The sequence below is a fragment of the Vicugna pacos genome, chromosome 10, assembly GCF_048564905.1.
Source record: "Vicugna pacos chromosome 10, VicPac4, whole genome shotgun sequence".
NCBI lineage: Eukaryota > Metazoa > Chordata > Mammalia > Artiodactyla > Camelidae > Vicugna > Vicugna pacos.
The window spans coordinates 12,874,743-13,018,921 of NC_132996.1; the positions used below are offsets into that span (position 1 = coordinate 12,874,743).

Genomic DNA, 144,179 nt, shown 5'->3' on the forward strand with positions numbered 1-144,179 from the left:
ACTTGGCCAACTCTCCATGCCAACCACCCGGCTACTGCCGCGATACCGATCCGAGCCTTCTTCCCCTCCATCTCGCGGCGGCGGCCAAAGCGGCTCGGTACCGTGCTGAGGCAGGAACTTTACAAGGTGAAAAGTTTCCCCCACGCGCTCCACCGGCTCTAGCCTCCCGCGCCCACCTCGCAGCCTGTCTGCACCCGGGAGCTGGAGCTGTGTTCCCGGAGGCGCGCTCCAGCCGGTGCACCGGGCAGCCAAATAATAACGTTAAAAATCCCCAAGCACGCTTGCCTCCGCCCGCGATCCTCCGCTCCACCAGGCACTTACCCCGTGATCTTCCTCTCCGGGCGCTCCTGCTCAGGGCGAACCGGCCACCCGGCCGCTGCCGCCGCAGTGCCCGCCCGCACTCGCGGGGACTGAAGCCACGAGCAGAGGCGCTCGGCGTTCGGCGCTCGGGACGCTGCCGCCGCCGCGGGGGCTCGCAGGAGGTGGAGGGGAGCCGGGAGGAGGAGAACGGCAGCGGGAGGAGGGGGACTGGGGCGCGAGATCCCAATCCGCAGCTCTGATCACAGCGCAGCCTGCCGGGAGGCGCGCCGGCTCTCGTGTCAGCTCCGAGCTGCCGCCGCCGCCGCCGCTACTGCTCTCCGCCTGGCTGCTTCCAGCTCCCCATCACAGCAGACGCCGACGCACGGCCAAGCCCCTCTCTCTCATCTCGCTTCTCTCTCAGTGTCTCCTCCTCCCAAACCGCGAGCTCAAAGGGTGAGGGGGAGAGAAGCACCGGCGTCCGGATTGACCAGCGATCTCCGAGCGCTGCGCAGGGAAGACGGGGCGGGTGGGGAGTGGTGTGGGGAGGGGGGAGGTGCGGCGAGCTGGAGGGCGCTCCCGGCGCCGGGCCTGGAAGCCGGACTAATTTTAGAGCTCGAGTCTTCCCCCACCAGTCTCTCGGGGCTTGAGGATCACACCAACGTGGTTCCTGCGGCGGGTAGAGCGTGGTGCCGGCTTCGGGGGACTCCCACACACCGCTTTCCGTCTCATTCCCACCACACCCATGCGCAGAGGTCGAGAGCGTGTTACCGTCTTAGGACAGATGAAGAAACTGAGGCACATCGAGGTTAAAATGGCTTTTGTAAGAACCCGAGATTAGTTTGCAGCGTGAAGATGGAACCATCAAATGTCGTGCCTTTTGATTTCAAAGGTGCTTCCCAGACGGGGCTCCTGCTACTTTCCCACACATTTTGGATCCTGGGGTCACCTGATTTCCCTGTGGAGAAGAGGGGAGTATTAAACCAAAAAGGTGGCCGTGGCGCATTTCCTTCCCTCCTTCCCTGGCGCCCAGTCGTTAGAAACGTTTTTGGTCGAAATGCAGGAGAGGTACTCTGAATGACTGATTTGGTCTTCACTATTTGCAACTTCAACCTGTCAGTCCGCCTGTTCCTGTAACTTCTGCACCAACAACCCTCCTAGGACTCCCAGACTACGCCCCCACCCAACCCGCGCAGGCACACTCGGCTGCTGCTGGGGAACCTCCACTCATCCCGCGCTCTGTGTATCCTCTCACTTCTGTCTTTCTTCCCCTCAAAGCTGAGTGGCAGTCTTAACACCCTCTTCGTCCCCCATCCCCACACCCACACCCAACGACGCACATCTGTTCCTTAAGCAGGCACACGAGCAGGCGCGTTGCCTCGGACGCTCTCTCCCAGGCCGTTTCTCCCCAACTCTGTGGTTGGCACCAGGGGAGAGGCGCCCAGGCCAGGAGATCTATTCTCCAGAAGAAATCGTTACTTTTTTTGAATCGTGAAATTCTCCTTGGGGAATGAGGTAAGGGTTGTTACTGGGGACTCTGTGCTCACTCACTAGAGCGAGCCCTTTGAAGAGTCAACTGACTTTACCTTCCTGTCCTCCCAGCTCCCAGCCTGAGGCCTCTGCCCTGCCGCAGCTCCCTCGAGGCCCCACCACTCCCCCCAGGTGGAAATTTCCCCTTGAAAGCTCCCAGCAGCCTCCATGCCTTGACTGCCCCATAAAGCAGAGGCCTGCTCTGGTCACTCTGCCCTGAGAGTTTAATGTGAATAGTAAAGAACAGTGACAGCTCCCCATACATCAGCTAATTCAGAGGTAATCAGCATGATGTTACCTAGGGCTTCACTGTCACAGAAAGCCAGAAGATGGGCCTGGAGTGAGGGAAACCACCTACAGAGCTACGAAGACTTACACATCCTCCCAAATGTTATCATTAAATCTTATTCTGATTTTATTTTTATTTCAGTAGCTTTCAAAGGCATTGAAAGGTTTCTTACCATATTGATATGTCCCTGGCATGGCATTTTCCTTGGGACCCACAGAATGCAACTGTGCATCAAAGATTTTAATGAATCAATGCATTTCCCACCCAGGTGCTTCTGTGGAAGTGCTGAAACAAGTTGGCTCCTGAAACCAAGTGGTTTGGGTAGAGTCAGCTAGTGGTTGTTTGGCCGCTGGGTTGCTCAAGGAAAGAGTGCTGGCAAGAAGACAGGGCATCTTCCACCTTCCACCTGGGAAAACTGCCAGATGAGTATAGGTGTGGCCTCTGCTTCAGCTGCTGCTGCTCCTGGATTTCAGCTCCTCCTCAGAATGTTCTCTTATGCCTCGGAGGCACCTTACAGATAAGTATAGAAATCTGTCTAAATTTCAGCCTCCCCTATTCCTGGGCAGTACATAGATAATAAAATAAACAGTCTTTACTCCCTTGGCAGACATAAACCATTGCAACTTGGGGGGTGAGAGACTTCCTGCAAGAATGATAAAACAGTTTATCTACTGGGACACCCCTCTGGTCACTTAACGATTTGCATAGTACTTAATACACATTCTTAGAAGGCAATTTTGTTTCATTCACAAGTGCCTACTGTGTGCTAGTACTGTGGTAGGCACAGAGTTGATAACCCAGCCAACTTTATGACAGCAGAGAATCTGTTTATCTTACTTATATTTCTAGCTCTAGTTCCCTACACAAGGCCTGATACACTCAGTGAATATTAGTAACTACTCAATAAATATTCAACGAATGAACAGATAATGAAAACTGGAGAATCTTCCATTGGACCCAATGAATGCTACATAGGACATTGAAGTCCTTATAGGAAAGGAGGCCAGAAAAGGAAAAACTGATAAAGAAATGTGACTTGCTAGATCATACTTCCCATGTACCACTTCCATTTCTCTAGGCCCCACCTGTCTCTTTTTAACCACTGTGGGAGCCATCAATTCTAAGTAGGCTCCAACTGGCTTCACACAAGTTCAGTCTGACAGTGTCTCACCCTAGGCCTCTCTGACATCTCTCCTCCCACCCAGAGGCTTCTTGTTTGAAGTTTCAGTGTAGACTGAAATCCCGAGAAGTGTGAGATTAAACACCCTGTGGTGAATCTTTGACCAACGGGAGTCCATGGATAAATGCTCCTGTTTTCATCCTTCAGGGTTCTGAAGTGTGTTCCATGAGCTCTTCAGGCGGTCTCACTGGGGAGGCAGTCGCCGTAAGCAGTGGCCAGCTTGATAATACATCCTTGTACTGTCTCTCCATCCTTAGCTGGCTTTCTCCCTCTGTCCCTCATGTGCTCCCTGGGGTCATGCTCCCCAGTAAAGGACTTTCAGTAAGTCCTTGTTATCAGGCTCTGCTTAATGGCAAGATCAGCTAAAATGAAACACCCACCGGCAGTCCTAAATATTTACATGAAGGAACAAATGATTTTTCAGAATGTGCTATAGCACACACACACACGCACGCGCACACACACACACACACACACACACACACAGAGGCTCCTCTAATTGTGACCAACTATATTCCCCCAGGTCTGTTCTTATTAATCCCATTCACTTTGCTTCTGTGCCCATAAACTTGATGATCACAGAGGAACTAATCTAGTATGACAGTTGAGACAGTGCCTACCTTATTGTTAGCCTTCCATAAACATTCAAGAATAGCTTCCTTTAAAGAAGAATTTGTCACCACAATGGACTATTGAGGAAAGTGGTGGACCTTCCTCCCTGGAAGTATTTAGTCAAAGGATAGGTGTTTATCACTTGGGATAGGAGTGGATCTGTCAAGAAACTCCGGTACAAGGAAGTTTTGGAAACAGATAAAGTCAAGTTACATGATGGCAGGGAGTCAGCTTAAGTGGTGGATCAGTGAGCAGGCCCTGGAGGGAGGCAGACTGAGTTAGAATCCTCACTTTCCATCTTCAAGCTGTATTATAACTTGGATAAGTTACCTAATTTCCCTTGATTTTGATATAGGAGCTATATCATGATAAGATTATTGTAAGAATGAATGAGATAATTCATAAAAGCATATAGTTTGCACCCAACAAATTTTAGCGATTATAGTATTCTTTCAGAGACAAATCATTAGTATTCTTTCAGAGACAAAAATCAAACTATTTTTATCATCTGTGCTTAAAGTCAGTGCTATAAGCCAGAACAAAGTTCAGACTCCACTACTCTGTCCCTACCATGCTGAAATTCTGTGATTCCAACTTCAGATCTAAAATGACATCTTGTTGTTCACAGAGCTGTTAAACGCCAAACTTATTTAAGTATAGCCAAATGATGTTCCAGATAGTCAATATCATGCAATCCGTAAAATTTATATATATGTAAGAGGATCACTAGTGAATGGGAACTTTATTTATATCCTTTTTGCTTTTCATTAATAAATAAACCTCCTTAGATTTCAAATTCACCTTTTGTAAAATTACATATTATAATTAAGAATGTATATGTATAATATACTTCATATATGACTATAATTATACTTAAAATATCTTCATAGAAAATTGTTTCCTCTTTTGATTCTGTGTATTACAAAACATCAAAAAATATAGAAGAGACCTTGGATACACTTTATCCTAGTGGCTCTTTATAATTTTGTGATCACAGACCTCTGGTTACACTTACAGAAACTGTTTTTAAAAATACACATATATACACACATACATATATTTTACATTCTATTTCAATCATTTCAGAGTCCCTCTAAAGTCCCTCCACAGAACCCAGATTAAGGAAAAGGTTGTGCATGAAAAAATGTAGTTCAAAACTCAAGTTCTCTTTAAGTTTTTGTTACTGTGTTAGCATTGCTTTTTCAAACCTACAGGAAAGAATATGTACTATCTTCAAATCTACTAGAGGGGTTAGAGGCAAGAACTGTACCTGAAATGAACTTGGGTAATTCCAAAGTCTTAAGAACTTTCTCTTACACGTGCATAGCCAAGGCCACCTATGCTAGGGACCCTCTACACACAGCCAGAAGTTCTGGGAATTAATTTTCACTTAGACTACAAAGTTTATTAAAAGATAAGGAACTAAATCTACTTCAGGATGACACCTGCACCCCAATGTTCATAGCAGCACTATTTACAATAGCCAAAACATGGAAACAACCTAAATGTCCATCAACAGGTGACTGGATAAAGAAGATGTGGTATATTTATACAATGGAATACTACTCAGCCATAAAAACCAACAACATAATGCCATTTGCAGCAACATGGATGCTCCTAGAGAATGTCATTCTAAGTGAAGTAAGCCAGAAAGAGAAAGAAAAATACCATATGAGATCGCTCATATGTGGAATCTAAAAAACAAAAACAAACAAATAAACAAAAACAAAGCATAAATACAGGACAGAAATGGACTCATGGACAGAGAATACAGACTTGTGGTTACCGGGGTGGGGGGGCGGGGTAGAGGGTGGGAAGGGATAGACTGGGATTTCAAAATTGTAGAACAGATAAACAAGATTACACTGTATAGCACAGGGAAATATACACAAAATGTTATGATAAATCACAGAGAAAAAAAATGTGACAATGAGTGTGTATATGTCCATGTATGACTGAAAAATTGTACTGAACACTGGAATTTGACACAACACTGTAAAATGATTATGAATCAATAAAAATGTAAAAAAAAAAGATAAGGAACTAAAATTTGCTGATTTGGAGTTTACAAACTCCAAATTCAAACTCAACAGTAATTAAAACAAGAGTAACTGCAGGAATTTTTTTAGAACTTAAACCAAAAAAGACCTTGTTACAGAGGAATATTTTATCACTGATGGTTTTAGAGTTGCAGGTAGTAAAACTAAAGAGCAGCCTGACTTTTCTTTTTAAATTTTCCTTGAAAATGCTCTACAGATAGTGCTTCTATCCAATCCATCACCTGCACACTGGGCAGACCTCTCTTACTGCCCCGCCCTTTGTACACAAGCCACCGATGATTCTCACAAGGGTCCTTCTTTGCCACTTAACTATCCTAAAGCTGATTAATCCCAATCTCCCTTCTTTTGAAACAACCACCAAAGAAAACTTGAATGGATCTAACCACCTGGTTTTCACCAAGAAAATTATCTTTCCAATTGTCCTTATCCTTGGGGAAATTTCTTTTTATAGCTCTGTCTTTGGCTATAACTCTACCTGCTTTGGCCACACAGAGCCTAATAACACATGTAAATTCAGATACTCATTCATTTTATTTTATTCTTTATTGAAGTGCAGTTGATACACTACAGTGGTAGTGTCAGGTGTATAGCAAAGTGATTCAGTTATACATGAATCTCTCACACACACACACATACACACACATATTTTCAGATTCTTTTCCATGATAGCTTATTACAAGAAATTGAATATAGTTCCCTGTGCTATATAGTAGGTCCTTGTTGTTTATCTATTTTATAGATAGTAGTGTGTATCTGTGTGATATCACTTACATGTGGAATCTAAAAAAAAGATGCAAATTTTATTTACAAAACAAAAACAGTCCTACGGACATAGAAAACAAATGCTCATTTTTAACAAGTCTACAATTCTGTATTCTTTAGACCACTCCTCTTTTTCTTTTTTATTTATTTAAAAAATCCTTTCAAGCAGCTTCATACTTGGCTCTCTGCTAAGTGATGGGGAAATAATAGTTAGCAAAAGCTGATGAGATATCTGCTCTCTCGGATCTTTGGGCCCATGGAGAAGTCGTTATTTCTCAAATGATCATATCAAGACATAGAACAGGGAGAAGAGCTACAAATCAATGCTTCAAGTTGTTTGTTTAATGATCACCACCATCCCTCTTCCGTATTTATAAACTCAAGTTCAACACTAAGCATGGCTAATAAGCAAACAGGGTATTTAGTGCTACACGTGATATACATCTTGATGTAGTATTACAAATGACAAATGTCGTCAAATGCTAAGGTATTACTAGTTTCAGGATCCCACTTCAACATCTTCATCAAAAGTTTTCATCTACCTTGTTGACCTCTAATTAAACCTGCCTTTCTTAGAGTATCTAGAGGGGAACTTTCAGAGTTTTTTCTTCAAAATCACCACTTTTAAAATTATTTGTAAAATACTGTATTGTCTGCCCCTACATTTCAATAGGTAAGTTATATCATGAATAAAATATGCTCATAAGAGCTAATCCAGTCAGATCACAATTTATAATGTATTTCTGGGGGAAAGCATTCCAAGTATAAAACAACTGGCTTACAAACTTTTGGAACGTGGCTTGTTTGTAGATTTAAGATGTTCCTTTACAAACCAAAAGGAAGGTTGCTATGTAACATAAAAGTGAGGTAATCATGTATTATAAGTTCCATAAAAGCTTAGAGTTAGGAAAAAAAATAGGGAAAAAGAAGTAGTCAGAATTTGTCTACCTCAGTGTCTTTTAATTTGTCTACATGTCATAGCTGCTTACTGCTTCAGCTTTTACTTACTTCTCCAGTTAATCTCCAAAAAAATAGCCCAGCACAGAACAAAGACTTTTGTCTACTTGCTAAAGGAAGAAATACACAATCTACTTTATTCACTAACTAATGCAAACAGGAACCTTAAAAACAAATCCATCTAAACTAAGTAGCCCCCAAACCAAAGGAAAAAGCCTTTCCAAGAGGTTGGTGAACAAATTACAGCGACTGATTTTTTTACATGATCTTAATTGAATCAGCAAAGTATTATTAAAAATAAATGTTGGCATACTGCCTTAAATTAAGGAACAGAGAACCCCTTTCATTCTGAATTCATGCAAAGGTCTATTTACACTTATTTTTGGAATACTTTAGCTCAACAAATTAATACCTATTTCATTTCATTTCACTAGGCCAAATGTTAGCTATGAATGTCAGCACAATTTTTCAAAAGTGAACTGCATCAGATATTTTCATAACAAAAATGTCACCATGAACCAGCACCTTGCTGCCTGTGGCTGTTGTCAGGGGAAGCTGGGAGGACATCATCTATTTTTGTATCTGATAACTTTGTTCATTTGAAAATAACTACTTGCCAAATACAGTTGATTTTCAGCGAAGTGAAAAAAAAAAAAACCTACTGATTATGAGGAAGTAGCAGGTTCAAGGAGTTGATAATAGGATTCAGGGTTTTTCTATTTGTTTTTTTTTTTCCCCCAAAATCTGCCAGTCCAAATTCAAACCAGATTTGTGGTGATTAAATGTTCTTTTCCTCCGACTCCGATTCAGGAGTCAATTTGAAACAAGCTGCTGCTTTCAGTACATTTTCCATTGAGCAGATCAGGTCATCATACAAATATTTATTAAGCATTGACAGCAACTCATTCATACACTGACAATCCACCACGTGTTGAGGAGCAGATGTTGGAGATCTTTGTGGCATCGGTCCCTGATATCAGGAAGCTTACCCATGACAACCACCCAAATCTAGCACTGCCACTGGACTGAGTAAACTGACCCATGGATGTCAACGACCTCTCAACCTTAACACCTTTGTTGTCAGTGCTTTGCTACAGCACCAAGCCTGGGCCTTTTCTTCTGGTCCCGGTGGAGTTTTTATGTTCCCAGTGGTACCTGGTCTTCACCTCTGTGATATCACTTTGCATGCTGCCGCATCCTCATCTTCATCCGGTTTTGTGTTTCTCTCTCCACCAGAATGGGAGCCTCTTGAGGATAAAAGCTGGTGTTTTTATCTCCGTATCACCAAGGTGAGCATCACATGGAGGGTGGCTCAGCAAAATGTGTGCAGGTTGAAGGAACAAATGCATCTCAGCCTTATTCTTTTGGGTTTCCAAGAGGTAAGAGAGCGTGGAGTTCCCATAGGAAGTCTCATACTGTGTTCATGTTCCAGAAAGAAAGAGAGGGGCCTAAATCAGTGGTTCTCAAAATTGTGTTCCCTGGACCAGGAACAGTTGAATCAGTTAGGAACTTGTCAGAATTGCACATTCCCAGGACCCCCACCAGACCTAGTGAACCATAAATTCTGGAGGTGGAGCCCCACAATTTGAGATTTGACAAACTCCTGGTGATTCTGAAGCTTGTTAAAATTTGACAATCACTCTTAACATACACACCTGTGTTCACAGTTCAGCATAAGTCCAGGTGAAGCCTGATCTTGCATCCTTAAGGATGAACATGCCCCACCCCTTTAACAGAACCTTAAAACTGATGCACAGGCTGTAGTCAGTGAGCCTGATTAATTCAGCAAAATCTCCGAATTATTCTCTCTGCTCTGGATGGGGGAGGTGTTTGGGCTTGAATTGCCAGGTAATTGCTTCAATTAACCAACTCATTTTGCTTAGGTAGGCACAGCTGTTGGCAAAACCCATCCACGGTATCCTAAAAGTGTTCTGGCCTACTGCCCTCAGGTTGGAGCCAATTAGACACTGCTGGGGAGGGGTAATTCATTATGTGGGGAGAAAACAGAGTCAATGTCTGCATTTATTTGGCCCTGTTTACAAGTTTCTTTCTTTTACACCAGGGTTCATGTAATTTTATGCCACCAGGGTCTGGCACAAGGGTCAGTAATAGAAGGAAGTACTTTCCTGCACAGTATCAAGTACACTTTGGGTGCATCTCCCCATCATTAGAATCAAAATAAGGGAAGTGGACTGGACTGGGGACATTCCTGCTGCCTCAGCAGCTCTGGTTTTCCTGATGATGATAAATGCAGTTTTGCATGGATGTGAACCCGAATTTGTGCACCTGATGAACATTGTTGCTGTCATAGTCACAAGGGCACATAATTTCAGAAACCTTGAGATGGGAATTTTGAAGCAAGTAATTACAAGCAATCTTTGTTGGTTTTAAGAAGCAATCAGATTACTTCCATGAATTAGGCACCTAAAAAAAAATGAAAGACTGTTTAAGGAATTACATGGAAAGTATTTTCATTTTCTTCAAGTCGTGCCTAAAATCAGTGTTTTTTTTTTTTTTTAAAGCCAGGCGGCAAGAATTACTTTCCCTATGATATCTGAAACCTGGTGACAATAACTTTTTACTTACCTTTAAGACAAAACTGACTCGCTCGATAGAGCCTTCTATCTTTCTGAGTTGGAAGGCTTAGGTGAAGTAACGTCTGAAGAAAATTTCATTTCTCAGCACACATTTCTGAGCTTGTTTGGGAGTGACAGTGATGGCATGACAAGGTATTGAAGCACTGCTCCTGGAAGCTAGCCGGGAAGCCAGAGTGGTGTGGAAATCTATGAATCTGTTGAGCTTCCTCCAGTTCATGAAGGTAGTGCAGAGAGTTTTTAATAGTGGTCCCAGGCAAGGAAGCTGGCCCAGTCTTGATATTGACAAATAACATTTAGTCGATCACATCGTATTTTTTGTTTAGTGTTTTTTGAAGTAGGGGCAGATTATTGCTTGTTTTTTAAACTCCAAGTAAACATGCATGCTTTAGCCCATTATGGTTAGAATATTTGGAAGCTATAGACAATTCAGGAAGCACTAGGTTTTAATTACTGTAAATTTGAGTGTTACTTCTGGTAGAGGATTTATAATAATATTCTGATAAGGTTAAGGTGACACTAACATACTCTGCAAGAACCAAGACAGAAAAAGACTGCTCCTTTGATTCATTTATTAGCTCATTTATTTACTTGTACAAGCATCAGTGCATTCTGTACACACTCCTGAGTGTCTATTCTGTTCCAGAAGCAGGGGGCCTAGGGGTCAATATGACACAGTTCCTGCCTCAAGGAGCTTGCATCCTACTCTCATTGTATCCACTCACCTTTACTGTGCCCTAGAACACAGGTTAGCAGCAATTTTAATTCAGCATAATATGTATACTTGCTTCCTTTTCAGCATACTTGTCCCTTTCAGAATATTTCTAAGTCCACAACTTGCTTTTATTGTACAGAAAAAAAGGAAAGTTTTTTTTAAGTGAGCAACTATTAAAAAAAAAGTCTCCAGAGCAGCTACTAGGAGCTCAGATGTGTCTCTGCTTTACATGGTGTAGAGGCCCCAGACTGGTTCCTGAACAGTCCCCAGGGGATTGTTTCCAGTAGTGTTTTCTCTTGGAGCAACTGGATTCTTCTAGGAGTAGGAACAAGTGCTGGTGAGAGATTGCTCAGCACGAATCATTCTCTTGCCCCAGAAGGGTTAGAAATAGCCTGAGAATGGACTTAGGCAGCTTCTTCTTTATTATGGTAGCACATGCCAGTACAGGAAGGAGACAGCTTTTCCCTACCTCCACTCCAAGATGGCACAAACTTGGTCCAATTCATTCCCATTTCTGAAACAACTGATTGACTTGGAAGGAACAGTAGTAGTTAGTCTGAATGATCCTTTCATCCTAAGTATAAACAGTGTATCACTGTGGTTTTGCATCCGCAAGGGTCGAACAATAACAATCTTTCTCAATTCTTGCTTTTCATGGTGCCATTCCCTAATTCACCATGCCATTCCCTAACTTGGCCCGGCATTGTGGGTGGTACTCCATCACATCCCAGGTGAAGACACTGAGAAATGCACCACAGTTATCTCATGGCAAAGTGTACCATTCAGAAGTCCAGAGCTCTTGAATGGAGCCAGTCTGAAATCCTGGCCAGGATCTTTGAACTCCCGCCCAGCCTCCAGGCTGATGTGACCCTGCATCTGTCTCACTCTGGCTGTCTCCCAGCACTGGCAGTCTCTGCCCTGCAACAGAGACACACAAGGACCCTCCAAACCAAAAAGAGCAAAGAGGCAGAGAAGTAGGGAAGGGTAGAGACATTTTACAGTCCCTTTTTGTTCTAAATCAATAACCTTATATATATTTTTAATATATACCATCTAGCTAGCTTAACCTAAAATACTTAGTTGCACTAACCATCAACCAATTATTCTTATAGGCTACATATAATTTGTTTCCTTTGCTTCTGGCCATATTCCTTGATCTCAGTATGTTTACACTCTAGTTATTGAGACATGTTAGATTCTTAACAAAGACCAACAATCATAAGGAATGTAATCTAAGTGCCTAGAGAGTAGGGCACATAATAAGACATTCATAATTTATGGGAAATGAGAAATTATTGCATGCTGAGGTAGTCAGAAGCTTCACTGAAGAGGTGCAACATGGGCAAATCCTAAAGGATGAGAGAGGATTCAGAGAGATAGGCAGAAGGAATTGGTAATTTAAGTGATAAGCAAAGGGACCACTATGAAGGGCTGAAATACATAAGACCTGTTCTAGGGAGAGTGAGAGTATTAAGCTAAGTTTTTCTGTGTTTTAGTGGAAAATAATGTGAAGTCCAGATTTTAGAGATTCTGGGACTCTAGGCAAGGGCATCCTTGAATCGATGATGGTAAATTTCACCTTAAGGCAGCTGAGAGACACTGAGAACTGTCGTTGAAAATGGTAAGATGAAGATCGTGTTTTAGGACGCTAATGCTGGTGTTGTGTGCTCTGCTTTGAAAAGGGAAGAGCATGGAGATAGAGAAACCAATGAGAGTGAGGAGGGCAGTGGTCCAGAGGGTGGGGTTTGGGATTTGATGGATCCGGGTTCCAGTCTTAGGCCCTTCATTTCCTAGCTTGTGCAAATCACTAAACCCTTCTGAGTTTCCAGTTTGGATAATAACCTCCATCTTCTTCATACATTTAGCACAAACTCCTGAGAAGCTGCTCTGCCAGGCGCTGAGGATATCGTGGTGAGATACATGAACAGATCCCCTACCCTGAGCTCCAGTTCTCCATTGCTGTAGGGCAACTGGGAGGATGGAATAAGGTAATGCATATACAGACAACGGGGTAAAGTAGGTACTTGATACATGGTAACTAGAAAGTTCATGGTATGGCCATCATTAAAAACTCCACAAACAATAAATGCTGGAGAGGGTGTTGAGGAAAGGGAACCCTCCTACACTGTTGGTGGGAATGCAGTTTGGTGCAGCCGTTATGGAAAACAATATGGAGATTCTTTAAAAAACTAAAAATAGACTACCATATGATCCAGCAATCCCACTCCTGGGCATGTATCCAGAGGGAACCTTAATTCAAAAAGACACATGCACCCCAATGTTCACAGAAGCACTATTTAAAGTAGCCAAGACATGGAAACAACCTAAATGTCCATCAACAGATGATCGGATAAAGACGTTGTGGTATATTTTTACAAAGGAATACTACTCGGCCATAAAAAAGAATAAAATAATGCCATTTGCAACAATATGGATGGACCTGGAGATTGTCATTCTAAGTGAAGTAAGCCTGAGAGAGAAGGAAAAATACCATATGATAGCACTTATACGTGGAATCCAAAAAAAAGACAAACTTATTTAAAAAACAGAAACAGACTCACATAGAAAACAAACTTATGGTTACCAGGTGGGGAAGGGGATGGGAAGGGTTAAATTGGGAGCTCGAGATGTGCAGATACTAACATATATAAAATAGATAAACAACAAGTTCATATTGTATAGCACAAGGAACTATATTCAATATCCTGTAGTAACCTATGGTGAAAAAGAATATGGAAATGAGTATATGTGTGTTCATGTATGACTGAAGCATTGTGCTGTACACCAGAAATTGACACAACATTGTAAACTGATTATATTTCAATAAAAAATATATATACAAAAAAAAGAGAGAGAGAAAGTTCACAGTTGTTGCAGTCAGGTAATGAAATAGAAATATTCTAACAAGATACTCTTCCAGAACCATTGGTTGCCAGAGAACAAAGCCAGGTAAACATTTCAGAATATGGATTCCATGCCACTGGCTCTTTCTTAAGGAAGCCTCTATCCTTTTGTTCCCATTTGGCTGGACTTCAATAACGTTCACACCTGCATGGGTTTACCATGCTTGTCACAGACCCACTGAGCCTGACTCCAGTGATCCACCCCACTCTGGATGCCTGGGCCATGGAGTCTGCCACAGGCCTCTCCTCAACCCAACGCCAAAAGCATTTCCTTCTCTCAGCCTGTCCCATCAGCTCCTGCTTTCCATCAGACAAGAGGATGGGAACTGGAATTATCTCAACAGCTCTGTGGTCGGGCCAACTCTGCTAAAGCAGAATGTATCCTTAAAGGATCTGCCCATGATCTGAGCACCTACAGTTTCTCTCGCCAGCTGGTGGACCAAAAGAACAAACTATGTTTGATATCTTTAATATCCTCCAGAGCAATGCCAAGCAAAGCACTGAAACACATTTTATTTTTATTCTGCATTAGCAACTCTATAATTTGACTTGGAGTCGGCTGCCAGTGAGTTATTCAACAGTATTTACTGACTCTCTGTTACATGAGGAATGTGCTGGTGTTAGGGCTAAAAGTCTGGGAAAGTCTGTATTCCTCATGGTTATACCTCAAAGGAAGTAACATTAGACTGGGAGGCAGAAAACAAGGGTTCTAGTCGTGGCTGTGGCATATGAACGTGAACAATGCATTTCAATTCACTGTGAAATCAGAACAATATAAAAACAGGCAACATTCACTGAATTACTGTGTGATTGGTAACGCACTAAGTGCTTTACATATCTTATCTTAGCTTATTCTCACAGTGACCGGATGAGGTGTGTATTATCCTCATTCTTCTTTTATACATGAGTGCAGTGAGGCTTGGAATGCCTGTCCCCGCCTCAACCCCACTGCCACTAGTGGAAAAACCAAAGCTGAAACTACATCTCTCTTAGCCCAGAGCCCCGAGGTTTAACCTTCATTCCCCAGGGTTATTACAAACATCTAACTAGTTTATATATACAGAAAAGTGCACTTTGAGCTTGTAACAAAGGTAGAAAATGCTCTTTTTTCAACTGTAAAATCTTTGAAATAAAGGACCGTATCTGATTGTTGTGTATGTCTATCCATACTTGTTGTGAACGAGAGGGTGATCGAGCGTGTTTGATGGACAGAACACTTGTATACTTGTGCTACCTTCTTTTCAGCCCCACTGCCGTATCCAATTAATCTCCGTGTCCACTGAACTGCCTGAAATGTTGCTATTTACAGAATGGGGATTTGATATTATTTATGTATTGAAATGAAGCGCTCCTAGCTCTAAAATTCTATTTTAAATTACCGCACAGTTTTGAGGACATGCATTTTTAGAAAAGGCTAAACTGTCATACTTAGGAATTTCTACCTTGTTAAACTGAGAATCCACCCTACAGTATTGTCATGACTGCAGAATGAAGAGAGCACAAAAATGCCAAGGGAGAAGCAAGCAAACGGTGCTCGTTCAGGGGGAATAAATAATGAAAGGCATCCCAGAGCAGCTATTTTTAGGAGGACTCTGAAGGAGTGGCAGGCGGCTGTGACTGTCCTGCTAGGACATACACAGCAACCTCCTCCCCGGGTTTTCTCCCCTCACACCTCGCCTGGCCTCCTAATAGTGTGAGACCGTCAAATTAGTAGTTCTTTTAAATAACATTTACTGTTTTTTGGTCTTGTTTCATGTTTTAAGTAGCCATAAAGTCGCAGACGCAGGTGGACAAGGCATCATATCAGACAACACTTTTGTACCACTTTCCATCTGCCTGTCTCTGTTCCACTCAGCACCAGCTCCCAGGACATCATGCAGCCCAGCTGACCATGCCTCACCTCAGGCTGATGACCAAGGATTCACCTGGGGTCCATGCATGCGCAACCCCAAAGTGCAGAATTAATGCTCTGTGGACTGAATCTTTGTCCCGTGGGAGACGAGTGCATGGGATAAAGCCTCTTCCTTCTGTTCCATCTGTCACGGGTTCTGTTTTCTGGGGGACTCAGTTTATAACTAATCTCAGCAATGACAATGCTTCAAATGAGGTCTTTATTTTTTGACTCATGGATACCAAATGTGACAATGAGAAATGCAGACATGAAAAGATACCATTCTACTTGTCGAACTACCCTAAAAGCAGAAAAATCACGCTCTTCAAGAATATGTAGTGAAAATGACCTGGGTTAATGCCCACAATATTAAAGATGAATAAAAAGTAAGCCATCTATTCTCTGTGTGCTAATTTTATGTAAAATATGTATTTATGTATCTGTAAGAATGATACGAAAGAAAAACACTTAACATGCGGACTGTGGTTATCTCTTGGTATTAGGGCTGATTATTTATTCATTAGTTTAGTCTTTTTTATAGTTTTCCCTATTGTGCGTGACCATGCTCTACTTTTAAAATTAGAGGAAAAAAAATCTGGTTATTGGAAGTGAGCCCAAAGGATCATTTATTCCTTCTTTTAAGATTTCTTCTCCATCATTTATATGTGGAATCTAAAAAAAAAACATATAAATGAACTTATTTACAAACCAGAAATAGACTCACAGACACAGAAAACAAAGGGGAAAGGAGGGGAGGAGGGATAAATTAGTACTTTGGGATTAACATATACACACTACTATATATATAAAATAGATAAACAACAAGGACCTACATTATAGCACAGGGAACTATATTCAATATTTTATAATAACATATAATGGAAAAGAATCTGAAAAAGAATATATATGTGTGTGTGTATATGTATATATGTGTGTGTGTGTGTGTGTGTGTGTGTGTGTATATATATATATATATATATATATATATATATATATATATATATCTGAATCACTTTGCTATATACCTGAAACTAACACAACATTGTAAATCAACTATACTTCAATTTAAAAAAACGTGTGTTTCTGCCTGAGGAAGCACTGTGGCATCCCACTTTTTTAAATTTTTTTCTCCACAGATCAAGAGTTGATATGGTTTATGCTGTAATTTGGTTGCCAACAGGAGCCCAGAGATGGCTTCACACTTAGGTTGGGTCTGTGGGAGCTGCCACAGCAGTGATGTGGACGACACATTTACCAGTGGGAGGATGGTATTAATGACAGTAATGATGGGGGAAAAGCACTGAGTGAGTACTGACAGCATAAAGATGCTGTCAAAGTACATAGGTGGATATGGTCCCAGAGTCTGGATTTAATCTACGTTTCTACAAGGCATCCTGACAGCCCTTAAGCATCACCCTCAATTGGTGATGATTGACAAGGAGAAATAGGTACAGAGATTTTTCTGGGCCTTTACCAACACACTTGCTTTACATATCGGTAAAATAGGTGGTTACCTATGTAGGATAGTGGGAAGATTGTGCCTAATCCCCAAGTCCTTTGCAGATGCCTGAAATTCCATTATTACCTCATTGTGATAGACTAAGCAATGTCCACCACCAGATTAGGCAGAGTCCCTCACTGTCTTCCTGGGAAGACATTATATTATAACATTATCAAGACTTAACCATTTAATATTGAGTATCAGATTTTTCCATCTTTGACAACAAATTAAGACCAGATTAAGAGGACAAGGAGTCGAAAAATGAGAGTCTAACTTCAGAGACTATAGGAGCAAGCTATTGCCTACTCTAAAGAGAGCCAAGGGATTATGTATTACCAAAATAATTGTTTTTATGTATTTCTAAATCTGTCTGTCTATCACCTATCTATCTGTCTGTCTATCTATCTATCACATATAACCTCAGGCCTATTTGACTGCAAGATCCCATTTGACTGCAAAGTCCCTATGGAAGATTGCCCCCAGTTGTTTACCCTTTCTATATTTTCTCTCCTTGTCACATGACTTTACAGTTGTTCCCTCTAACCTTTGAACTGGGCTATAAATCTTACTTTGGATAATGATGCATGAAGAGAAAAGGCAGCCCTTGCTTATTTCCAATTACCCTCCTTCTCTGTCATTGTCATGATAACAACATGCCCCAACTGGCCCACTGATCCAAGATGAGAGATATTTGAAGCAGAGCCTCCTTGGAGAAGCACAGGCTAGATCAGCTATCCCCCAACTGACCCACAGAGGCATGATCAGTAATTAATGATTGTGATTTTAAGCCACCAAGTTTGGAGTGATTAATTACAGAGCAGTAGCTGAGTGATACAATGTACCTTCTATCCATCCTTCCATCCTAAATTCATTGGGTCATAGCTCAGAAAACACTGAGGATCATGTGAGCAGGAACCATTTTTCTCTCCAGCATGTTTGGCACTTGTTATGTGATCAGTAATGTCTGTGAATGAATGATTGTTCACAATAGTTCCCAACCAACCATTTCAGCCTTAACTCTATGTTATAGGTTAAATTCAGCCCCCCTCCCCACAAAAAGATAGGTTGAAGTTCTAACCCCCAGTGCCTCAGAATGTAAACTTATTTAGAAATAAGGTCTTTACAGTAGCAATTGAGTTCAAATGAGATCGTCAGGGTGGACCTTAACCCAATATGACTGACGTTCTTATGAAAAGGGGAAATTTGAACACTGAGGCAGACACACAGAGAGAAAAAAGACAATGTGAAGACACAAGGGAGAAGATGGCCAAGGGATGGACTGAGGCATCAGTAAGCTAAGGAACAACGAGAGTTTTCAGCAACCACCAGAGGCTAGAACATTGCCAGAGAGAGTGAGGCCCTGGAAACATCTTGATTTCAGACTGTTAGCCTCCAGAATTGTGAGACAATACATTTCTGTTGTTTTAAGCCACCCAGTGTTTGGGCCTTTCTTAGGGCAGCCCCAGGAAACCAATGGACTCCCCCAGTCTTCTTACTGGTTCCTTCAATCACATATAGCCACTGCCATACCCGTGTATTCCTTTCTGCCCTTAGACATACAATTCCACTCTTTTGGAATTCTCCTCTTTCTCTTCCTCAACTATTTAGCTTCCTATTCAACTTTCAAAATCCAACAGAAAGCACACCTTCTATGAGAAGCCTGATTCAAGTACCACAGGGCTAGTTCATTTCTCACTCTGCTGTGTTCTTTCTTCTCTTGCTCCACAACTGTCCTGTAGTATTTGTCCTATTGTAGTTCATTACCTATGTGGATGCATTCATCTCTCTGTAAGACCGTAAACTCCTGGAGGGCAGGATCTGTGTATTACTCATCTCTCCTTACATCTTCCACTTCTAGAGTTTCTGACTAATTAAGGGCTTTGATACATACTTGCTGACTGACCCCAGAGGTTACAAATGAGGCTTTCCTTTGGGGTTAAAGGCTTGAGAGGTGGCCAGGGGACACGTAGATGGTGCGAGGGCACTGGTGTCTTTGGGGAGAGGGCATCCCATGGGGCTGGAGAGGTGAACGGAAAGGAAGAAAAAGGGTGGTGACTTAAGCTCTTTCTCAAGAGAGAGTCCAATTCTCCCCACAGCAAAGGTGTGACTAAAAGTGCACTTCCGATCCCAGTTGATACACTTAGCATCTATTATTGTTGGAAGTTTATAAGTGAAGAGAAAACAATGAGGAAAGTTGAAAGCCTCCGTGTAAACATGCTTCTTGGAGCCCCATATTAGAGAATAAAGATCTTGTGGAGGAATGTGGAACTACCAGGGTCTTGAAGTCAGGAAGACTGGGGTTGGAATTTCCCTTGTACCACGTGTCTACAGTGTGACCTTGAGCAAGTTCTTTGACCTCTCTGAGACTTTGTTTCCTCACTTATAAAAATGGAGATGATGATGCTTTCTGCTTCATAAAGCTGTTGTAAAGATCAAATGATACACACTATCTGAAAGAGATCGGAGCATTAGAAGGTGTTTTTAAACGCCAGCTTCCCTGCTTTAGGCCTAATCAATTAATAATTCAACCCAGAACAAGAATGCTGCCTCTTCTGAGACAAAAGCAAGCAATTAGAACATTCTGATCTTCACATCACACTAGTTTATCTTGCGGTAATCACAGTAAAAAAATGTAAAAGTGATTAAAGGCCCCCCCAAAAATTGGCCAAACCCCACAATTCTGTAGAATTTATGTCAAGTTCAACCCTTTATACAGTTTTATAGATGAAAAACTTACAGAAATCAAGGTTAAAATTAAAATGGACAAAACTTAACACAAGCCAATAAAAGGGGTCCCTTTTTGTAATAATATATGGATGATAATTCTTGGTTAAATTTCACCAGGGTTCACGAGTTTTTAACCATTGGATAAAAATCACAGTATGTTACCTGGATTCAGGAAAGAATATAAATAACAGATTTATAAATGCCAATAATTTTGTGGTCTCATTTCATACCTGTCACCTCACATTAGGAAATACATGTTTCTATGAGTATTCAAACACACCAACCTTCCTTTCTTTAGAACTGTTTCAATTTCCATTATTAAAGCCTGTTCAGAGGCAAATTTTTGTTCTTGAAAATTGCACTTCATGAAAACCATTTTCAAACTGAGCAAAATTATTTCCATAGCATCTGGTTCCTTCATGTGTTCATTTCTTTTTATTTATTAGAAGAGACTTTCTGGCAGCCAAATACAGATTCAGCAACAGGTTGCCAGAGATGGCCAGGTGCTCCGCTGCCCTTATAGCCTGGGGTCAGCCCCTACTCAGAAGGGCAACCCCAAAGGCACCTCCTCACTGGGGATTCTTCTCAGACTCAAAGAGTGAGCAGAGACCCTGCTTTGCTTTCTGGTGAGTACAAATATATCCAGAATATATTTACCCCTAGAGGTCTAAGTTTTACTGTGTGTAAAAAAGAGAATGTGAGTTTCAGTGCCTTTCCTAACCAAGATCTCCTATTAAATTCTTTAAATGACATAAGAGAAAAATAAAATTAAAAAAAGCAATCTAAATAACAGAATTGTACAGCATGTCTAATAAACACCTCTAAATCAGAAGTGTTCATAAAAATAATATTTTGAAGCTTTCACTAATAACATTAATATAAAAACACTTAAAAAGTAATGTACCTCCACAGTGCTGCCCTTTTCCTCCAGGAAGCTGAAAGCGTTTCACTAATACTCTTAGCCAACCTTTAACAAATCCTGCGGGTGGTGGGAATCACGGAACGGATTTCTCCTGCTTTGTGTATGGGGAGACCAGACCACAGGGAGGGTGAGTCTCCTGGTTGCTAAACCCCACATTACAAGTTTAGGGTTACACTTTCTTGAATTCTTCTACACAGTGCATCTCATTTTATTCTAGCCCAGAAGCTCTGACTTGATTCTGCCCACACTGCCTTCTCCCATCCCACAGCCAAGTGGCTTCCTTCGTAAACCTGGTGTTCACGCCTCCCTTCCAATTATCAAGTCGCTTGACTCTGCTCCCAAAAATCTGCCCTCAGGCAGAAGCCAGCTCAGATTAAGAGGGTTTTCTGCAATCTTCTTCCTCCCACAAACTCCTGTCTAACAATCAGACATTCCTCAGGGTACTAACTCACATGGTATAAAACTAGCTGAAAAATTAAAAAACTAAAGACAAGAGTCAGACCCGACTACTTTAAGCCTCAAGACAATCCTGTAAGGTAGGCATTCTTTTCTCCTTGAACGGAGCCGGCATTGATTCATCAATTGTTTGTGGACAAGCTGTGCTCATTATTAGGAATACAAAGATAAGAGAACTTCTGTTCAGATAATGTTGTCAATTGTGCAGTTAAATACCATCCTCTCACCCAGGTAGAAAAAAAAGTACAATGAGAAATTTTTAAAGAGATTTTTGTGTTTTAAAATAAGACACGATGTATCTCCATGGAGCAGAAATGAAATATAAATGCAAAGTAGGGAGCAAGGCTTTGGGGAGGGGTGGTCCTGCTAGCCTCCTGTTCACAAATTAGGCAGAGTCAACTGGAGTCAGTTTATGCAGGACAGCTGGGCTGAAAGTGCCTCTCAAAGAGGCTGGGGGACCTGAGCCAGCCTTACTGCTCGAAACCTGGGGTAGGGGTGCCTCTCCCACTGCTGAAATGATGTGGAAAATATATTGTCAACTGCTCTCTAGGCTGGGGTCCATATGTAGCTGCAGAGCTGTGGGAGCTGGAGGACACAGTCCCAGCCTCAGGACCAAGAACTGAGCCAAGTTGGCTACCATTTCTGCAAAAGGTTGTGTGAAAGCAAATTCAAAAGTTGGACAAAGTGGGGTGAGAACAGGGGGAGAGAGAGAAGAAGGGAGGGGTACTTTTTAAAAAATGTGATTAATATTACAGAACTTGTAAAAGCTGAGATATTTGTCCAAAGCAACTCTTATGTCCGGTGAATATAAAATTCCAAATTTAAATTAGTATACCTGAAAAACATAAAAGTGCTTTAAAAACTTACATGTAGTTTCATATTAAATAAGTTTTCACTACAGTTTAGACTATATTAGTCCTAGGTATATTTTCAGCACACAGAAACTCAATTTCCTTAATTGAAAATCAAAAAGAAATTGCTATGAAAATTCTATGACCAGAGTGGTTGAGATCAATATGTTTAACATGAAAAGATAACCCCACAACAGGAAAGGGACTAGAAGGAGAGGGAGAAAGAGATGGGGAGAGAAACAGACACCTCTCTACCCAGATAAATTCACAATGCCAAAATCCAAGACTCCAAAGTGCGTTTTGTATAAAAGGAACTATTAACCAGGAAATCCCGCAAGTCTGCAAATGGATGAGGAATAAATAAACTAAAATAATAAACAGCAAAAACAAAAGTAGCAGAATAATTTTAATATACATTATATAATAGTTATGTTTATGATTTTTAAAGAAGCAAATGAATAAATATCCCTATGAAAAAGCTCAGGAAGATATTTTTAAAACAAGGTAGAAATAAAACAAAATTTAGCGGCTATAAAAAATTTACAGCAAATATCATAGTTTATGGTACAATATTATGGGCAATCTTTTTAAAATATGGAATGAGGAAGAGATCATACTTTCATGTATTCTGTTCAACATTAAGTAGGAGAGAGTAGCCAGCAACATGAGTCAAAAAGAAAAGATCAGAATTTAAAACTTATTTTTAAAATTCAAAAGACAGCAGTCAAAAAGCAAAAAGACAAATCAAGAACTGGGAGAAAGTACTTGCAACAAATCCACAAAGGTCTAAAATTGAGAATGTATAAAGAAGCCTTATAAACTAATAAGGAAACTTCAGCAACGCAACAGAAATATGGGCAAAAGACATGAAAAGCCATTTCACAGAAGAATAAACCTGTGCGTTTATTACAACATCATATGAAAAGATGCCAACCTCATTAGTAATTACAGAAATGCAAAATATATTATTTCACACCCAGAATATTAGCAAAAATTAAAATGGCGTATGATACCAAGTGTGGGTTTTGATACAGATCACTGGAATTCTCATACACTTCTGGTGTGAATCTGGCAGCTCTAAGGTATATGCATTGGAGAAACTCCTATATTTGTTCACTAGGTGAATAATACAGTACTATTATACATAGACATATATAGTATTACAGTAATACTTACAGCAGCATTATTTGCAATAGCACATGAGCCAAATGTACACTGATGGGAAAATGAATTAATTGTGATGTATTTATATAATGAAATATTATAAAGCAGTGAGAACTAATGAACTAAGGATACACTCATCAGTGTGAATACATGTCACAAATAATTGTTAAGTGAAAAAAAGCAAGCTACAAATACATAGGGTACATCATTTATATGTAGTTTTGAAATGTGTATAACTATACTACTTTAGGGGTACACACATCTGCAGTAAAACTATAAAGAAAAACAAAGGTCTCATATGCACAAAGTTCAAACTACTGGTTACTTCTTGTGTAGGAGGGAAATACAACTGGGAAAGGCTACAACAGGAGTTTTAAAGGTCTTATTTCTCAAGCAGATTATTTAACTCATGAATACCAATAAATAATCCCTTCTCCACGCACTGTAATGTTCTTCTATATGTATGGTATTCATAACAATTATACATGAATAAAAGAAAACACATAAGGGGTATAGAAGAGAGACTGGGAGACTCCAAAATACGTGTCATAGAAGTTTTAGAAAAAGGGACCAGAGAGAATGGACGAAAATGAATCTTTGCTCTGTAACTGCAGGTTACAGATTCGCACCGTGTGATGGAGCCAGAGAGGAAAGGGGCCCCTGGAGGGGTGCCTTACAGGCTTTATTTGAAGAGACGATGGGTAGAAATTTTCTGTAACAGAAAAAATGATCAGAGCTCTCAGTTTAGAAGTATACTTTGAATGATGACAAGGATGAATAAAAATTAAAATACGCATAAGAATAAAAATTAAAATACGCTTAAGGAGGAAGACAATATCTTTAAACCTTTCAGAGAGAGAAGACAGATTACCTAAAGGGAACAGTAACTAAACTGAAATCAGACTTTTCATAAGCTGAATTGTTTGCCAGAAGTCTAACAGAACATTAACTTGGAGTTCTAAAGGAAGATAACTATCTACCCTCGTTTACATACCCAGATAAACTCCCATGTAAGAATAACAGCAAAAAAGAGATTATGTTCAGACATAAAAAGACTTGAGTTTATTACCCTCCAACTCTCATCTAAAAGATACTCCAGAAAGAAGGAAAGGAGATTTGAAGGAATAAATGAAAACCAAGAAAAACTGATAAGCATGGAGATCGATAAATACTGGAAAATTTATAAATTTTGATACAACTAATTTGGTTTTGTAGTTTGTTACATGGAAACAAAAACTCTACATAGCTAAAATAAGGAAGGTGAGTAGTGGTGAGCTGAGAAATCTTCAATGAATAGTTAAAACATAAAACATACTAAGATCCTCAAGTTTTGGGGGAAAGAAATAGAAATATGAAGTAAGATATTCTTAGAAGTATTTAGAAACACATGTTCACATTTAAAGGGTAAACAGGAAAGAATACAGTGGGAGAATTTAAAAAAGAATATAAAAATGTGGCACAACAAACAGAAGGCAGAATAAGAAAAGCAGCACTCTGAACTGGGGAGAGGTGGGGGGAAATGGCTCTCTCCCTTCTCTTTGGAAGGAAGACTCTGGCATAAACTGCCACCACACTTAGGGTTTGCCTGAGGGCTAGGGCTGGGGACCCGGCAAAAGTTTCTAATTGCTTATTCCATTTGTGTGTCTTTTGCAAGGCTCTGAGGAAGGCAGGGGAGCCCATGAAGTGGAATCTTAGACAAAGCAACGTCTGGGAAGAATTTCTATTACCAAGAAAAGAAAGGGGAACAAAAGACAGGAGAAACAGAGCTGAGTGTGTGTGTGTGTGCGCGCGCGTGCGTGCATGTGTGCGTTGTGTTTTTAGAGGGAAGAATGCTTTATAACTGTCTGTTGAAAAAATCAGTCATTTTAGGGCAAGAGAAATGAACTCAGGAGAGTGACATTAGAAATCAGAAAAGTAGGAGCTGAGTTCTTCTCAGCTTCATGGGACACTCCACAGCGTGTTGAAACTCAATCACAGCATCACTCACAGTTTCCTTGCGTTATAGTTTTTGTTTATATTCCCACAACTGTCTTGACCTCTGTCTGAATCAGCAGCTTCCAGAGGGCACAGGCCCAAAAACACAGGGAATACTCACCACCATGAGTTTGCTTTAAATCCTTATCTGCGACATCCAGGCTCTCTTTCCCCTGTGTGTGTATCTGGTGACATAGTCTAGTAATAAGGCTTTGTCACCTCTTATCACACCCATGCCGTAGGCACATTTCAGAGTAGTAGTGTATCTCTTCCAGGTAGCGACAGGCCTAGACCGGGCCTCTCCCCAGCGACCTCTGCTCTCACTGCAGAACACTCATCTTTTCTGTTGGGGGAAAGGAGGTTGATGGAGCCACTGGACAATGTTCACTTTTGTGGAGATGATTTATCCTCATGTGGTGTGATGGAAATAGTTCTTTTCATCCTTTCTCTGCGAAGTACTGATGATGTGGCCCAAAGGGCAAGTTACCAAACTTCTCTGAGCCTCAAATTTCTCATCTACAAGTGGGAAAACAATCACACCTCAAAAAAATTATTACAAAGAGTGAATAAGATAGTATGTTTCAAGTACCAGGCACAGTGCCTAGTATATCCTATGAATGCAACAAAAGCTAATTACTGTGTTTAATTAGAAGCTACTGAATTCCCTGGAAAGGCTTTCTCCACTTGGTGATGAAGATGACTCTAGACTTGAACTGTCCTTACTGCTCGTGATCCTATACACGAGAGGGTGACCTTTCTCATGTCCACCCTCAGACCATGACAGTGACCAGAGCGATGAGATACACTGACCACGCTATGTCACTTGACCACTCCTATGGCTGGAAGGGTAGACAGATAAAAACAGCCCATCACTCGAGTGTAAATGATGTAAAGTGGTGAAGAGATGGGCGAGATGCAGAATGGAAGCTTTGTAAGACTAGACACAACTTATATGAGAGCTTTGATCTCCTAAATATTCAGGTTTTTCCCATTCCTTTAATGCCATCATTCTAAAACAACTGACCATTTGTTTTAAAAATACACCAAGAAAAAAATAATATTGTGTGTTTAGGATTAAGAAGCATGAATAAAGAAACAACAAGGAAAAGTAAATTCTCTGGAATAACATGACCATGAGACAGGAGCCTGAGAAACCATCACAATCTATTTTTGGGACTCTACAAAAATCTTACTGCACAAAATCGAAGGAGATCTGCTACCTGGATACCTCTCGTGGGTTGAATATCTGTCTCTAATTTCTATAAGGGGGCCAGAGAATCCTGGAGAAATCTGGATGAAGCAACAAGGAAGAAGTAAGAGAAGTGAGCATGGCTCAGGGAGATGGCCTAACAGGGAGAGATGAGATAGTGAAAATGTACCTTGGGAATATACCTCTGGGTAGGTACAGAGCTGACATCACATTTTCATGTATATAATAACAACAACAAAAATAATTTAAAAAATTGCTACATGTCTATATCATGTATTGTGCGCCTGTACTAAGCCCTGCATATATCACGTAATCCTCACGAGTCCTCACAAGAGGGAAGGATGGGATATCGATCTCATTTTGACACCAATTAGAGGTAAAAAAAAACATGAGAGGGTAAAAGGCTGCTTATTAAAGAAATAACATTCTCTCTGACGAATTGCAACCTTCTTTTACCTATAGGAAATGTCAATTTGACACTATCTTCACCTTAGCACAGCAATTATCTTTAAAGATTATCATCGATTTATTTTATGAAAAATAAAATTGTGTATTGTGTGTATACAAAAAATTGTGTCGTTATAATTGGAGAGATTCAGGGGCAGTCTGAGGACCCACATCACCTGGTGGCACTTCTGGAAATTTTGCTTGTTACTCTTGGCCTTGTAAAAAGAACAACTTTGCATCTCTGTGCCTATAGAGGGCAAAGCATTTAATTTATAAGGTTGCCAAGTTAGGAAGCACTTTTCTATAATTAATCCTCTCATTAGGATGTATTTCTTAGCCTTCCTGGTTAACAGCAGAGATGACACCTAGGAGAATTACTGAAGGAACGTCCAAAGGCAGATTACAGATATTTCAAAACATCTAATTTGATAAAGGATAAAGCTGACCACCCAAGAAGTGTAATATATTCAAGTATAGTTTAGCCTTATCTTTAGTATCTTTATAATGCAGAATGTCCTTTGCTTCATCTATCACTCTTTTTAAGAAACTATGGTGACAAGCTACTATACTGCTTATTCCTCATGGGTACCTGGTGAGGCAGGTTACTATTTCACTCCTTGGAAATGAGAAACAGAATCAGTGAGGCCAAACTATTTAACCCATGTGGTTACAAGTTGAGAGCTAGACTTAAAACCCTCTCAATGTGCATACTTCTTATCTCTGAGTCAACTGCTTCTCTTTAAAATCATGTGTTTTTATGTTCTATATATTTCCAAGATAATGAAGAATCTTTAATATAAAGGAAAAAAGAGTGGCTCATAAATCCACCACTCTCTATTTTATGACAGTTATCACTCCCTAGTCCTTGTCTACATGTGTAAATATCTTACATAAGTGTAACTGACAGTTCACATTTTAGGAATTACTCTCATTTTTAGTTCCCAAATACCAACAGCTGGAGTTCTCATCCAATCATACTGCAGGAAGAGCAGTCTGTTTTTAGGTTTCCCTTCCCAAAATTTTCTCTGTATCCCAAAGAAAGCTTAGTGTTCCTCAAATTCCCTTCTGCTACAGAAGTGGCCCAGATGCAGTGATATGCTGCTTTAGCAACTGCTCTCTGGAAAAAAAAAGTATGCATATAGATGTACATAAATTTATTATTAATTTTACTGATATGAAGGATGTATACACAATTTGCCATAATATTAAAATATGCAACAGTTTTACAGCAAATTCCATACAACAATTGATTCTCACAGAATTATTTCATTGATTTTTGCAGAACTTTTGTGCCATAGACAACATGTGGTTGCAATTGACAAGTACACTTCTGATATAAATGTTGGTTGATATTTTGGTTTATATTAATGAAGATAGCAAAAAGGAAACAATGAAAGCAATGCCTGAGCTTCAATCATTCCTTTCTCATAAATGTTTTGTGTTATTCACAATGGAATGGCTATAGCCATGACACAATTTAAAGTTTAGTCTAAATTTTTAAAATATTTTCTGGATCACTTTGTCTAGAAAGTCAACAAAACAATAAATCAAGTCTTATTTTGTAGAAGTTGCTGATTTCCGTGGTGTAAATGTAGCCACCATGGCTGACTTCATGCTGTCAACATGGTTCCATCAAACATGATGCCATCAAACATGGAGTTGGAGAGAGCTGTGCAGTAGCATTCCATGACACAATATTTCCACTATACAGATACAGGGGATGTAAGTAACTTCAAGATCAAGGGTCAGAGTAAAATAAAATAAATTAGGAAGTGATGAGTTTTTGTTGACTTTATTTTTCATAAAATTTACTTAGTTTTAAGACTATATAATGAATTTTTAATAATATCTGCATTCAACAATGAACTCACAAGATTCCTGAAATTTAACAATTGAGTCTTAGGAGCCATCATGAGCTGGCTTCAGTGCATTATTCCCTAACCCATGCTTCTACACAGAGTTCAAATTCCAGGCTCTCTCAAAGAATGTCTCCATCACTGGTACCCAAGGAGATGGAGGGAATGGGAGGCTCAGCAGGTTTTTCAAAATGGAAACAAAAACTACAAAATCTACGGCGGTGCACTTCTGCCTGCATTGAAGACAAAATCACTGCAACCCAGAGCAGTTAAGCTCCACGTATCTTCCCATTTCAATGAAGGACTTCTGCTTCACTCTGTGTAACTAAAAGGTCCACCAAAATGTCCACCAGAACATTCCCTTACAAAGCAATCATCTGCTCCAAAGCCAAACTACTTTCCACCCTAGAAGTCAGATCCTGCTTATAACTTTTCAAATAAGTCTTCTTCTCTTTATAATCAGGATTGGTTTTTTAAAGTACGTAGTCAACTCTATGGTCTAATTGTCCCAGTTGTATTGTAAATGTTCTGTACATCTACAACCTATATATACTGTAAATACTATGTTAGTCATATTGTAAATGTTACATGCAACTCTTTTATATAACAGCTCCTATTTTGCTATCCCCACATAATGTATACATTTCCCCATTGTGTTTGTAATTTCCATTTTGCTGACTGTGTACGATACAGAATATTTCCTGCTGAAACTTTTACTTAAGCTCATTTATTCATTTAACAAAAATTTATGGAGAACCTATGTGCCAGGTGCTTTGGTACAGACAAACGATGAATGAAGCATAAAACTGTTATGGTCCCCCTTCCTGCAACAAAGAGTCTAGTTGGGGAGAGAAACACTACATCAAACACATAAATACTTAGAAATTGGGATAAGAGCTAAGTGGAAAGTTCAGCATATGATTGGGAGGAATAGAAGAGACAAGACCATGTAGGGTATTGTAGACCATTTTAAGAAGATTAGATTTTATTTATTCTGAGTGTAATGGAAAGTCTTTGAAGGTTTTTAATAGGAGTGCCATGGAATACAGTTCACATCTTTTAAAGCTCTCTGTAGCTGTTATTTGGAGAATGACTAGGATGAGAGCAAGAACCGAAGTGAAGGGATCACTCTGGAGGTTGGGAAGATGCTAGCGATTTGGATCAGGGTGGTTTCTGGGATGCTAGAAGGAAGTTGAGTTATCTGAGATGTCCTCTGGTGTTGCCATTGACAGGATGTGGAAGTGACTTGATGGAGGGGTTTGAGTAACTAGGTGGATGGAGCCACTCACAGTTCAGAGAGGAGAGGAGGGGTGGACAGGCTTCAGGGATTGGGGACTGCTTGGCAGTGGAGGGTCAAGGATTCAGGGTGTTTGTTCATTTGTTTTTAATTTAAACATACTCGGTACTTCAAATTGCGGTAAGATGAGGTTTATCTCTCTACTTATTTTCTTTTCTGGTGACTAAAATAAAAAATAAATTTAAATCATCTGACAGCAAATTAAAGGATACATTTTAGAGGCAACAAGATATACAAGAAACAAAAGAGCCTTGGAAACTACTAGAGAGAAGAAAGAAGAAAAAATTAAGTTTCTGTCAAATCATAAAGAACCATGGGAAATACACAATGTTATGAAATTCTGCAAGGACTCGCTGGTTATTGGCATACAATGATTGGAAACTCATAAGTTTCATGCATGTAATTTTTCCTACTTATTAAGATTGGCTTTTGCTTAAACCACAAAAGAGGCCAGGGGTTAAATAATGTCATAAAAGGAAAAAAAACCCCTCCTTATTAGTGATTTAGCTCATATTGAAGTTATATCTCAGATGATCTGAGTTATAAGACTTCTGAATAACTTGCAAAGATACTCTCAGTTTCTTTTCTAAAAATAAGAGCCCTTTTACAATGTGGTGCCACAAATGTGAGTAGACCAGATTGAGTTACTCTTTGGTTACCAGTGCTTCTAACCTGACCTGTGTACTCTGGGCTCCAGAACCTTGACTGTGATTGTCATTTGGGTCCCACAAATCCAAAGTCTTCCCTCTACCAACATCTTAAAATGTTCTTTATGGGGAACTTCAGCAGGACATCCAATACATGTGATTAATTATATAGGTATTTGGGAAACCACACATAGGATCATAGTGCTATGTCCCTGGAAAAGCTGCTTAGCCTCTCTCAGCCTTGGTTTCCTTAAGTATCCTGTACGGACAGTAATACTTAATTCATAGGGTGATTTGAGAATTAAAATAGTTCCTGTTTATAAAGTGTTTCTCACTGGGCTTGACACAGAGCTAACCCTTAATAACCAGTAACTGTTATTATTTTATTTACTCAGGTCAGTGTTTATCTCAAGTCTTCCCCAACAGGGAATTGCCTTCCTGGAGTGGTGACTGATACTCAGCAAGGTATTTTCAGAATTACATCAATTAGTTATAGTAATAATCTAAGGTGTGGTTTTGCAGGTGAGAAAAGTGAGGTTCAGAGGTGTTGATCCTAAATTCAATCACCTGGTGGGTGGTAGAGTTAGAATGCAAACTTTGGCTTAGAGTTGGTCTCCCTACTGCTGAGGAGTGTGAGCACTTATATGGTCCACTTTCCTCTGATAAAATAAAACAAAACAAAACAAAACTTGATTGCTGTCTAAACATCTCTTGGCATTGAGAAACTGAAGATTTTAACAACAACAACAACAAGTAATGATAAAGTATGTGCCATGAATTGCATCATGTTACTTAAAGTGTAACACAGAATATCAGTAAAATCTTTTTTAAAATTCCAGGGTATTAAAAATTAAATGTAAATCCAATAATTTGTTGGCCATTACTGTCTAATATTTCTTTATTAAAGAGCTAAATGATTAATGTTTTGTACATTTTAAGTCAAAATAGAATATACATTTCCTTCCTCATCCTTATTCAAAAACTTAAAATCCTTTGGAGTTCTTTCTGTATCAGTGTGAGCACCAAAGCAAAACTGCAGTCAGTAAAAGAAAAGTAAATGCTACTGAAAGCCTTTCTCTTCTAAGTTCTCATGATTTAAACATCATACAGCAACCAACACTTAGAGTAAAAATTTTTGAAAAATTTTTAGACTTAATTCAACTTAGAACTCATTTTCTTACGACATTCATGTTCAAGCCACTGGGCTAGGTGCTGTGGGAAACAAAAAGTAAGAAATCTGCAGATTCTGTGGTCAGGAAGTTCATGATTTGAAGATAACAAAAAGTGAAGTGTAGCAGAAAGGTAAAATGAAGAGTTCAGAAAGCAAGGGGGGAAAATAAGGAGAGGAGGACGCTGTAAAAGAAACAACAGAACAAAACTTCCCAAGTGGAGTTAGGATGAGACTTCTGACTGAAAGAGCCCATTCAGTACAGAGCAAGTGAAAAGGAAAGCATCGTACTTGGTGAGCTGGCTACCCTTTGTCTTTCTCTACTTGCTCTCTGCCATTTACCACATTCTAACATGCTATCATCTGGTCCCGAGTCCTGGGGTCTTTGAGTGGGTTTGGCCAACGTGAGTCTTAGTTAGAGATGGGAGGGAACAGAAGAGTGGGCTCAAGGTGTTTACCAATCGGTCCCTCTCTGTGGAGTCTCTTCAGGCTGACTGTGTCCCTCAAACACACGTCACTGCTGCCATCAGGATGGTCTTCTGTATATGACCCCCACTGGCCATCCCGTCTTTCCCTGTCTTTGAGCTTAGGAGAGGTAACAGTTATGCAATGACTAATCCCGAGTCATTGATAATCATGACCTTATCCCTTGTGCTTCTGCTGCACCTCCCTCCCCCAACTCCTTTGTAAATATCCTCCATATTAACTCCTCCTCAACACTTTTACTAACTTGAGTGGGCCACTGTGGAGGAGGTCATTGAGAAGAGATTGCAGGCTGACTGGAGAGCTGGACTCAGGCAATCGGAGGCTCCTCATCCCCTCCCCTGTCCTTGGAATGTATGCTCTGCCCACTGTCCCCATCGCTGGAGTCATTTCAAGGAGTCAGTCTTGAGACAGTAATTGGCTACGTGCTGAAACTATCTGGACAGGGTACATGACTGAACCCAGTTAAAGCCTCTCTATAAACTTTAAAGATTCTGGTGGGTGGTGGGGAAATCTACACGTCTTGTGGCTGCTCAAGACAAGCCTTGTATGTAAGTTCCCTTGCTTATCAAACTTGCTACCCACTAATCTGGAGTGATCTACCTCTTTCTTTGGTCTCTCCTTGCCCTCTGTGTTCAGGGGCCAGTTTCAGATTTCACCTGGGGGAACTCCCCAGGTTACACACATCAGCCATCTGTTCTTATGGGGATCTTTAGAGGTAAATCATCATGAAATTTCAAAATATCAAGGGAAAAGAAAAGGACTTTAAAGCTTCTGGAAAGGAAAAAAAAAACCCCACAACAGGTACCTATAAAGGAATGAGACAAATTAGCAGAAATTCTCTTCAACAACACTGGCAGACAAATGACAACAGAAAGATGCCTTAAATACTATTCTAAGGGAAAACTATTTTAAATCTAGTATTCCATTCCCAGCCAAGCTATTTTGAGGGCAAAATAAAAACATTTCATACTTTCAAAGATTATATCATTCCTATCACATCTCTATGCATTCTTTCTAAGAATGAGAATCTAGGGAAATTTTGGTGAAAACCACGAAAGAAGATAAAGAATTCAAGATATTGTGGGACTAAACTAGAAGTATGATTAAAATTTATCTTGTAATGATAATTTGTGCAGAGGTCTAAAAAAACTGTTGTAAATTACAAAAGATAGTCAGAAGATTCTATGAAGGAAGTCCTCCGCCTCAAAAAATGCAGCGGATTATAAGCAGTAGGGGAATAATCAGAGGGCTGAAAACTGGCAGTATTAGTGAAATTAGTAAACCATTTTCTTAAGAAGAAAAACAAAGGACAAATAGAAACTCCTGGGAAAATTAAATAAAAAGTTCTATCAGTCGTAGTGGTCCAAATATGAAGGAAATAAAAGGTATTACATAAATTAACAATAACTGGGGTAAAAGAGTAGAGAATCAATTTGATCTGATAGCAGACGCATTCTCCTTCGAAGGGAGGAGAGGTGGAATTACAGGTAGGAGCACTAATATCTTCACTGTACATAACTGAGAGTCAAGGTATGCTTTCCAAAGCTGATGAAACAAATTAGCAAAAATCAAAAAAATTAGGAGGGCCTAAGAATATGGAAAACAAGGTATTTAAGTTGAAACACATTCCTTCATGGTAGGAACCAAGATATAGTGCCTCAAGTTTATAACTCAAAAAGTGAAACAGTTAATATCCAGAAATGCTAGTATACAAATGTTAAAAAGCAATTAGTCTTAGGGTTTGGGACAGTTTTTTGGGGGGACGGGTCTAGCAAAATAAGGAGGGGCAGAGACTGTTGCCTTCCACAAGGACTCTCTGTATGACTTCTGCATCATTATTATATGCTTATATCTTACAGTCACATTATCTTGACACTGAATAAAATAAAAACCTTCAAAAAGTTCACACAAAGAAATTCAGTAAGAGATGTATAAAGTAAAAGACAAACGGTAAAATACATTTGAGAAATACAAGAGGGAGAGGTCATTCTGCGCTAAGAGAATTAGAAACCTTCACAAAGGAGGTAGTTTTAAATAAAGGTATTTTTTGACAAGAAAAAATTAGGATCAAGCCATTTTAGTCGCAGGCATGTGTGTGTGTGTGTCTATGTACAGTGAGTGCACATGTATTAATTACACAAATGAAAGCTATTCACTTGAGAAAGAAATCAACAATGTTTTCCTTTGGTCAGAGAGAGCTATAAAAATCAAATGAAATTAAATTGTAGTGAAATAATTATAAATAATCATTTTTGTACCTCTTAACACCTAGCAAGTTGAGTGATACACAGTGGACACTTGGTAAATGCTGGTGAGGCAATTTGTCAATAAATGAGTGAGTGAACTGCAAGTGACTAAGGAATTACTTAAGGAGAATGTGCACGTATGCAGAAGGAAAGTCATGGCCTGATAAATAAAATATATAACATCCAATATGACAAATGTGTCACAGAGTGCAAACAGCTCCCACACAGAATGCCAAAGCTATAGGACAGGCCATTATCAGGTTTGTGTCTTATAAACCATCGAGGGCCTATGATGTTCAGTAAAAACAGAGGTGTGTGATGAACTGATTGTCTCTGGTCTTTGCACTCACGTCATTTCAGACACTAATTGGAGAGAGGTTTAACAAAGTAACAAGAACCCCATGCTGAGGAAGTCCAGATTTAGTATCCCAGATACAAAAACAAAACAACAGAACTGACTTCTAGGCATAGGCAGTCAATTAGAATTTGGCTAACTTCTCATGATCATGGCTATCTGAGGGTTTCCTGGATATAATTAAGTAAAATAAGTCAGGAAGTATTCCTCTCTGTATTTCTACTTTCCCAACTATATGTTTTGTAGTTTGGAGAAAAGAATGCTTCATTGTATAATTTCAGCCAGGTATTTCTTAGGCTTGGAACACAAGTACCTACTCACTATCCTACTGCTATACAGTTCTTGGCCCAGAGCAGGTGCTTTATTGATAATTTAGCAGGAGAAAAAAAAAAACAAATGCTGAAGTCCTGACTTATTAAGTCACTTCAAAATTGATCTTGGGGTTCTCTGGACACTTTCAGTGATGGTGAATTCACACGGGCTGGAAAAAGTGATTCTAATTGTAGGCTGTAATACATGGTTCATACCCCTCCTACGTCCTGTCTCCAGATCAAAATTACTGCCCCAGAGGTGACCTCAGCAGTACAAAATAACAGGGTACTACTCCCTGCCTGTTTTTGAATTCTGTGTATCTATTAAGAATGAGCTGACTTTTTGGTCAATCGTGCCCAAGAGTTTATTCATATTGAATTCATAATTATTTCTCATACTTCTTCTACATGAGTGCATATTGAATCATATCATCCTCATTTAGTATTTATGTATTTTGTGAACCAAATAAAATACTTTTATAGTTATTCATATTCTACTTTGGGAGGGGGATATTTTCCATTTTAAAATGTTGGTATATTTTGCATACAGTAAAATTTGTTTTTTTTTTTACTGTACAGTTCTATGAGTTATTTATACAGCTGTGTAACTATTATCACAATCAAGATAAAGAACAGTTTTATTGCTGCAAAATATTCCCCAGTGCAGTTTTATAGTCAACCAGTCTCCTACTCTCATGTCTGGCAACCACTGCTCTGTTTTCTGTTCCTATAATTTTGCCTTTGCAAGAATGTCATTTCAATGAAATCATACAATATGTAGGCCTTTGACTACGGCTTCTTTCATTAGTAGAATGCATTGGAGATGCAGTTATATTGTGCATATCAAGTGTTTGTTTCTTTTTCCTGCTGAGTAGTATTCCACTGTATAGATATACTAGCATTAGGTTTATCCATTCCCCAGTTGAGAGACACTTGAGCTGTTTTTAGATTCTGGCAGATACAGATAAAGACTCTCTGAACATTTGTGCACATATTTTTGTTTAAGCATAGGTATTAATTCACTTGAGTAAGTATCTGGTACTGGGATTTCTAAATTATATGGTAAGAGCATGTTGAACTTTATAAGGAACTGTCAAAATGTTTCCCAAAAGTGTACTATTTTGCATTCCTCTTAGCAATATATGAAAGTTCCAGTTATCTGAATCTTTGTCAGCACTTGATGTTGTCAGATTTTTTAAAATTAGATTTGATTCTAATAGGTATATAATTTTAACTTACTGTGGTTTTAATTTGCACTTCTCTAGCGACTGTTAATGCTGAGCATTTTTTTCATGTACTTAGTTGCAATATTTAAATCTTCTTTGATGAAGTGTCTATTCAAGTATATCCCTCATTTTAAGCTGCTTGTTTTATTATTGTATTTTGAGAGTTCTATATATAATCTGGATATAAATTCTTTATTAGAAACATGATTTGCAAATATTTTCTCCTTCTTTATATGGCTAGTCTTTTCATTTTGACATTGTCTTTCAAAGAGTAGATGTTCATAATTTTGAAGTTCAATTTATCAAGTATTTTATTTATGGATTGTGGTTTGGGTTAGGTATCTAAGAAATCACTGTTTAACTCAAGAACAACAATTTTTTTTAACATTTTCTTTCAGAAGTTTTAGTGCTTTAGGCTTTACATTTAAGCTTATGCTCTATTTTGAGTTAATTTTTGTACAGAGGTTTGAATTGAGGTTCATTTAAGGAAAAAATTTCCTCATTATTACCTAAGTGTCTCAGCACCATTTGTTGAACTGACTTTCCTTTCTCTACTGAATCACCTTTGCACCTTCATAAAAAATTAATGGATGCTATACGTGTGTATCTATTTCTGGACTTTCTGTTCTGCTCCATTTATTTGTATGTATTTCCCCTCTCCAACATCAGACTGTCTTAACTTTTACAGTTTTATATTAAGTTTGGAAATCAGGTAATGTGAAGCTTCCAGCTTTGCACTTTTCAATCTTCCAGTCTTTGAGCTGTTATCACACTCTATTTATTTAGACCCTCTCTGATTTCATTCATTAGTATTTTATAGTTTTAGCATATAGAGCCTGTACTTACTTTGTAATATCTGTACACAATATTATATTTTTGGTGCTATTGAAAATGTTACTTCCAAAAATCTAAATTTCTGATCATTCATTGCTGATAAATAGAATAATGATTAATTTTTATATGACATTGTATTCTTCAACCTTGATTCTCACTAATTATTTTAATAGCTTTTTGAAGCATCTTTGAGATTTTCTATTTAGATAATTATGTCTTTGGCAAGTAGGGACAGTTTTATGTCTTTCTAATGTGTATGCCTTCTTTTTCTTGCATCTGTAGTATGCAGTTTTCTTTTTTAAGTTAGCTCTTTGTTCTAGCTTGTCACGAACTTTGGACTAAGGAAACTGTAATCCAGTTTTTTCTCTGTTGATTAGAATGCTCACCAAGTCCTCATCTGATTTCTTATTTAAAAGTACTGAATCAGATAATTTCTGTAAATAAAACAAAACAAACCCACTTCTTACTAGGAGAAACTTGAAACTTTTACAGATATGGAAAAATAGTATAATGAACATCTCACTCCCATCACAAAGCTTCAAAAGTTATCAACACATGACCAATCTTGTCTCTTATGTCCCTCCATTGACTCCCTTGTTGTGCCCCATTCAGTTATTTTAAAGCATATTCAAACAGTGTATTATTTTCAGATACAGATTTGACAGTGAACTCCTCCACTCTGCTGTAAGCTATCCAAAGTCAGGAGGGCTGTCTGATTTATATTTTGATATCCACAGGATATCGCACATGGAATATATGTTCAAGAAATTTTTTTGCAGAACTGAATTTTTATGGGATCTCTCACTTTAGTATAGTTCTGGATGCCCTTTCTCCTTTTGCTTTTTGAAAATCAGTCTAGCTTATGTTGAGGTGTTTTTCTATAGTTGTTTATACAATCTTCTTTTTGTAAGGATTTTATTTAACATATCTGACAGAACATAATTAATGCATATATATAAAAACAGTAATCCAGTGTACACTCAGCACCAAACTCAAGAATCAGAATTTCACAGAATCACTGGGGCTGCTGTGCTCTTTTCTCTATCTAGAAATGATCTCTATTGTGAATTTCATCATTCATATTTTAAATAGTCACGTACTTCTATAGACTTACATCTTTAAGAAGCATATTGCCAAGTTTTGTTCATTTTTGAAGCTTGTAAAAATGCTATCATATTGTACTTATGTTTCTGAGAATTATAATTTGTATAATTACAGCATTCAGACAATTTCCATTTTATACAATTTTGGTATGGTTTGATCTAAATATACCATCTTACTTTCTGTTTATCTGATTTGTTCTTCATTTCTTTTTCCTGCTTTTCTTAACTTCTTTTGGATGAATAGAGTATTTTTGGATTCTATTTCACCCCCATTTGGTTTTTCTAGTTACATCTCCTTTATAATATTTTGGTGATTGCTTTAAGGTTGACAACATATGTCTTTAACTTATTATAGTCTATCTTCACATTATATTAGATCACCTTATATGGACTGTGTGAGCCTCGTGACACAGTATTTCCATTTCTTCTCTCCTATCCTTTGCACGAATGTTGTCATACATTTTATTCTCGTATGTGATAAACCATCTAGTACATTGTTACTGTTTATGCTTTAGATGGCATATTTTCTTTTAACATTATTAAAAATAAGAAAAAAGTCATCTCAATTTTAGTTAGCACCTATGCCCCTGGGCCTTGGGTAAAGGGCATTCTCAGTGTTTCCATCAGTTCCACTCATGACAACCAAACTCTGCCTTGTCTTTGTGGCAGGTCCTGGTCAGAGGGTTTCCTGACAGTCCCCAAAGATAGCAGACTTCTAATCTGTGTTGATGCAGGACCCTGGGGCATAGAGACTTTCCTTTCTCCCTCCTAGGGAAGACATGGTTGTTTCTGCCCTTCCCCAAGAAGTTTTCTGACGGCCGGAAGGGGAGTGTCATACTCTTCCTCCAGAGGCTGACGGGTTGTGCTACTATCTCTTCCCCAGTGACCTTCGAGGCTAGGGGTTCTCCCCACTTCCCGAAGTGCCTTTTGTTTTTGGTGAGAGATGGATTCAGGGAAGTGGGTCATGGTTTCTACCTGAATCCAAGCAGAAGCTGTTCTCCTGTATAGCTACACCACTGAAGGCAGATCTCTCTGGTCTCCTGTCCTGTCCCAACCTTTCTTGAGAGCATTATTGGAGCCCCCAGAGAAGAGCTGCTGTGTGTGTAAGAACTACCCTATGTCTGGACTCTTAGTTATTCCAAACTTGTATGCTGGCCCATATTTGGCCTTTAGGAATTTGTTAAAAATTTAGCTGATTTCTTACCTTCTTCTGGAGTGGCTGCCTATTTCTCTTGTTCTCTGGTACAGGTAAAATAATTTCCATGTCTTTTCTCTCTTTAGAGGGGCTTGCCTTGTTTTGAAATTCAGTTCTTACAGATGCCTTATGACCTCAGCTCCCTAACGGGCTCAAGAAAAGTTATGATTTTGTGTATTACCTGGTTGTTGTTGTTATTAGGATAAGAACCATAGTCTCTTGCCACTTTCCATAGCTTTAGAGAAGGCAGGATTTGTATGGCTTATTTTCTTCAGCATTGTATTTTTAGGACTCATTTATGTTATTGCATGTAGCTGCAGTTCATTTATAACAGGAAGTATAATATTCTACTATGCATATATGCCCTAATCTATCATTCTCCTGTAAATAAGCATTTGAGTTGTTTCTAGTAATGAATTTTTATAAACAACATTGCTTTGAACACTCTTAGTCATACCTGTTAGTCTGCTTTCCTAATTTCTCTAGCTGGAACATCTACAAGGGGTGCTCCTGGATTGTCAGGTATGTATACTAATGTTCAACCTTACAAAATAATGCTCTTGATTTTTAACTTATGCCTCCACTCCTTCTGAACAGTAAAGAAAAGCTACACACATCACTTATACTTGTCCTCTTTTTTTGGTCATCACCTCTGTCTATCCTTCCTTTCTTTCTGATCTCTTGAGTTCTAATTCCTTCTGTTTTGCTATATGGACCGTGGATTGACCTGTGGCTTATGATTCAGCTCTTGCTCTCCGGTCTTGATGTTATTACTTTATTTTCTTGATTTTTGGCTTTTAGTGTTTCCTACAATACTTTGGCTTAGGCTTGCTACCGTAGCTTGCATTGTGTTGATCTATAGAATATAATACCCCTCATTTTATTCAGGCCCTCAATCCCTCATCTCTAGCTCTGGCTAATTGAGCCAGTATCCTAAGTGTATACTCCTTGGCCTACTGTGTGCATTGGGGAGGGTGTGTCTGTGTGTCTGTGTGCGTGCACACATATGTGTATTGTTATCTGAATACTTGAGGTTGAAATAACTCCACAAATCATTACCCTTTAGGTAGACTTAATTTCACCATAGAAACTAGTTTAAGTAGCTAACTAGTCACAACTCCAAGCCACATTTCTTGCTTAGTCTTCAAGGATATTAAGAAAGATAAAGTCAAGATTTAGATAAACAGCTTAGGACACAGGTATCCTTTTCCCCCCCTTAAACTGTAGGCACCTCAGAGAACTGGCTTCATACATTACAAATTAAGATTTTTCTTTCTGCTTTGGGTTCCTTGTAATGATTCTTTGAGCAAGAATTAGAGTGCTCATGGGAAGGCACTAATACTTGGGCCATAACACGTATAAGGACAAATTTAGTGAGAGACTCAATGTTTACGCTGGCAATGTCAACTGTATGGGAATATATTTTTAACATAAATATAGGTAAAGAAAGAGAGAAGTTATGGGAGGAACTAAATAAAGAAACTCTCATTTTCTATACAATATGAGTTTTATTTTCCCTAGGGAAATATTGATTCAAAGCAGCTATGAAGTACATAGAATTCTCTTCCCTTTATATTTTTAAAATTAAGAGGAAACATGGTTTGTGCTCCCAAGGAGACTAGAATTTAACAAAAATTAGTATCTAACCAGTACCAGTGACTGCATCAATAAACACATGGTAGAAAACATATAAATAAATATAGATATTCAGAAGGATGTAACTCAGTGTGAAGGAACAGCTGGGTCTAAATAAGATAGGCAAGGACAGTTCAAGAATGAGAAGCATCATCAGAAAGAGAATGTGGCATGAATAAACATTTCCTTATCCAAAGGTATATTTTAAAATATCTGTCCAAGATGGGCAGAAGACCTAAACAAACATTTCTCCAGTGAAGACATACAAATAGCCAATAGACACATGAAAAATGCTCAATATTGCTAATTACCAGAGAAATGCAAATCTAAATTACAATGAGGTATCACCTCTCACTGGTCAGAATGGCCATCATTAAAAGTCCCCAAATGGTAAATGCTGGAGAAGGTGCAGAGAAAAGAGAACCCTCCTACACTGTTGGTGGGAATGTAGTTTGGTGCAGCCATTATGGAAAATAGTACGGAGATTCCTTAAAAAACTAATAATAGACCTACCCTATGATCCAGCAATCCCATTCCTAGGCATATGTCTAAATGTCTGTCGACAGATGATTGGTCAAAGAAGTTGTGGTGTATATATACAATGGAATACTATTCAGCCATGGAAAAGAATAAAATAATGACATTTGCAGCAACATGAATGGTTCTGGAGATCATCGTAACAAGCAAGCCAGGAAGAGAAAGAAAAATACCATATGATATCACACGTGGAATCTGAAAAAAAAAGAAAAAGGACACCAATGAACTTACTTACAAAACAGAGACAGACTTACAGACGTAGAAAAAAAACCATACAGTTACCAGGGGAGAAAGGTAGTGGGAAGGGATAAATTGGGAGTTCAGGATTTGCAGATACTAACTACTATATATAAAGTAGATAAGCAACAAGTTTCTACTGTGTAGCACAGGAAACTATATTTAATATCTTGTAGTAACACACAATGAAAAAGAATAAGAAAAGGAATATCTGTATGTATATATATGACTGAAACATTATGCTGTACACCAGAAAACTGACACAACATTGTAAACTGACTATACTTCAATAAAAAGAAAAGAAGAAAAGAATAATGAGGAGGAGAAAAATGAAGTTAGGAAGGTGGGGCGAGGAAGAATAAGAGGAAGAGATCATAATGTCAAAGAATAGATAAGTATATACATATATATTCTTTATCTATATGTATACCTGAATCATTATGCTGGACACCAGAAATTAACATAAGATTGTAAATTGACTATAGTTCAATTAAAAAAAAAAGTCTGTATCTTTCCATGCTGCAAACACTGAAGTATTGTACTGGGTGCTATTGAAGACCTACTGAGACACCTTTCAGCAGGCCATACATCATGACATACATCATGACAGCCTCTAGCTGTCATGAGTGCTGGCTGCAAAGAGCTCACTGTAGCCCCTTCTCCAGAGAACTGTCAGAGCTCAGTGATCTCAAAAAGTGGATTCCCCAAAGCAGCATTAATGTGGAAACTTCTTAAGATGCAAATTCTCAGGTTCCACTTCAGATCTACAGAATCAGACACTCTAGGTGTGGTACCCAATGATCTGTGTTCATAGAATTCCATGTGATTCTGATTCACAGTGAAGTTTGAGAACTATTGTCCTAGCTGATGGAAAACACTTTGTCTTGGAGGTTAGCCACCACCCGACCCCAGATCCACAGCTGATGAGTGACAGATACATGGTCCAAAAGGCCAAACTCCTTGCCTTTGGAGTGGGGAGAAGGCACCAACTCTGTAATGTAATTTATACTCTAGAGACGGTCTCAGCAAACCATCGCCCCTGGGCTAAGTAATTTGACCCCCTAACTTTACAAATAAAATTTTATTGGAATGAAGCCAGGCTCAATTTTTATTGTCTTTGACTGCTTATATGCTACAGTGGCAGAGTTGAGAAGTTGCAAGAGAGACTATGAAGCCTGCTGACTCTTTCTAGAGTCTCACTTACTCCCAACACATGAGGCCAACCCTAGGCTCCATGTGACTCCCATGTCCTTGCTTGGTTCTCTCTCATTTTCCATTCTGCTTCCTTCTCTCCCTTATAGACTGCATCCAAATCTCCTCCTCAGGCTTTGCTTCCTGACAAGGGAAGCTGACAAGTATACTCACATGCTTCTTTATTTTTCTGCTACTTTTTCTGTGTTTGCATTGGCTTCAAAGGAGCTGTTAAGTTTCCCAGACTGAGGTGCCAACATTGCCCAATAGCCAGTTCCTTCTCACTTAGTCTTTTGGATCAGAGATGCTCCTCTCAGAGACGGATGGGGCTCATCATCTCTGCAACTGCAACTTTTCCTTCTACCACTTCTCTAATAGAGTGACAGTTATTACCCATAACTGTCTTTGTTGCCCTAAGTTCAAGGGTCACAGATTAATATTATTTCATCTGCATTTATAATATTTTATAGAGCTCCAGAAGCTGCCATGACGTTTATCACCATATGAGGCATGATATAGCCAATGTCCAAGGACCTCTGGGAATATAAAAATACCCCAACCACCAGTGATGATAAAGTATAGGCAAGAATTTGGTGAGGATTTGTTGCAATTCATTATATTAAAAATAAGAAAGAGAAAACATTATGTCTACAGTTTGCTAAATGTCCTATGGGAAGAATTAAGCTCAGAAAGAATTAAGCTGTGTTTAAATAGCACCCAGTCCTGCAATCTACCTCCTGAGTTGTTTACCTTCTTAATAATGAAGCAGCATCAAAACCTTTCCATTATAGGGATGTCTTCATTGTGCGGTACTTCATTGTGCAGTACTGCAAAAACCAGAAAAAATATTCATGGTTTCTAGGGCAATATGTTTTAAATTTTTTTCTTACTGACAAAATAGAGGAAGTGGTAGGGCTAACATGCAAAATGAAAAATATAATTAGTATCAAGAGTTGAAATAGTAAAAGTCATTTTTCTGGAAGGAGAAAAAGCTGGGATGAAAAGAAAGAGAGAAACTAATGAAACAGGATCAAGCATGATGAGGCTGCATTTTAATATTGGCTGAGGATTTGGGCTGGGATGAGCAGTGAAGGGACTGTTCCTCTCGGTGTGTAGAGACAGTGGATCATTTCATAAAGTCTGAGGCTGTTTCTCAGGACCTAGGAAAGGTATAGCTTCTCTATCTCTCTTCTCTGAAATTCCTGTCTGTAGGTCAGAGGATCACTGTAGGATTTTCAAATGGATGGTTTCACGTGGCTTGCAGGAAGGGGCTATACATTTGGTATAAGAATAATTTCTTTATCAGAATAGGAATTTTATGAGCTGAAGTTTAATTTAGAATGTCATTTGTTGATGAACTTCAGTAAAATACTTTACATCTGAGGGATGTTTACTGAGGCCCTTTTCAGCTTTCCAGCTGATTAAATCATTGTTGAGTATTAATACGTGAATAACAGAGCACTTAAGATTTAGAATTACATACTCACATACAACCATGAGATTTTAATATACTCATTCAAACCTTATAGTGATCAGTATAAAGCGGTAACAGATAATAAAACACCTCACATTTGTACTACATTTTAAAATTCTTTCAAAGCACTTTCATGTTTTTAATTTTATTTCACAACAATCCTGCAAAGGGGAACTGGTATATAATTCACTAATTAACTTAATAATCAAGCTCAAAATAAGCTTATTATAAAAATGAATGTTTAATAGATACATAGTAGAGTCACAAACATGAGCATGTGCTTTGGACAAAACCAGAAAAACATCTGGGTTCACATACTGACCCTGACTCTTACTAACTTTGTAACATTGATTACGTTATTTGACATACCTGAACCTCATCCTTAAAACAGAGTACAGTGTTAATACTGAATAACTCCTATGGTTATAAATATGAACTCCCTGGAACAAAGTAAATATTTAGTGAGTTTTGGTTATTTTTTTACTTACTATCAGCTATATGCCTCCAAAATTTAAAAAAAAAAACCCAAAACAAAAAACAGCTTCCAAGTTAAACATCATGTAACATGAATAGTTGATGACTAGAACAGAAGAAACGCTATCTAAAAACAAAACAGAAAAAAACACCAAAAAAAGATAGTGCCGCAAACCTAACGTGAGTTAACTTCTAAGGTATGTACGGATTTAGCGCAGTTTCCTAAAATCTAAAAGGAAACCTCATTAGTTACCTAATGTTCACTACAGAAAAAAGAAAGCATACACATTTATAGGCAAGAAACAAACCTTTCCTTGAAATTAAGTTAAATGAGGTGAATTTCTGTGAGTCTTTTAAAAGCTGATATTTACAATTAAAGTAGACCCTGCCTAGCTCCAGCTTTACAAAAATAACAGAAATACTGATGAGACAACTTTCATACTGATCCTATTATACAGGCGAAGGGCAAAACCTTGTATCATCAATCTGTGAAGGCATTTCCATGGAGAACTGAGATAATTTGGTCCAAGTACATCTTGATGATGCAACTTAAAATGCAGCAAGCTTGGAGAATCTAGGAGAAAGGGTCTTTAGCATGCCCATGACACTGGCTTTTTCAAATATGAGATGCCTTAAGCCAGCACTTGGCAGGTGCTGGCTCACAGGCAATTCCTGATTGAACAACTACCCATGATGCAGCTATTTCACACTATCAGCTAATGTGAAAGCTGTATGCTTTAGACACCAGACACGAGGGAGGCAGAGTTACCATAATGTTATGAAAATTAAGAGATTTACTTACATTTTTGCCAAGTCAGAGGACCAGCCCATTTCAGTAAAGGCTTGGGAGTATTTATAGGTAAGGCTGCTGTTTCCCTTACAGAAGAGCTCTGACTTTTCTCAAGGGTTTGCATTCCTCAAGTTCTGTGCCTTACAATGAATGCACCAAGGACAAGTATCATCTTTATATTGCAGGAAAGTGTCTACCTAAGGCTGCAGTCAGAAGCAAAGGTGTTACTAGAACTTTCCTTCTCTGATTTCCTGGGCCAGAGTTGTTTATAGTAGAAGGCACTGCCCAAGCTAGGAAAACAACCTGATCATGATTCTTTTTTTTTTTTTTTAAATGGAGGTGCTGGGGATTGAACCAGGACCTCATGCATATTAAGCATGTTCTCTACCACTGAGCTATACCCCTGCCTCTCAAACTGATCATGATTCTACTTTAGCTTCTTGCTTCTGCCATTCCTTCTGGTTCAATCCACTTCAGATCAAAATCTCAATAATTGTGTTTCATGTGCTAAAATCCTGCTTTGGAAGTATGTTTCCACAGATGAGATTTCTCATACTTAGCTAATTGTCCTGATGTCAGTATAACATATCATTCTGCCCCATCATGTAGAGTAGACCTGGTTTTTAAAAAATCTACTTCACATGATTTATGTTGCTCTTACAAATATTTCCATGTATCTTTACGATTCTTCTCTTAAGAGGCCATAATTCCAAGATCTGGAGGACAGAATGTGCTTTAGATGTTTAAAGGCAGCCATCTCATTCACATATTTGCTTTCCAAGGGGAATTATGTCAGTGTAGGTGGCATTAGTTTGAGAGATTAAAGTCATGTTTGTACAATATCTGCTCACTTATTTGTAACATTCTTTTACTGATGATGTTGCTGCTTCCATATGTTACACCTCTGATACCCACAGCAGAGGGGGATTATGTCAATAACACGTGAATTTAATTTTCAATCCAGTGTTGCACCTGGACTCCTAGTTAATGAAGTGTTTCTTTATCATTATATGTCTTATAAGAGAAAATTTCCCAGGCATGGGAAATATATCACATTATCATTACAGAATTAATATTTGGCAGTTATTGCCTCCATCTTCATTGTTTTTTTCTTATTACAAAAAATAAACTCCACATTCTGAAATACTCAAAGTGAAATATGGAGCTAGTTTGTACCCCAATACTATTTCCTTGGGGGTAATCAAAAAATACTTTGATATGCATCATATTTGAAATTTTTTGATCAACGTTAAGTCTCAGTTTAAGGGTTGATCACAAAAAGAACATGTTCATAAATATATTGGCTCAGTAGGTAACAAAAAAAAATTTTGTGCTGGGAACAATGACAGCTGTTTAGTGAGATATTTATAGATGTGTATGTCTGATTTTTAAGCTGTGATTAAAAACCAATAAAAGGAAGCAAATAAAAAATATTAAAAGCCTCCTATAGAAAGACATGAAATATCTTCATTCCAACAACTCTCCATTCCAGAACCAATAAGTCAAGTTATTGAGAAGGGATTTTATTTTTCCTTGTTCCAGTTTCACTCAATCAGGCACAAGCAGATGCAGATTCCAGGGGTGAAACAACAACTTTCGTGCCTCAGTAGTTTAGAGAATAGGCGTATGGTCTTAGAAGAATATCTTCATTAATAAACTTGCATGAAAGAATCATTTATATATTTTTACCTACTCTGTGAACACTTCAGCCAGGACTGGTGTTCATTTAGCAAGGCTGAAGCACACAGGTAAGCTAACTGCATCTACTCCTGCTCTGTGCCTCTGCAACACATCTCCATCTATCTCGGGAGAAGATTACTAGGACCCCTGCAGTACAAAAGGCACAGAGATGTGCAGTGGAAGTCTGAGTTAATCAAGGGCAAATGCAAGGTAGAGTCCCTAAATACTCTTCTGATTCCTTCAAGAGTGACTGTAGAGATTGCCTTGACCAAGAAGCTTTCCATGATCCCTCAGGCTTGGGTTAACTGCACGTCCTACCTTTCTGCGGTATCCTGTGCACCTAGAACATACTATTGTAATTACAGGTTACATGAATTCTTGTAATGGTAAGTCTTTTGAGGGTAAGAGTTACGTCTTATTAACAACTGTCTCCCCACGTCCTACCACATTACCTGACAAGCAGTGGTTTCTGCTTAAACCTCAATCAAATAAATAAATTCATAAACACATAAATGTTTACTAAATTTCCTGTCCCCATCAATAGCATCTCAGCTCCAGCTTCAAGGTTACAGGGTTTTGTTAACTGTCAACACTAGTCAGTTAACATGTTTAAGAAGGTGAGCTTGCTCTTTTCTAGAGAGAGGAGCTATTGTTCTGAGCTAAGTACTGAGCTGACACTCTTCTACATTGGTACATTTAGGAATTTGAGAGTGTGCCTCCCATTTGCAAAATTCTATCTCAAGCACGAAATACCCTTTCATAACAGGTAATCCTGTGAAGGAAGTGCCAGCACCCAGCTTATTTTGTTTTATGGTTGAAGAGCTGAAGCATACCTGCGATCACTGCCAGGACACTGGTGGGCGTTTCCTGTATTGGGCACAAGGCAGAATGCAGCATTTAAGTGGTGGGGGTGCTGCTTCAGGGGAGGCTGGCAGTTTTCCTACACTTCAGTTCCGTCCTTTGGAACTTCATTCAAAAATAACTCTCCGTTGGGCATTGTAACATTTTTCCATAACTGAATTTTCATTGTCTGGTTTCTTGTCTAATTTTTTCACAAATCTACAAACCCCTTGAATCATGATTATATCCTCTTCATTGTTGTGTTTTAGCTCCTCATACATTAACATAATACAAGAAGTAATGTAGAGGCAATTATTTCTGCTCAGTGGGGGAGATTTCTCAGGTAGTATTAAACTTGGAAGTTATATGAGGAAAATCAAGAAGCCAAGAATGTGTTTTCTGCTCTTCTTCTTCCATAATTGAGCAGAGACAGAAAATTAGAGCAGGCAATTCCACCACATGTGTGTTGGACCCCTGACCCTTAGGTTCTTGCATTGCACAGACATATCCACTCGAAAATTAAGTATAATCATGTCTGGAGCTATAGAAACAGAGGTAACAGAGACTCTCCTGAAATTGTTCAATTCTGGAATTAGTTTTAAAAACCATACAGAGAGGGGAGGGGAACGTTGAATTATGGGGATTGGTAAAATAAGTTAACAGTGCAGAAAAGAATGAGGCAAGACTAGGTCAAAGAACTTTAGCTCAGATACTTCTGCCTGAGGATTGAACAAATTTCTTTTTAAGAGAAGTTAAAGTGAACAACAATGTCTTCATTCATTCATTCATTCAATAACTATTTCCCAGGCAATGTGTTAGGTTTGGAGGATTAAAAAAATAGTTCAAGCCTTCATGGAGTGCATTGTCTAGTAATGAAAAGACAAAAACAAACAAAAAATAAAATAAGGAAGGAAATAAGAAAGCAAGGAGAAAGTAGCAAGAATAATAACATGTTTTACTCTGTATCAGTATAAATGAACACATGGAAGAGGAACTTACTGCATCTTGAGACATGAGAGAGTAGAGAAGGTGGTATCTGAGTCTTAAAAATCTTGAAGACTAAGGTGAGGAAAAAATACTGGGTAAACCCGAGAGGTTTAAAAAAATTCCCCAAACAAGACAAACAAAGATCATCATGTTCTACTTAAAGGAGTAAAACGATTTAGGTGTTTGGGAATGTAAAAAGCAGGACATGGAGTTATTGGAGATGAGACTGAAAGGTTAGCAGGGTCACTTCTTTATTACTTGAACCTATAGTAAAAGTAATGGGGAGTTACTGCAGGTTTTAAGCTAAGGAAATATATTAGGATTTTAGATAAGCCATGGTGGTGACTGGCTGGAGGATTAATTCTAGGGAGAATATAGTGACCATAAGGAGGTGGTCCAGAAGAGTAATGATAAAGGTTTTAAACCAGGAAGTAGTTGTAGGAATAGAACAAAAGGATGTCTTCTGGGAAACACTTAGGAGGTCAGACTGGAATTATTAATTCATTGTAATGTGGGGATGAGACAGAAAGGTAGACGTGAGGGTGACTTTTGCCAACTCAATGGGTAGATGTTGACATGAACAGGGAGAGGGCTACAGCAAGAGGATAAAGAAGATGATAAGCGCAGTTTTGTGACTGTTGAGTAGGTAAGTTTGAAGTCCTAAGTGAACGTGTGGGTGTAATACTAATAGGTGAGGAATTAAATGCATATAATTTGTATTTGTATTTGCCATCAGTATAGAGTTTGAACTTGCCAAGAGAACATCATTGTATGTTGTTTTATATATGTATATATTAAATACTTGTACATTACAAATATTTACATATGTATAATATATAATTTATATACTTGTACATTATCAATAATGAATACATTATAATATGGACTTATATACTATATATAAATATTCATACATTAAATACGTTTATGTCTTATTCATATATATTTCTATATATTAATATACATACATATCTGCATATTTGTATTTATTCTTAAGCTACTTTGCTGATGGAGCATATTTTAGAAGGTACTTAGTCTATATTCCAAAAAAACAGTGATGTAGTTGGTCACTGGCACTATGCCTTGCTTCCAGTACTTCCTTGTCAGGAGTGAATGGTTGAGTTTAGTGACTTTGAGCCCAGTGATTATTGACCCTTCCTATACAGTACACAGATCTTCAAATTTTCAGGAACAAGAGGTTATCTGTAAAAGTTCACACTTTCCATCTTTTTATTTTCTGCATACAACAAAGAAATGTGTTCTGTTTGAAAATTAGAATTGTGGCCACTCCAGAGTAACCAAATAAATCCTCTTTTAATTTACTAAACTGCTCTGGATGCAGAGTCTCCAAAATGAATCAATAGTCTTAACAGCCATTGTAGCTCTATAACATAAACAGGACTTAACATCCACACAATCCTATTTTCACACTATTAACCAAGAAGTATGCAAATCAGCAGCAGTCTGGTTTGTGCTGACATTTCATTAACACTTCATTAAGAAGAGTCAGGTCTTGGTACCTGAGGTTATGACAGAGATGGGATATTTCTTTTCCTTGAAATCCATGTATTTTTTCCCCAAACCTCCAGAGCTTCTTGGAATACCTATTTATATAATTTCAGCTGTAACTCAAAAAAAGAATGACTTCTGCTAACATCTCTATACCTCACAGAGGACTAGAAGTTCTGAGTATCCTTCTAAGGATTAACTTTACTTTTTATTTTATTCTGTTATTTTTCAGTGGAGGTACTAGGGATTGAACCCAGGACCTCATGCATGCTAAAGATGCACTCTACCACTGAGCTATACCCTCCTCCCCAAGGATTAACGTTAGATCCAAAGGGCTTTACTTGAGAATTGCTGTTCTGACAGGTAACCCTTGTGGCAGTAGGGTTATGGAATCATCTAGGATGGGGTGGGTTTGTTCCATTCAACAATGTTTTTATTAATTCAGTATTTATTAAGCACTTACTGTGTTCTAACACCCTGTGAGGCTTTGTGGATAAAATATAAATAGGTTTCAATCCCCATCCTTGAGGAATCCATTGAGTAGTTGGGGAACCTGGATGTAAATACATATCCTACAACACAGTGTATTCAATTCCAAAATCAGATCATGAACAGTGTGCTATGGGAGCCCTGCTCTAGGGCACTGACACAGGAAATGGATATTTAGTCTGAGCATTTAAGGGTAATTAAATTTTTTTCATATGAAGAAAAGTATGCGTGTGTGTATGTGTGTGTGTGTTCATGGGGCTCAGGGATGGGATGGGGTTTGATAAATTCCAATTGAGTCCTAAAAGTACCAGAGAGAATGGTATACTGAGTATTTAGCCAGAGAAAGAGGTCCACCCTAGCTAATTTTAACTGGACAGTTGGGCCTCAACCAACTTCAGCTCCTGGAGTCCTATGGAAGGACTAAGTAAATTTCCACTACATAAGGTCATAACTTATTGATAAATATCTTAAGCCTTCATAGACATCTGAGTCTGAAACATCTGGGACCTGAGACTGTTGAGGCCCTGCACTGTTGAGCCCAGTGGAGGCCCCCAGTTTTTAACTAACTTCCAGTTCTGGGATTAACGTAGTGAATAGATGATCAGTTGCTGAGGCTTATGTGTGTCTGTGATGTAACCTAGACTTCTTTGTTTCTTCTTGTTTGTGGGGCTGTAATGCTACACTGAAAGAACAGGCAAAATAAATGTCAGCACCGGCATCCTCAGTGCACTGAGCAGTGCATGTTGACACTTTCAGGAAGGTGCCTGTGTGTGCCTTGTAGCCTACAGGCTGAGACAGTGTCATTTTTGTGAGAAGGGAAGGAAAAATATTCTTCCTTCCTTCCTTCCTTTCTTCCTTTTCCTTCCTTCCTTCCTTCCCTCCCTCCCACCTCTCTCCCTTCCTTTCTCTATGTATATCTTTCTTTATGTATTTCTTTATGTATTTCTTTATTTAGGCCACAATTAAATAGTGGCATTTCTGGATTACAGAGTCAGTTTCACAAGGGACTGATTGTTCTACATCATCAATTTATCACTGCTGATCTCCTACTATGGGATTAACACTGGTTGAGGTGGGTTTTCCTTGTAGAAAGAATTCAGGTTGGCAAAATCATTTAGTCCTTTTAAGAATCTGGGGACGAACTATTATCTCCTTGAGAGCAGTGGCTGTGGCCCTCTTGTTCAGCATTATTCTCTGGCACTTACAAAAGTGTTCATTATTTATTGAATAAACAAATGTTTTCTGTATAATGTTATCTAAATTCATCTTAGGTGTCTTTAAAGTTCTGTTTGGAAATATTTCAACTTGGGGAATGACAAAAAGCAATGTAGGTATCAGCCTGTATACTAGGAATTTTCTTATAAGGTATTCTTATGTTCTTCCCTTGGAAACAAAGAGTAACAGAAGTCGTAACTACTACATTTAGTATTCAGATAGTGAGTGTACTTGACTTAAAATGAATAGTGATCCAGGACAATTACCCAGGATATTTTTCACATAACTAGAACAAATAATCCTAAAATTTATATGGAATCACAAAAGACCCAGAATTGCCAAAGCAATACTGAAGAAAAAGAACAAAGCTGGAGGAATAATCTTCCCAGGCTTCAGACAATACTACAGAGCTACAGTAATCAAAACAGCATGGAATTGGCACAAAACACAAAAATAGATATATGGATCAATGGAACAGAAAAAAGGGCCCAAAAATAAGCCCACAAACTTTTGGCCAATTAATGTTGGGCAAAGGAGCACAAGAACATAACAATGGAGTAAAAAGAGTCTCTTCAGCAAATGGTGTTGGGATAACTGGACAGCTGCTTGCAAATCAATGAAGTTAGAACACTCCCTCACACTAAATACAAAAATAAACTCAAAATGGCTTAAAGACTTAAATATAAAACAAGACACTATAAACCTTTTAGAAGAAAACATAGGCAAAACATTCTCTGACATAAATCTTAGCAATATTCTCCTAGGGCAGTCTACCCAGGCAATAGAAATAAGAGCAAAAATAAACAAATAGGACCTAGTTAAACTTATAAGCTTTTGCACAGCAAAGGAAACCATAACCAAAACAAAAAGACAATCTATGGAATGGGAAAAAATATTTGCAAAAGATGAGACTGACAAGGGCTTAATTTCCAGAATATGTAAACAGCTCATACAACTTAATAAGAAAAAAACAACCAACCCAATCCAAAAATGGGCAGAAGACCTAAACAAGCAATTCTCCAATGAAGATATACAAGTGGCCAATAGGCACATGAAAAAAATGCTCAATATTGTTAATTATCACAGAAATACAAATCAAACTACAATGAGGTATCACCTCACACCAGTCAGAATGGCCATCATTCAAAAGCCCACAAATGATAAATGCTAGAGAGGGTGTGGAGAAAAGGGGACCCTCTTACACTGCTGGTGGAAGTGTAGTTTGGTGCAGCTGTTATGGAAAACAGTATGAAGATTCTTCAAAAGACTAAAAATAGACTCACTATATGATCCAGCAATCCGACTCCTGGGTATATACCCAGAGGGAACCTTAATTCAAAAACATACAGGCACCCTAATGTTCATAGCAGCATTATATACAATAGCCAAAACATGGAAACAATCTAAATGTTCATTAACAGATGATTGGATAAAGAAAGTGTGTTATATATATACAATGGAATACTACTCAGCTATAAAAAATAATAAAATAATGCCATTTGCAGCAATATGGATGGACCTGGAGATTGTCATTCCAAGTGAAATAAGCCAGAAAGAGAAAGAAAAATACCATATGATATCACTTATATGTGAAATCTGAAAAAAAAAAAAGACAAACTTATTTACAAAACAGAAGACTCACAGACATAGAAAAACAAACTTATGGTTACCGGTGGGGAGGGAAGGGAGTGGGAAGGGATACTTGGGGAGTTTGAGATTTGCGGATACCAACTAATATCTATACAACAGATAAACAACAAGTTTATAGTGTATAGCACAGGGAACTATATTCAATATGTTTTAGTAATTTATGGTGAAAAATAATATGAAAACGAATATATGTATGACTGAAACGTTATGCTGTACACCAGAAATTAACACAACATTGTAAACTGACTATACTTCAAGAAAAATATATATACAAAAAATGAATGGAACAAAATAGTCACCCAGATTTATCCATATTGGTCAGCATGACCCAGTCAGAACAATGTTTTAGCTTACTACTGTTCACTAGTTAAGACAGAACAGCTGAGCCAGCAGCAGTAAGACACCAACCCTTTGCTCTAGGTTTCAGAGGAGACAACAGTAAGGGGAAAGAAAGCCCCCATGTCAGAGGACATAGCCTTTGGGCAGGGGTACCAGTTAAGCCAAGAGGTGAGAAGGAAGTATAAATGAGCACTCTGTGAAGCTCTAAGCCCTTGCCACAGCCTGGGACTGACATCCACAGTTGTCACCACATTCATTCAAATGGTCCCTTGAGACCCAACACTGCACCTCTATTTCTCCCCAGGGCAGGAAAAGCCAGAAAGCACAGCTGAACTCTAGTCCAGAAGGTGTCATCACAGCTGCATCTGCATTAAGCTCTACCTACACTGAGGGTCCCATGCGTGATAGGGAGGGTTTATAGGGTCAGCACGTGCCAAGCTTCCAGGAAGGACCAATTCCCAGTGCTGACCACTGGAGGGTTTCCTGGAGTTGTGCGATGTGGCCATCGGTGGCCCTGATCTTCTCTGCTGGTGAGAGGACTAGAAACATGGCAACCATGGAGGTGGTATAACTCACCTCTTTACTCCCAGCTTCAAATAATGAACCTCTTTCCCCCTTTTTAACATATACTTGATACACTGCTCACATTGTTTGAAAAAGACAGGTAAATTAGAGACAACAGAAATAGACTGTCTGTAAATAACTCAATTGGGTACACTATTCCTTCTGTGATTCCAACTAGAAATAACCACTTAGAGGGCAAGAAGAATAAATGCCTATCTCACTTACATCAGCCAGATGCCTGTCAAAGGAGGGGTTCATTGTCTTTTTCATCTTAATTTTAATTATCTATCAACTATTCCTCACTATCTGTAAGCCTTAAACTATGCTAGGAGCTTAACACAATCTTGCTGGAGGAGGGTGTTCACCATCTTTGCAGGAAATAGCCAAAACAAAGATTGCTTCCTTTTTTTCCTCTCTCTTTCAAAATTTAATGTTTAAAAGAACCAAGAGCTGATACATGAAAGAGGGAACAAAAACCCAGTAGTCCTGCTCTTAGCATTGAGGACTATATTAGAAATATGTAATTGACAAATATCCTAATTTGACAATTGCACCTTATGTATTGCTGACCTGCCATTTGCGGCTGGTGGCTGTATTTTGGTGATAAATTGGCAGGACAGTTAGTTTCATAGCTAAAATGCTCCCTTGCTCTTAGTAAAACAAGGTTTCTGTCACACCTGACTTCAGATATCATAATTCTTAGAAAAAGACCCAGTATTTCCAAGGAAGTTTTTGGCAGTTGCTTGGAGCAGGTTAAATTAAAGCTGAGTACAAGGTTAATATTTGTTTCCTTTGATACAATGGCAAAGAAAATAAAGTCGACTCACTGGACTACCTTTGAGTATATCTGCAGAAAAAGCATTATCCCAGTAATTGGCGGGATTTTTTTTTTTTGCGTGTTTTTATCCACATAGTGTTTCAGAATGTTGTTGTGTGATAAAAAGTACGAATTCTGATTTCTGTTAAGTAAAAGAATTTCAGAAGTAGCAGGTGACTTATTTACTTGAGGTCTTTGTTTTACTGCTGATAAAATCAGGATATAACTGGTTCACCTCATGCAGGGGTTGAAAAGCAGCTTGCAGGGAGAATGACTGCAAGGAGCCCTGTGAAGATTTCAGTGGCACAGAAATGCTTATTATCAATAATAATAGTAATAAGCAGTGAGGGATTCAGCTGAAGAAGTTGAAGGCAAGACACTGTCACATTGTTTTCTTAGAATTAAAAAAAAACTTTGGCTTTCTTGTGCATGTGACACTTTCAATTGTGTTGGAGAGAATAAGAACTCTGAATGTAGTGCCTGGTTGTCTAAAGGAATTCTTGATGGAGACAGACTTCATATAAAGTCGAAATTGTGTCACTCATTGTCTGATCTTCAGAAGATAATTTGTTTATTCTTCATGTAACCCCAGGCTGAATTTCTTAGGTTATCACAGGAGAAATGTCACCTGAATGTGGAAAATATCCGAGATGGCTTCAGGCTTGAGCACAATTTTTCTTGTGAAAAAATTAAGTCCTATCTTGAAGGTTATCAGGATTTGCATATATACACCCTGTTCTTTCCAGTTCCTAGGGACTAAAGGACAAAGTGAGTAGGAGTGGGAGGAAAGATTATTCTTACATTGAAAAATACTAAAAATTGGTTGCTAGCATTTTCCAGGGCTGAGTACATGAATGACCACTTGTGCACCTGCCCTGTGTGTCCCTGGGTCTCTGCAAACAGAGGTCGTAGCTTTCAGCTTCGTGGGCAGGATCCCAAAACAACTGCTTATACTTAAATCCTCTTATCATTTCCTCCCCTAATAACAGTTTATTTTAAGGAATAGGTACTTTTTCAGTATACATGAAGTTACATATAAATTACTGTCTAACGAATATGATAATGCAAAGGGCAAATGAACAGTATTTTTGTTGTATGGTGTGTTTTTTTTTGCGTTTTCCATGTGGAAATGAGAAAGGCAGTATTCACAGGAAATTTATTTGATTTGTCAATGTTCTTTCACTCATGAAAAGCAGCCTTGGTACAGAAAAGTAGATATTTTGGATAATTAGAAAGAAAGGGGCAAGGGAATGGAGCATGGGAGTGAGCTGCCCGGAGTGCGACTCAAAGCCCACCCTGTAACACCCTAAACAGAGAGAACTGCTTTCTGTAATTACAGTGTGGGACTCACTAGTGCTCTGATGCTTTCTGCAGTCCAAGATATTTCTTGATGAATTTCAGAAATCAAGTGACCCTAGAGGAATTTTGCTTTTGTTTTTAAGCCGACGTTCACAGGGCTGCAATCTTTGTTAAACCTTAGCACCAGAAACGTTACAGACGGGACCGCTTCCTGTCCATCCCAGTTTAGATTGCTTTTGCAAAGAAGTTCTAATGGTTTGGAAAATTCCAGAACTAGTTTGATGTCAGGGTGTTAGGAACACTTTATGCTGAAGCCAGAAAGGTGACTTTGAACCTCTGAGAGTAGCCAATTACCCAACCACACCACAGCTGTTTTATTCAAGACCTACCCTAGGCCTTCAGAGGGACATATAAAGAATTATGACACAGTCTGTAGCAAAAAAGCTTGCATTTGGTTGGGGAAAAATTAATGGGATAAGGCAGTATATGGGAAGTGCCCAGTGAAAGGTAGGGAACATAAAGGTTAAAGGGAAGAATGTCTATGAGTTCGGGTTCTTTGATTCAAGTCAACAATTAATGTTCTCAACTTGGGCAGCAAAAGATAATTTATTTGAAGACTTTTAGGTACACGGACTTGCCAAGAGGTCTTTCTTTCTTTTAAGTTATCTTGGGCTTATTTCTTTTTTCACCTACTTTTAAAAATTGAAGTATAGTTGATAGCCAGGAGGCCTTAAGACTTTGCCTGGGAGAAGTGGGGACACCAAGCTTGGAAGGGCTTAGAAAGCAGCCTTGCAGGAAACTTTCAGAAGGTTGGGATGCTATCAGTGCTGAGATTTGAAGAAATTATAAGTGTTAGATCACTCCAAGTGGTGAAAATTATTTGACACATTTTTATCTTCCACCACAGATGTAGAGATGAGGTTTATATAATATACCTTCTGCTTGGCATGAAGGGTTATTGCATGAAGAAAGAGATCAAGTTGGTAAAATAAGTGGGAACCAGATTATGGAGTGCCTTGCTAAAATTATCTTCCTGACAGTGGGGAGCTATTCAGAATGTTTAGCAAGAGTGTAGCATGGTAATAATAATAATGTTTTAACTCTGTTCTTTACAGTGGGGAGATTTCAAAGAAAACCACCACTCCTTTCCTTATTCCTAATGTTTTTGAGTTCAACCTGTGGCTAGTCTTCTTCTGAACTGCTTGCTTTCCATGGAGCAGTCTTCGTCCCGTCTTCTGTAGGGCAGTGTTTCTGAACAGAGCATCACTGGGCTACTCGCATCAGAAGTGTCTGGAGAGATTTGTTAAAATGCATCTTCCGAGGGCTCTACTGCGTAAGAATCTTTGGGAGGGGTTCAGGAATCTGCATTTTAACATATTCCCTAAGTGATTCTTCTGTGCACTGATGTTCAAAATTCACTGCCCTGAGGAGTGCTGAAATAGACCAGATCGACACAGAGCAAGCGTAACAGCCTTCCTGGCTGCCTTTCCTTCTTTATCATCACCCCCTCTTGTTTTTATGCTCCTCTTCCCCTGTCCTCTCTATTGATAAACACTCCACTCATTGAGGACCTACTGTGGGCAAAACACTGCTGGATGCTTTTATGGACACTGGAGATTTAAAGACGTACCTCAGGAGATTAAAATATATGTCTGCTCAAAATATGCGTTGGCAGAAAATCAGTGCTATTTCCAGGGTGAGCCTTTTATGGAAAAGATGTTTAGCATTTGCTTTGAGTAAGGCTGACTTTGATTTGCAAGCCTGGTAAGGCTTGAGTCAGGAAGATCTAAAAATTGTTGGCTGTTGATAAAGGGACAGCAGCTGGTGAAATCAAATGGAAGGGACTGGGATGAGAGTGTCTCCTTCAGATCAAGTCAGAATGCCAGCGAGAGGGTAGAGGCAGTTAGCAGTGCTTGGATCGATTCTCTCTCGCCTTATCCACTGTTCATGTTTGAGATATTGTAAAGAGAAATAGCCCTTATGTAGCACTTAACACTTTGTGGATTTGGTCTTATTTATTAGTTACAGGAATCCAGTGACTAGAATAATACCTAGCACATAGTGGCTTTGAATGAATATTATTGTTGATTGATGCATTCATTTCTTCATTTGATAAATGCTAAGCAATCTTCTAGGCACAGGAGGTGCAGGAGATGAAAAAAAATGAGTTGCTGCCCTCAGGTGACTTATCTGCTAGTGCTGCCTGTTATGTTACATCAACTCTACTAGGTGGACAATATAATTCCCATTTTGCAGATGAGAAACTGGAGCTGGTAAAAGGTCAGACAGCTAGGAATTTGTGAAATCTTTAGAAGACAGATTCCCATATCTTTCTGGCTTCCAAACTCATATATTTTCTATGACATCATTATAGCTTTAGGCGGAGTTTTAAATAAAAAGCTATCTTCCTTCCTCTTTATATGTTGGTTATATTTTGGATATGAATCGAAGTGAATTTATTAGAAAGCAGTCTTTACGCAATAAGAAGCAAAGAGCTCAGAAGATGCCAAAAAAATCCATTGCCCTAGCCTCTGGCACCTAGTGCAGAAATCAAGACTCTAGTTAATCTCTTGTAAACTGACTTGAATCGAAAACTTACACGCTGTTTGGAAATGTCCTGTCACGTAACTAGATACACTCCTGCCTCTGACATTTCTGCACATTCCTTTAGGTCCAGGCTTTGTGCTCTTGCCAGTCAACTTGCTTCATGCTAATAGTCCCACATGTGGGTCAAGTAGTTGAAGCTTATCCTCTGTGCCTCTCGCCCACGTGCTACTTCCTGTTTCCTTCACATCCTACTGTCTCTTTGCTCTGACAGCTCCATATGCTGACATTCCCAGAGTCTGTCAAACATGGCTGGAAATGATCTAAAAAATGGCTGCGTAAGAGATGTATTACCTTCCTTTCCAGTGTTTGTGTATTAGAGGAGAGCATGGCTTGGCCCAAAGCAATGACACCAGTTAAGGATGGCTTAGAAAGGGTGCTGTCTCTGAGGCTCACTCGAATGCCCTTTCCTCTCTGTGGACTGCCTTTTCCTTCCAAGCAGAATTAATGACTTTGTCTTTTAAATCCATAAAATATTGCTAATACTTCTTTTATAATGCTTATCACAGTCTCACCTTGTTTGATCATTAGCTGTGATTGTGGTCTTATTACAGGACAGGACTGGACCCACATCTTGAAAATATGTGTATGCCTGCAATGCCTAGAACAGTGTTTGCACTCTGCAGGAGTTCCACAATGGTTTGATGCATTGAATGGAACTAAAGGAGTTTTTCTGGCAGAGGGTAAATTAAAAACAACACTGTGAACTTGCACTTTGAGTCCATTCAGAAGCATTTGCCAGAGATGAAATAGGTGGAGGGAGATGAGATGGGTTTTTCAAGTTGTTCTCTACGGAGATCAACTAAAAACCAGTTTTTTGGTCCCAACTATACAATTAAACACTACAAATTTGGATACTGTCTGTCCCTTATTAACTGCATAGTGACCTTGGATGAATTCTCTCTCTCAGCAACTCAGTTTCTTCATCTGTATAATGATGTGTTTACTGCGAGGATTCAGTGAGATTTAGCAATGAGCACACTTCCCAGCACACAGTAACTCCTCCCTAAATGCTCCTTGTTATAACTTCCATTCTCACAACACTTTGAGAGTCATGCTATCCCCATTACAGATGAAATAATAGCAATTGCTATCATTTATTGGGTGCAGCCTTTTGTTCAATTTTTACAGCACCATTGGGGACCTTGTGGGGAGGCACCATTATCACCTCTGCTTTCACAAAGAGGAACCGGGCTGTATTTCGTGGTCGCCCACCTGGATACACAGTGGAGCTGGGAATCAGAGTTAGCTCTGATGAACTCCTCAGGCTTCGTTCTTGCCACTCTGAGAAGCTGCCTGTAAGGAATGACTGCCACTTCAAAATTGCACTCAGCCTTCTTAAAATACTTCTGTTCTTCAAACAAAATACCTCACGTCAGTTCTAAGCCTGTAATACTCAGGGAATTAGAGCTTCGTCTCGTGTACTGCTGCAGTGTGCTCTCTGCACGGCTAAAACCTCAGACACCGGGGATTTTGCCCCTGAGGTAAATGCATTTTGCGAGTGGGTGGCTGCTCCTGACACCATCTCTGATGGGCTGGATGAAAGGTCGTTGCACAAGATGTGTTTTTACCGTGGTAGTTTATCAGACTTCCCCCCAATAATGAGAACGCATGTGCAGCAAACATTATAGAGCGCATCTATTTCAAACCCTGAGCTGGCAATTTACAAGCTTTCAGTTATTAGCATGTGAATTTGAATTCTTGTTCCCTGCCAGAGGTAATGGATGTCAGAATAAAAATGGTTGGATTTGACTTCAGCATTCAAAGGTGAATGGAGAGGGCCAGAGCCACAGCTTCTGATTGGAACCTCGCTCCTTGCCAGCTCTTGAGTTCGGAGAGAGATCTGAGACTTGGAGGAAAAAATAGCCAAGATATAAAAATATGATTTCTGTTTGCTTTCACTTTGTTTCTTCAAATGTAACATTCCTACGTAGTTCCCAGTTATGTTTGATCACATCAAAGCTAACTGAGATACATCTTCTGAAACACTCAAAACATTTTGCTGAAAAACCTAAAAGAGGTCATTTATTTTAGTGGGAATAAAATCTGGATCTATTGGAAGTGATTGCCAAGCTTTTTCTTTTTTTCTCCAAGATCTGTACCAACCCTTGACAAAATTTTCACCAATCTTTGGCAAAATGAAAAAAAAAAATGAAGGGAAATGTAACGTATTTTCCATGAAGTTAAATTCATTCAATGATAAGTGCTGATCTTCTATGTTGAGATTCAATCTTTGCAACGTTTTCTGTGTTGAGATGTCCCTTGTCTTACAAAATGGTGATAATAGGAAACATTTTTTGATGTTTTTGGAAGAATCCAAAGTTGCTATCTCTATTTCTGTTTGCCAAGTTTTTGTTTGTTCTTAAACTTACTGGTCTGCATAATGTTAAGTCTGAGCACAGGCTTTGAAAGTAGTAGCCCCTGGCTTCGTTTCCTTGTTGGATCTGCTATAGGCCAAATGAGCTGAGCCCTTCCTGGTTCTCTGAGAATTCCAGTTTCTCCATTTGTAATACAAAGGCCGATAGGGTTGTTGGGAGAATTAAGTATGACCACAGAGGCAAAATGTCTAGCTGACAATCCTACCTAATAAACAATCGCTCCTCTTTTTCCTTCCAGAAGCTCAATTCAGGAGGAGAAGAACAGTATCATCATTGGCTGAGATTTGGGAATGGAGCAGGTAAGAGAGACAAATCATACAACAGAGAGCGAAGGTCCCAGAGGCAGGCTGTGTTTGAGGTAAGTCTTTCTACACCTTATAACATCTTCTGATATGGAAGAAAATCTTGGAGGGTAGGAACATATTGTTGCCTTTGATTCCCCAGCATCTGACACTGGGCAGGCTCAGAGAAGCCCTGCTACAAGGGGTATGGGAAGTGAACTCCAATTGGGCTGGGCAAACAGGAAGTTTATTGGGGTATGTTTTCCAGTTTACTGCCTGTAGGGGGAAGGAAAGGAAGAAGGTCTGGGCAGAGATCTCTGCCAATACTACAGGGCATTTTGGATCTGGGATAACTCAGCAAATTGTCCTGAACTGGGGCAGGGGATCCAAGCCCTTATACTCCCTTCATTGATCAGTCTTGGGAGGAACATGACTGGGACAGGTGGCTCTCTTGAGCTGACGGCAATCTCAGAGGGGTTTTAGTTGCCAGTTCTCAAGGGTTGTTATGGGTAGAACTGTGTCCCTCCGAAAAGTGTTGGAAGTCCTAACCTCTCACATCTGTGAATGTGATCTTATTTGGAAATAGGTTCTTTGCAGATGATCTAGATGACCAAGTGAAGATGAAGTCATTAGGGTGAGTCCTAATTAGATAGGACGTGTACTTATAAGAAGGGGGAAAGTTGGACAGAAACAGACATGCATAGAGGGAAGACAATATGAAGACGCAGGAGAATGCTGTCTACAAACCAAGGGATGTCTGAGGCTACCAGAAGGCAGGTGAGAGGCACGGACTTTCTCCTTCACAAACCCTAAGAACTAAGTCTGCTGACACCTTGATTGTGGACTTCTGGCCTCCAGAACTTTGAGATAATCAACTTTTATTGTTTAAACTTGTGTTAAGGTTGTGGTACTTTGTTACAGCAGCTCTGGGAAACTTATGCAGTTGCCAATACTCTGAGCAGCACTATTACGTATGCCTGAGTTCTGAAGCGGGGGCAGCCCCTGGCACACCCCACTGTTACTAACAGAACTCCACAATGTTTGTGGGATGAAGGACCCTTCATGTTCCGGTTTTGACAAATGCTGGCTCACGTTTCTCCCTGAAAGGATTCTACTCACTAGGCAACAGACTCATCCTTCCTTCTAATGATGTCGACATACCTCATTGCAGTGAAACACCCACGTGTGTAAGTCTACCTTGAAGCTAAGTGTGTTCAGAAACTAACAAAAAGAGAAGGGTCTGCACATGCTCAGAAAACTCTCTGATTCTGAGGTGCCCTAGAAACCAGGTTTATTTATGGAGTTGGGTCTCAAGGTAGGCTAGGATTGTTCTGGGGCTTATTCTTGCTCTTGCATTGTCAGCTTGAAAAGCTCATTTAAGGAAATGAGATTTTAAAATACACTAATAGCCCTGGCTGTGGAGAAGGAAGGAGGTATCACAAAGTGAGAATGAGGAATCTTTGTCACAGTATTGCTGAGAGTAAACACTAATGAGCAATTCTCTTAGGATGGAAGAGAAATGGGGATGGATTCACATAATTTTAGATTGATGTTTGTTGGTACTACATGTTTCTCTATTATCTTTGGATTTTGTCCAGCCCTTCAAAGGCAGGGGATGTGTCTTATTCATTTCCACAATCTCAGCACCAGGCAGAATGGACAATGCTGGGGATTGAATGTGTCTTTAGAGCTGGGGGAGATATAAAATTGACTTGCATCATCTTCTTGTCTTCTTCCTGCAAGCTGTGGGTGTTAGCTGTATTCTTCTTCCATCAATAGAGCAGTGGGAGAGGAGGAATCCATTATCTCATCCATGCTAACAACTAAATTGTCATCAGAGTTTGAACTGCAAAATCTTCACTTAAGGTCAGAGGCAGGAAAAAAATCCAACTTGCTTTCTGCTGAACTCCAGGTAAGTATACAGGGCTTGAGGTTGAAAAAGGTAATTGTTGAATGGATACTTAAGCCATGATTAAAGCCCTTCGATACCTGCAAGTCTGCATTTTTGGATTATAGATGATAAGTTTATGCCCATTAAGGACACCACACAATTTAGGGCAGAAAGGTCCAAACTTCCGTCGTCTGCTTGCAAATCATACTATACAACACTGAGGATTCATGACAAGCACATGGAAAGTGCTCAGTAAATCTCTCTGGAGAGAAATTCCCTGCTTTCTAATAGAAACAGGCTCTCCAAAGGGAATATATCAGGTCTCCACTGAAACTTCTTTCAGGGGATGACAGCCATGTCTTAGACAGTGCTCTTCTCAACTCGCCTTCCATTTCCCTTTTTGCTGCTTATTTGTGAGCCCCTTACTCATTTCCCTGGGATACAGATCCAGCCCCAGGGAGGAGATGCAGTGGTGGGTATCTATGGACAGCTCCACACTTTGGGTTCAGTGTTCACGGGGTCCTCACTAGCAAAGGCTACAAACGTCCTGGGCATGATGAGGCTCGCTCAGTTCTCTTGCTCTTCTTTTCCCTGGAGGGAATCTCTCTGAGGGGATCCCTCTTGGTGCCAAGCTGCTCTGGATCAGGGGTGGGTAAAACTGATAAAATCTTTCCTATGCTTTTCTATGCAGCCATCCTCAGTTTCTGAGCTCAGTGGAATTTCTACAGCTTCTGTGTCATAGTCTAGAGCCTTCCCACAGCTATTTTCATCAGTTTATAGTTGTTTATTTAATGATTTTGTTGTTTTGTGAGGGAGACAAGCATTGGGATCTTCTAGCTCACCATCTTTTTGACATCTGTCCTAGGTCTTCTCAAGACTGACCTTACTGGGACAAGACAAGGATGCCCACTATCACCACTCCTATTCAACATAGTCCTGGAAGTCCTAGCCACAGCAATCAGGCAAGAGAAAGAAATAAAAGGGATCCAAATTGGAAAAGAAGAGGTAAAAGTGTCATTATATGCTGACGACATGTTACTATATATAGAAAACCCTAAAAGGTCCACACAAAAGCTACTAGAGCTGATTGAAGAATTCAGCAAGGTAGCAGGTTACAAAATTAACGTTCAAAAATCAGTTGCATTTCTTTACACTAACGATAAATCAACAGAAAAAGAAAGTAAAGAAACAATCCCCTTTAAAATAGCACCCAAAGTAATAAAATATCTGGGAATAAATCTAACCAAGGAGGTGAAAGAATTATACACAGAAAACTATAAACCATTGATGAAGGAAATTAAAGAAGACTTTAAAAAATGGAAAGATATTCCATGCTCTTGGATTGGAAGAATCAATATTGTTAAAATGGTCACACTGCCCAAGGCAATCTACAGATTTAATGCAATCCCTATCCAATTACCCAGGACATATTTCACAGAACTAGAACAAATCATAATAAAATATATATGGAACCATCAAAGACCTAGAATTGCTAAAGCATTACTGAAGAGAAAGAAAGAGGCTGGAGGAATAACTCTCCCAGACTTCAGACAATACTATAGAGCTACAGTCATCAAGACAGCATGGTATTGGTACCAAAACAGACATATAGACCAATGGAACAGAATAGAGAGCCCAGAAATGAACCCACAAACTTTTGGTCAACTCATCTTCGACAAAGGAGGCAAGAATATACGATGGAATAAAGACAGTCTCTTCAGCAAATGGTGTTGGGAAAACTGGACAGCAGCATGTAAAACAATGAAGCTAGAACACACCCTTACACCATATACAAAAATCAACTCAAAATGGATTAAAGACTTAAACATAAGACAAGATACAATAAACCTCCTAGAGGAAAACATAGGCAAAACATTATCTGACATACATTTCAAAAACTTTCTCCTAGAAGAAATAAAAGCAAAAATAAATAAATGGGACCTAATGAAACTTACAAGCTTCTGCAGAGCAAAGGAAACCAGAAATAAAACAAGAAGAAAACCTACGGAATGGGAGAAAATTTTTGCAAGTGAAACCGACAAAGGCTTGATCTCCAAAATATATAAGCAGCTCATACGACTCAATAAGAAAAAAATAAACAACCCAATCCAAAAATGGGCAGAAGACCTAAACAAGCAATTCTCCAAGGAAGACATACAAATGATCAAAAAGCACATGAAAAAATGTTCAATATCACTAATTATCAGAGAAATGCAAATCAAAACTACAATGAGGTATCACCTCACACCAGTCAGAATGGCCATCATTCAAAAATCCACAAATGACAAATGCTGGAGAGGCTGTGGAGAAAGGGGAACCCTCCTACACTGCTGGTGGGAATGCAGTTTGGTGCAGCTACTATGGAAAACAGTGTGGAGATTCCTCAAAAGACTAGGAATAGACTTACCATTTGACCCAGGAATCCCACTCCTGGGCTTGTATCCAGAAGGAAATCTACTTCAGGATGACACCTGCACTCCAATGTTCATAGCAGCACTATTTACAATAGCCAAAACATGGAAACAGCCTAAATGTCCATCAATAGGTGACTGGATAAAGAAGAGGTGGTATATTTATACAATGGAATACTACTCAGCCATAAAAACTGACAACATAACGCCATTTGCAGCAACATGGATGCTCCTAGAGAATGTCATTCTAAGTGAAGTAAGCCAGAAAGAGAAAGAAAAATACCATATGAGATCGCTCATATGTGGAATCTAAAGACTCATGGACAGAGAATACAGACTTGTGGTTGCCAGGGGGGTAGAGGGTGGGAAGGGATAGACTGGGATTTCAAAATTGTAGAATAGATAAACAAGATTACACTGTATAGCACAGGGAAATATACACAAAATGTTATGATAAATCACAGAGAAAAAAATGTGACAATGAGTGTGTATATGTCCATGAATGACTGAAAAATTGTGCTGAACACTGGAATTTGACACAACATTGTAAAATGATTATAAATCAATAAAAAATGTTAAAAAAAAAAGAAAAAAAAAAGACTGACCTTACTATATGTGGGAAACACTCACCTCAGGAACATCCCTCAGTTTGAGGGAAAATTGAGTAACACATGAACCCTCCATCCAAGCAACTTCTACTAATAGTCTAAAGAGTTGCAAGCCATTCTGGCCAAGCCAGAATGAACTCTTATTCTTAATGTGAGTTGTAATGTGTAGCTGTAGTGTATAGCCTCTTTGTAGTGTATATACACTTTTCCAGATTGTTAACCTTGCCATGTCAGCCTGAAGCCAGCATCCCACCTATTATCAAACAAATCTGTTATAATTTATTCTGGGGTTCTGGAGAGTGAAGACTGCACATCACTTACTGGGACAACTGGCACCACATGCGGCATCTCTTAAAAGATGCTCCGTGAATACTTGCTTGATGATGTAATGGCCTGTGAGCATTACTGGCTTTGAAATTTGGGTAACTTTCAAAATCACTCTGAGCTTAACTTTCTTTCCACCTACCATATAGGATTATGGTAAAGATCAAATGACAGCAGATATCAAAGCCCCAAACACACGCTTGGTACATGGTAAGCATCACAGACACCTTTATTTCTCTCCTCCTCCTTCCATCTCTCTCCTCCTCAATCCCTCCCTTCTCCGGTAGACCATCATGGCAACCTCGACACTAAGGACAGGACCTATGTTCTCTTCTGCTTTCTTCTTTCTTTCCTCAAGTGCTTCCTTCTTTCTCAAACTTCTTTCCCCTAGCCTCTTTCTCTACCATCTCTACCCTTCCCTCCACATTCAGCCCAACCTGTACTTTGCTAGTCTGCCTCTCTCAAAGGTTTACTTAGACACCGAGTCCCTCTCTCCTACCCCCAAACAGGTCATGGAGTCTATGCTCTTTCGTCAGATCTAAACAGTAGATCTCAACCGTCTGCAGGGGAAAAGGCTCCTTATGGAGCTAGTCTTCTCCTCCCTACTGAGACAAAAGGCTCCCCAAGCCCATGCAACACAAGTGCTGCAATATTAATAGGAAAAGACAGTGAGGCAAGGGCACAGCTGACTGGGTGTGAGACCGGTAGGTCTTCTGTGTGGAGCCCACGGGAGGGCTGACATTCAGCCTGCCTCCACACGGAGACGCAGATGGCTGCTAAGCCTATTTCAGGGAGCCTACAAGGAAGGGGTGGGAGAGACTGGCAGAACAGAACCACAGTTCCTTTCCATGGCGTCCAGATGCCAAGAGCCGAAAACAATTAAAAATGGGTAACTTGAGGGAAGACACACAGGGAGACAGTTTGAGCCTTATTAAAATGCAAGGAAAAACTTTTTTTTTGGAAAATGGAAGCAAAATTATTCTGATTTGTTTTTAAGTGATAAAAAACAAGTATCTCCCAAGACTAGCCTCTTCTAAATAGGGTCAGGAGGGGCATGGCTTTGTAAAAATAAATCCAATAGGACTTCCCACAGTATTTTCCTTAAAAAAGATGCCAATAAATCTGTAACACTGCCAAGTTCCAGAAAAACAGATTGAAATAACCAAGATTAAAAATTCAAAAAATTTTCCATTGAAATGACATTTTAATTTCCTCCCCTAGAATACTCTGGGGTGAGGAGGGGTAACCATCTTTAGAAGGTTTCTTGTGCTCACTTTGGTTTTTTTTCTTAGTGGTGGGTTCTAGTTACAAGGGATACAAATACTTGGGTAGTCTGATCAGAAATCACTTTGGACTTTCCCAGTAAAACCTCAAGATGGGGGCAGTGTTCACACATGAGGATGACAAAACGATTAGCTCAATGCAGCTTATTATTTTCTGATAACGCATTAAAGGCCAGGCAAGGCCCATCTACTCAGTTTCATTCATGTGTAATAAATGAGCCTTGCATTTAAAAAAAATGTATGCTATGCTATTTATTTTTGGCCCTTTCTTCACTGTTATAAAATTTACTAACTCATCTTTATAGTATAGTGCTCAAGAGCTTAAGCTCAAACTCTGGATTTCCTTTTGGGTTCCATTCCATCCAACATTTTATTAGTTGAGTGACTTTGGGCAAATTACCTCATTGCTTGGAGACTTGGCTTGTTCATCCATAGGATGGGGATATTAATCCCCACCCCTGGGGACAGTGAGAATGACATGGCGGTCAGCATGCAAAGCACTGAGCAAACTGTGTCTGGTATGCACACACGGGGTCAATGTTATGTTAACTAGTATTATTTCTAGAATAAAAAGTTTGTATTGCACCAACATAATAACTTCTGATATTTTCATAGCACTTTTCAGATTTCAAAGCATTTCCACTTACATTATGTCATGCATCCTGTGAGGTTCATAGGGTAAGAATAACCTAATTTCAGTTAACATATTCTATTTAGACACCTAAACTCATGCAGCTAGAAAGTATTAGGTCAAGATTGAATCTTGGTGCTTTTTTAGTCCATTGCTATGTCTATGAAATAGTAATAATATATTTGAAATGTAGTGAGTCTTTACAACACACCAGGCATGATTCTATGTGATTTGTATTAATGATTTCATTTAGTTCTTACAGTATTACAATTTAGGTACTCTTATTTCCCAATTTTACAGATGAGCAAACTGAGGTTTAAACATTAACATCTAGCTTCTTAGCCTTGTGGTTAGCTTTTAGGTAAAATCACTCAGGACTACCTTAGATACGTTTGAATTTTCAGCTGTGTAGTCTTGGGGAATTTCTCTGCATTCTCACTTCCTTGTCTATAAATTGGGAATAATAATTCAAGCCCACTTCCCAGAATTGTGAGAATAAAATGAGACATTCTAATGTCCTTTGGAAAAATAACACGCAGGTAACTAATTACTATTAATATGGTCATGAGTAAGTTATGTGGATGTGTGTAGCTAAAGTAATCACCAATGATCTGGGTAGATGTATTTATTTTTGGCCTTTTACAATGCTATATTGGCAATCTGTAAACACAGATATGAAAGGAGCTCAGTAGGAGAATGTCAGCCCAACCATTACAGTTGTAACAACTGTGATTTCTTTAAGCAATGGCTAAGTTAGCAACATTTCCACAGCTCGGGTAAGTTGATTTTTGATGCTCAAATTGTCCAGTCAGATCTGTGTGGGTGGGTGTTGGTGCTTTCAGCTTATGGCTTCTGGACTGACAGCCAGTGAATTTCAGACCCACTTTTTTTGAAAGGAATTCTAAATTCATCGAAGGCATTTTAATATTTGTGCAGATAACCCATAGGAATCAGCAACTGCAATTGATTTTGGCTGTTCATTCCTCAACTCGAAGTTCACTTCATGCAACTGTCTGAGGAATGGTGTCTGAGTAAACACCTGTGTGAGCGGACCTGGAAGCCCCTTCACCAGTGTTGTTTACCTTAGAATTTAAAGAAAAAAAAATCAAATAGTGGTGAATTGAAAGACGTAACGATGAGACACAGTACTGTCTTTCTTGAGCTGATTTCCAGGCTCACAGGATGTCATGTCTTCCTAAATGTGTTAACACCAGTAAGGTATGGATACAGGAGCACCCAATAAATACATAACAGCTCTCACCCCTCTTCATCCACCTGTAGCTCCCCACTGCCTGAGTGTGGAGGAGCAGAGCAGTTCTCTGCTTCTTGGCACCTTGCTGGGACTCCTGACTCTAACGTGTGTTAGCATTGCAGACTTGAGTAAGTCCCCAGTCTTCCTGACTCTCTTTTCCTCATCTGTAAAATGGGGCTAATAGTAGACAGTTTGGGATTAAAGATAATGAAGATGCTATAGATAGAAGTGTATACACAGTACTGAAATAATATCATTAATTTTCTGTGAGTTCTCCACCACTGACCCTCTTCTCTTACAATATAAAGTTCTAAACCAAAGACCTTTAAGGAAAGGGTTGTGGAAGGTGGGATGATACACTCATTATTTTGTTGTATCCTCACACAATTCCATGAGGTAGGTACCATCATCTTCACCTTCCAGATAAAAAAATAAACTCACATGTCCGAAGTGCCCCATCTAGTAGGTAAAAGATTCAGACTTTGAACCTTGTGCTTTTTATTGAACAAAACCCTAGATTTGGAGTCAGGTGGCTTTTGTTCAGATGACAATAATAGAATTAGCATTAACTGAGACTTCACCATATACCAGACCTGTGCTAAGTAATTCCAAGCACCAACTCATTATGTTCACAATAACATTACCCCTATTTTACATGTGAGTAAACTGTGAGGTTACCTCACTCACTTCAGGTCAGCAAGTAAGTGGCAGAGTCAGGACGTGGCCTCAGGCAACCTGGTTCGAGAATCTTTGCTTTCTCTTCTGCATAATATTATCTAAGGCTGGTTCACCTCTGCCACTCTCAAGCAAGACACTTCTCTGCTCTGGGTTTCAGCTTGTTAATTGGTAAAATGAGGAAGTCATTTAGATAAACTATAAAAAATCCCTTCTATGAGTCTACCCAATAGAGTGAATCAATGCTGTCATAATAAAAATCACATAAGGGCATGCCCTGCAGGTCAGGCCCATGCTCATCGCTGAATTGTGAAGTGAGGCTGCTCTGTGAGTAACAGGTACTCTGTGCCTTAGCCTCTTTCCCTGAGCTGTTGACATGGAGCTGAGGTTTACTGGATTCCAGAGAAATATATTATCTATACGGTAGGACTTTTTTGTCCTCTGAGGTCACTCCTCCTTGTTCTCCTTGTAATTTTCTTCCCAAATCTGAACTTCCTTTCACTATGGTCAGAGTCAAAATACATATGGCAAAGGGATGGGTTACTACAGGGGTCGTGATCCTGTTCCCCAAATGTGTGCTTGTAACAGACATATCTGGCAAAGAACAGAACTTTTACATTGGTTTCTACTTCTGTATAGTAAAACAGGCCAAACTGAAGCTCCCTAAACTGTCCATTGAGTAGATGAGAATAAGAACACATTCTGTAATGTCAGCAAGTAATGTCACCCTCAGGATCAGTGGTCCCTATCATATCCCTATTTATTTCATCAGTCTGGACCCTGCAAAATTCAAATGGACCGTGGTGGATGACAGTGGCTCACCCAAACATTACCAAATATTATTACCAAATACAACTATACACTGATGTGCTGGTTTAACTAGAGCTGACTAACACAGACTTAGGTACATGGAATGGTGTTATTAATTAATTAATTTTCCATTCCCATCAAGAAGTGTGATTAAGAGCAGTGCACATTCACAAGAGATAAAGAACAATACGCATTTGTGGTCTAGTGACAGAGCTGTGAACTCTCACGTTCTCTGTCATAATATATTCTAAAGGGGCCTCGACTGTCTGGACAATTGAGAACACCACATTAGTCTACAAGATTGATGACGTCATGTTATTTGACCTGATAAACATTAAGTGGCAATTACTTCGGATGCCTTGGAAAGACACATGCACTACAAGAGATCGGTAATAAATCTTACGAAGATTCAAGGCCTGCCACATTGGAGATTTAGGGACCCAATGTGGTCTGGGATGTGCTAGGACTTCTCTTTTAATGTAAAGGACAAATTATTTCACCTTGCTCCTTCTAAGAAAGAAGTACAACACTTGATAGCACTGTTAGATTTTGGAGCCAGTCTGTCCCACACACGGGAACAATGCTACAACCCATTTATCAGGTGATGCAGAAGGCATCTAGCTTTGACTGGGGATGGAGATGAGAAAAACATCATGTGGAGTCTCCGGTAAGACCCAAAAGGAGAACCACAGAGCAGAATCTTGTGGTTCTGGAGCAAGGCCTTACATCTGCTGCAGAATGCTAAATACCATTCTAAAACCTCTCCCGATACACTTCTGGACCCTGACTTAAATTGATCCTCTGACTCCAGGTTATCAACTGACAGTTTGTCCAGAATTATCAATCAAGTGATGTGTTCTGTCAAACCCACCAAGGCATAAGGATGAGAAATTTCACCAGCAATTCATCATTGCAAAGAAGCGGTACATCTAGGATCAGGCTTAAGAAGGCCGAGTGGGGAGCAAGTCAGCTACAGAGCAGGAGGCCCAGACCCAAAAGTCACTTCTTATACTGTCACCTTTTCCTCAGCTCACACCTAGGCCCTCGTGATCAGGGTTCCACAGGGCCAGCTGATGAAGGAAGAAAAAGCCCGAGTTCAGTTCATGAGTGGTTGGCTTTGTATGTGTTAAGAACAAGCCGTACAGTGATTACTGCTTCACTATAGCCTTACTCAGGAGTACCCCTAAAAGACACTGGTGCATGGAAATCCTTCCAATGTATCATATTTGAAAGAAAAAAGAGAGAGGGAAAAGGAGAGAGAGAGAGGCAGCGAAAGAGATAAACAGATACATGCACACAGAGACAGAGAGAAAACACATGAAAATCTTGAAATGTCACTGAAAAGTTAGACAGACCTCCCAGTTGCTTTCTATTGCCTACACATGCAGGAGTACTACTGTCCCACAGGGACAATGGACAGAGTGTTGGACTTTGAACCTGGTTATCAATTCTGTGTGAAAAGACAAACAGTTTGGAGCCAGGGTATACATAGACCTCTGGGCAGTAGTGAATAGCTTAGTTTGTTGGTCAGAGATGAACTCTGGAAAGAGCAAGATGGACACCTGGGGACAGAGTCCTAGGAAACAACCATATGGATAGTCTCAAGAAAGTGGGGGAAATGTGTGAGGATCTTGTATCACATGTCATTGCCCCTCAGAGAACACCCATGGTAGAAAAGGATGAAACTTTCAAGTGGACAAGCTAACACAGCCAGTAGATGTAAACCAGCCTCTACCCCAGTAAACAGATCAGCCATGATGGCAGAGATGGAGGCTCTGCATGGGCTCACCAAGAGGCATCTAGCCATTACTCCTGCTGAATATCCAACCTGCCAGCAACAGAGACCCTAAGACTGTGTCATCCTTAAAAGCAACCAATAAGTGGCAAGTTGATGGATTGGACCTCTTGCATCTTGGACAGGCCAGTAATTCATGTTTACTGGGCTTGACATATAATCTAGTTATGGGGATTGCCTTTGCTTCTGTGCACTGCCTTAGACAGTACGACCAGCCAAGACCTCACAAGGTATCTGATCTACCAACTGAAATCCCATATAACATTGCTTGGGTCCACTTTACAGCAAAGAAGATGGGGTTGGGAGCACACGGCTATGGAATCCACTGGTCTTACCTCATATCATCCCATCCAGAAGCTTATGGCCTAACAGAGCAAGGAAAATAAACTCTTGTTGCCACAGCTGAAGCACTAGTTTGAGAAGATACCATGCAAAGATGGAGTGCTAACATTATTCACCTTAAACTATTAAGCGCTGTATATTATAGCCCCAATAGGTAGAACACATGGCTCTGAGAACCAAGGTGTGGAAGTGGAAACGGCACCATTCAGTTTGATTCCCTATAAGCCATTTATGCAATTTTTGCTACCCTTTTCTACAAATTTAGGCTCTGTGGGTTTAGAGGCTTTAGATTCCAGAAAGCGATGCTTCCACCAGTAGATAGAGTAAGAGTACTGCTAATCTAAAGCTATGGCTGCCGTCTGGTCACTTTGCGATCCTCAAGCCAGCCGACCATCAGTCAGATGAAGGAGGCACCACAGTGGTGGAGGTAGAGATCCCTGATGATCATGAAGTGGTAGGATTGCTCATACATAATGAAGACAAGGAAAAAATATGTCTATCATAGAGAAAATGCAATTAGGCAACTCTTGGTACTTTCACCCCCATTTGTAGTTTCAAATGGACAAACAGAGCAACTGTGGTCTAGTAATAACATAGCAACCAAGGCTTCAGACTCTCTAGGGTCAAGAGTTTGTGACATCATATCAGACAAGCCACCACGACTAGTAGACATGCTGGCCCAAGGGCAGGGAACTCTAAGATGGATATGAGAAGTTAGGGGTGATGAGTGTCAGTTATGCCTCAGCAGCAGCTGCAGGGGATGTAGTTTATCCCAAATAACCACCCTCTTGTAAGTTCTCGAGGAAACTGAGACCAGTGAGAATTCTGAGAAGCTGCTCTCAGAGTGAGTAAACTTAAGGTAAGAACCCATGAATAAGTGATGCAAGGGGTGGATGGTAGTGGATGCTGTTGGTGCCTTGCCCACATATTTTTAATCAACCAGTGCACTCATAACCCACCTCGTGAGAGTGTTGGCTGACAACAGTTCACAGCTGTCCTCTTAAAGAGTTGCCCTAGACTAAAAAGGAGCACCTTATTTTGGAAACTATCCCTCCTTCCCACTTCTGGGACAAAGGACTCACTGATACAGTGATATTTATATGTCTCAAGGTGAAACTAACTTTATGGTGCAATTTGTTCTCCAGAAATTCCCTGTGACATCAGAATGAAGCTAATCTCTAGATGACACTATTTGGTTTTCTCCTCCTTGCCTTGTCCTATGTCACTCACCCCCCTTATCTTGAGAATGCTTCTTGATTAAATCACTTGAACACATTTTTAAGGAACTCTACCTAACACACCGTGTAGCTTTCACTCCTTAGTTCTTTTGTAGCCATGGTTGTTTGTACAAAAGAATGGGGAACCTTTGTACTAAAATATAAGGGGAAAAATAAGGCATCATATGGCAATGATAAATTTTCCAAGTCTGTCTTTTTTCACTTTTACAAACTCTCAAATTGTGGTCCCTTGATACACATCTCTCAGCTTATTTTTTCACTAGTCTTTGAGAACTACCCTGGGTTAATTTTTTCACTAGTCTTTGAGAACTATCCAGGATAGTTCAAGGGTAGCCAGGTAAGAATCTGCTAAGGCATGTCATCACATTTCACATTTTGAGGGTTTCTTACCTTCCATTGGGAATTATTCTGCTCTGACCACTTCAAATCACCTTCTTATTGCTAATCCTTGAGTTCCTGCTTTGCTATCCTGCCTGGTACTTAAGTTCCCTCAAGACAGACTTGTTTAGATGAGCCTTGTCAGGATCTACAGTCCTGGATCTGAATACTATTTCAAGAGTGGTGTCCTGCTTCATGCCACCAGACCATACTGATGCAAACTGCCTTGTCTATCTGAATCTCCCACTTTACCTCCTCTGAAACTGGACATCATATCCCTTCCTGGACCATTCTATCACTACACTATACTTTTCTGGATCCTGTGTCCTATCTGCCTGCCTGGACTTCTTCCAAGTACCCTCTCCAATGGATGGCTCATTCCTATAAGCTCACTCAGATTCAGAAACCTTTTGCACCCAGTCAGCTCTTCCACTCAGTTTCTATATGACCTGCTGAAAGTTATTTAAGATCACTGTTCCCAATTTCCTCATCTAAGAAGTCGGACTAATAGTTTATGAAGAACAAACAAGAACATACTCATAGAACATCTAGAAGGGTGTCTGAACTCATGAATGGGAGTTATTTTTGTGAGTTAGTTATTACAGCCCACCATGCAGATCTGTCAGGAGAACGAAAACCACTTTAGGAATTTCAAGCAGGAAATTTGACGCAAAGAGAGGCTTTCACAACCTGGAAGGACCTGGGGCAAGAAGATCTGGAAGGCTACTGCTGAATTTCAGAACACACTGATGTTTAAGAATCACAGAGAAGCCTCTACCTGTGGTCTCAGCTGCCAACCTCATGGAAGTGGGTGACTATCAGGTGTTGGCCAGGAGGTTTCTGGAAAAACGCTCTATCTCTCAATGCCCACATGCCTGCACATAGCTGAAAATAATGACTTTCTTTTCCTTTTATGTTTTATAAATCTTGGCCAAGTACCTTACTGGTGAAGTATAACTCTTGGAGAAGAATAATATTAAAAATAATATGTTCTTTCAGTCCTTGCAGGAGAGGAGAGCTTAGAAATGCAGGGATGGTGCTGAGTATTAAAAGACAACATGCACTACAGTTATTTTGGTGCTTTTATTATGATTGCCCTTCCAGCTCTAATCTGTCAGGAATCATGTAAAAAGAAATCTTAGATGTAAGTCAGAGGATATGATAATTAGAGGTGAGCATCCGAGCCTCCCTAGAGAATTCTGGGTAGATGTCTAGTTGGATGATCTACAGGGAGGAATGAGAAAGCTCAAAAACAGAGTTTACATAGTTGACTTTAATGAAGACATGCCAAAAGCCTGGTCACAGACATTTTTGGACAATTTATTGCTAAGCCTCTCAAAGCAGCTAAAAAAGTCAGATACAGAGATGTACCTGGTGGAGTGGACATCATCTCGTGGGCTTTTACTGCTGACACCGCATCCTGCTTTACCTCATCACACTTGGATCCAGCAGAGATGCTTCTCTCCATCACATTCAAGAATGACCCCCTCAGTCCTGGCCTGGCCTACACAGAGATCCAGATACCAGGTATGATCAGTCACAATCCTAATGTTGGGAACTAAGGGGGATTGTGACCATGAAAGTAGGGAACATGGAAGTGGAAACTCCATGGTTCCACCTGGGCAGCTCTCAGGAAATCTATCTTACCTCAAAAAAAAAAAAAAAGTGAGTTCAAGGTCACTGCACATATGCTGAGCAGATAAATGACTTGAGGGGCAGTCTAGGTTCTAAGGAAGGAAGAACATGCCCTTTGGGAAGGCTAAAGAGCTGTGCTAAGTGCTCTCTGTGACACTCCAAGAGCGTAGGAGCTTACTTAACCCGAAGGATCTTTGGGCTTTTTTACACTTGACAGAGGATGGGTAAACAAACCCATTTCACATTTCCTAGGGTCACAGAACTTCAGAATCAGAAGGAATCTTGGAGGCTTTCTGCCATACCCTTATCTGGGGTCTGAATTCCCTTTTTTTACTTTTCAAAAGTTATTGTAAAACTACTGTCTTTAAATCACTTGAATGAGTTTCTCCGTATACTAAGCCGCTAAGTCAATATGCAGTTAGGTTGATTTATTTAATTTTGCTTTTGTGTTAAAAACTGCTTTTAATTTAAAATGTTTAATTACTGTGTAAAGTGATGATGTGATTACAAAGTTAAATCACCCAAACAAGGTGCATTTTGAGAAGTCTAGCTTTTATCCTTGATGCTTCCATCCTATTCTTACCCTCAAATGATAACTTCAAAAAAATTATTTTTGATTTAACTTTCCATTTAAAAAATTATATATGTATATTTATTTGTAACCCCCTTTCTTAGATAAATGTTAGTTTACTAGGTATACTTTCCTCTACCTTCCTTTTTTATTATTTAACAATATATTCTAGAGGTTAGCATGTTATGTGATAATAAAAATTAGGTAACTGTCTAGCAGCTATTTCAATTTTTCATTGGACAAGGAGCTCACTGCCTTCCTATTCAATGCATTATCTTTTTAATTTATTGGGATCTGACATCTCTGTCATGGTTGTCAGTGTTTTGATTTATTATTCCACAGAACTCCCAAAGTCTTCACCTTTTTTTCTCTCCCTACCTGCTGTCCAGTCTACTTTCACCCTCTCCTTGTAGGAGGCCATGCAGTTAACAAGTGGTAACATCAAGATGGGATCCCAGGATTGTTTGACACCCAAGCCTGGACTCTTAACCATTTCTTTATAGTGCTGGGTAAACATGGGCATATGTGTAATCATACCATGCAGTTGCACGTCTTTCCTTCAGAGTCAGGTACTCCTAGTTAAATTCCAATCCCTAGAAATGTCCTTCTCATGAACCTAATGGAGCAGAGGTTGTTCTTTAAAGAACTTGCAAACCCTAGGAGGGATGCTCATGTGGCACATTACTGCCTTGCAGACTCATTAACTAGACTATCAGAACCAGAAGGAGACCTGGTGAGTGTTAAATAAAGCTCTTTTATTTTATTAAAAGGCAATGTAAGGACCACAGTGTGAGATGCTGGCTCAAGTTCTCTTAGCTAAGTAGCTGAAGAGTCAGCCCTCAACCTCAGGGCTCCAAAATCGTTTGTGTGAGCAGCAGTGCCTGGCACCATGCTGAACAGAGTGGGCCAGTGACACGCATGGAGAGACTGAAGGACTGAGATCTGTATCCTTATCTATCAATCATCTGTCTATCTTCAAGCCTTTAAGTTGGCTTTTAATCTTCTTTGGAAACCTAGACTAAATCTATCAGTGTAATTTCCTGGTTTTTTTTATTCAATAACTCACATCATTCACAGCTGTCTATGTGGACACACGTTATTGTCAAACAAGAAAGCAGAGGTGAAGGGACTGACAGAAGGGTCCCTGGTACCAATGGAAGGCAACAGGATCCAGAACTAAAGCTACACTTCCTTTTTAACAAGAGACCAGATGCCCCACGATCTCAGGAAGCCAACAGCTAACAGTGAGAAGAGCCATGCATATCTGGAGTCACATCTCACTTCTAGATCTTTCTAGCTTGGACGACTTTCCTACTCCTGCTTGTCCTTATTTTCCTTGGCTGTGTAATAAGACTTCGTAAGGACAGTGAGAAGCATATATACAAAAGTACTTATCTGCTAACTGGGATATAGCAAGTGCTCCATAGATATCATACCCTACTATTATTATTACAGCATATTTTACCCCTTGTTCTTTTTCAATAAAGTGAATATTCAATAGATTTCTGTTGAATGAATGTATAAAATTCATAAGCTCTTGTTGTTACAGTGAGGGAAGAAAGATGGTTTCTTTCATTTTCAACCCTGACAACCAGAGGAAGAGGGCTCCTAGCAGCGAGAGCAGTGAAAGCAGATCTAGACCAGGGTTTGGCAAACGACAGCCCATTAGTCAAATCCAGATCACCATCTGATTTTGTAAATAAAGTTTCATTGGAACACAGGCACACTTATTTATTAACATATTGCCTATGGATGTTTTTATACTACAAGGAGAGTTGTGCAATTGCCATAGAGACCGCATGGACCTTAAAGCCTAAGGATTCGCTATCTGGCTGTTTATAGAAAAGGTCTGCTGGCCCCTGATCTAAACAGATATGACCCAGTTGGGTGCATGAGGGAGATCTCAGAATGTCCATGTTTCTGAGCCAAGGTATGGGCAATTGGGCTACGTTGGTTAGTGGACAGACTGTGAACTTAAAGTCAGAAGACAGTCTCACCCGCACTGGAAGTTAGCTGAATGACCTTGGGTAAATCACTTAATTCCTCTAAGCCTGCTTCTTCATTTGCAAAATGAAGGAGCTAGATTAAATCAGCCCTGTGGTTATTCTATGGCTAACAGTCTACGATTCCTTGGAAACTAAGGCTAGGTCAGAGAGGAGGCAAGGCTTGGACTGACATTTTCTTTATAAACTGAAACCCCATTCTTTGTTTAGGATGTAGGAAAGGCTGGGGAAGGGACCTGGAATGACACAGGGATGGACTTGAATTCAGGAAGAATTACAAAATATACTTCCCCTCAAACAAGAAGTGAAGTATAACCTTTATTAATACTTTTCAAATTCTAAGGGGAATAAAAGAGGCTGCATTTTATAAGGCTATTTTTGACTTTTGTCAACTGCAATAACCACATGGTTCAGATATAAGAGCCAAGCACTAAAAGCATTAGAGGGAATTTCTTTCCACAGAGCATCACTAACAGGAGATTATGGCAACAGAGCACTTAGGTTGAAAAGTTTAAAAAGCCTTTTAGAAAGTTGCTTGGAAGAAACAGATTTTAATGTTTAAAAATTTATATAAATGTGTGTGTGTATACATATATATGTATATATATGTATACACACACACACACATATATATATACTTATTGAGATAATATGATTATATCATTTTGAGGCCCTAGCCTGAAATTTAGTAGTAGTTGAATAAATACTTCTGAATCAATGAAATCCACTAGAACTGTATTATACACTTACTTCTTCAATTCAACAAATGTTCATTTCACAGCTATTATTTGGATTACTGGGCCCCTTTTCAGAGCTTACTACCTTACAGAGAGTAATGAGTTCCTTTTAGTACTCCAGATGTTATTAATAACGTCCCTTACATGAAATCCAAGGAGGGAATCCCAGAATTATAGTTTTAGAGCTGAGAGGGGCTGGACAACCCTGCCCTTAAATATCTTCTTCCTCAGTCTCTTACCCAAGGTCCTAGGGCTAGTTAAAGGCAGTTCAGACCAGAACCCTTTCTTTAAATTCCTAATTCAATGCTTTTTCCTTTACAATACCTCAACTTACATTTTAGACTTTTATTACAATGTTCCAACATAGAGAAGCCTTGGCCATGATAAGGAATTTGGGTGTTCTTGTTAGTGGCAGCATGCTTCATTTATTCATTAATCAATTTCTTCAATAAGAATTTATCAAATACACACCATAGCTGTCGAAACTTAAGTCTCTCTCATGGACGAAAACGAATGAGACATAGCTTTTCCCCCTGACTCGGGGTTCTCCTGAAGGAAGATTTCCCTGAACATCTTCTGGTGCCCCACCTCAGGCTCACCTCCAGCAATGCCCTTACCATGTTACACTGTACTGTCCTGTTAATAATGTATCTCTTCCATCAGTCTGCAAGATACGTGATGGCAGAAGACACGTGTTACTAATCACTGGGTACATCCTGTCCCCCCCTCCCTCCCCCCAAAAGTTATTTGAACCACATTAACCTGATCTAAATATATACTCAAGGAGAAAGTGGATAATGTGTAGCTTGTTGGTTTAATATATGTGCTATGAACTGAAGATTTATGCTCCCCCATCCAATTTCTAAATTGAAGCCCTAATCCCTAATGTGATAGTATTTGGAGATGGGACCTTTTGAAGGCAATCAGGATGAGATAAGGTCATGAGGACGGGCCCTGGTATGATAAGACCACAGAGCTAGCATTCTCTCTTTCTCTCTCTCTCTCTCTCTCTCTCTCTCTCTCCACTAAGAAAAAGCCCTGTGAAGACAAGAAGCCAGACATCTGCAAGTCCTAGAGTATTCACCAGGACCCAACAGTTGTGGAACCCTAATCTCTGACTTCCAGTCTCCAGAAATGTCAGAAAATACATTTCTGTTTTTTTAAGCCACCCAATCTGTGTTATTCTTTTTGGCAGCCTAAGCTGACTAATACAAAATACTAAACAATATTTTTAACACTATGCTGAAAATCACAAAGTCTTCACAAAATTGCAATGTTCAAAACTTTGCAGTCTTTCTGGATTTCTGGGAACTTTCCTAGTGAAACAAAGCATCTCTAGTTGGTTAAGACTGACAGTTAAAAAGGTCATCATTCAAAAGTTCACAAAAGATAAATACTGGAGAGGATGTGGAGAAAAGGGAGCACTCCTACACTGTTGATGGAAATGTAGTTTGGTGCAGCCATTATGGTATACAGTATGGAGATTACTCAAAAGACTAAAAATAAAGCTACCATATGATCTAGCAATCCCACTCCTGGGCATATATTCAGAGGGAATCTTAATTCAAAAAGATACATGCACCCCAATGTTCGTATCAGCACTATTTACAATAGCCAATACTTGGAAGCAACCTAAATGTCCATCAACAGAGATTGGATAAAGAAGTTGTGGTATATATATATACGTGTATGTATATATATGTGTGTGTGTGTGTGTGTATAATGGAATACTGCTCAGCTGTAAAAAAGAATAAAACAATGTCATTTGCAGCAACATGGATGGACCTGAAGAATATCATTCTAAGTGAAGTAAGCCAGAAAGAGAAAGAAAAATACCATATATATCACTTATATGTGGAATCTAAAAAAAAAAAAAAAGACAAATGAACTTATTCACAAAATAGAAACAGACTCACAGACATAGAAAAAAACTTATTGTTACCAGGGGGGATAGGGGTGGGAAGGGATAAACTGGGAGTTCGAGATTTGCAGATACTAACTAATATATACAAAACAGATAAAACAACAAGTTTATACTGTATAGCACAGGGAACTATAGTAAATATCTTATAGTAACTTATAGTGAAAAGAATATGAAAATGAATATATATATACATATATATATATATATATATATGTTCCTGTATGACTGAAACATGCTGTACACCAGAAATTAACATAACATTGTAAACTGAATATACATATATATATATATATATATATATATATATATATATTTTTTTTTTTTTTTTAAAGACTGACAGTTAAGAAAGTGCTAGCTAAATGGAGAGCCTCTACTTAGGTAAGAATCATGACTATTAGTTTCTTGCGGCTGCTGTAACAAAGTACCACAGAGTAGGTGGCTTAAAATTATAGAAACTTACTCTCCCATAATTCTGAAGTCCCGAAGTCTGAAATCAAGGTGTTAGCTGATCTATGCTCCCTCTGAAGCCACTATGGGATGATCCTTCTTGCCTCTTTCAGTTTCTGGCATCCCCAGGGACTTCACAGCTCTAGTCTCTGCCTCCAGTTTCACATGGTCATCCTCTGTGGGTGTGTCTCTATATCATTTTCTTCCTGTGCATGTTATCTCTGTGTTTCTTCTCCTTTTCTTATAAATTCTCCAGTTATACTGGATTAGGGCTCACCCTAATAACTTCATGTTCACCTGATTACATCCACAAAGACTCTATTTCCAAGTAAGAGCACATTCACAGAGATCAGGGGTTAGGACTTCAACATATATTTTGGGGGGACACAATTCAACCCAGAACAAATGACCTAGTCCAAAATCCTATGTTTCTTTTCCTCACAATAAGAGTATCAGCTTCTACCTTTTGGACGATGAATTACATACCAATCAAGCTGCTAGTTATTTAATTATGTCATCTTATCTTCTCAACAAGCCTGAGAGATGGGAAGTGTTAGTATTGTTAAAGCTGTCAAACTGAGAGTTAAGGAGGTTGAATGCTTCATGCCCAGTCTCATATCAAAGACAAGAGTCAGGAGTTAACTAAGATCTTACTGATTTGTAAGTCTGTATTCTTAACAACAATGCAAACATTTCTTCTTCTTCTTCTTTTAATATCCATGAGCCTATTAGCCATATTGGGATTCCCTATATCTTAAAACTTTAAAAACTCTTCTCCTAATGTTTGCATTGAGAAGTATGCTATCGTGTATTCAGCCACAACTTAACTGAGGCCAGACACAGGTATGCTGTTTCCTGGTCAGGTTCTTCAAAGCTCCATTTCACCCCTTCTTTAGGTCTGCTCATTTGTCAGTGTCCCTTCTCATCTCTCCCTTTGTCTTGGTAATCCATATCATCCCTGAAGCCACTTCTAAACACTAGGTTGAATCTCAAAGAGAAACGCAATGATTCCTGTATAGGCTCTGTTATTTCAGCCTCAGCCTGAAGTTAGCTTCTGTATTGAGAGAGCCTACTTCTCAAACCACTGTGTTCAGTTCCCGCCTCTTCAAAACTGACCTCCAACTCAAGTTCATTCATTTTCGCCCTGGATTTGAAACTGCACCGTCCATGTCACTGTCTTCCTCATCCTCTTTTCTTGACCCTGAGCCCCAGCCAGAGGCACAACCCTGACCCAGCCCCACTTAGCTCTGTGTGGATTTTCCCAAGGCATGTGGAAAACCCATCAAATTATTTGCAATTTTATTTCTGCATTCTGCAGCCATTTGAAAAATTCCAGATTGATTTTCAGCCGAGCAATGCAGCCTCAATCCTAATAAGGTTCAAGCACTGAAAAAGTACAGTGATGAACCATTGATTAAGTTGACACCGCAATCTATTTTCCCTGCCCCTGGTAGGCTGAACTGGCTGCTTGCACTTGCATTTGTTAAATGTTCCAGGCTTTTGTCTTTGTGAATAATCTTATCTGAAACCAGAGACGGTCCTGTTCTTGGTTGCTCTGTCTGGGTATCTGTCAGTGCCTCTTTTCAGGGATGTGGAAATGAAAGCTGAGGAAATTAAGGGACACGCACAGGGAATTCACCAATCTAAACACCTAGTGTCCTGCTCTGCTACTATGCAGTCGTGGTTTTAGAGCAGAGAAGGAAGACTAGTTGGAAAATGAACATGTCCACAGGGAAATAACACAGCAGGCATGCACACTACTGAGTGTCAAGTTTAAGGCAGGAATGGCCTTTCCACATTAGGCAAGTGTCCCTAGACAGGGCAATTCTGTTGCAAACATAAATCACTAAGATATACAACAGCAGAGCCTCTTCTCTCCATCCTAATTCACCCACTCCTTCAGCTTCTTTGAAATGATGCATTTCACGTCGGATCAGATTCTTAAAACTTACCTGCTGTGTGATCTAGGGAAAGATCTTTTTTTTTTTAATGAAGTATTGTCGATTTACAATGTTGTGTTAACTTCTGGTATACAGCATAGTGATTCACACACACACACACATATATATTCTTATCCATTATAGGCCATTACAACCTATTGAATAGAGTTCCCTGTGCTCTACAGTAGGGCCTTACTGTTTACCTATTTTATATATAGTAGTTAGTATCTACAAATCCTGAACTCCCTATTTATCCCTCCCTTCTCTCCTCTCCCCAACCCTGTAGCCTTAAGTTTGTATCTATAATGCATCTCAGCTTCAATAACCTCACCTCTAAAATGGGTCTATTACTGGTACTGCCCTCATAGGGTATTGTCATGATCAAATAAGCTAATGGATATAGTGAACCTTGCATATAGTAAGCATTCAATAAATTAATAATAATGAAGCAAAGTTTCAATTTGAGACAGATAAAAGCATACTGAAAACAACCTATTTCAACGAAGATGTTTTTTCCATTACACCGATATTTAAATGCGTGAATAAAACGACATGCTGTGGTGCATTTCCACAATGGGGATGGGTGGGAGGGAGCAGCCTGACAATCAGACAGACCCCCTGATGGAGTTCCCAGCCAGATTCACAATGTCACAGCAATAAGTCTCTACAGCAGCAGTCGCAGGATGGGGCTGGGGAAAGGTATTGCTCACAAGCACCGACCCCTCCCTGCTCTCCCTCAACAAAGGCAGCCTCCCCGCCCTGCTCCCCTTTCTTCAAAGTGATTTCTCCTTGAGTAACAGTTGTTCTAGGATGGCAAACATTAGGTCTTTCGAATCTAATGTAGATGAATTTTACCCATACACCTAGAATAAATTTATACATACATCTGTACACATACATTATCTTCCATGAATATTTATGGGCAGTATATAAATGATTCACACAGAATCCCTCATATCCTAGAAGAAGAATGGAGAGATGCACTGTGCTTTGACCTGACCCCTCAACCCCATCAGAATGCAAATCATCTAACCCTGGACATGTAATTGCTCCAATAACACAGGTCCCAGGGAGCTGATTCTCATGTGGAGCACAGCCACTCTCCAGACACTTTCATCAGTCCTCGCCTGCTACAATAGTCCAGACATTTCCTATCAGCCCCGTGCCTGCCTCCAGATTATTCTGAAAAATTGCAGTAGTCCTGTTTGTGCATTTTAAAATACAGATGCATTCGGAGGGAAGCTTGAATCAGACTCCAGAGGAAATCGTTACTTTAAGAGGTAAGGGCAGAAGGAGGACTCTCAAACAGCACTGTTCAAGAGCACTTCCTGCGAGGATGGAAATGTTCTTCATCTGTGCTGTCCAGTATAGGGGCCCACTATCACTGGAAATGTGGCAAGTGGGAATAAGGTATTGAATTTTTACTTTAATGTTAACAAGTTTAAATTTAAATAGACAATTTTGACTAGAGTCTAGGGTACTAGAAAGCACAGTTTTAGAAAACAGGTAGCCCACCCTCCTTCTTTGAAGGAGATGAAGTCAACGGAGAAGATAGGATGAACTGGGGTGGGAGGAGCTGGCACCAGTTCCTCTTCTGACTAAAACACTCAATCTCTAAATCCTTGAGATCTGTTAGCAGGAGGAAGCATGGAAGATTTAAAGAGTACTTATCAATTTCTCAGTCATTTACTGAGAACTTTTCAGTGTCATTTTAGATCCTCATTATGCAAGGAAGCAGGCATGCAGAAATGAATAAAATTTTAAAAAAGCCCACACCTTTGCCCAAAGTGTATATATGCAGAACATCAGACAGGCACAAATCACAATAACCTTACACAGCGTATGGTAGAGGGAGATTATGAAAAATAACCAAAATATTGCTACATTTTTTACAATTTTACTTCTTCCTTTCCAATTTGGATTTCTCTTTCTTTCTATCTGATTGTTTTTGCTTGGACTGCTTAATACTATTTTGAGTAAAAGTGGTGAGAGTGAACATTCCTTGTCTTGTTCCTGATCTTGGAGGAAATGCTTTCAGCTTTTTACTATTGAGTATGATGTTGGCTGTGGACTTGCATATATGGCCTTTATCATCTGGAAGTATGATCCCTCTGTACCCACTTTGTTGACAGTTATCATTGTAAATCGATGATGAATTTTGGCAAAAGCCTTTTCTGCTTCTATTGAGATAATCACATGATTTTTATTCTTCAGTTTGTTAATGTGTTGTATCACATTAACTGATTTGTGGATACTGAACCATGCTTGCATCCCTTACACAAATCCCGCTTGATCATGATGTATGATTCTTTTAATGTAGTGTTAAATTCTGTTTGCTACTATTTTGTTAAGGATTTTTACATCTATGTTCATCAACGATATTGGCCTGTAATTTTCTTTTCTTTCCTAATGGCTTTGTCCGGTATTGGAGTCAGGGTGATGCTGCCTGCTTTTGTAGATTTTTGTTCCTTCTTCTCTTGCTCGCTCTCTTCTCTTGTTGACTAGCTTTAGTGTTATGTTTGGATTCATTTCTGTTTAATTTTTATGTATCTATTATTGGTTTTGGTTTGTTTGATGATGTTTACGTATAACTGTTTATTTTTTTAAGATGATGATCTCTTAAACAAACACTTTCTTTTAATTTATTTATTTATTTATTTAATTTTTTTATTTTTTTACATTTTTTATTGATTCATAATCATTTTACAGTGTTGTGTCAAATTCCAGTGTTCAGCACAATTTTTCAGTCATTCATGGACATATACACACTCATTGTCACATTTTTTCTCTGTGATTTATCATAACATTTTGTGTATATTTCCCTGTGCTATACAGTGTAATCTTGTTTATCTATTCTACAATTTTGAAACCCCAGTCTATCCCTTCCCACCCTCTACCCCGCCCCCCCCCCCCCCCCCCGGTAACCACAAGTCTGTATTCTCTGTCCATGAGTCTATTTCTGTCCTGTATTTATGCTTTGTTTTTGTTTGTTTGTTTGTTTTTGTTTTTTAGATTCCACATATGAGCGATCTCATATGGTATTTTTTTTTTCTCTTTCTGGCTTACTTCACTTAGAATGACATTCTCTAGGATAAAGAAGATGTGGTATATTTATACAATGGAATACTGCTCAGCCATGAAAACCGACAACATAATGCCATTTGCAGCAACATGGATGCTCCTAGAGAACAAACACTTTCTAATAGCCCTGTATTTTTACTCCCCCCACCATATTTTACATCTTTTTATTTAGTGCATCATTTAACTACTTATTGTAGAAATAAATATTACTATTTTGGTCTTTTAACTTTCCTACTAGCTTTAGAAGTGAATGATTCACCACCTTTACTATGTTTACCTTTACTAGTAAGGTTTTTCCTTTTATAATTTTATTTCTAGTTGTGGCCTTTTCTTTTCTACTTATAGAAGTCCCCTTAACGTTTTTTTTTATAAGGCCAATTTAGTGATGATGAACTCTTTCAACTTTTGCTTGTCTGTAAAACACTTTATCTCTCCTTCAATTCTGAATGATAACCCTGACAGGTAAAATATTCATGCATTTTGTTTTTTCTTTTAGCATTTTAATATATTGTGCCACTCTCTACTGGCCCACAAAGTTTATGCTGAAAAGTCAGCTAATAACCTTATGGTATTTCCCTTGTTCATAACTAGTAGTTTCTCTCTTGCTGCTTTTAAGGCTCTTTATTTTTAATCTTTGACAGTGTAATTGCAATCTTTCTTGTTATGGACCTCTTTGGATTCATCTTGTTTGGGACTCTCTGTGTTTCCTGGACCTGGATGTCTATTTCCTTCTCCACTTAGTGAAGCTTTCAGTTATATTTTCCTCAAATAATTTCTGTACCCCTTCTCTCTCTCTTTTCCTTCTGCAACCCTTATACTGTTAATGTTAGTACACTTGATATTGTCCCAGAGATCTTTTAAACTGTCCTCATTTTTAAAAATTCTTTTTCCTTTTTTTCTGTTCAGTGTGGTTGATTTTCAGTACCCTCTCTTCAAAATTGTTGACTTGTTTTTCTGCATCATCTAATTTACTATTGATTCCCTCTATTGCATTTTTTATTTCAGTTATTCTACCTTTTTCTCTAATTGTTTTTTTTTTTTTAATATTTTCTAACTCTTTGTTCAAGTTCTCACTGTGTTCATCCATTCTTTTCCTGCGGTAGGTGAGCATCTTTATGATCATTACCTTGAATTCTTTATCAGCTAGATTGCTTATTTACATTTCATTTAGTTTTTTTTTTTTTTAAGGTTTTGCCTGTTCCTTTGTTTGGGACACATTCCTCGTGTCTCCTTATTTTGCCTAATTTTCTTTGCTAATTTCTATGCATTATGTAGGTCTGTCTCCTGGTTCTCGAGAAGTAGCCTATGTAGGAGATATCTAATGGAGCCCAGCAGCATGCTCTCCTCTGGCCACTAGAGCTAGACGCTCCAGGGGTGTCTCCTGTGTGGGCTGGGGTGGGGGGCTGTGTGTGTTTTGGCAGGTAGACTACTATGGGTGCACTGGCAGGTGGGGCTGCTCTCTCTCCTGGCTGGCAGTACAGCCTGGCTGCATGTGGCTGCCATGGGCCCGCTGGTGGGTTAGTTTTGCTCCCAGTGAGACTGGTTGTGCATTTTGGCTGCACATGGCCACTGCATGTCCACCATCGGAGGAGCTAGCTCCCTGCCTCACTGGCTGTGCTGCCTAGTGGTGTTTGGTAGCTATAGCCCACTGGTGGTCAGGGGAGGCCCACTGGCGGTCAGGGCAGGCCCCCTGTGCTAATAATCTAGAGGGAGAATTCCAAAATGGCACTCACCAGTGCTGGTGTCAGCATGGTAGAACAAGATCTCCAAAATAGCTGCTGCCAGCATCCTAGCCCCCAGAGGGAGTCCCAGATGCCTCCTGCCTTTCCAGGAGGCTCTCCAACATCTCCAAGTGGGTTTGACCCAGGCACCTTTCAAACTAATGCTTTTTGTGCTGGGACTCTGGGCATGTAATATTTTTGCACTTTAAGAGTGGAGTCTCTTTTTCTCATAGCACTTTAGCTTTCCCAAATATAAGCCCCACTGGTTTTCAGAGCTTGACTTTCTGGGGGCTCATCTTCCAGGTGCAAGATCCCTAGGCTGGAGAGCCCCAGGTGGGTCTCATACTGTGCTACTGGGTAGGACCTCTGCAGCTGTGATATTCCGCATGTTTGTGGGTCACCAACCTGGGTGTGTGGATCCTGAATAGACTTCAGCTCTGTTCTTTCTACTTATCTCATTGATACTTCTTTGTATCTTTAGCTGTGGGAAATCTTTTTTGCTAGTCTTCAAGTTATTATCCTAGATAGACAGATTCTCTGTAAGTAGTTGTAATTTTGGTTGCCCATGGGAGGAGGTGAGTTCAGGGTCTTCCTACTCCACTATCTTGATCCTGGGTCCTAAAATATATTTTTTAAAATGATAATCAAAATTTGACTATTGTTTCTACTTTCCAACTCTTTGGTCATTCCTCTTACAAGTGTCTATGTTGTTCTTACTCCATGGCAAAAGTCAGCTGGAGTGGAAAGCCCCTGCCTTGTGATGTTGACCTGGTCTCAGAAGCTTGGGTGTTGTGAGATAAGTAACCTAGGAGGGGTTTCTCTGCGTAGCTTCTGAACATCACCACACCAATATTATTTACAGACTAAAGAAATATTCAGGAGTGAATGCAGCTCTGTATTCTGTCTGTTTCAGTTGAGATAAATCAGAACTCTAGATATTTACAAGTATCTTTATTCTTCAGTGTCTGCTTCCTGGTGACAGCAGTCCTACCACTGCCACATGAATATATCATTCTGCTTTTCTAGTTAATGATTTTTTTCTCAGTCAAAGAGCCTCTTTTCTCCCACCCCCTCCTTTCTTCTCTCTTACTTTTATTTTATCCCATAGTAGCTATGGAGTGCTTGGTATTTGCCATGCATGCGGCAAAATGCTAGGGATGCAAAAATAAATAAAACTAAGCCTGAATTTCTTTATTTGCACAGTGCACTGTTGCCTAGTGATTAGAATTATAGTCTCTGAGGTAGGTGGATGCATCTTTAACTGCCTGTGTGATCCTGAGAAATCTAGTCACCCTTTTAATGTTTAGTTTCTTCTATCATAAAATGACAGTAGGAAAGTACAAACTTTCAAGGTTTACTGTGATAATTAACTAGATAATGCCTATAAAGTGCTCAGCACTTTATCATGGTAAGTGTCCAGTATGTGTTCATCAATACTACTGTGATTACTACTATGATTAACTTCTAAGGGCTTTTATTCAGGCATTATATTGAACTAAGTAATGCTTGTGAAACCTGTCATGTATCCCACATTTTTGTTCAATTCACTATACTTTTTATATTTCTGTTACAGCACCTAAAAGGTTATTTGTGTGTTGCTATTTTTATTTCCAATTCCTTAAGCAGACAATGTGCTACTTGAGGGCAGACACTGTAAGTCATTCATCTTTGTTTAATGGCATAATATCTGGCCCTTGGTCAGGGCTCAAGAAGTATTTATTGGATTTTTCTTTGCTAGTTACAAGAAGCTTACAGTGAAATAGGAGAAACAGAAGTTTATAACCTACTTTCACGACACTGGGCATGTAGAGTCTACCCTTACCTTCTCTCCTTGGAAGTAAGATGCCCAACAGAGACATGAATTCCTCTCTGATCCTCCAGGGAAGATGTGTTTCCATCCAGTGCGTCTGGTACCTGTGTGGGTAAATTTGAACAATTCAGAAGTTCAGAATACATGCTCAGTGCCTCCTTCCAAGCTCACCAATCAGGTGTGTCACCCCATTTGCCTGGAACAGAGTGAAAGATGCTGGGCAGAGAGGCCAAGATTGACAGGTTAATAGAACCACTTGGTCATGGAAACGAAACATCAGAATTGGGGAGACCAATTATTCCCAACAGGAATAATTAGAATATCCATTTAGAGATAACAAATCTTCAGGACCTTGCCCAAGCTGCTAAGTGGCAGATCTAAAACGTGAACTCAGGACTGAGAGACTCCAGACTGAACTACTTCAGGGAGGGATTGTACTATATGCATCTCTGTATTAGTGACTCATTCATTCATAGACTAAATATTTATTGAAATGTCTACTGTGTGCCAGAAACTTGCAGAACAGGGAACTATCCTTAGGGTTCTGTCAGGATGGAGTAACCCCATTACTTCCAGGTCCTCCCTCTACAAATTAGAAAACCCTGGTCATTACACAGCAAAAGAGGCCAGGAAGACTCTGAGAGATGGAAAGAAGAAGGAGAGTTAGGGACATTGGAACTTGAAGGACAGCATAGTGGTAAGTTCCCTGGGTTTCTTTATTGCCTCCAATATATTCTCAACAGGGTTTTGCAGAAGCCTCCATGCCAGAAACACCAAAAGGCACAGACAAAATTTTCCAAGAAAACCATTCCCTTTTACCAAAGGACTGGAGAGTGAACAGCCTAAAACAACAGGAAACCTTTGTGGCAATATCTGCCCTAGTCCAGTCAGACACCAACAGAAAAATCATATCACACCTGGCCACATTTCAGCTGGCCAGTGAGAAGCTGATCTTTCACTCCACCACCTCAGCCCTTGCCCTGTGGAAGCAGATGTTGTGCACCAATTCTCCACTGGCTGATGTCAGCTGGGTGGAGTAGGGACCTACTCTTACATTCCCTGCAGAAGCAGGTGGCAACACTCCAACTTCTCCACTAGATGATGTCAATGGGCTGAGTGGGCAGCTGGTCTTCCATCTCCCACCCAGCAGACTGGTAGCACTTGATTGCCCCACTAGGTTAGTGTCATTGTCATCCACTGGTGAGCTGAGCCTCCACCCCTATCTAGTATCAGTGAGGCTGACAAGCTGGTGCAAGTTGGGAGTACTAAGCTCTTTATTCTCTCCCACCCACCAGCCCATGTTAGTGGGCCCCATAGGGAGGCTAAGCCTCCACTTCTGCTCTTCAGCAACAAAGTGTTATGAGTCAGCCCTCTGTTTGTCCCCTACTCGGTGGCAGCAGTGCCCAGAGTCAGGACCTAATCTTTACTCCTTAAAGACAACAAAGCAGTGTGACCATTGGTGCCTCATGTTTGAAGGAAAGGAGTCAGTGGAACAGAGAGGGGAGTTGAATGTCTTCTCCACCAATCTGCAATGGGCAGTGTGAGTCAATGTTCCTCTTTTGCTGGATGGTATTGATAGGCCCTTTCTGGCACTTGTGCTAAACCTCAATAGAAGGACCAACAACTAAAAAAAGAAAAACATTAAATAAGATCCAGGTTCTCATACTATAGTATCTAATATGTTCAGGATACAATTAAAAAGCACTTGTCATATCAATAATCAAGACAACCACAACATGAATGAGAAAAGACATTCAACAGAAACTAACATTGATATTATCTGACAAGAATTTTAAAGCAGCTATCATAAAGATGACTCAACAATGATCTTGGGACAGAATAAAAATCAAAAAATCTCAGCAAAGAAATGAATGATACAAAAAAGAATCAAACTAAATATACAATAACTGAAACAAAGAAAAGAAACCTCCCTGGATGGGCTCAGAAAGTAAAATGGAGATAAAAGGGGTAGAATCAGTGTAGCTGAAGATAGATCAATAGAATTTACTTATTCTGAATATAAGAGAGAAAATAGACCGAACAAAAGAAATTAACAGTCTCAGGGACCTGTGAGACAGTAACTGCTAGTATGCATATCATTGGAGATCCACAGGAGAGGAAAGAGTGGTACAAAAGAGGTATTTAAAGAAATAAAGCTGAAAATTTCCTGAGTTTGTCAAGACACAAAAACCTACAGATTGAAGAAGGTGAGCAAACTCCAAACAGGATAGACCCAAAGAAGATACATGTAAAGGCACATCATAATTAAAACACATCTGAAACTAAAGAAAAAAAGTGAAAACAGTCAGAAAGAAATGATACATTACTTTTTAGAGGAACACCAATTAGAATGACAGTTGATTTCTTATCTGGAACTATGACGGCCATTAGTAAGTGGTGTAATATTCTTCCAGGACTGATAGAAAAGAATCCTCACACATGAGTTCTATGTTCAGTGCAAATGTTCTTCAGGAATAAAGGGGAAAAAAAGACATTTTCAGATGAAGAAAAACAGCGAATTTGTTGCTAGAAAACCTCTCTTTGAAGAATGGTTAAAGAAAATTCTCTAAAGAAAAAGAAAACGATAGCAGAATAAAGCTCAGAATTTCAGAAAGAAAAAAAGAACACTGGAATGAGTACAAATAGACAAAATATAAGACTATCCTACTTCTCATGAGAATTTCTTAAATAATATTTGATGATTGAAGCAAAAATCATAAACATCTGTTGTGGTTTTCAATGTATGTAGAGGAAATACTTTAGGCAATTATATTTAAAAAGTAGGAAATGTAAAGGGACTTATGTGGAAACAGACTTCTACACTCTATCTGAAGTGGTAAAACATCAATACCACTATCGCAGACTATGATAAATTACAAATGTGTATTGAAATACCTTGAACAACCACTAAGAAAACTAAACAAAATTATATACTCAAAAATGCTAAAAATAAATCAAAGTGTAATGCAAAAAATGTCTGAATAACCCAGAGGAAGGCAGAAAAAGAAAACAGTAATGAGGAACAGAGGAAACAGACAAAAGAAATAAACCAACATAAAGACTTAAGCCCTGTCTTATCAATAGTGACCATAAATAGTGTAAAGTAGTTAAATTAAACAACAAAAATTGCCAGAGTGGATAAAAAACAAGATCTAACAATATGCCATCTACAAGAAGCTCACTTTAAACATAGCAACATTGGTAGGTTGAAAGTGAAAGAATGGAGAAATGGAGAAAGTTACACCATACAAACTGATAAAAAATAAAAGCAGGAGAGGTTCTAATATTGGATAAAGTAGATTTTAGAGTAAAGAAACAGTCTCTGCTCTCAGAGAGCTTAACAACCTACACGTGAATTGAATGCTACATTTTCAATTTTTAGAAGGAAAACTATAGCTAACTGCCACCAAAGCCAAATCATGGGCTTGGAGATACAATTAAACAGTAACTTCAAGTTAATTTCTTTCCTTATATAATTAGCCCACAATGTTTATTTTTAATGTGAATCATGTATTGTACTGTGTACCTGTGGATGATGCACCTGATAGGGAAATTTCATGTAATACACGGCGTAATGGGATTTTGAGTGGTTTCTGAGGTTTATGGAAGCAATCTTTTGGGTCAGACACTTTCAGTTGATTTGTTAAAGCATAGATGAGTAAGACAAAATAAGACAGATATGGTCCCTGCTTGCACAGAAATTAGGGTGAGATTGATTAGGCAGTGATTAACTTGCAATGTTGAGAAAACAGGTTAATGATAAAGTCAGATTAGGGGGAGTTAGGAAAGGAATTGATAAACGGATTGCCCATTGCCTTGATTTGTCTATTGCCAGGTTCACAGTGAAAACTGACTGTATTTAATGATGAAATTCTAGTAACTGTTCAATCTTGGCAACAGTGACTATTTAGAAATATGTTAAAAAATGTATCCTATGATATCAAGTACAATAAAGCTACTCCCCCAACATTGTAGTTACTATGTTAAAAAAAAAATCATGCACAAAAGACTGAAAGAGAAATCAGGCCTATGAGATTAGCTAGTTTCCTGTCGTGGTGGGATTGAGGGTGATTTGTCATTCTTTCAAATGACCTTAATTGATATAGTGTAATCTTTAGAATAAGGAGAAATCAGCAGGAGATGTCCATGAGTTCTGCTGTCCAAGAGTGTGAGAGCTGAAGGTGGGAAGAAGGGCAGTGGACCTTTCCTCCTCTATGAAAACAGCCATGCATGGACATCTGGCCTTCCTGGGGATGTGGCTTTAGTTGGTAGTGGCTGTCTTTGCTGGAGGCTCATTCTTTAGGACCTAGTTTCTGATGTTGCATGTGAATTGGTCTAGTTTTCACTCCATTTATCATACAGACAGGTGGAATAGTAAAGGTACTTCATATTTGCACTTTTCTGTGCATTCTGTGTCATTATCAATCTTTACAAGAATGCTGTGAAGTAGGCATGGGAGGAGGTACACCTACATTCAAGAGACAAGGAAATAGGTAAAGATTCTACCACTTTGTCCCTAAGGAACCTTTGGAAGTAAATCTTTTGTGGCTCAGTTTCCTCATCTGTAAATTAGTGATGGTGATACCATTTAAACCATAAAGGAATTTACATAATTAAAGAAATTACATATAAATTACTTTGAACAGAGCCTGGAACATGGTAAGGACTCAACAAACGTTAGCTATTATTATTATTTAGTAATTTTTAGTATTGTTATTATATTACTTAACTTTCAGTGTTTATTAAATCCATTGGTAATGTTAAGGCTACAACCCTGTTTTCCAGCTTTCCTATGTCCTATACTGAGAAAACAGCACAGTGGAGAAGGAAAAGAAAGGTGGGCTTTGGAGTTGAGAAAAAAAAAATCCTTATTTCCAATCCTAACTTTTTCATGAAGCTGTGAGACGTTGGAGAACTAGAATTTTAGTTTCTTCATGTTTAAGATGAGGAAAATTGATGATAATATGAATGGTTTAGGTCTTAGCCTAGGTTCTCTAAAATCCAGAACCCGAGTAAAGGATTAATTGCTGGTGTCTGTTTTATTTGGGAGATACCTCCCGAGGGCATTGAAAGTGAAAAAGAAAGTTTAGCAGGTAAGAAAGGGAAATTAAATAAAGTTACAGGATGCAGCAGTATGCCAGCCACCCTGGCATGATCTACACAGACACAGCCAGCCACTTGGCAGGTGCACCAGTTTGGCCTTGCAGGATGTCTCCAGATGAACAAAACTATGCTTCCAGACTGGCCATCAGTGAGAGGAGGGGAGAGGGAATTTATCTGTTGTATCCGGCCTGCAGTCGGTCACAATTTGTCCCACGGGGAATTAACTTTGGCAGCTGCTCAGAAAGTCAGATCCCATATCCTGTTGAACGGCAGTGTATTGGAGTGTGGAAGTAAAAGTGGTAAGAGGAGTTAGCAACTGTGAGAGCCAGCAGATAGCTAGATACGAGCAGAGAAAGGGGGCACGGGCCAAATGGCAGGAAACCATACATCTTGTAAACAATGGGAGTCCTTGGGCAGATAAAGAAAAACAGGAACCTCTAGACTGATAAGAAACTACAAATTTTAGGGTAGTAAGTGTCCTGGATGCTGACAAAGAAAGGAGGGAAAAAGGAGGAGTCTCTGGCCTCTGAATGTAACTTTTTGCTCATTATGCCCTAATTATAACAAATTTAGTCTTCCAGATTAAAAGTACCCATCATACAGACACCATGACACCTCCAATCTGGACTAAGTAAGGACAAAAATCCCTCCTTCTCTTGGGAAGGTGGAGCTGGGATGAAAATCAGGGAATACGACCCAAAACACCTCCCTCCCCAATAAATACTCTGCCCATTCATTTTTACACCCTCTATAACCCAGCTTGAGAGAAACTCGGCACAGCTACTCACCTAAGTCTGGCCCTTCTCCTCGAGAGTGCATTATCACTTAGTAAGTCCTCACTTTACTTTCCTGACGTCCATGTCTAGTCTCTGAATTCTCTCTGTGATAAGACAGGAACCTACTGTCCAGTAACACAACTGTAGGAAAGAGGCTAGTCAGCCTGCGGAAGCAGAACCTTCCAGATGTGCAGTTACCTTGGCTATGGCGGTACCAAGTGAGGACAAAGCAGCCAGGAGTCCAGGAGTTTGAGGAGGTTCATAAACTGTGCCTGTCATATCCTGAGAGGGTGAAACAGAACATAAGGCTTGTCATACGTCAGGCTGCTATAACCGTAGGAGAAACTGGGTGGCTTACAAGCCAAACTGGACACCCTCCGCCTGGCCGCCATGGGGGCGGGCGACTGGACGCGTGGCGGGCGGAACCGGAAGCAGGCTCAGGGGCGCGGGGGGCGGGAGTAGGGGGGGACTGCGGCGCCCTATGAGCGCCTGGCGCAGGCTCCGCGAGATCTCAGCCACGCTCCGCGAGCGGCCTGAGGGCTCCCAGGACGCTGCGCCTTCTGCACCGGGACTGGGGCCTCAACGGGCCGCTCTTCACAGACGTCTGCGGTAATGCCGCCTTCTTCAGTCTGGTGGACCCCATCTCCCACAACCTGCTTGTGAACCTGGCCCGGGACCTGCAGTGCCCAAAGTCGGTCTGTGAGCTCCGGAAGTCCTCGGGCAAGGGATGCAAAGAAAGAAAATCCACCACCTCACCCCTCACTCCAGGCGGCAGCGAGGGTCCAGCCTGCCCCGGAGGAAGACCCAGAGCTGCTCAGAAGCAGCCTCCAGAAGACTCCGCTGGCGGTGGAGACTGTGTAAGAGCATAAAACTTCTATATTATTTTAAAATGCTCATACATTCAGAAACCTCTGTTTTCTATAGTAAGATGGCCACACTAATGTGTATCTTACCCCAGATGATAGACTTACAGCGTAGCATTGGTGTACCTCCATGAGGAGGTAGTATCTGTGTTCCTACTCCTTAAAACTGAGGGTGGATTTAATAACTGCCTCAACCAATAAATGGAACACAGCGGAAGTGATGCTACATGTTTTCCAAGACTGGTTCATAAAAGGCAGAATAGCTCAATCCTGGCTCTCCCTCTTGGGACGTGCATCTTGAGAGCCTGAGCTAACGTTACGAAGTCCGGTTCCCCAGAAGCTGCCTGCTGGAGAGATTATGTGGAGAGAGACAGAGAGATGTCCCAGTTGCTGCAGCTATTTCAGCCCCAGCTACTGGAATCTTCCAGTCCAGGCACCGGACATGTGAGAGACTTTGAGATGATCCCAGCCCCAGCCACCGTCACTGACTGCAAACTCATGAGTCAACAGAACGACACAGCTGATCTGCACCAGATTCCTGGCTCATGGAAACTGGGTGAGTGAAAATAAATAATTGTTGGTGCTTTAAGCTGCTAATTTTGGGGGTAGTTTTTGCCGATAGATGTAACCAGCGCCCAGGTTCTTGTCTGGTCACATAAAGAATTCAGAGACGAGATACAGAGGTTAAGAAAGTAAAGTGGGAATTTATTAAGGGATGGATAGTACGTTCTCAAGGAGAGATGGGCAGGCTCAGGTGAGCGGCAGCCCTTAGTTTCTTTGGCAGATTGGTTACATAGGGTGTAAAAATGGGCGGAATATTCGTTGGGGAGGGAAAAGTCTGGGGTCGTATTCCCTGATTTTCATCCCAACTCCGCCTTTCTGAAGGGAGAAGGGATTTTTGTCCTTATTTAGTCTGGATTGGAAGTGTCATGGCGTTGGTGCATGGTGGATACTTGTAATCTGCAAGGCTTATTTTATTGTAATAGGGCATAATGAGTAAGAGGTTCCATTCAGACACTGGAGATTCCTGCCTTTTCCCACCTTTCTTTGTCAGCCTCCAGGCCACTCATCACACCAAAAGATCTGACTACTTACCAGCCCAGAGGTTCCTGCTTTTCTTTCTCTGCCCAGGATCACCTGGTGCTGATATGATGTGTGGTTTCCTGTATTTGGCCTGTGCCCCTCCTTTCTGCCCAATTTCTCCCATTTGGTCTGTCCCCCTTTCTCTGCTCGTATCTAGCTATCTGCCTGCGCTAACAGTTTGCAGCTCTGAAAACTGGAACACCTGTGGAGCCCCAGGTGCTTTGATTACAAGGCTGTTGTTTTAAAGGTGTTCTCTTTCATTTTAACTTTAAGCATTTTGTTAATAAATAAAATATTTATTGAGTGCCGACTGGTTTCCCAAACTGATCTAATCGCAAGGGGTAAAAAGAAAGCAAAACCAGTCCCTGACATCATGCAGCTTAAAGCCCAGTTTGGAAGGGAGGCTTACAAGTACACAAAAAAGAACCACGTGGCACAGAGATGCCATACACTTTTTGAAAGCTCTTCTCTCTTCGAAAAAAAACATTTGTGTGTGTGTGTGTGTGTACATTTATATGTGTATATATGTAGTAAATTTGCAAAATTAAGATATTTTAACTGAAAACATTTGAAATTATTGACTGAAAAAATGTGCATAACCTAAAAGTTGAAAACTATTTTTTATTTGGGCAACTTTTTGAGGACCTAAGCCTCTCAGATAGCTCTGAGGGATGGCCCCAAAGAGGTAAGAGAGGAGCCAGGATATGTGGGAGTTTTTGTAACAATAACCACGTAGCTGGAACATCAAAATATTACTATTAATTAAAGAAAACCAGACATCTCAAGTTAATGAATTTAATGAACTTTTCTATATATGGAAAGATGCAAGAGTCTGGGTTCTTGAAATTATTTCTTTGATGTGCACCTTAACTATCTAGGGCTAGTATCCTGTGCTTTCCCATCCTGAGTCCCCTCAGGGTACACCGTTGGGGTGGCTCCAGTGGCTGAAGGCTTGGTGGTGAGTAGCCTGTTTGTTTTCATCAGGGCTTACTGATGGGAAAGGCTGTAGTGGTTAATGGCTTGAAGGCTGCAATGTCCTTTGTTTACAGATTTGGCAGGCAACATTCTTCCTCCATATGATCCTTGTTTCTTTCCCCTCAGGCTTCCCCTCCATTGTTCTTCTCCTCCAGGAAGTATTGGAGGCGTCATGACATTTATGGTATCTGCAAAGTGAAGGCTGAGTTGAGGATACTCTCGGTTGGACTTTAGTGAGTCATATGAACGTGGATCAGTTAATTCTCTGTAGAGTTAAGTTAATGCTAGTCATGATGGTGTGAGAACAGTTTCCAGGAATACTCCTGCTGCTGGTTGTTATGACTCAACCAATGTCATGAAACAAATGTTCAGAACTAGAAACTGTCTTGTGAGCAGAGCATACCCTCTACAGCCAGCACCCACCACTGAAAGTACCTGGGTATTGGAAGGAAAACAAGGTTTAACGTGCGTGGAGCCAGAAACTAGTCCGTGGAAAATTCTTCTAAACTTAAGACATGAAATTGTAAACTGAGGATTCCATTCTCAATGATACCTTATTAAAAGAGAAGTCAACATTATACTGTACACCAGAAATTGACAAAACATTGTAAACTGGCTATACTTCAATAAAAAAGATCTTATTAGTAAATAAAATCGTATTGCATAGACTGCTTTGTGATCTGCATCGTGTTTGCAGGTCACATGTGGTAGACATCTTTCCATCTTCGTATCTCTGGATCTAATATTTGGATAATACTCTGTTAGTCTGACTTTTTTTCAGGTAATGAAGAATACATAAATGAAGCAAATTTATTTATTCAAATAGATAGATACCAATCTGGCTATAGATATGGATATACATAAAACTATTTTATACTCCATTGCAGAAAGGATTTGTGGTGGCAGGAATTTAAACAAAGAACTAAAAACAACTTAGAAGGTGTAACTGTTTAGTTGCTTCATTTTAAAACATGTTCTTTTGTAAATAGATAAGTTCATAAATTTGATTAATTAATAAATTTCAAATTGTTGTTCAAGTTAAAAAAAAAAGAGAAGTCGTCTCCTGTCAGGAGAATTCTCAATGCTGTGTATACAGTTTTAAACACAAATGATTAAAAGCCAACAAATAGCTCTGGCGTTACAAAATCCAGAAAACTAATGCAATAGTTTTATTATTTAAGCATCAAATCAGGAAGACATTAAAATCTTTTGCCCGTGTTTTCATATGACTCATTCCTGTTCATTAACTGGGTTATCCAACAACCCTGAAGTCTATTTATTAATGCTCTTCAAAATTCATCTCATCCTCTTAATAAATTAGTGCCTTGGGTATGATGTGACAAAATTATTTTTACAGTTTTCCTCTCCATGTCAAAACAGTTTCTATTGATTTCAGGGCTTATCTTGTTTGCTTTCCTTTCATATTTCATTAACTTTTAATTTGATTTGCCTCCATTCTTTAATAAGTAAATACAAAACAACAATAAAGTTATGCTTCTCTGTTGACCCAAGTGTGTGTAATTTCTCACTTGCTTTAAATTTGTAACAATTCTGATTTTTCCTCATTGTAGATATTCTTTTTTATACCTAATTTTGAGTGCTTTTATTAAATCAGGACACCCAAATTGTAGAAGCTTCAGGCCTCATACACCGGGATTCATTCTTAACTGGACACTGGGGAGAGGTGAGCAGACCAGGTAAAGCACGTCTTCTTTTGGGAGTTCTGTCTGGATAGCCTAAGCCCGAGTTAAGCACTCACTTGATTTCCAAACAGTCCTGGGCTGATCTCTAGAACTCACCACTGTGAACCAGATACATAGCTTTTCTTTTAAAGCTTACTAAAATCCTGTGAGGTAGCATGATAGTCACTTTTACATATCAACTTGGCTAGAACATGGGGCCTGGTTGTTGGGTCAAATACTAGTCTGATGTCGCTGTGAAGGTATATTGTCGACGTGATGAACATCTAGGATCCGTTTACTTAAGTAGAGGAGATTTTCCTTGACAATGTGAGGGGACCTCAGCCAATCAGTTGAACAATTTTAGAGCAAAACTGAGGTTTCTTGGCAGTGAAGGAACACACACACACACACACACAAACACACACACACACTGCTGTGTTATCTTGTTGGTTGTATTTCTCTGGAGTACCCTGACTAGAAAAGATAGTAATTATCAGTATATTATGGAAAATAGACAAAGTTAGCAAGCAACTTATCTCAGGACACACAGCTGGTATGTGACCAGCTCTGTAGACTGATCTTCTCTTTCTGCTCTGCAGCATTGACTCTTTCTGAAGTCAGAAACCTTCCTTAGTCCGACTTTGTCTTATTGGGTAGAGTCATCTTGGAGGTTTGGTACCAGCCTCTCTCAATCTCTCTTTCCTCATGTGTCAAGAGTGGTAACAATGGCTCTTGACTTACATACATCACAGGACTGTTCTGAGGTTCAATGAGAGGTGTAGGTGAAAGCAAATCAACTCTACAAATATAATTCCTTGTTAAGTAAGAAATTAACTACATGACTTTGCCCAAAGAAAAGAGCTGGCTTTCCCTTTCCTGAGTGTTAATTTCTTCCTCTTCCTCTTGCCACCTCTTTCTCCCACCTCATGGCTCCTTCTCCTTTCCAGTGGTATTATGCTCAAACATTTGTGCTGTCATATACAATATTTTGTTTAATCATCAGAGCGTGCTTGGTTATATAAGTATTATACCCATTTCACAGATGAGGAATTGACACACAGCGATGTCCAAAGTAATAAGGCCAGATAACAATACAGCTAGAACCTTCTTGCACTATATCAAAGTGGAAGAAAAAATACCATAATATTTTAATCAATTTGAACCCTGGGACCATTGCCATAAAAAAATAATCCCCTACTTTGCAGAAGAAATGTCTTTAATTCAAGTCCCCTTTCTGCCCTAAAGGGAGCAAATTATAATTTCAGTGATTAAGCTTTTTAGAGTCACTATTTCTGTTGTAAGACTCTGTGCTTGATTCACCTGCCAGTACATCACTGAAGCTATGAAGCATTTGGTACCCACCTGGCTGAAGAAGATTAAACTCCAGAAAGGTATTTAAATAAAATGTAAATAATTCATAATTTGCCTCCCTCTGAGTAGCAGAGCTTCTCTAGTGCAAGTGGAAGAAGAAGTTAGCTGTGAAGCCTTCAATAGTAGGCTGAGTTAGGGAGGGAAGAATACTCAGAATCTGATTTTCTACATAGATTGTGGCAGACAAGGTGAATTGATATCTTTCCTTTATAAATTAAAGTGCATAGAGAATGTAGTTTATTTTGAGACTAGAATTTGGTTACCATATTTTCAGCCGGATATTGACAATCCAGAGCACATTTTAGGATTATGAAGACACTGTTGTAAGAGAAAGTGTTGAGGAGCTGGTGATGCTCAGCCTGATGATGGCTCAGAGGAGATAAAAAAACTGGTTTTCAGTGTTTGAAGGGTAAATGTTTACCTCCAGAAAGCTGTGAGTGAAAAATATTGCCAGCCATATCAGTAAAGAAAGGATGCTGTAGCTAGCAAGTCATCAGCCACTACTGCCACCCTCAACAGTGAGTGGAGGGAACGCCGAATGAAGACAGGCAGGCAGCCTAGACTCTGCTGCCACCCACAAAGGTGCATCCTGAGGGAATTTGGGATGTGGAAGAACAGGATACTGGTGCTAGACAGCTAGCTGCATATCCAAAGGAATGATTTCAGTGAGCCCAGACCTTTGCACCTTCCCATACACAGAAAAGTGTCAAATTCCTTAATTTGAGATATCCGGTTTTCTTTAATTAACAATAATCTTTTGAAATTCCGAGTACCTGGTCTTTGTTACAAAAACTCCTATATATCGTGGCTTCTCCCTTGCCTAGGTAGGACAGTCTCTTAGAGTGATCTGAGAGGCTGCCTCCCAGTCTTGAGTCCTCAGAAAGCCCACCAAATGAAACATAACTCTCAGCTTTTTAGGGTGTTGCATTTTTTTCAGTCGACGGGGCCCATGGGTAGACTATAAAGGGAAGCAGGTTAAAATTCTTTGTAACAAGGAGTTGTCCAAACATGGACAGGCTGGTATGCAGAGTGGGGCTCCTTGGGCTAAAGGTGGTGACCAGCATGGTGACAGTGATGCCAATGTCTGAATGCCTACTTTGGGGAATGCAGTGTTGGAGCGCACAGAATTTAAGCTCTCTTCTATTGCCAGTATTCAAAGATAAAATGTTGATGGGGACTGTATTTCCATTAAAAATATACACTAGCTTGAAACTGTTTAAGTAGAAAACTGACTTGCTCATTCAATTTGTCTTAAGGGTAATTGGTATGTAATAAAGAACTTTTACTCATTCCTAAAAATCTTATTTGTAAGTCTTAGATTCTTTATACGTAGAATGGAATAAATATGCTGTGTACTTCGCAAGGCTATTGTGAGGATTGGTTTGAGACAATGCATGTAAAGAGTTGGCACTTAATCATTTCCCAGTTAATGTTAATTATTATTATTGTTGTTATATGTAAATTTATTCTGTCTCATAACTTTGTGAGATTGATGATGTTATCCCCACTTTAGAAATAAGGCAGAAAGGCCTCTAGATCAAGTAAAGTGATTGAGTTCCTGTAGTTGAAAAGATGTGGAAATGGAAGTCAAACCTGCGCTTTGCTTATGGCAAAGCCTCAAGTTTTGTTAATATTCCATATGGATGTCAAATCCTTTCTTGTTTTATCAGACATTTGCCGTGAACATGACCCTGTTGTTTCATTTTGATGTTTAAGCATTCTAAGTTCCAACGGAAGCAAAACTGTGGCTTTGTGTTACATAGGTACATACACATACACACTTGTACATACAGCCTCGGTGACTAAAGTAGAAATGGTAGGCATTAACGTGACTCTATTCTTCAAAACATCATTTACTGACAGCTCCAGCAAAGCTTTTGATCGTGCCAAGCTGTGTGGCTCAATGAAATCCATGTATAGAATCCTATCTAGCTGCAGAAAGATTGCATCAGAGAAGGCTGAATGGTTCAATTGCTGTTATTCTAAAGCCAGCATTCTGGGGAGAGCATTAGTATTCACAAACATCAAAAGAGTCACTAGAATGGAAATTGACCCTGTCTTGTAATATAAACAGGTCAGCTGTTTGAGAGTTTTCAAAGACAGTTATGATGTAATAGCCTATATACAGTACTCACAGTCTAATCTGTTTTAAGCTTCTCCTTTGGCATTTCTCTTTCCCAGGCATGAAATAAAAGGAAAAGTGAATACAGATAAAGAGGAGAGCTCATCCCTTTTGCCATTTAAGAAATGGCCTATTGTTCGGCCCCCACAGGGAAATGGCATTGCTGGTAAACTCAATATTTACATCACCAGGGCTGTTTTCTTAGAGCCTTTTTTTTTTTCATGTGAGATATTATCATCTTGTGATTTATGATCTATGCTTCTCTGCTGACATTTTTTTCTAAAGTTTTCATTGTTCATAAATGTCCCTGACACTAGGCAAATAGCTAATACTGATCAAGTCAGCTGCAGGTCTGCAGGTGCAGCAGACATTTTAAAGAAGAATATAATTAAATGGAAATCTGAATTCTCACCAGCAGGATGTTAACAATAATACAGTGCACTGGGGTGCCCTGCTATATTGATTCTGTGGTGTCTCTATAAGCAACAACTCACAGTGCATTTGGCACAAAAGGATGTATGTGTTTCAGCAGAGCCCTCTCCCACTCAGCAGGGTAAGTTGTAGGAGGACTGGGGTTGAGGCAGTCCATTCAGATGTAAAACGTAAGTCAAGGATGAAATTATACTTTGTTTTAACTAGGTTCTCCTTTTCTTTTAAATTTGCTGATTTCACTAGTTTCTTAATGATCCCTCCCTCCCAAAAGCTCCTACAATTATTGGTGAGCGTAAAAATTAAGAGTGAAGAATTAATTTACACTGAAAAATACAAAGTCACAGATTTTCCCTAAGTGACTTTTTCTAAAATTAAAGGTGAAAAGCCGCCAAGAAATTGCAATTGGCAGAAATGCAGGCTGATTTCACTCATCTCTCAAAGGGCATTAAAGTTGAACACAGAGCTATCACATCATGTGAGCTCTACCCAGGCCAGTCTTTTGGGGGGCATGTTTGCTCTGTAAGACTCAGACCAAATGTCACACATCTTTCAGAAACAAGTTAAGAGGATCATGATTCTGAGTCAAATCAAGAGCATGGTGAATTTTTCACATGGCTGGAGAGCTTTCAATTATGTCTTTGTAGTCCATACTGTAGATCTCTCAAGTTTTTCCCTGTAAACACTTCCTTCATAATGGAGGATGTCCAAACATGTTAACATTTTTGGAAAAATCTCTCCATATATGGTTTTAAAAACAAAAGATAAATGGAAAGAAAGTAGTATCTTACCATATGTAGTTTTTCCAATTTATCATCTATTGCATGTGTAAAAATTAACTCTCCATCAGCCATCCTATAACATCAGCTGCAGTAGAGCAGTCTATGGCCAGTGAGTCCTGTATCCATGCCCCATTCTCTAAGAATCCCTTTAATCCTGCCAGTTGCCCACTGGCAGTTCAGAGTCTCCCATCACAACCCCTGACCCACACTTTTGTGCGCCATGTCATTCTCATATTCGAGTGTTACATACACCTTCTATTTTCACAACTCCATTCTCTCAAAGATGAAATTACATAAAAAAGTAGAAAGAGCAACTGAATCAGAGAAACTAAACTCTGCTGTTTCCTGTGTGATTTTGTCCTATTACTTATCTCTTGGGTTTTGGTGTTTCTCATCTGTAAATGAAGATATACCTCACAGACTTGTGAATATTAATGAAATAATGAGTGTAAAATGCCCAATACAATGCATAGTGTGTAGATGTTGCTCAGTGAATGTTGATTTGCCTTTCCCCTGCACATGAAAGAGATGCAATGAATCACCTGATGTTTTACTTTCCTTGCCATGGATTATTTGCTTTAAAAAAGGGATTCTTTGTGGACCCAAAGGAATAAAATATTGATTGTGAAATTTTGGAGAGTGGGACGGGCTGGTGTGAGAGTTATTTTTAAGTAAGAAGATGTTCCAGTTCCACTAAATGTCACAATGAGAATACCTTGTCCATCCATGTTTCTGTTAACACAGAAATAAGAACCTTATAAAAGTACATTAAATAATGCCTCTCATATGCTCAATGATCTCGATTTTAGGAAATTAAAGATCATTATTATTTGATTGAATTTAATTAAACAGAACCCACCACCTTAGAGCCCCTGGGCTTCCGTAAAAAGAATATGAATGCAGTGATTAAATTAAGTCACAGCCAATAAAAGTTTCTCATCAGAAAAGAAAATGGGAGGAATTTTCTGACTGAGAACGCTAAGTCAATTATATGCCTTGGGTGTTTCATGAAAAGTCATTGAAATTTACTTATGCTGAAATGGAGAAGAGGCCACTTAGAAAACATTACTCATTTATTCATCCAGTTGTTCATCCTATATTTATCAAGCCTCCTCTCTGTGGCAGAAGCTGTGCTGGACATCTTGTGAGAAATACCCAGATGAATGAGATGCATTTCCTCACTTCCCCCCAAAGCCTGGAGCAGACATGCTCCCAAATGAATATAATCCATTGAATTTGGGGTGCAGGAAATTATATCACTTTTGATCTGAAAATATCAGGAAAATACTCTTTTGAATAGATGGTATTGAATCTAGGCATTGGTGTATAGTTCAACAAAGTAGTTCAAGCATTTTTTACAGTATAGTCTTACCATTCGTCAGGAGCTATCCTCAGCACTGGAGATACAGTTTCAGATGGAATGGGATTGTGTCTCAGCTCTGCTATTTGCTAGCTATGAGCTGGAATAAAAATTATTTGATCTTTCAAATGCTGTTTACTCAACTCAGATAAAATAAACCTTGACCTCACAGGTGAAGTTTGAATGAAATAAAGGTAATTATGTGCTCAAGAAAAGTTAGCTATTCTTATTATAATATTGCATTGATCTGCTCTCTTCCACTGTCTTTCTCTAAACTCTCCTCTCTCTGGCTGTCAGTTTCAGTCTCATTAAGCACAACTTGAATTAACAAAATTCAAGCCAAAACTTGATAGCTTCTCAGCATCTCTTGAGAAATTCTAAATAAAAAACTTTGTTTCTGTTTTCAAGGTGTAGCATGATCTACTTCTAAACATTTTTATTATTTGTACTGTCTAATTTCTGGATAAGCCAGATTCTGGGATGTTGTTACAATGTGCCCTGGACCTTTGTGTCTTTAGTTATTTTTGAAGGAAAGGTCTTTGCCTTCCCTTTGATGAGTATTCTTATTTTCTGAAGTAGTATTCAAGACCCAACTGAAATGTCACCTTGTCTGTTAAGCCTTTCCTGGTTCTCCCAGCTCATTACCCTTCTTTGAATATAGTGTTGATCATGTGAAGACACTGCCCAAGAACTTTGGTTTTCATTTCCTGATGAATCAAGTCTAAACATTTTAGCATGACATGCCATTTATAATCAGGTCATCCATGTGATTCCCCAAACATGTTATGTCCTTTTGTGCCTTTCTTGTGCTATTTTCTCCGTATGGAATGTCTGACACAGCTTTCAAATCTTTGGCCTTTTTACTAGCCAGATCTGGGAAGCCTTTCTGGACCACTTCAACAGAATTAATCTCATCCATCCCTACACCACCTCGTTTCATTCCATGACAGCACTCAGCAACCTCTCAACATACACAGCTAGCTGTATGTTCCTACCTTGCTTCAGGCTATGAATTCCTTAAGAGGCAGACTCATTTTTATTTGTCATTAAATGGCCTATTTGTATCACAGTGCCTGACACATAGTAGGTCTCCATAAATGTCAGCTGAATTACATAGAAAGTACAGAGTGTCTCAAGGACAGAAAGGTGACTCTCAACGCGGTGCTCATTTTGCCGGATTCAAGAAGTGGCTCATGTGGGTGATCTGGGCTTCATTCCAGTGCTATAAGCAAGTGGAAGGAACCGCTCTTGGATTTCTTCATCTCAGAATGAGGGCTTTTGTTAGGTTGCTTACCTAAGTCGTTTTGCTTGCAACGGGCTTTAAAATCAGAAACCTTGAGAGAGCTATGGGTGGCTGACACCAGTTGGCCTGACTGGTCCCTCTGGAGGTGATGAGCACTGGAGAGCACTTCAGTAACTAAGCAGATTCTCGGGTTTGGGCTCAACGCCCAGGATTCAGTTCCACCCTGTAGGTTTAGTTATTGCCTTTGTGAGAACTAAATAGTGATGTGTCTGGCACTGGGCCTGGGATATTATAGTTTCTCAGTAAAAAATGAGATTGATTTCTCTTTCCTTTTTCTCCACTCGACTGCTTTAGTACCATATAGTATAATATATTATTGAAGAAATAATCTCCATCTCCCAAAATCTGAATGAAATCTTGAAATGCAGCACTCTATGTTGGTATCATAGCTCGAGGCCTCCTCTATGTTCTCAAGTCCTCTCTGCACCAGATCCACTTAAAGCCCTAAGGCCTATTTCTCAAGGGCAATGGCTAGATTGCATTCCAGCTTCTGAATAGTGGCACTCAAACTATAACAGTCTGGTGCCTTCTCTTTCTTGGATACATTTAGATGGGAGCAAGCTCCCTGCTTGGTTTTCTCACAGATGCACAGTGCTCTTTAGTGTTTGCTAATCAGCTGCTCTGCTCTGTTCTTCGGGCACCTCAGTTCCGGACTTGAGGTGATGAGAGAGTCTAACAAACACACCCTTTCTGTCTCTTCTGTCTAGTCCCTGATGCTTTGCTGAGAGGGAGGATGGAGATGGGAGATGGAATGATGGAAAGGGAGAATGGGGGATAAGAGCAATAATAATGTTAATGACACAGTTGATAAGAGATAAAGCTACCATTAAATTCTAGACCAAAACACACTCTACATTTTGGTTGCTTTAATCCTGAAATAGGGAATAAAATTCAAGTCATGACTTTCCATGTAGTGAGCTTCTCATGAATGGTGGTGTGCAAATGGTCATTACTTTTGGAGGAGAGACATGGAGCTTCATGTTTAGTTTTCTCTCAACTCTAAGATTCTGTATTTTCATGAAAAGATGACCACAAATCCCATGAGCCCCTACATCTCCAAGACATCACTGAGCCCACAAGTGTGATAAGGACTCCGGAGCTCCAGGTGATGTCCTGGAGCTCTCCAAGGGTCTGCAAAATCCTCTGCCCATGATGTCTTTGTATGGTCATTATTTTACCTATGGAAGTCACTTAGAATCTCAAAATCCACTTATCTTCTCTATGCTAGTCTTTCCTTTTTCTGCTGAATGGGTAAAAGGACCAAACATTCTGGGCTTGGGAATGGACTTTGGGGAAAGTCAAAGAGTCTTTTTTCCCTTCCTGGTAGGTTCCAGCTGACAAAGATGTGAGGTGGAGAATGAAGAGGACTCTGGTCCTTGAGAAAGAGTAAAGGTTGGAAGGATCCTAATGTCCTTTAAATTTTAATCTGTAAAGCTCTCCCCACTGGTGGAGTTAATGAAAACCAAGATGGAAACATCAAGAGATTAGAGTTGGCTTGAAATTTGGAGAAGATGTGCCTTTTCTCAAAATATAATTTTCCTCATAATCCTGAAAGGATTTGAGCATTGATGTCACAAGAAAAGCAAACAGGCACTCTTATTGTAGGTGAAAAATTACACACAAAATGTAAAGATACTCAATCAAATAACATAAGGTGCTCCTGTTTTGGCCTTCTCTTCTGTCTGATCTGATCCTGTGCCATCCCCAGGCCAATTCTTAATGAGTAATATCACCAAAGATGTGGACTCTTGAGGAAAGCCAATGAATACTTAATTCTGTAAACAGCAGTGAGAGAAGTCTGCAAGGAGTTGTAATCTAAGGCTGAGACAAAATCACTTTCAGAAACAGTGTATTTTAGCCATGAAAACTAAATGAATTTGTAATCATTAAATTACCTAGTCAAAGATAAACAATAATGCTTTTAAGATATAGTATCGAAAATAATGTGAATAAGAAAGTTAGTGGGTCCCATCACTGAAGAAAGTAAAGCACTTTATAAATGTCTTTTGAAAAAATAATGGCTTTAATGAGCTTTAATTCATATACAACAAAATTCACCCTTTTAAGGTGTACAATTCAGTGAATTTTGGTGTATTTTCAAGGTTGTGCAATGATCATCAGTACCTAATTTTAGAACTGTTACATCACACCCAAAAGAACAGATACCCATTTTCAGTCAGTCCTCATTTTGTCTGCCACCAGCCCCTAGCAACCGTGAATCCACTTTCCTTGTGGATTTACCTATTCTGGACATTTGACATCGGTGGAATCATACAGTACATAGCCTTTTGTTTCTGAACTTTTCAATTAGCATAAGGTTTTCAAAGTTCATCAATTTTGTAGCATATATGGTACATTTTCCCTTTATATGGCTGAAAAATATTTCATTTTGTTGATACGTATTTTAAATCTGTTTATCATTTGATGGAATTCTGTGTTTTTCCTTCTACTTGAATAGTGCTGCTTTGGACACTTAGCTACAGGTATCTGTGTGGACATAAGTTTTCGATTCTCTTGAATACATACCGAGAAGTGGAATTACTGTGTCACATGATAACTCTATGTTTAACTTTTTGAGAAACTAACAAACTGGTTTTTGAAGTGGCTGCACCATTTTACAGAGATGCATAATGTCTTTTTAATCTCCAGTGTGGATGAAGTTTATTCTGCCCTGGAGAGCATGTTGTCCTAGAGTTGTATTTTTTTTTAAAATCTATCACATTTTGAGGATATTAAATCTCACCATCCTGGCTCTCTTCCTTCTGCCTTGGCAGGGTCCCCCTCATAAACATTTATAGGCAGTCCGATTATATTGAGAAAGGACCTATGCCAGAGCATGAGACAAAGCCTTGAGCTACTGCGTGCCACTCAACCTTGAAATTATTTCCCATATTTTTCCTCCACTGGGAAGTCACTGATTCTTTTTATCACGTTTGCACTACCTAATTTCAATAGCAATAACCACACGTGATAAGTGAGCGTCTACTTTGTGCCATGTACTATATTTTTCCCTGGAGAGAGTAAGAGGTCTGGCATCAAACCACCATTCAGTGGTTTCACAATTCCCCACAGGCTATGTTGATAAGTGCTTCAAAAGATATGTAAAATAGTATATATTTTTCAAAGGCAGACTGATGTGAAGTGGAGTTTTTCAATTTCAGCTATTGGTATTTGGGGCCTGATAAACCTTTGTTGTAAGAGGATGTCCTAAGCATTGTAGGATGTTTGTTAGTATCTCTGGCCTCTGCTCGCTCTATGTCAATAGTACCCTTCCAACTGTGACATCCAGAAGTGTCCCCAGATAGCATCTGATATTTCCCTGGGGGAAAAATTGGCCCTGGCTGAGAACCACTGATTGAAAGTTTAAAGCGCAGACTTAGATAGGATCCAGGTTGCAGGACTTTGGGGAGATAGCTAAATTTTTCTAATCCTTTTCTGAAAAATGGAAATAATAATAGCTCCCTTGTAGGGCTGTTGTATAGACTAAATAAGTTTATGTGTCTAGAACTCCCTAACAAAGTGGTGCACTTTTCTCCTGTACTGTGAAGGCAGCATTTCAAGAAGGTTTGGATCTGTTTGAAGATATTGGAGAGGATGGTTCTGGGGTTTTTTTTTCCCTTCTATTTTTTTCATTTGTGTTATTAAACTTGAATTTTAAAATGAAAAGTTGGGAGAAACCAAAAGCAATGAACAAGTGGGATTTTATTAAGTATCCTTGTGTGGCTCACATGCATGGCTGGAATGCTGGATGGTTGTGTAACCAGACACCTATTCACCTAGGTGTTCACTCATCCATTGTTTGTTCATTAGAAATATTCTGCTCTCTGGTCACGAGGGTCAGTTCCTTGACCGTCTCATGTTCCCTCCAGTCTCAAGGCTTTTTCATATTTGCTTTCCTTTGCCTGGGACACTCATCCTAGTCCCCTCCTGTTCATTGTTGACATCTCAGTTCAAATTTAGTGTTTGTAGAGCTATGTGCACTGACACCCCTCACATCCACCTCATCCCAGGTTAAAGCAGAGCCCACAGCCCTGAGCACCTGAAGCCCCTGGATTATTTTATTAAGATTATTAGTTTAGTACCTGTTGATCCCACTATACTGTGTGTCCATCAGTGAGGCAGTTGTGTCCATTTTTCTCATCACTTCTCAGTATTTGGCAAATACTCACAGAATACTTGTCTGCTGACTGGCTGATTGAATGAATGAACCAGTGTTAAGCACAGTTCAGGTTTTCTCTGGCTTTTCTTGGGTGATCTTAAAAATGATGGACAGTTGGTTATTGTGACCTGCCTCAGAAGCGATGAGCACTTGTTGGCCCGGTTGTCTAAGGCTGACCAGTGAGCATCCTCTGATGGTAGGAGTGAGGGTGAGATAGCCCTGGGAGAGAGTGGGCAGAGGGGCCCAGCCTTCTACTAAAATTGGTCCTAAAATCGTCTTACAGGCAGAGCCACCATCTTTACCATAAGGCACTCCAGTGACTTTGACCACGGAATAAAAATCGTTCCTTTGCTCCCCACCTGACACAGGCACTCTTCTTTTCCACTTTTGAAGCTAAAATCCTACTTCACCACTTTTTTCTTTCCGCCCTAGCAAGCAGTGATCCTTAATCCTTGAACGTATTTTTCCATGCAAAAGAACTTTCTCTAATGTGGGCAGAAGTTAGGTTAGCCTTTGTGTTTCTTTTGGCTTACGAATCACAGGCATGATCAGTAGAATGGCCAAATACGTTCTTAGTGTGCATAGGATTTATTTTCTAAGTCTATAAAAACAGATTAAAGATATGCATATTTGTTAAATGGTCCTTGGGCTGCTGAAAAGAATGGATATTTTTTTTAAATAAATGAGGGCAAGCAGCCTTCATCTAGGTTTGCAATGTGCACAAAGAAATATTAACCACTTGTCTCCTATGAATGAATGTCTGGCTCCGGCTCCGCAGGGACTGAGAGTTCTGCTGATTTGTGGCAGTGACACCTTTGGGTTCACCAAAGAGAGTCATCTAGCTTGTTTCTCTGGTGAATGTGACGGAAAGCCTCGTTCACAGTATCTCTGCTGCCCACCAACTCTGAACTCTTGTCACACCAGACTGAAGGCCAGTGGTCCAACATCAGGCCACACAATGCCAAGCTAAATAAACCCTGAACCTCTAGGGTGAATATTTACTTGTCATTTTGGAAAGCTGCTCCTTTTCCCTATGGCTGAGGCTGGAAAGCCAGACTGATAAGCAGCCTAGAGTGGGGCAGTGAGGAGGGAGGGGAGAGATCGAGAGAGGGGCGATGTCTGTCAGACTCCATCCATTTCCTTGGCTGCTGATGCAATTTGGATGCGTGAGTATGTTTTCTGCCCCTTTCCTGGAGGCCCATGAGTTTTCTGTAAGTGAATCTTCATTAACCAGTTTAATTGTGAATTCTGAGAAGGCCACTTTCAGCATCATATATGAGCTGTATCATCTATGGGTGAGATTTTTTCATTTCTCTGTTTACAGCAACCTGGATTTAGACTTGTTATTCACAACACTTGTTTGTACAGTCGTCTCAATAATTAAATGAAAATGTCACCAGATCCATATGCCTTTCCATATCCTGTTTTGTTGTTGAAAGGTTTCTCCCATAGGAAGTACCCCAGCTTCAGTCAAGTTCGGATATTGCCTTGGGGAAAGAAGACACCAAAAAAAGTGCCTTTTCAAATGTTTTACTTCAATTGTAGGACAATTAAATTTATTTATATACAACCATACCACGGAAGTAATGCAATGATTAAAATATTCTTAATGAGTTTGCAGTTTCCAATTGTTTGACTTGATGTAGCAATACATATTTATGATTTTAATTACTGTTTTGGCCTCAGAAAAATGTCTGTTTTATAAGGATCAGCAGGGTTCATGAAAGAGTCAATATGTTGACTTGTTGACTTCTTGATTCTTTCCTCAGACTATTAGCAATTAAAATAACATGCCGTGGTTGGGGGACTAATTTAACAAATTTATTTAAACACGTTAAAGCCTTTAAAAATATAATGCTAAGGTCTCTTCTCTTTTCTTTTTAAAATAATTTTTAAGCCCACAGGGTCTGGTGAGTGTAGTGTAATCCATGTAGCATTTAGAGGTAATTAAATTGTAAAATGGGGAAAGAGTCTTATGTGCCCCCTCCTCTTTCTTTATCTCTTTCTCATCTTGCTGAATGAGCAGTGGCTCCAAGAGGTGGAGGCTGATCCCACCATCTGTGCCTTGGCACCTTATTCCCCCGATACTCAATTCATCAGTTATTGCTCTGTCCTGTTTCTTCAAGCTCTGCCACTTCTTTTCTCTTAGCCTAAAAAATACTCATGTCCTTCCATGAGTATAGAACAAAGTCATAAGAAAGTCCTTCCTTCACCTCAGAGCACTAATTTTCTATCTCTTAGCTTTTACCTTTCCCTTCACTTTTAAGTGGTCTTTTCTTTCTCACTTACTTAGTCTTCAGCCTCAGGCAATCTGCATTTCATCCCATGGGAAAGGCCCTTCCCAGGTCACAGTGGTTTCCAGTTTACTCTATTCAGTGGAGACTTCTCAGTCCTTATGGTACTACTTTCTGTGGCAACAATTCGTGCTGCAGTCCTAAGCTCTCAGTGACTGTGAAGGCATCTCTTCCTGATTTTCCTTGTCATCTTTTCTGTACTTCCTTTTCTCTACTCAGCCTTAAATATTGATGTCCCCCAGGATTCTAACTTGTTTCCCTTTTATGTATGCTCCTTAAGTGACTTAATCAGGCTGAAAGATACTCTTGGTCATGATAGCATGACTAGGAGCCAGAGTGCTTGGAAGAAAGAATATAACATTTGGAATCAAATCCATCTGTCTCTGAATTCTGGTTCTTCCATTTGCAAGCCTAGTAATAGATTCACCAACAGTAATTAACCTTACTCTACTGTGATGGCTTCCAGCATTTTTCTTCCATAAAGTTTTGAAAACCTAGCTGTGCATAGCTCTCATTAAAAATCTCCAATAAGATGACACACAGGCATGGGAACTCCTCATATAGGAACCAATACTTGGTTCTTGGTCTAACTCCTCCTCCAGCTCTTCTCTTTGTCTTGTTTCCCTTCTCTTAATGAAGGCTACTACCGAATGTTTACGAACTGTGTTGGCCATTTCATCTTTCTCTCTTCCTTTGCTCATTTTGTATAATGTTAACCAGTACATCCATTTCTTTCCATCTTCATTTCCACTTTAGGTCATCTTTACCACTTTAGATCAAGCTTCATTAACCAACTCTGGATTTTGCACTAAATATTCACAAAGGTCTACCTGTCTACATGCCAGATTTTCCTCCGATTTAATCTCTACAAAATTGAAAAAATAATACTTCTAAAGCATACATCTTTGAAAATATCTTATTACTCTGAGGAATGAATTTAAGCTCATTAGTAAGAAAACTGTTTGTGAAAGCTTGTTGCCTTTTTCTACAGCCATTCTTTAAATGGTGCCTGGTGGTGATTGTCTATATTGAACTCTATGTGTTTCCAAGAATCTCCATACTTCCTTTCACCTTTGTGGCTTTATACTGAAATCTATATCTACAGTGAATGTCCTCCCACTCACTCTTTACCTGCATAATTCCTGCTTGTATTCCAAAATTCAGTCACCTTGTGGCAATGTAAAATGTTCCAGCCTCAATGGAACACAGTTTTGTGGGTCCTCAGATAGTTAAATGTAGAATTACCATGTGACCAAGCAACTCCACTCCCAGGTATATACTCAGACAAATGGAAAATTGGAACTCAAGCATACTTGCACAGGAATATTCATTGCAGCATTATTCACAATAGTGAAAAGGTGGAAAAAATCCAAGTGTCCATCAACAGATGAATGGACAAACTAAATATAGTATATACGTATAGTAGAATATTATTCAGCCATAAAACGGAATGAAGTTCTGATATATGATGCAGCATGACTGATACTTAAAAACATTATGCTAAGCAAAATAAGCTAGTCACAGAAAGACACATGTTATATGTATATTTCTAGATATAAAATATCTAGAATAAGCAAATTCATTGAGAGATTAAGTAAATTAGAATTTACCAAGGAATGGGGGAAGGGGAGATGGAAAGTTATTGCTTAATGAGTACAGAGTGTTCTATTTGGGGTGATGAAGTGAAAAAAAAATGGGAGTAAATATAGTTGGTGATGATTGTACAACATTGTGGCTGTAATTAAAGCCACTGAACTGCACTAAAATGTGTTTCCTAGAAACTCTTATTAATTGCTGGTGGGAAAGCAAAATGGTACAACTACTTTAGAAGACAGTTTGGCAGTTTCCTATGAAACTAAATATATTCTTACCATATGATTCACTAAGAGCACTCCTTGATTCAAATAAGTTAAAAACTTACATCCACACAAAAATCTGTGCATGAATGTCAATAGTAGCTTTAGTCATAATTGCCCAAATTTGGAAGCAACCTGGATAATTAAACTGTGGTACATCCAGGCTATTATTCATCACCAAAAAAAATGAGTTATCAAACCATGAAAAATATAGAAGAAATAGAAGAACCTTAAATGCATGTTATTAAGCAAAAGAATGAAACTGCAAAGGCTTGCATACTCTATCCAACTGTGTGACATTCTGGAAAAGAGAAATCTGTGGAGAAAGTAAAAGCATCAGTGGTTACCTGGAGTTACAGGGGAGGCAGTGATGAATTGGCAGGCACAGAGGATTTTTAGGGGAATGAAATTACTGGGCATGATACTATGATGGTGGATACTGTTCTTATACATTTGTCAAAACCTATAGAATACACAACAGTGAACCCCAATGTAACTGTAGACTTTGGGTGATAATGTGTCAGTGTAGGGCCATCAACTGTAATAAATGAATCATTCTAGTTTGGGATTTTGATAGTGGGGGAGGGTTTGTATACCTTGGGGGCAGAGAGGATATGAGAAATCTGGGTACTTCTGTTCAATATTGCTGTGAAACAAACTGCTCTAAAAAATAAAGTCTATTAAAATTATTACCTCATTTTGGCTTCCACCCTATGCATAGAGAATAGCTCCTTCTCCCTAACAATAACCTTCTCAGTTTTCTGCTCATTTAGTAAAACAAACCAGCGAACCGCTGCTCTCTGTGTCTTTAACCTGACTACTACTAACCCATCTCTACTGGTTTATCCCACTCCCGGTTCCTTAATCAAGCATCTTAGCAATGTGAGTCTCTGTATACTTTTTAGTTTCACATCCTCCTTTCTCTTTGAATCCTCAGTCATCAACAGTGTGGTTTTCATCCTTAATTGAACTGACAATGCAGTCAACAGTGACTTCATGTTGTCAAATTTAATGGGCATTATTTCGGTCCTTACCTTATTGGACCTCTTGCCACCATTGGCACTTGGTACTAATCTTAGCACTCTTTTGATCTTGGCTTTTGGGGTAACTTCTCTCCCCCTTCTCCCCAACTCTTCCGTTACAATGTCAAAAAGCATGGCGACCCCCCGCCAAGCTCTGTCTGTAATCCACCTTTCTTCACACTGCTTATTTTGCCTTAATTAGCAACAACTTGAGCATGATTCGAAAATAATTCTTACATACGAATTATTCTCAAATCTAAATCTTTGCCCCTGATTTCTCCTCTCAAGACTCCACCTCTTTCCTGATGATGAATATCCATCTGGAATTCCCACATTTACTCTGAATTCAGCGTATTTAAACTGATTTCAGGATCTGCTCCTCTGACATCAGCCTCCTCACATTCCTATATTCAGTATCTTCTAACTTCTCAGTGTCACTCTGGCTCCTAGGCTTCTTGTGAGGGTTAAGTGAGTCGATCTGTGAACATGTTTAATACAGGACCCCGCAAATATTTACATCTCAAGAAATGTGTGCTATTATTACTGTTATTCTTAGCTCAGCTAGTAGTATAACTGAACCACATACTCTGGCCAGAATTTCTATATGTGTGAGTCTGTTTCTGTTTTTTAAATAAGTTCATTTGTCTCATTTTTTAAGTTTCCACATATTAGGGATGTCATGTGATATTTGTCTTTCCCTGTCTGACTTACTTCATTTAGTATAATAATTTCTAGGTCTATCCATGTTGTTACAAACGGCATTATTTCATTATTTTCTTTGGCTGAGTAATATTCTATTTATTGTAGCTTCTTTATCCAGTCATCTGTTGATGGACATTTAGGTTGTTTCTATGTCTTGGCTATTGTAAATAGTGCTGCTATAAACATTGGGGTGCATGTATCTTTTCAAATTAGAGTTCCCTTTGGATATATGCCCAGGAGTAAGATTGCTGGATCATATGATAAGTCTATTTTTAGTTTTTAAGGAATCTCGTGACTGTTTTCCATAGTAGCTGCACCAAATTACATTCCTACCAATAGTGTAGGATCTGTTGATTCTTCACACTTAGTTCAGCATCATGTCCTTCAAGGGATCTTCATTGTTTCTCAATCCTTAGAATTATTTGGCTGTTTATTGTCTGATTTAGCATAGTGTCCTGTGCTTTCCTGCATCACCCACAGCCTCCCACCTTGGACTTTGAGTTTCAAGGACTATATCTCATTCATCTTTGTTTTCCTTTCACTCAGCAGAGCACCTGGCATATATTGTGCATTCCATAAATATTGGTTGGGTTAAATTGAACTCCTGATTCAGTTTAAACATTGATATTAATTTCAAAACCTTATGCTGTATCTCCTCATATGTTTCAGAACCCAAATATTTTAAGTTATAGAACCATAGATAAATCTCCATTAAATTTTCTTCATATTAGATTCTATGTGTATTTTGAAAATTAGGAGGTATTTTTATTTTTTTATTTAATTTTTTTGTTTTGTTGGTATTTTTTTAAATATAAACTTTTTTATTGAGTTATAGTGATTTTACAATGTTGTCAAATTCCAGTGTACAGCACAATTTTTCAGTTATGCATGAACATACATACATTCATTGTCACATTCTCTTTCACTGTGAGCCACCACAAGATCCTGTATATATTTCCCTGTGCTATACAGTACAATCTTGTTTATCTATTCTACATTTTGAAATCCCAGTCCCTTCCCACCCCCCGTCCCCCTGGCAACCACAAGTTTGTATTCTATGTCTATGAGTCTGTTTCTGTTTTGTGTTTTTTTGTTTTTTATTTGTTTGTTTGTTTTGTTTTGTTTTTTAGATTCCACATATGAGCGATCTCATATGGTATTTTTCTTTCTCTTTCTGGCTTACTTCACTTAGAATGACATTCTCTAGGAGCATCCATGTTGCTGCAAATGGCGTTATGTTGTCAGTTTTTATGGCTGAATAGTATCCCACTGTATAAATATACCACCTCTTCTTTATCCAGTCATCTGTTGATGGACATTTAGGCTGTTTCCATGTCTTGGCTATTGTAAATAGTGCTGCTATGAACATTGGGGTGCAGGTGTCATTTTGAAGTAGGGTCCCTTCTGGATATATGCCCAGGAGTGGGATTCCTGGGTCATATGGTAAGTCAATTCCTAGTCTTTTGAGGAATCTCCATACTGGTTTCCACAGTGGCTGCACCAAACTGCATTCCCACCAGCAGTGTAGGAGGGTTCCCTTTTCTCCACAGCCTCTCCAGCATTTGTCATTTATGGACTTTTGAATGATGGCCATTCTGACTGGTGTGAGTTGATACCTCATCATAGTTTTGATTTGCATGTCTCTGATAATTAGTGGTATTGAGAATTTTTTCATGTGCCTGTTGATCATTAGTAATTCTTCCTTTGAGAATTGCTTGTTTAGGTCTTCTGCCCATTTTTGGATTGGGTTGTTTGTTTTTTTCTTATTAAATCGTGTGAACTGCTTATATATTCTGGAAATCAAGCCTTTGTTGGTTTCATTTGCAAAAATTTTCTCCCATTCCGTAGGTTGTCGTTTTGTTTTTCTTATGATTTCCTTTGCTGTGCAGAAGCTTGTAATTTTCATTAGGTCCCATTTGTTTATTCTTGCTTTTATTTCTATCGCTTGGATAGACTGTTCTAAGAGAACATTTTTGAGAGGAGGTATTTTTAGATGCTAATCTTTCTGTTACTAACTTGATGATCAAGATATCAAAGTATGTATTTAACCTGATGCAAAATTTTATATTTCTAGAACAGAGTCCTCAGAATCCATATATTAATTTAATAAATACTATTGAGTGTGGAGTCTTTATAAAGTATTTTTAATTTTTACTTAAAAAAGATATTCACAATTTTTCGCTAATTACAACTATAGGAAAGCTCAGTATGGTAATACTAGAAAGCAAAAAAATTTACAGAGAAAGAAAACAAAAATCAGCTACAATTCTACCAACAAAGATAACTACTGTTAAAATTTAGTGTATGGTCTGCCAGGGCTTTCCATAGTTTTTCTTTATAAAAATACCACAATTTAAGCACTGTTTTGAGGTCTGTTTTATTTCTCTCTTAGCAGTATAAGAAAAACATTTTTCCATGTCGGTAAAGATTTCCCTCTAATGCTATGTTAAAATTTCTGCTTAGTATTTTATTGTATGGATATAATCCTTTATTATTAAACATTAAAGTTTTTTCTAAAATTTGTGATACAAATTTTATGCACATATCTTTGCTATATCATCTGTTGAGATATTCTTTGTGTGATAGAGTACTTATATACATATGGAAGTATAAAGTTTAACCATACAGATACATTTTAGAATGTTTCTTTGTTTATGTGGATATGTCTCTTAGACCACTGACAAAAAAAGGGGTCACAGCCCATTCATATCTTCCAATTCTGTAGCTGAGATGAAAATGATACATTTTTTGCCGATTTCTGGTGCTAATTTGCAAGTGATTCATTTAAGTAGGATTGATAAGACACATGACTTTATGTCCTTCAATGTTTTACCGATAAAGTAGAACTGTTAACACTTGCCTGTAACCTTTGTGGAAGATGGGAGAGTGTATTAAAGAACAGAGAAGAATGAGGCCACATGTTGCTTTCATGGTTATTGTTTTCTAATTTTTTACATTGTTTTTCCATATTATAGATATATTTTTGGTATTGTTAATGCCCCACCCATCTTAGTGTGAATGGATGGTGACTCTTAGGTGCAATTTCATTTTTGTTTGTGCCTGTCCTCTTGATTCCTTTCTTTTTTATAAAACAGTACTTGGTGCTACACAGAAACATGTAATAAATGTATTTCTAAATTACATTTCAAAATAAGCTGTTGTTTCAAAGTGAACTTGACAATATTGGAAGTCTCTGAAGTAGGGGAAAAGATGAAATGGATGGATAAAATGAGATGTGGTCACCGCAGGGGACGTCCTTCCTCATATGTGTCCCAGAAATCTCAATGAAATCACTACATAATTTACGCATGTTCATAAATAATCCATCTCACCCTTGTTTTTTAAGGATTCAGTTTTCAAGTGCATAAACTAAGCAATCCTAGTGACCCACCTCCAGCATGAGATGGGGAAAATCTATTTCAAATTAAAAAAAAATGACTTCATGGGTTGTGGTTAATGGAATGCTCATCAGTTTCTTTATGGAGGCCAAAGGGATATTAGAAAAAGCACACCCTTTGATCATTTATGAATGCACCATGCTCTGTGCCTGTTAAAATAATTTTAGCATTCAGGAATTGGCTTATGAAAGTGGAAAAAGCTTGAGAGGATGGCCGGATTATATTTTGAAAAGTGCTTTCACCAACCTGGCTGAACTGTACTACATAATCCTCGCCCTTGCTATAATTAGACACAGGTATCACTATTACAACTCCGGTTTTATTGGTGGGATAAAAAGTAGCAGAGGAGATAAAAAGTAGTGTTTTTTTCCTTGAATAAGTCAGAGTCTGCATAAGGAGAGGGAGAACTAGTGTCTAATGCAGAATTCTAGCATCCCTCTAATCAGGTCTGCATTCCAAGCCTTGGAAGTATCTTCAAGTATCAAAGAGCACAGATTTCCCATCCTTGATGGATGAGGGTCTTGCCTTAGCCAGAGCAGGAGCCTCATGTGTGCCTGAAAACTGGGGATTAGCCCGGTGGTGCCCAGACACGCTCGTCCCTATCTTCCCCGAAAAATATTCCATGGACAGAGAGATCATCCATCATCAGTGAAAACACACTTCACTGCAGTCTTTTCACACACAGAATTGGTCTCCCAAATGTGCACATCTGGAAAGCTCATCTAGGCCTGTTTAATGACCAGTGTTTAAGCATAATCTGTGTGTAAGCGAATTCAACTGAGGATTTTGCCTTTCAGCTTTTGCTCTCTGAAGCCTTGGCACTACTGAGCTTCCTTCTGTGAAGTTTTATCGTCTGCACAAGAAAATTAGTAGGAACTGGACAAGAGACTCTAAAGTGATGGGTTTTTTAAAAAATTTTTGTTTCCTTTTTTTTTTTCAAGTGGAGGTACTGGGTATTGAATGCAGGACCCTGTGCATGCTAGGCATGCACTCTACCACTGTGAGCAATACTGCCCCCTCAACCAGTGATTTTACAAAGAATATGGCCATGCTTCTTGCAATAACATTGTAGAGACAGGCTAACACCACTAGATAGCTCTGTAGCTTTCAAGGCTGTGAGTCAGCTCTTGTGCTCTTTTGCACTAGAATGTCTTCTGATTTTAGAAGTGCCTGTCCATGAGGAATGGTAGGTATTGCAGGAAGGCCCAGAATTTGTATTCTCTGTGTATTACAGGCAAAGAATCTTCCAGCTGTCTTGGGTAGGTTATCTCAATTAATGCGTACAGAGTTTTGAGAGGGTCATTATTGCCCTGATTTGTAGAGGACTAACCTGATAATTAAGGGGTGAAATGACACGACTAGAAAGTGGTGTGGCAGATACTGAAGACTATCTCTATAACATCATGAGTTTCTCTTTCTCTTTCAGAAACATTGACTGTGGAGCTCAAGACTCCACCAATGGGTGTTTGGTGACTTTTTTTTTATCTACTAGTTTGTTCTCTATGTCAGTGAGTCTGTTTCCTTTTTGTTATATTCACTAATTTGTTTCATTTTTTAGATTCCGCATATAAGTGATATCATACAGTATTTGCCTTTCTCTGTCTGACTTATTTCACTTAGCATAATGGCCTCCAAGTCCATCCATGTTATTGCAAATGGAAAAATTTTTCATTCTTTTAATGGCTGAGTAGTATTCCATTGTATATATATATAGACAACATCCTTTTTATCCATTTATTTGTTGATGGACACTAAAGTTGCTTCCATGTCTTGGCCATTATAAATAGTTCTGCCATGAACATCGAGTTGCAAGTATCCTTTCAAATTAAGTGTTCTCTCTTTTTGCTTTCAGATATATACGCAGGAGCAGAATTGCTGGGTCATACAGTTGTATTTTTTGTTTTCTGAGAACCTTCCACACTGTTTTCCACAGTGGTTGCACTAATTTATATTCCCACCATCCACATATGAGGGTTCCCTTTTCTCCACATCCTCACCAACATTTCTTATATTATGTTCTTTTCGATGATAGCCATTCTGACAGGTGTGAGGTGATATGTCTGTTGACTTTTTCTTCTATCAAACTGCTAGTGAAAATGATTGGAAAGCCATCTCTGTCAATGGAGAGGACTGGTACATGTGGAAGGGTCACATGGAAATTCCTGGAGCAGCTGCTGGCTTGTGTTAGATAATGTCATTGAATCACACATTGCTGTGCCTCCCAGATGCTTCCATGTGGATGGTCATTGTGGCCACTGTTTGCAGCAGTGCTGTGGGTGGTTTCATTGCAAGCCCCTTTCCAACCAGAGCTGCTTACAGTCTCATCTGTAGTTTTGCAGAGGTCCTGGGCTTTTATTGAAAGCTCAGAGTCCCTGAATAATGACAGGTAAAAATAGAAAGAAAGAAATACTGGTTCTAAAGGGAGTCCTGCTACTTCTTGTTGTCTCTGCACTTTTTAGAAAATTGAGAGTGTTTTAGTTTATCAGGATGTTACTCAGTGTATTGCTTGGCCTCTGCATTCAGGCAGATCTGAGATTAAAATGTAGCTCTGCCAGGTCTCGGCTCTGAACCGTGGCAAGTTGTTTAATCTGCCTGAACTTGTTCCCTTGTTGGTAAAATGGAGATGTTCGTGATTCCTTACCTTATAGGAAGATTTTGAAAGTCAAATAAAAAAGTGATGCTAATGTACTTAATTCAGTGCCTGGCGAAGTTGCTGTTGATTATTGCTTTATTTTGAAATACTATGTCAAGTGATTTCAGAAAATGTTTACCAAAGTGTTAAGCAGAAAGAGCAGAAGGTGATGTCCACTGTCGTTGAAACTATATAAAGATACGAATACCATGCAGACCTTGCCTTCAGAGTCTGACAGGTCTGAGTTCTAAACTTGGTCCAACTTATCTCTGTATGATCTTGGGGATTTTTTTTCTTAACCATTCTAAGCCTGGGTTTTTCCATTTGTAAAATGGAATTAATTCTGGTTCTAGAATCCTCAGAGTGCTCTAAAGGATTAAATTAGAGGCGAGGGGTATAGATCAATAGTAGAGCATGTGCTTAGCATGCACGAGGTCCTGGGTTCAATCCCCAGTACCTCCACTAAAATAAATAATTAGATAAATGCATACATACATACATACATAACCCAATTACCTTCCACCCCAAAAAGCCAAAAAGCAGCAAGAACAAAATAAAAAAAAAGAATTAAATTAGATAGGTCCCATAAAGATCTTAGCCCAGTACCTGACACATAGTGAGACATCAAATATTGCAAGGCAGTAAACATAGATGTAGCAGTGTGATGAAATTATCAACATTTTAATTTAAACAGAATTTATCTAATACTATTTACATATGTTATTTCAGTATAAAAGTGGAAACCCCTCCCCAGAATCAGTGCAACCCAAGTCTGCCCTTAGAATTAGGATTCAGTATAATATTTATGATTTCATTATTTACATCCTTGGCTTTTGTGATCATTTGTAGTGGATATGGCCTGAAAATATCCGAGGAAGTCTATCTTGTGACAACCCCAGACTGAAGTTGACAAATCAAAGGGACAAAAAGAGGAAATGAGTTATGGTTTGTACATATGGAAACATGATTGGTGCTTGGAAATATGCTTTTCCAGATGAGGAAGTTGAATGATAAAGAGAACCTGATTCCCTTCCCTGTGGGAAGAGGGATGACAGGGCCATCCTTGCGGGTGGAAAAGTGAAGGAAGCAGGGTGACGATCCCAGTAATGTCGTCACTGTCAGCCAGGCCCAGTGAGGTCTCACGAGATGCACATGCTGCTCTAAGCCTCCTAGCCTGTCACGCGGCATCCATGTGTCAGAGCCCGGAGGGACCTGAGCCAACACCTTGTCAAACCTTCTCATTTACAGAGTGGGGAAGTGAATTACCCCTTTATGCAGCTGATAAGTGGAGTAACCACTGCTTAAACTTCCTCTCACAACTTTCTCTCACAGCTCCTAGTCTAGCTCTCTTTCTACCCTGTAGGGGCCTCCCTGCTCCAGGCAGTTTTGAAGAAATTCCTTTGGGAGAGAGGCACAATCAATAAAGAAATCAAGAGCGCATGGGGACCTAGGACAATTCCTTCACTTCTCTGAACTTCAGTTGCCTCAACTGCACTGAGCTGAAAGGATTCAATTAGAAAAGTCTCCATAATAAACCATAATGGAAAAGAACGTCAAAAAGAGTATGTGTGTGTGTATATATATATATATATATATATATATATATATATATATATCACATTGAATCACATTACTGTATACCAGAGACTAACACAATATTGTAAATCAACTCTATTTCAATTTAAAAAAAGTTTTATAACATCAGATATATAACAATACGAATTAACACATGTTGGGCGCTTACTGTAGGCCGGGAATTACTCTAACTGCTGTCTTACATAAATGTCTCACTTAACCTTCACAACTGCCCTGCAATATAGATACTGTCACTATTCCCATAGTATAGGTATTTGAACCAAAGCTTAAAGAGGTAAAATAAATTCCCCAGTGTCATACATAGTTAGAAGGTAGTGGAGTGAAATTTTATAGGAATTCTGACTCCAAAATTGGTATTCCCAGTTACTATGAAATCCTGTCTCCATAGTTGGTTCTCCATCCACAGAAGCTACACTGTCATGATCAACTTCACACAAAGGTATTTGACCACCTGAATGATAATGGTGTTGCTTTGTGGTAGGGGCTTTGTCTGTATCTCAGATACAATCAAGACAGGATGGTGATGTTTTTAATTGCTAGCCAGAGAAGTCTCTCTGCTTGTTTGGGTTGTTAATGTAGTTCTTGATGACTATGTAATGGCAAGAATGGCTTTGGATGAATGAGGAGAAGGCTCCAAAATTAAGGAGCATACTGGCAAGGGATGTTTCCCCCTTCAGAAGAGGAGAAAAAAGAAAAGACACTTAAGTTTATTAGGTGCCAGCTATAGGCCAAGTACTTTGTCGTTTGATCTGCATAGTTCTCTCAATGAAATCTTACTATAACCCGTGAAGGTACACACAATTGTTCTGTTTCCCTGGTCAGTTCACTTAAACCCAGGGAAGTGAAGTAACATGCCCGAGGTCACATGACAGGCTAAATGTTAGAGGTAGGATTTAAAGTTAAGTTTATTGGTCACCAAGGTCCATGCTCTTCCCCTATCACACTACCTTCCTGACATGTTTATCTTTATATTTTTACCCTGTAGAGACTGGCACACACTCCCCAATGCCCACACACCTCTCCCTGCACATACACACCCTGCTGCCAGCTCCCCCTCTCTGCACCGCCACTCTTTTACATTGAGTGAGTCTTATGATGAGTCCTGTACTTCTTCACCATGGTAATTAGATTGATTCACAGAAACTGATGAAGCTGGAGAGACAGTGTGTGCTGGTGGAGGTTCCAAATCACTGCACTAATGCACTACATCATCGATTCATCCACGCTGATCTGTCGACTAGATGTGCGTTGAGAGAAAGCAGTGACTCCTTGTAATGAAACCCAGAGGAGCTTGCAGAGCGAACTCCACTGGGCATTTAAATTCTGAGGCAGACATCAAGGCTGTGCTTTGAACAGGTGCTACAGCTGAGCCCCAGGGAAATTACAGGAAGACACTGAATTCACCCAGAAGACTGTGGATATCCCCAGGAGGTGAATAAGGGTGTCTCCGTCAGAGACCAGGGCTCACTCTCGGTTCCACCCTCTGGTCTCAGATCATCAGACTGACAAAGAAAGACGTGGCTTGTAATTTGCATTGAGGTAGATGGAGTTTTGTATGTTGCTACCTTTCATGTATTCATTTAATCATTTATTCATTTCTTTAACAAGCTTTGAGATTCTGTTTTGTAAAGACACTGTGTTAGGTGCTGAGCATATACCCAGGCTTGTATCTGGGGCTATCAGTTGAGATGCAGTGTTTCACCACCTTTTATCTGTTGTGACTCATATGGTGGACAATCTTCGGCATACAGGGATTTTATATTGGTCCACTTCTTTGCACCATTAGAGTTACTCTAGTGTGTTACAACATCCTGGGCAGAAAGGGATAACAAATCAATACACACATGTTTTAAGCCAATTTCTTTCATACACCTCCTATTGCAGGATCCTCTACTAAGTAACTGAGTCACTCAGAATCACTTGGCTGTCTTTTCTGCTGCAGACGATTTTATCACCTTTCCGTGTCTAGCCCCTGAAGCAGGAGTCAGTGCTCCCCTTTCCAGAAGCTTAGATACTGTTCAGACACAGTTGGATATTCACATCCTTACTAAGCCACGTGGTGCGACCTGTCTGAGTACGCATCTTAGATCTGCCGTGTATTAGCCAGCAATGAAGGACATCCCTTAGCCACAGAGATTCGATAACATCCTCAATAAAAGCAGGTGGCAACTGCCTCTGAGGTCAGTGGGAAGGATTAAATGAGATAAACGATGAGTTTATTTTCTATGTCTCTGAGTCTATTTCTGTTTTATGAATAAGTTTATGTTTATCAAGGGGGAAAGGGAAGGTGGAGGGATAAATTGGGCTTTTGAGATTTGCAGTCATTAACTACTATATATAAAATAGGTAAACAACAAGATCCTACTGTACAGCACAGGGAGCTAATATTCTTTATCTTGTAATAACTTATGATGGAAAAGAGTACGAAAAGTAATATACATATGTATAACTGAAACATTATGCTGTACACCAGAAATCAACACCTTATAAACTGACTATACTTCAATAAAAAAGAGGGGGGAAAAAACGAAATAAAATGTTAAAAAATGAGATAAACGAAATAAATGTTAGCTCCCCAAACCTCAGGCAATGTGTCGGTTTCACATCATTTCTTTTGCTACACAGGAAAGCACATTTGGAAATATTTGACTCGAGGTATAAATATCCTCGTGAACTGTAGAGAATGAATGGTTATGCCTATCCCAGTGTGTTGTACACATCTAACTCTGTCCACCAGACTGGGAATCCTTGAGGGCTGGAGTCACAGGAGATTTGTTCTTGTATCTCTAGCTCAGTTCTGGCCTGCCATGTTGTAGGCAGTTAATAAATGCTGGTTAAATTAAAGGATGTCTCAGTCTTGGAACCCTACTGCTATGTGCCACGCACCTCAATGACTTTATCTTTATGATGACATTTTAAGCTCTTCACCATCAAGTTAGATCTTATCTCCTGAGTCCCTTTCATTTCCAGAGCTGTTATCTTATTAAAAAATAATAATTTAGAGAGACTTGGTATTAAGAATGCCATTTCAAACTGTTTGACGGTCTTGGGTTATAGCCATTTGATTATACAGCTAAAAGTTATATTATGAAATCCTGCAGCTTTCTGGGAAAACCCATAAGGCTCATACTTGATTATAAAATCAAGTTTGCCACAATTGAAACAGAGCTTGTGTCAGCAGAGTTTCTTTAATGAGCAGATGATTTTAACTGAAATGTCTGCATTATTTTGTTTACTCGATGTCTGCATGTGCCACTCTTTCTTCCTGTTTCATTCAATTACATTAAACCCTTATTGTAAAGCATCTTATTCAAACCTAGAATTTTTTAAGTTTAGTGAATGCTAAGTGCTGGGAAATAAGCGTTGTTTTATTATTCCTATTTTAGGGATAAAAAAACTGAGGCTGAGATTAAAATGAGTATAGGTTAAGGAAAACCCAAGGGTCAATACAACACTGTTTAGGATTAACTAGGGGAAAGGTCTGTGTAATTTAGTGAAAAGTCTGAATATATATTATGAAAATACAAGATTATTATTTCCAGTGACATTAAATTATACAGAGAAAATGCCTCCTTGATATGTTCTACATAGCAAATTATTTGATAATAAGAAAGAGGGGTTTAAAATTAATTTGATTTTATGCAACACCGACTGTATAAGTGACAGCAGTCACTAAAATTATAAGCTAAGCTACTGAGTTTTCCCCCACCTCATAGAAGTTAAAAATAAGGGCAAACAGTTGATTCATAATGATAACAGACATTAAAATAATAAGAAGAAATAATTATGGTGGTCTTGGTGAAACACTAAGGATTACATGACTTCAGTCTTGGTCTAGCCTTGCTTTCTCAGTGTGAGGTCTCTGGGAGAGGTCTATGCACAAAGAAGTCTAGCAGGGCACACAGCCCTCTATTATTCAGGACTTTGGTCCAGTAAGTTAGGCTGGACCATAAGGAAGGCTGATTTTTCCTTGGCTATTTAGGATTAAATTGCTCGGAAAGAAAACAATAAGACCTATTCTTGCTACTTCCCCAAACCCAAGCTAGAATTTTCTATCTTTCTTATTACTGGGAAAAGAGGCCGTCTGAATCAAATTAGGCAGAGGTGGCAAGGGGTGCTAGAGACAGGTGAGAGAGTTGGCTTCTCTAGTATGTAGAGCTGAACTGGTCCAGACCCATCCCCTCACCCCTGCCTTGCATTCAGGAGCACTGAGGAGGGGTGGTGGGAAGAGTGATGGAGAGATAGGGAGAGAGAAAGATGGATGGAGAGAGAGAGAAGAAGGAGCAATGGAGGAAGAGAAAGAGGGATGAATAAGAACAAAAGCTAATTAACCCTGGGCATTCCTCCCGTTCAGATACCACGGAAATAATAAAAAAAGAGAATGAGGTCAAACTAAGAACAAGGATCATTTAACTCCACTAAGTGACTGCACTCAATGGCTCAGTGCAAAAAAAAGTTGTAAAACCTGCCCTAACTCCTGTTCTCCTTCCTCTTGTGAGGCAGTAAGAGAAAGGCATGTAGAATCCCCACTGAAGGTCGCTACTAAAATCACTTTCACTTATTTTCTCACCAGATATGTGGTGGGGTCTTATTATTAGATCCATTTTATACATAATTAAACTGAGTTTCAAAGCATTTAGGAAATGTGCCCAATTCACAGAGTTAGTAAATGACGGGGATTCTAACACAAGTCTGTCTGACTCCAAAACTTCCAAAACCTGATCTGGCAACAAGTCTAGTGCCACCAATGATTCATTGTGTGAACTCTCACAAATCAGATAGGTAAATAGTTGCTGAATAAATAAGTTCCCAGATGAAGCTATCTGGTTTCCTAGCCTGAGAAATAAGTAAACCCTTTTTCTTATGGTTGTTGTAAAATTAAATGAGATAGCTGAATGATAAGCTATAGGTGAAAATATAATAAGACTCCTAAAAGGATGAAATAAATTCCTACTGGATTAAAAAGAGGAGCTAGAAATTGTATTTTCTTAATCTATAACCTTTGATTAGCTGTCAGAAGGAGCAAATCTTTTACTGTCTACTGTTAGTCTAATGAGGAGTAAGGCTGGACAGTCTCCTTGGTTGACTGAGACCACTCTGACATTCATATGTGAATGTACAAATGGATGATTTTGAAGTGCTTACAAGCACTTAGTTCCCTAAAGAAATAAAAAAAAAATTCTTCCTCCTTATCTTATGCATATGATGATTCTACCCACCTGATTCTTTTCTTCACTAAATACAAAGATACCGATTCAAAGATGAATAATCCCACTTTCAAAACAAAGAATTAGTGAATTTTTGCTTCCTCTGTAAATACAAATTGACTCAGATACTTGCTGAAGCACCAGGGACTGTCTGAGTTGCTCTGAAGCTCAGGTTGATCTGAACCAAACCTTCTGGTGTATGAAACCCACGAGAGGTACTCAGCAAAGATCAAGGGTCAGTGTCCCCTTACTTTGAACTTTTTGGGTAAGACTTGGAGCCTGGCTGAAATTGCTAGTTTCTCTAGCTTTTAAATTATGACTGAATTTGGAGAGACTTCGCAGAACTGGAAAATATTCGCAGAACTGGAAAAGCTTCATCAAGGCTTACCTAGATAATTCAACCCAGGAGTGTCAACATATATTCTATACGTTAAACTCAACACCACTCCCACCTTTTATAGGTCAATTTCCATTTTTTCCTCCACCCACCACATAATATCTCAACGAAGTACCCCATAGTTTCCATACCTCACTCTTTCTAAGCAAACTAAGAATATATGATAGTTCTGAGAAGAATTTGATTTTAATCAAAATGTTTTGTTTTGCTCTTACCATACTTTTATCTCTTGAAAGGACCTATTTTATCTTCACTTTTTTCTTATCTTCTTCTCCAAGAGACACCTCCATTTTCACAGCTGAACTCTGAGAAAACACAGAAAAAGTAACACATTTTATTTGGATCCAACTGATAACAGCACCAACAGAATTCATCCCAAGGTGCTAATCTGCTCTCCTCTCCTTTTTTTAATCAGCATCATTATTCATCTATGTCACCCAAGGTGGGAGAACCACCTTTGAGAGCACATTTGGTCTGCAGACTTGATAAGAGAACTTTATAATGTGCAATCCTGATTCCCATATTTTATTCATGATTTTGACACTCCTAGTCATTATTTCCAGTAACGTTCCATTCAAAGGCACAGGTTAATGTGTATGATAAGTTTCCCTGCTCATGGCTCTAACAATTGACTGGAATGGCTGGAGGCGGTATCTGGCAAACAGTATTAGTTTCTTCTCGGTTGGAGATACAGTGGTCTATACAGAGTAATTGAAAAGGACTTGGGGAAGGTGCTCAACCAAATTACAGTTCTAAAATGTGAATTTTAAGAATTGGAATTAAGCTCATTTTGAACACTGTAGTTCATAACCTTACTTTTGTAGCATTTTAGGTAGTTGGACATCAATTCATTTTATTGCGATAACTGGAACATGTAATGTTTTACATGTAAAAGATTGAAATAAATGCTGGACTGGACAACCTATATTAGACATAATTATGTTAATAATTATCTAATGTGACCTTAATTCATTTAATTAATTTCTTTGAGTCTAGTTTTCAGGTGATAGTTTGAATTCTTTATAACAGATGATCAACAAGTACTGTTAAGTGAATGTGTTAGAATTTAAAATCCCCTGTGCAGCCAAAATTTTATTTGGCACACAGTCAAATACAGTTGTTGTCTTTATTCCTGCTCTCATTTTTTTGGTTCAGATCACTATCGCTGCTCTCCAAGATTATGTCAGCTGTTGCCTGACTGTTCTCCTGCTTCTGAACTTGCCGCTCTGTTAGTGTCTTTTCCACAATACAACCTGAGTGTTCTTTCTGAAACATACATTTGATTGTCACTTTCAAACTTAACGTTTCTGCCATAGACTGAAAGTTTTTCCCAGCCCCATCCTGCCCTGCATTCATATGTTGAAATCCTAACTCCAATGTGATGGTGTTTGGAACTGGAGCCTCTGGGAGGTGATGAGGGCATGAGGGTGGAGACATCATGAATGGGATTAATGCCTTTATAAAAGGGACCTTCAGAGAGCTCCTTCACTCCTTCTGCCATGTGAGGTTACAGCAAGAAGATGGTCTTTTTTGAAACAGGAAATGGGCCTTCACCTAGCATCAAATCTGTTTCCAGCCTTTAGAACTGTGGGAAGGAAATGTGGTTTAAGCCATCAATCTATGTCTATATTATTTTTGTTATAGTAGCCTGAACTGTCCTGTGCTGCCTTTACTATAAATTGAAGTTTCTCTGCCATCCCTTAGAGCTGGCTCCAGTTTACTTCTTCAGCATCATGTTCTCACTGCTCCCTTCCTCTTTGAATGTGTTGAGTTCTAAGACTTTTTAGATGTTTCTTCATCGCTGGGTCTTTGCATATGACATTTTTTTTTATCCTTACAACACCAATCTCTTTTCTTCAACAAGCTGGCTCTTCCTACTCATCCTTCAGATCATACCTTGCAAGTTGCTTTCTCTAAGAGGCCCTTGCTGACATTCCTGAATTTAGTGTTTCTAATGATGCTCTGTTCCTCACCCATCTTGGCAGGTTTAACATTGTAGTATAATAGCCAATTTCTTTGTTCATAACTGTCCCTAGACTCTAACTTGTACGGAGGGACAGAGACTACGTCTGTCTTGACCACTGTTGAATAATCTGTCCCTAGCAAAATGTCTGTCATATTGTATATATTTGTTAAATGTATTAGTGGACACAATAAATGAAGGATGTTGCTAGGTTCTTTCATTCTTTTTCTATAGAACATGGAGGCAAACGTGCTACTAGAAATTGTTTTCAATGTTCTACCCCTGTCCAATGTAAAATGTGTTTTATACACACAGAGAAAGCAGGAAGCAAGAAAGAGAGGAAAGATAAATATGTACATATTAAGAGATGGTAACAAAGGAATGATTTCTTTCTTACTAATTACCATGTGAGCATACTAAGCTAAAAATGGTATGTCTTTGATTATACTCACATACCTTAAATTGTATTAATACGTTGTCTGCAGTGCCAACTGAATAGTATTATGCTCTTCTGGGAAAAAATAGTCGCTTTCTAATAATGAACTAACTGTGAGACATTAGCATCTGTGGAGAAAGATTTTTGGAAAAAAATAAAGCAGAAATTAAACCAAAACTTAATTTTGTTCTGTTTAGTTTGTTCAGAGAAGAAACTCAAAAACAATTTCAGATAGCAGATGCAGATTACTTAATAGGTTTGTTATGTGGCACAGAAATCCATGTGAGAATGGGTGTGCAGTGATGCTTAAGTGATATTTCAGTATAGCGAACTGTGTGTTTTTACCCATAGATATTTCAGGAATAGTTGGTTCTCTGGATTAATATTTGGAAATTGGAGCCAAAGAGATTGGCTTATTAACTGAATGTGGGTGTCAGAGAAAGAAATCCGTCAAAGATGCCTGTAAGTTCTGGCCTGAGCAAATGGACAGATGGCATTACTTACCATGGAGAGAAAGAAGGGAAGATAAAATAGATTTTGGGGAGAAGATCAGAAATTCAGCTGCAGTCATGTTAAGATACATGCAGGTGGAGATGTTGAGTAGGCAGGGAATAGATGAGTCTGGACTTGGGGAAAGAAATATATACCATGAGCACAGTGTTTGTACGTGTTAGAGACTCATAAGTGTGCAAATGGTACTTCAGTCTCTGAGACTAAAGTAAAATCACCCAGGGAGTGAGTGCGGATGGAGAAGGGGAGGGAAGCAAGGATGGGGCTGGGGGCGATCTGATGTTAAAGGTGGGGGAAGAAGAGGAGCCAGCAAGAGAGAATGAGAAGGAGAGACAAGCTAGAGAGAAGGAGCACCAGGAAAAGAGTGGCATCCAGGAAGCCAAGTGAAGAAGGTATATCTAGGAGGAGCAAGTGGTCATCTGTGCTTAATGTTAATACTGTTGGTAGATCCATACGATGAAGACTGAGAAATGACCATTAGGTTAGCAATGTGTTGGTCACTGGTGACTTTGAGAAGAATAGAGGAGGATAGAGCAAGATTCTGAGTGGAGTGGGTTAAAGAGCTATTGGGAGAAAAGGAATTGTAGATTGAGAATGTGGACCTCTTTCTGTAGTCCAAATATCATATATTTAAAAGAATTTTGACCCAATTCTGAATGAGTCTTTTCTGAGTTTTTACATATTCAGCATTCTATGGAACTAGAGTCACTCTCTTTTCTTCTTTTTTCTTTTTTTGAAGGGACGGGTACTGAGGATTGAACCCAGGATCCTGTGCTAAGCATGCACTTTACCATGGAGCTATACCTACCCCCAGTCATTTTTTTTCAATGAAAAAAATTCCCTTGTAACAAAAATACAATGTATGTGAGTAGCAGTGAGAAAGCATATGGGTTTTAATGATTGCTAAGAATACTACAACCCACCTACAGGTTTGCTGGTTACAAGGATTTTATTTTAAATGACATTTGCTGTTAACATACAGGCAGAAAAAAATATCAAGAGTCTTCATGAAGATTGTAGGTCTCTCAGTTTCCTTAGTCTATTTCCATTGAAATCTGGTAAGTGCTTTGTTTTGTCAGTTCAGCTCCTTTAATGCCTTATGCATTAAATAAAAGTCTTGTCTTTGCTAATTGGGCTTAGAGAGGACATTATGGACTATTATAAGATTGGAAAAATGCTCTGAGTTTTCATTAGGTGTTGCAGCAGTTCTGAAATAGCACACTTTCTTATTAGCCAGTCCTTTGTGCCATGATCACAAAGTTTAAAGATTCTATTTGACCCAGGACTGGGGCTTCATCCTTAGATTATTATTGTAGGTATCAATCCCTATCTCTTACAGCTATAATTATCTGCCCATAGCGAATGGTCTCAAATTAGTCTGCAGTCCTTATTTCTACTGTATAGAGTTCTTAGAAGTAAATTAAGCCCATGAGTACCTCTGTGAGTATTGACTGTCGTCTCTCCCCCTTGTGTGTCTAGTCTGTTTAGTGGACTATCCTGTTACTCACTCCCATTCCACACTAGAAAGGGAGCTTGGTCTACTCATCCTCAAGAAAAGGATCTCGGCAAGGACCTAGAAATAAGTCCTTTTCCTTCCCCCAGTTACTCCTACTCTAATGAAAGAACAGAGCAGTTAAAGATACTTCTGTTGAGAACCATATTACAGTCTCTGATTCATCTTTGTATCTAGGTCTTTTTTGACATCAAATTCATCATCAAAAGAGGATAGGATTCATATGTAAGTCAGAGCACAATATGCTAAGAGCAGGGATAGAGGTTGTATGTGAACATGCTATGGGGTGTAGAGGAGGTAACAATCTGCTGTTAGACATTTGAACTAGATCTTAAAGCAAGACTAAGAGTTGGCCAGGTGGACAAGAGATGTGGTGGCACATGTGGAAACAGGACCAGCCGCCACCATGAACAAAAGGCTTGGAGGTGGAAAGGTGCATATGCACTTGAGTAATGTAATGTGTGCAGTATGGCTGGGATATTGGGTGTGTGGAATGAGTATGTACAACAGTGAGACTCATGATCTTGTTGCTGAATAAATACTGAACAGACTCATGAGGACTCACATCTGGTTGAGACTTGTTACTTCTTAAAACATTTTGTCCTTGGTTAACTGTTTCAGTCATTTGTTTAGGAAGAGACTAATCAGTTTTGAGCATCAAAAAAGATAAAATTCATAAGTCCTATGGGACAGGTAGAATGAGAGGACACCATGCCTGAGACTTGGGAAGTGATGTCCAACTGGGCATATTCTGTAAGGATGGCAGCAGCCTTCTGGGCTCTATCTTCCACCTCCCAGTGTTGCTACATGCCTCTGTGACCATGACTACGTGTTTAATTTAAGTAGGAAGAGTGGCAGATGACCTCTTTTTAACATCTTTAGCCCAGTTCCAATGGGAGAAGTTCCCCACATGATGGCTTTGCTTCCCGCAGGCTGTCTAGCGTAAGCTCTGCCTAGGTAGATTCCATCATGGCAGAACCTGCTGTTTGTCTGACCTGGCTCTGTCCCTCCAATCACATAGCATACCTCCTTTCTTTGGTCACCAGACAGCAAGTGGAATAGAGTTCCAAGGCTATGAAATTTTAGATTCAACTTCCTGCTTATTTCCTAGGGCAGAACTGTAGAAACTTATGCCTTATCTTCCCAAGTCACCTTCTGTCTCTTATTCCAATGTCTCATCTTTTTTTAACTAAAACTTATATTCTGAGCTGTCATTAAATTGTATTCTAGAAGGATCTGACAAAAACTAGTAATAAATAAGAGAAGATTCTCCTTTGCCTTTATTTCCTGAGAATATCTTATTTAAAAAATATTTCTTAGCATTCTGGAAAATGAGTCAGTCAACGTGACTAACTTGGAATGTAGCTTTTATCTCCGGTTTAAAATTCATAATATAATTAGGTCATGGTTTCCTATGTTGATATTTACTCCACGGTAATTCTGATAGCTGATAGTTTAATTGAATTTTCATGTGTCTGAAACAGATGCTATACGCTCACTCCCCCATCAAAGTGGAAATGTTAGTCATGCAAATTTAGAGGCGAGCACTTCCTCATTGTTCATTCCTATATTTCAGGGCTATAGCTGATTTAACAATTGACTCATTTAACCACAAACATTCCATTAATCACAGGGGCTGTGTGTTTAATTATAAGTGGCCACCAAAAGAGATGTTTCAAAAAAAGATTCAAGTCGAAAGTGTGATACAAACTGCTTTTTAAAATTATTTTCCATAAGCAAAAGCTAGGGAATAAAAGTACTATGCTTTTCATCATCCTATGCTCTTTTCAAAAAATTTCCTTGTGCCAGAAATTATTGTCCTCTTTCTCTTGATTGTTGTCAGAGCACACTGTGTCGTTTTTGGTTTAAGGACTGAAATTTGCGGGGAAACAGATGCACGCATCACGAGGACCTAAAATAACATTACCATGAGTTCTGTTATAACATACAAAACACCTAGAATTTATAGTAATTACCTACAAACTTATAAATAATGGAAGAGATTTAATCACGTTGACCTTGCTCCATCATAAATAACAAGGCTACTTTAAACTCACTCTAATTGCCTCCTTATTATACAGAAACTTTTTTAATCCTTTCCAGCCATGGGAACCTGTGTAACAAGCTACCATACTCCTTGGGGTTGATGGATGTCTTTTTGAGAAATTATTCTTTGGTTATACCTTCTTCCTCACACTCTCCCCTGTTCTGTGGGCATCACCTCCCACTGTGATCTCCCTCTTACTGACAGTCGTGATTCTCCACACGACTGTCACAGGAGCTCTGGGGTCTTGGGAGTGGCTACCCATGCAGAGATTTAGTCAACATGCACCACCTTTAAACAGTGGCACAGAGAAGTGCAAAATTACAGTATTGAAGCTGCCACTGCTGTTAGGAAATTATGTGGATGACCCACCCCCCAATGTTGTTAAATAATACTTTTTAAGAAACAAACTGTATTACTGATATGAGAATGATATTTACTTTTAAAAGAACCAAAATGACCTGTGTTTGGGGAACATAATGTAATGGTAAAGGGTACAGTAAAATTTGATTGCATTATTTATGCTATAAGAAGAATAAACATACTGAGAAAGAGCAAAAATTTTTGCTTTAAATGCGGATAGAGCAAGGATATTCCCCATGTGTCTGGTAACAATTGGAAGATATGACCAGGGTATGCTAGATGGAGAAAACTTTTTTCTTATAATAGTATGTATGACATGAATACAACTACCTACACATGCACACATAATCACACACATATATGTGTGTATGTATAGAACATGCCTGGGACATTTTAAAAAAGCCTTAAAATACATTAATTTATTAACAGTTAACCCTTTTGGGGGGAGATGGAAGACAATAGAAATTTTACTATTTTTTTTCTATTTTGAATATTTCTTCCATAGGGTTATGTCACATTAGAATGATACATAAACTTTAAAAACCCTGGCAACTTGCTTGAACTGATTTGCACTGTGCATATATTTGGCTGTGACAAGATGGCCATCTGAAGCCTGACACTACGTGCTCTGATGCCCACACCTACGCTCTGGGAGAAGAGTCACTAAGGGTGAATTACCAAACTCCCCTGTGTTTGCTGCAGGTAGCACTGCATGAAGGTGAACAGTAAAGAAAGCAATGGCATGATTATCATAAAAGATTGCTCTTCTGGTGCTAATGGTTAGTATTTTTCATCCACGTGACTTGGGAATGAATAAATAAAGGGCACAGATATACTGCTTTTCACTCTCCATGACTTTGTTGTAAGCGTGCTCTTTTGACCAGTGGGATAAATCGATAAGTGCCTGGAACACAGGTTGCAGAATGAACAATGTGAGCTAGATCCCCATTAGTTTTACCTGTTCTTCTCGCCAGCTTGTAAGGTTTGCCCTGTGAAGAGTCCCTGGGCTTGCTACTAGCTACTGAACAAACAGTAATGGTTAACAGCAAAATTCATCAATAAGCAAATGGAAAACAAATCAGCTCAACGGTAAATTTGAAAAATAATCACAGCCTCGTAGAGGAAACCTGCAAGGTGACTTTACGGTAAGAGTGATAGCAAAATTGCTGCGATGTGACTTGAATTTACACTGCAAATGACTGTCGTGGGGCCGTGCCACAGAGTGCCAAATGACAGTGATCTGATGACCATGTGAAAACATATTTGTGCTTTCCAGTTACAGGCAAGAAAGCCAAGAGCTTGAAAGTAGAACCTCCCAGTGCTTTGTCATGTGCCATTTCAGAGTAGAAGGAGTGTGCTTGTCCATCTTAGACTCACAGTGTACAAACAGAGCAAACATCTTACTGGCAGGTGACTTCTTGAGCATTTGATGAGATGATAAAAAAAATAGCTGTGTTTTTGGATGCTTTGTATGTGCCAGATGTTGTGTTAACCGTTTTAATATATATGCCTTGTTTACTGACCTCACATCCCTGTGAGCTCTTCAGGACCAGTTATCTCATTGTTTCTGGACTGACTTTCTGTCAGAGACACATACTTTATTTTTATTATCTGATTGATAGGTCTGACCTTCTGGATTTTATTCTCAGTTCTTATGTCTCACATGATTTCCCTGTCCTGTACTTAAGACTCCCAAGGTGTGTATAATAATAATGAGAGGAAAGGCTTTTCAAACGTTTACTATGTGCTAGTAGGCACTATTCTTTCCTCTCTCTCTCATCTCTCTCTAATCTCTCTAGCATCAGTGCCCTTCAGCCAAAAACCACGTGAATCCCAGGAGTTGAGCAGGTCGAGTTTATTATTAGTCACCCAGAGGGAGAACCAAGGAGAACAAGAGAAGGGCTCTGTGGGGCGTCTCAATAATAGGGTGTTAGAAAGTACTTAATAAAGGATTTAGGATCTAATTGAGGGATTTTGGGCGAAGGTCTAAGAAAGCAGGAATTTCTTCTAAATTGGATGCTGTCAAAAAGCAGGGGCAATTTTATGATCAAGTAGCTCATTCAATCTTATCTATAGAGAGGGGAGATTAGAACCAGAATAAAGCTGTTCTTGGTAGAGAAGAAGCAGTTACTCATGTTAGCCAAGGTGGGTGGTGTTTAACATTTTATGGGCAGCACAGTGACCTTGTTTTTGTCTGTTCTTAGACAAAATTGTGAAATGGCTTTGCCTTGTCTTTATCATGGTCTCTGAGTAACTTGGTCTGAGGTTGGTATCCAGTGAGATGTTTTTTGTCAAAAGGAGAATAACATGTCATGGCTGTGAGCGCCCCGCCAACTTCCTCATGTTAAGGACTGCTTTTTTTTTTTTAGTTATCTAGCTAGCTGTCATCTATCTCCATCTACCAGTAATGCATCTATCTATGCTCATTTAATAGTCACAACTCTCTAGGATAGGTATTACAGCTATCTCCATTTTGCAGATGGTGCAACTACTCAGTTTCTCAACAGAGAGAAGGAACATGCAAAAGTCTTCTTGCTAATTACATAAAGACCTAAGATTTCAGACACAGGCAGTCTGATACCGTAGTCCATGCTATTTGTTGCTATAGTGTACTGACTGACAATGAACCCATCTATTAAGTGATTCATCTTTGCATCCCAGATAGCATGGACCTTTCTGTAATGATCTTCCACACTGCTGCTTCAGGGCAGGAAGGATGGAAAATTGATCTGAATGGGAGGAAATCACGCTCCTGACACGCTCCTGATATGGTAGCCTGTTGGGCAGAGATTTGTGTGTGTGTGTGTGTATTTGTGTGAAGAGGTTTGAGAGAATCTAAAGTTCATCTTGAGGATAACTACCTAATTCAGCCATGCTTAGCCCTGAATGGGCTGAGCAACTTAGGGATTGTAAGCAACAGAGATCTTGAAAGGAACAGCCTGTGCCCCCTCACCTACTAGGAGAAGAGGAGTGTCTGAGGATAGGAAGACAGATAGACTCAATCTGGCCAGGAGGAAGAATGAGAAACAAGTAAAGACAGCATGAAAAAAGTGGAGCAGGGAAGAGAAGGGTAGGATAATGTGGAATGAGAAAGAGGGAAGCAGGTTCTGGTACCTGTCTTACTTCCTTTGAGTTTTGAGAGTGGGGAGTCCCCAGAGTGCAGAAGCAGGGGAAGAGACGGCCAGAGCATCCCTTGTGTTCTGTTCCTGCTTTGGCCTATGGAGGTGCGTGCCCAATAAAGGCTGATCGCTCTGCTCCTAAATAAGGTTCCTCCCCCTGGAAATGTGGGCCCACGCACATCCTTGCGGCAGAGAGAGAAGATACTGTGGGTAAAGGAATAAAGAGAAAGCCGAAGTCTTGCTGGAGGCTAATGGCAGGAGAGACAAAAATAACCAGTTCATGGTGTCTCCCCTCAGCTTTAATCTAAAAATCCAAACAGAGAAAAAAACTCTTAACTTTGGAACTTTTGGTCTATCAAGTTGGACAAAATGGAAAGTCAGAACAGGAAGAAACAACCAGAACCTTAATTAAACAGAAATAAGTGATCTGCAGCACATGTTAATAATAATTTGGGGCTTACTTTATTTTATTTTCCTTTTCTCTTTCCTTCATTCATCACATGTTTATTCAGAGTCTGCTGTGTTTCAGGCACTGTGCCAGGTCTGGGGACACAGTGATTAATGAGACAGTCAGAATCTCTGCTGGTCACAAAGCAGGCCCCAGACACTAGGTCATACCACTGATTCTAAGACAAGAGGCCTCAGAATCTTAAATGTATTCTGAGAGCATCCATGAAATTGGAGTTTTAATCTGGTACGTTTCCACCCATCAGGCTGCTGCCTGGGAGCCAGCTTACCCAGTTGGAAGAAACGTCATCTGAATTTTGCGTTGATGGATTTCCACACTGGGTTGTCTATACCTCTTGCTTCTTCGGGAAGCTGACAGAAGCCCGGTTCTCCTTGGCTCACCCAGAAT

General features: G+C 39.3%; 1 long non-coding RNA gene across 1 annotated transcript; it reads right to left on the minus strand.

Moving 5' to 3' along the window:
- Positions 1-41,264: 41,264 nt before the first annotated feature.
- Positions 41,265-98,529, minus strand: LOC140698648 (uncharacterized). The gene is made up of 4 exons (XR_012076444.1): positions 98,155-98,529; positions 92,276-92,367; positions 44,117-44,193; positions 41,265-42,133 (listed from the first exon to the last, which is right to left on the minus strand). It is a non-coding gene; the product is annotated as an uncharacterized lncRNA (long non-coding RNA).
- Positions 98,530-144,179: the final 45,650 nt, after the last annotated feature.